Source organism: Ischnura elegans, chromosome 4, assembly GCF_921293095.1.
Source record: "Ischnura elegans chromosome 4, ioIscEleg1.1, whole genome shotgun sequence".
Classification (NCBI taxonomy): Eukaryota; Metazoa; Arthropoda; class Insecta; order Odonata; family Coenagrionidae; genus Ischnura; species Ischnura elegans.
In genome coordinates, this window is record NC_060249.1 from 5,891,080 (window position 1) to 6,035,258 (window position 144,179).

At 39.8% G+C, this 144,179-nt stretch overlaps 1 protein-coding gene and 1 long non-coding RNA gene across 4 annotated transcripts; one reads left to right on the plus strand and one right to left on the minus strand.

Annotated features, from left to right (window-relative positions):
• Positions 1-21,655: 21,655 nt before the first annotated feature.
• LOC124157021 (IDLSRF-like peptide) lies at positions 21,656-112,102 on the plus strand. The gene is made up of 4 exons (XM_046531486.1): positions 21,656-21,896; positions 68,820-68,978; positions 89,509-89,661; positions 109,763-112,102. Exons 1-4 carry the CDS (start codon positions 21,785-21,787, stop codon positions 109,954-109,956), a joined length of 618 nt encoding a protein of 205 aa, XP_046387442.1. The 5' UTR covers positions 21,656-21,784; the 3' UTR covers positions 109,957-112,102.
• LOC124157022 lies at positions 52,257-58,288 on the minus strand. Of its 3 annotated transcripts, none has more exons than XR_006864517.1 (5): positions 57,933-58,288; positions 57,296-57,465; positions 56,988-57,124; positions 55,086-55,328; positions 52,257-52,699 (listed from the first exon to the last, which is right to left on the minus strand). It is a non-coding gene; the product is annotated as an uncharacterized LOC124157022 (long non-coding RNA). The 3 variants fall into 3 exon arrangements; XR_006864516.1 differs by having other exon boundaries at positions 57,260-57,465; XR_006864518.1 differs by lacking the exon at positions 57,296-57,465.
• Positions 112,103-144,179: the final 32,077 nt, after the last annotated feature.

Consider the following 144,179-nt stretch of genomic DNA (forward strand, 5'->3'; position numbering starts at 1 on the left):
AGCATGTGGTGAAGCCAGGATATAAATTTGCAAAGTACAGCGGCACATCATTTTGATGCCGACAGTAGAAGAAAACGCTGTCTTCTTGGCTGGCACTCGAATGCATGAGGATTAACGTTGCTCTATATTTTCATATTTCCTCCCTTGATTTGAAACATCATGGAATTTTCTAAGTCCTTCCGTCACTGAAATTGAACAAGTGCCATAAATAATTCGAGTCCATCGTACCCATCTAGAAACAAGTATCTCGATTTTTGTTGTGAAGTTGAGTTTTTATTTTATGCGGCCGAATTATCGAAAAATCTCAGTTTCAAGTTATTCAGTCGATGAAATATGGAAATATTATTTACATTAAAGTTATCTTCGCTCACATAGCACACGGGTTTATCAATCCGTTTATTATACTCTTATTTTTCCGTAACGCTCATCCCGACAGACGGCATGCATCGAGGCTTTTCTTCAAATTTCAGACGAAATTTTTTTCTGGGGTGTTATTGCACAGAGGAACAATGCACCACTTGTAATTTTTCCTTATTTCACCCATGTTCTCCTTTAAAAGCAACGTGGCTCTTCCAAACCTGCAGTTACTGGGCTTGGATCTTGGACTCCTACTGAACTATGACGTCACGGCCTAAGATTAGTGGGGGCGGTATTTTTTAGCCCGCGAAACTCGGGAGACTTTTGGGAGTCATTTTCTAGTGTATAAACTGAATTTTTAGCGGAAAAAGTATATGGCGGTACTAAGTGTTTACTGTAGTATATCAGCATACTGTTTATAAAAAGTATGCAATTTCCCTATTGAATCAACCAACTTCCATTTTAATAACTTATCAACTAACCTGTATCAATAGCAACTGTAATATGAAAATGTTTACAAATGTTTGGTTTGCCAATCTGTGGCCTTCCTGAGACGATCCAGTATGACCATAGTTGTGCATTCTTGGCAAGCCAAACTATAAACTACTACTATGGCTTGCCGCATGGTAACCACAGTCTGGCCATAATATGGCAAGCTGTAGCTAGCCATAGCCATAGTTGCCACAGGAAACCACAGTGTGGCCATTAACATGTGAAATTACATACAACCAACAAACCGACGCGGTTGCACCGGAAATATGGAGAAACTGGAACACGTCATAAAATAATAAAATAAATTTCACTGAGGTATGCAAACATATATTTTTATATAATTTTGGGGCTATTGATTATATCTGAAATATATGCAAGTTCCCTATTCATATAAAGACAGTGATCCATACTTAAGCCACACTATGGCCGGGGGTGAAAACCATTGTGGGGCCATAATGGCAACCCACTATGGCCACATTATGGCGCAATAGGGTGGTTTCCTATTATTTTTTTATTGCCTAAATCGAAAGATTATTACTCCTGGAGTACGTATTTCACGCTTTTAGATTTTTAAATGACGATATCTATTTTTCGCGATTTAATGAAATGTGAAAATTTTCAAGCGCGCGAAAACGCGACGGGTAAGTATGAATGCCGGGAAGTCTCTCCGCGTGACGTATTTCTCGTTCCCGCTGCCGCCCTGTGAGGTGACCTTGAGGGAGGCTTGAGCGCTGATGCGACGCAGGCTGCTAGCGGGTAGCTGAGTACCCTGCTAGCTGGTAGCGCTTGGCTTAAATAAGGATTATTAATACCTTATCTAACGAAGAAAACTTTCCGACCTTAGCAAGTTTTAATAAGTGATTATTAAGACATGTTTCCCTGAGCTCTGCGCCTCATGCATGCAATGGTAACCTTAGACGACGTATAACTCCTATCTTCTCGTGTAGAAACTAGGTCCCTGTGACATCACGTGGAGTGGCATTGCGTGGGCGCCAATCTGGCCGTTTTCAAATGAGGATAAAAATGGACCATTGCCATTCGTCTAAACCGGTATTTCTGAAAACGAAATAATTTGTATATTATGAATACAGTAATGGCGGGTAACGAATCGCAATCAATGCCTTTCGTTTTCTTTGATGAAGGAAACTACCCTATTGTTGTGTTGACTGGGCTGACTATATTTTATAAATTTAACCTCTGCATTATTTGCCTTGGTGTAAAATTATATATATCAGAGCATGCTGACTATCTGTTATTCGGAAATCACAATCAAAATATTAAATGAAATAATAATATGGATAGCAATCAGCTTTACCAATGCTCTTTGCAGATGCGGCAGTATTTATTCGATATTCAAAGTGATTTATTACATCCATTGATTGAGTTTATACACGTATACACAATCACAGAAAAACAGTCTGCCCACAATAAACGGCTTACCCTCAAAACTAGGTGGGGGACAAGCCATGGTGGTACAAATTTTATAGGGAGGGCTCCTTTGTTTTCGCGAACGCTAAATTTTGCAATTTTTTGCGAATTTTGGCACTTTTTCAGTATTTACGAGAATTTCAATACTTTTTCTGCAATTTTTTCCACGATTTTGAAAGGATTTTTCATCATTTCGCTACTTTTTAAATTTCAAACAACCAAAAAGCGCTTCTGTTTTTTTTTTTAAACAAATCCGCGAATAAAGTTGAAGCCATGAATCTAAACTATGGGCTCTTGACACCACCAAATTTCCTCATTCCAAAAACTCTCACTCGAAGCGTTGTCATCGATATCGCTACGCCACCGTTAAGTTCTTTTTTCCATCGAACTAAACATTGATTGTTTCGACAAGTGTCATGAAGAAGAGCTCCCAAAGCGACCGATAGTAAGTATGTTGAATAAGACACAGGTGCATTCAGGAAGGGTGACCGCTAGTCCCCGATGCTCATTGGAGCCGGCCGCTACGCGAACCTCCCTGACTGCGAGAACGATTCGATAGGGTACCCAAGTTTAGGCTTTTATACCTCATAGCAACACCTCCCTAGCACAAAGGATTAATTCAGCAGCAGCGATTGATAGGGCAAGAATTGGCCACAAAGAAAGTTCCGACAAATAACTCCTCCCTCGTAGCGAATTCGATGAGGGCCGTGACACAGAATATACTCTGTGGCCGCGGCTGGTACTGTTGATCTTTGGGAGCCCCTTACCCCTGACTGCGTGCAAAGAAAGTGGTATGGTGGCATATTTGGAATCAAATGCACACGTCCTGCGATAATTTCAACTTAGATCGAGTATTTTAATTCGTAATGAAAACAATCTTTACAAGATGGTCACCGTGCTCAACAATTTTCGAAGCTCGTTTTACGGCAGTCCTCCGTTGCGTCCAAAATTCGTTTGCAGAAAATATCTAAATTTTTGTTGACGATAAGTGGTTAACACGTGGGTTAAATGTGATATTCATGTCGCTAAGTGTGATTTTTTGCCGTTTGGAATGCCGAGATTCGGTAACGTGTTTACGAGTATGCTGGCGATGGATTTTATGTTTTTGACACACAAAACCAAATTGTAATATACAAATTCTGCAATGCAAGAATTGATTGCATCATGAGGATTCCTGACAGAAGCACCTAGCCACAGTTCTTCTCAAAAGCAAGGAGTACCATGAAGCTGGACCATCGGCACGACAGATTTCACTGATAGACTCTTTAGGTAAATCAAAGACAATCAAGGTAGATAAAGAACAGTTCAACTATGATCTAACAGAACCATTTATAAAGGCTGTAATAATACTCGAAAAATAGAAAATGTTGCTCTAAGAGATTTCCTCAATAAAAACTGTGAGGGTTATTTTTTCTTAGGAGTTAAAAGAGGCTGTAAAAGATAGGCCAGTTAGAAGAAAGTGCAATGAAACTAATGACCCAACTGGGAAATGCATCTTCATCATTGTTACTATAAATAGCCACTCAATTGCTCAAGTAAGCGATTTATTTACGTAAAGTTGACTCTTCAACCTTTTGAAGCCCGTGGTATTTTCATGTGCAGGTTGCATAAAACCCAGGGCTTTTATTGTTTTTTTTATAAAATAATTTCCTAATCAGGCAATTAGAAATTGGAAGCAGTACCAATATTAGCCGTACGTGGCGCTGCCGTCGGGTATACCTATAGCGGCCATTAAAAAACATCAAAATTGTTCTAATTAAATAAATGAATAAGGCGCTGTCGAGAACATCAACTTACAAACAACGTATCCATCTCCAACGGCCGTCGCTCTGACTGCCACAACGAAGTTATGTATATTACATTTTTTTGTTCAACTGCTCCAGTTTTATATTTTAAGCGTTTACTCTGATATTAATATTATAAATACCACAAAACATGAGGGCTTCCGAGTCTATCGTTGGATATTTTGTTTAAAAAACGCCAGCTCGACCTGAAAAAGGTAAACAAACGTCCGCCATTAGGGGTCGGTATCAGACCACTGGGGTAGCTGGCCGTGGTACCACATCGACCCCCTTGACTTCGTGGTGTGACACCGACCGGCGGCCACTCGTAATCGCTCGGGGGCGGTGAACGCGCTTCCGGGCGGTATGACACCGCAGGCGGTGAGCCGTTCGTAATAGGCCTCAATATATGGTATAACCCAAAGGATACGAACCACATGCAGTTTTACGTCCTTAAACCTTCTTTTTAGGAAAATATTCACCACTCCTTTTCTAATTTATTCTTCAATGCACTTTATTTCTCGGACGGCACCCCTTCCAAAGATTTGAAAAGGGCAAAAAATAAATACCCGTTCAATTATAATAGTACATCTAATGAACCAGAGTGTTTTTTCAATCGCATGCATCGAAAATGTAGGAAAAACAAGCAAAAATAGGGCGAGAAGTTCGTATTTATTATTTTCCGCAGCCGTGGTGGCTGGCCATAACGTTCCAATCCATCACCGTGTAGTTATATGAAGAGTGGTAGTGGTGGGGGCTGCTGGTGCTATGCTACGCGTCTAAGCTTGTGCCTTATGGAAGTCTTAGGACGCCGCTGGAGCATGCGCAGAACGACGTATCTAGTGAGTTGACATCGCCGCGCCGCCCGGCGACCGTATAATCTTGGTCATAAATACTCTACACAGGATTCTCCACTCCCTTGGTTCCTGTGATTCCCACCGATCGCATCAAATAGCGGCGCTGATGTAGCGAGCCCCGGTTGTTCCCAAGCAATACACGCCCACAAGAGGCACGCTACGCGGCGAATTTGAATCCACGTTTCGCAACGCAGAGCTGTGAAGGGCAAAATTTGCTGGCGGAGCGGGAGCTCTCGTGGCGTCGACGCAACGCGGAGCTGTAAAGGCACCCTAATATGGCCGCGAGAGGCACGCTTTGCGGCGAATTTGAATCCATGTCTCAATCGTTCATTGCTAAAAAATAAAGTTCGTGTCAACTGCCCACGAAAATATAACTATCACCGTGAGTTTATGTAGTTTCCTGGAGGTGAAAATGTACGTAATCACAAAATCGGTACGCTAATTCACGTTGAGAGAAGGGAAGAATAAGTGGGTAAGGAAACGCTGTTAACTTTCCCTAGCCTGAATTAAGTTTGAGGGCCCATAGATATCAACCATGTCTTTAAACTTCCGGCACCTATGTTTTAGAGAATTAAGAATGATTCCTGCGCAGCTCATAAAGAAGAGCACTCGTTGACATCATTACCAGACCACTTAGGCACACTTGGGGACGGGTCAGATCCGGTATTAGGACCATAGCAAGAATGTTTATCATATGTATGATAAAAATTCTTGCTATGGTCCTGTATCTCCAACCGCTTATTTTCCCTCAGCTCCCAATCGTAGCCGGAGCTGCATCCGGGCACAAAACACCGAGATTTACCCATGATATTTCGTAAATATCTTACTGGTGGAGAAATACTAAAAAAAACACCAAAATCGGTGAAATTCTCGGCTCACAGAGGATGATAACAGCCGCTCACTCATAAGCCGCCACTGACAACAAGCCAAATGAAAGGAATAGTAGTGTCGGTCGCGCCACAAGTGGCAAAAGTTGGAGCTTGAATTAATGCGCGGGACCCGTGTTCAAATTATGACTGCTACTGCCACCTAGTGGGGCCTCCTTAGTAATGTAAACTCTATGATCTTGGTGTTGCAGTGTTGCGGAATACTTTGCTTTGGTGACCAGTTGATTTAATATGTGTATATTGTTTTATAGAATGAGTGATATTGTTATGTACTACATAGGCCTATTTGTAGTTGATTTAATCGAGTTAGTGATGTTTAGTGATTTTTGTGTGTATTAGTAAGTCATAATGGTCTCGTCTGTTTCCAACGATGTGAATTTTATTATTAGTAATGGAATTAAGGACCTGGAACGTAGGATCGAGCTCAAGAATTTAGGCTCCCCTAGGCCTATACTAAATATAAATAAACAACAAAAGTCCTCTAAAGCACGAAACAGTTTCGTTCGGAAATTTTCCAATAATTTGCATAACTATGCTGATTGGTTGTGTGGGTGTAAAGTTAAACATTCTTTTTTTTCTATCCTTGTTTGGTAATGGGAGTTACAGACCGTTCATGGACGGTGGATGGTGACTCGGATTTAAAAAATTTAAATGATAAAGTCAAAAAGCATAAATTGAGTGAAAAAATATTAATGCTTTCATTGAGTATGCCTTGTTAGGCAAATTTGACATAAGAGTTGGTGGTGCGCACAGATTAAGAATTCAAAACCTATGTGAAGAAGTGTCAAAAGACCGTTACGTATTAAGTAAATTGATACATGCGAATAGTATATTTAAGCTTTAGTATATCTAATAGTATATTTTAATCAAGCTTTATTAGGAAAACTAGGTATTTTTGTTGAAAAAACGGAACATACGGCGTCACTAATTTAATACCTATATTTCCTTAAAAACTCACTAAAATACAAAAAACATGAAAAAATTTTCAACCCCCCGGTGGAGTGTGCCCCTACCCGAACATTTGACTCACGTTCCTTCACTGTCCGGATCCCAGCGGGTAACGTAACAAAAACTTGAAGGAGAATTTGCTCAATACGGGGTTATTCGTGGTATTATTTGATAAACGAGACGATCTTGGGCGACTATGAATACAGCCGTACTTGAGCATTTGCTTGTTTACAATAAGGCGCGACTATGAAAGCGGACAACGGACAAAGCAGAAAGCTCGCCTTATTACAAGATGAGTTTGATCAAGCTCGTCTCATTCAACAATGACTTGACACAGTATTGTTTGGCGACTATGAAATTTCGAATTGCTTGAGGCGATCTTCGTCAGGCAAATGCTCAAGACGGGCCTTAAAGTCGTTATAACGCCCTGGGACCCGGTGACCCGGCTCACAGATTGACTGTGCGTGTTGCATACGTGTATGGCTGTAACACTAGGGTGGTCCTCATTTTGAAAGTTTTCGAATTTCTTTTGGGACGCCCCACAGTGGGCTGAAATCGAAAAATGTTGGACAAAACCCCCAAAATGATTTTTTTGACTACGGATTTCGAAACTTTGCATAGTTTTTGTCAATGCATTGGTGCATTTTTGACGCACCGTTTTGTGGGTTACATTTTTAAACTTAGCCTCAATGTTGAAAAAATTTCGCAAAAATTACCCGCATTGAATTTTTTTCGAAGTTCAGCATGTTAAAACTAATGTACAGTGAAGATGGATCAAGGCGACATAAAATCCATTCTTCAAGTTAGGCAGTTCACTTTCCTTATTTAATTTTCGCCGTTGAGCTCCCGACAACTTTTTCGACATTTCGGTCACTGGTAACTAACACATTAGAATAATACACGTAACACATCTGAGCGAAACTACCTCATCAATAAAACTATTGGAAACAATAAACAACGAATATGAAGGATTCAATAGCACGCCACTAACCGAATGACAGTGGAGTCGGCGTGGTAGGTGGATGCTTAAGCGATCATGCGCATTGGTAGGCCGGTAAGCCACGTGGGTTAGGAGGGGTAGTAGGGGGCCGGGCGGGCGCGCAAGCGTAAACTACTCCTCTACTCCCTCATTTCACAACTACGGCTACGGTTAGGGGGCGCACAACTGCAGTGATTGAGTAGGTGCTCCCCTTTAGAAAACGTAAACGAAAAACACGCATATTCTATTACTAAATTTTGAAAAGATAATGACTTAAGATAACGAATATTTTAGTTATTATTGCAGAATGTTAATTTTGTTATTGTAAAAACAACTTTTTAAAAATTCTGGTAGTAAAAATTTTTGTTTTCCCTGCCGCAAGATTCCCGTTTATTCTACTGCAAAATTCTTGGGAAGTATTGTATGAAGAACATGTAATTTCCTAAACTTTGACTACACTTTCAAACATACTGTTAACATGTGTAAATGAGCCTTGAGCATGGTCAGGAATGAACGTGCCGTAAAATTAAAGCCCTGGATCACTGACTCCTCGATGAGCAGAGTTGCGGGTAAAAAAAATCTTTTTCAAAAACTACGTCATCACCCGCACAATAACGGCTTGAGAAAAGAGTACGTAAAGAAAAGAAATAAACTGTGTATATGTGTCCGTAATGCGGCTAACTCATATTACATGGAATAATTGGACAAAGTAAATCGAAATAAAAAGAAACAGTGGAGTATCTTCAAGGAATTAACGGGAGCGAAACAAACTTCGGATGCATGAACTAATACAAGGAAATCGAACCTTAAATGACTCAATTATTATTGATATTGACTTCAAGAAGGAGTTCACAAGGACATTTGAGTCTCCTAAATTGTATCCATTTGTAAAAAATAATTCAATGATTGATAATTCATCAAATAGTAAAAATCATCTCAGCCTAAACTCCTTTTTGGAACCAGTCTCCACGCCTGATGTATTAAAAATTGCCAATAGCCAATCTTTAAAAAAGCCGCCCGTCCAGATCAACTAAATTCTGGTATGAAATTATCATATTGAACATTGCACCTTTGCTACAATAAAATACAAGATGTTTTTGGATAAACGACATCTGGCAGAAATTCGTAGCATTTCTATAAAGTAATTTCGAAAGTTTCCTGACTACGCGCATAAAGTTTTTAAGGTACTGCAATAGCCATAGAAGTTCCGAAAATATTTGTTCTGGAGTGGCTCAAGGGTCAGCGTTAGGTCCAATATGATTTTTATTATAAATCAATCATCTGTGTAATCTAAATTTTAGTGGTAAACTAACCGCCTTTGCGGATAACCTAGTCCTGTTTTAAGGCCGCTATACACGGTGAATGATCATGCGGATGATGATGCTGAATGATCACGTGATCATTCACAGGAACATGCGAGCAAAATAAAACATGTTCTAATTTTCACTGAATGATCATGCGCATGAATGTTCATTCGCGTATTGTTCCGTCAAACACGGTGAATGATCATGCGCATGATCAAGCTGACTGATCATGCGAATGAAATCATTCGCCGTGTGTAGCGGCCTTTACAAAAGTGTGAACTGGATTGATGTACAGCAATACATAAAATGTGATATAAACGATATCAACCAATGATTTACATCGAACAAACTTAAACTAAGCGAGAAAACACAAATTATGTTTAAATTTATATAACAGCTTGCTCATTGATTAATGTTGTGTACCGTTCTTTCAAGCCTACTAAAATGACATGCTGACAGTTTCACACTGGTCCGAGTTGAGGAATACAAATGCCATGGTTTAGCAATTGATGAGCATCTAAAATGGAAGCATTATGCAAATAATATTGCAAATAGTTTGAAAATTTGTAGAATGAAACGCTACTTGATTCGTAATAAGTGTTCTTTAAATGTAATTTACAATATTTATTATGCTTTCGTATATTCTTGGGTAAATTATGGTATGTTGAGCTGGGCTAGTGCATTTAAAAATTCGCTCAAACGAACACATACAGCTGTAAGAGCAATCACACTTGCTCCTGCAGCCGGAGCAGATGGCCTTTCACTCTCTTTTCCTGTAATTGTTAAACTGCGGGTACCTACTACCCCTGAGACACTGATAAATCTATTAGGTGCTAAGGTTTTCTACCTTCGAGGTGGTATAGTTAGTCCAAAAGTCTTGGATGAGCCCCAATAACACTATCGACGAACAAATACTTCATATGTATTGCCCAAACCAAATGTTATTTTTTTAAAGGCAGTTTTCTTTTCTTGGGACCAAAAAGTTCCACTAGTTTGCGAAAAACAATCAAAGAGAGTAACAACATGTATACGACTACGAGAGTAACAACAAATATACCATCCTTAAGCGAGTGAACTTGGCTGTATTCTAAAAAAAATATTATACGGGATATCTAATAGAAGTATTTTCAAACCAAATTCCTTTTTTTACTGTTAATTCAATTTTTAGTTTATATTTATTGTGTGTTTCTAATGTATCAAAAGTTCATCTGGAAGGCATTTCTTGTTTCGCAGAAATATGCACAGAATTACGACTGTATTTCTGAAGGTGATCCCTCCTTCAGACAATAGACTCTGAGGTCAAGAATAGTTCCAAAATTATTTTTGTATGTATGCTAATTAACTTTTTAAATTGTTTAAGGAGAAATACATGTAACTTTAAGGAGGACTGATGCTAAAAATAAAAGGTAGGCATTTCACGATTGCAAGTCAAAGCCAATGGTTAAAATCAGCGGGAAACTTAAAAAAATAAACATGTTTTATTAAATTTGGGTTTTTTACGCTTGCATTAATATGGCGACAGGTATGAATAAAACCTTAGGAGAAAAGGATGACTGAACAATCGACTCACTACCGTACAATTGGCTTCAAAAGTAAATGTCTAGTTGCGGCAGGCCACAGATAGTAGGCATAATTCGCTCGACATTTTTCCGCTTTGGAAAACAGGCACGACAAGAAGAGGAAGACTCGGAGAAAATCATATTAGAACGACAATATATTTCCAGGTCCCTCAGAAGCGATAATAAGAGAAATGTTTTCGAATGGATGAATAACTGAATTTGTTTTCCTCCCGCATGATAAAAGAAGGTAATAAATTATGGGTAGAACTTCGTTACAGCATTTCCTTTATATTCGTTAACGGCTGGTGTCCTAACACCCCCTGCCACACGCTTATTGACGCGGCTTGCTGCGTAGTATACAGATGTAGAAGAGTAGGTACTGAGAAGAAGTAAAAGGGGGAAGCTGCGCCTAATACATAGTGCATAAAAGTCTGCTCGTAGTCTAGACCATATGTGGGAGGTCAATGGAAAAAAATCGCAGAGTAACCGATCTACCACCACAAGTGTTTTCGCAGACAAAAGTCCTGATTGGTTTCACAGGATCAAATCCAGACCTCTAATGTCTCCCCTGTCATAATACCACCAACCCTCAGCTCACATTCCATATAACATCCCTTAAGTCATGGAACTTCCCCTTCAAGATTTTGAAACGACATTCATTTGACATGTCATTCAAAACTAAAGTTATGCGAGCATTTATTGAATTAACGAAATTTGAGTTGCGGTTGGTTCGGCATAGTTATAATTTCAGATATTCGAGATAAAAGAAATAAAAAGTAAACAAAATCATATTTTGTAACAAATGAAAATGACGAGTCATTATCTTTAGTCAATGTTGACCTGTGCTAATGCTAGTGTAAACATGCTAATAATGAGTGGAAACTATTGTGCATCCTTTCATAAATGTAGAAGTGAACTTGGTATTTTGTGACGTGTCCTAGATCAATGAATTTATATCAGGATCAAGAATTTCTTTTTCTTACAGATATCCTTATAGATTGCCTCCTATTCCCTTAGGCAGCAGGGGTAAGAGGTCTTAAGCATTTTCACGCCTAATTAGGGGGAAAGGAACCCTACTCATGTGTATGATAACAAGGAAGTAAGTTCATTGCCATGATGAGAAATACGAGAACAGGCTGGGTCGTAGTGCGCAAGTCAGTCGAAGTAAACTAAAATCATGCATTGGGCAAGTAAAAATAAACGGCTCTTAAGACCGTTATTTGACTTTAATGCCTACCGACTGAGAAATTGAAAAGAATATCACAAAGGGAAAGGAGAGCCTGGACTGCCCAACAGTGTACCAAGCACTAGAGACCCACGCCGCTAAGTATTTCGCTGCAGCCCTCAGAAGGAAAAATTTCACTACATGGTCGATTACTCAGACAAGAAACCGCAATTCATTATGAGAATTCGGTTGATGAAGTGGGGAGATTAGTTACGAGGAAAAATGATCTTCTTCATTCAGCCATTCTCTGTTTAAAATGAAAAGATACGAGAAGGTACCGCCCACATATCATGAGTTGGTGATGCCATTACATCTCTGAGAAATCAGAACCGATCAGAGAGGGAAAGCATTTCTAACTAGGGAACCGTCTAGTTGCTCTCTTATAATAATAGCCTAACCTTCCTAGACTAATAATCGTTGTATTTATTTTGTGAGCAGTTATTTTTTAATTGTACGCACAGTGGCGAATCTATGGGGGGACTAAGAGGCTAAGGCCCCCCCCTTGGGTGTCCAATTCACACTAGTTAGAATAGTAATTTTTTTCGGACCCCCACTACTGCTGGTCGGCTAACCCCCACTTAGCCTCCCCCATTTTCCCCTATTCTGGATCCGCCACTGCTGATCCGCATCTTACTATATTTCTACTGTTTTCATTCTAGTGATAAAAGTGTTATCGTCGGAACAAATAAATAAAATGAGCGGCAATGAACTTCGCTTGTTACGCGAGAGATGCTTGGGAGTATCTAGGGGCGGTGACTCGCACCGCATTAATTTGTGACGGTATCAAATTTTCTGCCTAAGTCTCGACGCCTTCGATTTTTCACTGAGAATTGCTCGATAAGTGGACGACGGGTTGTAAACGGAAAAATGTGTCGGTGCTTTTATAAAAATCGACGATAAAAGAAAGTCCTGAACTGGTCTATTGTGTCAAAAACAAGTATGAGCTCAAAGAAAGACGCATCACTCAAGCTGAGAAATAGATAGAAGCAAGAATGGTGTATCGGAGGCAAAGGGCACAAGTAAGCTGGGTAAATCGCAGTACGAAAGTCATTAAAATTAAGCTATAATGATGATTATTCATGGCAATAGGTAAACCTATTTATCTGAATGAAGCTGAACAAAACTGTGAATCCTCGCAATGGATTAACAAGACGACTATTGACGTATTACTGTGAAGCTGAAACATGCTTATCATTCGTTTATGATTAAAACATAATTCTAAAAAGGTGTCTAGAATGTTCTTATGATACATGACCCTACCTAATGCCAGGAACAAAGCAGACAGAGAAATCTACGTCGAGAAAAAGTTTACAATGCCCGTGAATCACCAAATACGTCACTACGTCAGTAAGTAGTTCTACTTTGCGAGTGCATTGAGACAATGCGAAGTAAAAGCAAAATGTAAATGAAGCAAATGCTAAAGGAAGCGAATGAATCACCAAATTAAATGAATGATTAATATGATGAAATATAAAATTAAAATGAACGAAAATTTGACTGACTTACCATATCTTAATCAGCACACCTCTCCCATGTGACCTTGTAAGGATTTCCAGCAAAATCTGATTTCACTACACGAAATCGACAGCGACAACGGATTTGCATTGCTGTAAAGAAAGAAAAATAACAAATTAAATTTCGCCTCGACTTAGTGCTCGATTAAAACAATTACTATCCTTTGTAAACCTCTTGTCACACTATAAATATTATCACTAGAAAGAGGATTAAAATATGCGAGAATATCTGGGTGAGCCATATTGATAAATTTTTCAGATAGAATTAACGGAATTAAAGAAAGTTATTGGAATTCGATCCCTACCGACTGAGAATTTAAAAAAATGTCTTGCCTATTAGTGAACCAAGCGCTATTAGTAGTCACCCACGCTACCATATATTTCTCTGCAGTGTTTAGGAGGCAAAATGCCACAGTAGGGTAGATTTTTCAGACCCGAAACCGTAATTCATTATATGTATTCGGTAGATGGAAGTGAGGACATTGTATTAGTTACGAGGAAAGTCCGAAGATTATAAAGTTACGAGGAAAAATAATCTTCATAACTCAGCCATTCTCAGTTTAAAATGAAAAACACGTTGTAGAATATGCAAGCTGTTAACTTTTTGGGAGCACTCACCTCTTAACACGTTGCGTATTTAAATTCCTAGGAACGCCGATTCTGTGTGGAGATGATGAGATTGGAAATATGCCTTCTCCATGCAAGTGCCGCCAGACTGATGAAAGATTTTCAAGGGACGCATCGTGGGCCTCTTTGAGTGTCACGTGACGACTGGCCGCCGCAATAAATAGTTCTGATAAATTAAAAAAAAAAACAGTTCAAAGAAAGCGACAACATAAAATAAATAACTTATAAAATATTAAAATCTATTCATTTTAATATTTGATGTTGCTTATTAATTTAATAATACGTTTAGGTGCGATTAGAAAATTGATTTGTTACGCGGAAGAACGAATTTTAATTTAAAGTCTTCGCGGAATAACTTTAGCGGAAAACAGTATCCTTACGCGAGGGTCACGATGCAATTTTTCCAACCGTTTTCGCGCATAGACCTTCTAGAAAAATCATCCCATTGTGGGAGGGGGAAAATCTGCTTCAAAGGTCATTCAAAGACGTCATCCGCAAGATTATCATCATTTCACGCAAGTATTACATTATTCCATTGCCTCTCGTAAGAGTCTGCTCCGCGACGTAAAATTGGGCAGTATTCATGGCTATTTGACGTCGCGCCTGCCTTAATTCGACGGCCTCAGTAACAGCCCTACTCCGCCTCCTATCAAGTCTTACCCCTCTCTAGTCTAACCGTCAGGAATCTTGGTGTCATTTCAAGCAACTTATTTCTCGATTAGACAGCTGATAAACAAACCAACCCTCTTCGCCAAGATCACCTTCTTCCTCAGCAGTTACGGAGTTGGTGTAAGAAGACAGTGCGAAGGAGACTATGAAAGAAACATAAAAACTCTTCGGATGGCCATTTACGTGAGTACGAAAATGTTTTACTAGCGGTGGAACAATTCATGGGATAAAATTATTTTGAAAAAGTCATGCGGGCTATTTTATGATAATGTTCGTAATTTTTTTACAGGTTGTATCAGTAGGGTGGGAAGAATCGAAAAAAGTAATAGGCATTTGTAAAATCTCGGTATTTGAGATGTGATTTTTTCATCAAAATAGCAGCGCAATTAAAGGACGCCAAAATCGGTCGCTAACTGATCTCCATGACAGTGTTGAAAGCATCAAAATTATCATTATTGATATTGATAATGAGATAATTTGCTGCACTTTTAAGTGGATGGCTGAGTTGTTAGTTAGAATTCAATCGGATTGCTGATTTTGTGTTGCTTATCACTTTCCATATATTTACGGTTTCGATAGTTTCACATAGTACATTAAGAACTTAATGGTAAAGATCAACTCATCCGCATTTGCGAGCGTGTATTTTCGTAACGTTCTTTCAATGTAATAATGGTTATAGCTTAATGCCATTGGCGTGATAGCGGTGGGAAAGTCAGGGCGGTCTCAATTCCTCTTCCTATCTAAATTCTAGAGAGAATGATCATATACGAAATCCTTCATAATGAACCCCTCCTACCCGGACATTTTCTATGTATGGCAGGAGCAGTCGTTGTACATCGTCGTTTAGGGCGTTCATTAACTTCCATACCGACTTGGTGGTGTGAATACTTGTTAGTGATATTACGTATGGAGGCTGATATACGTTAACGAGTGATTTTGTGGTTTTCATAAATCGTTTTTAAACATTTTTCATTAATCTGTTCAAACGAAAAGGGCATAGCCGGTGAAAAGAGGGTGAAAAGTCCCCCCTCCGGGATTTTTCTCGTACTTGGTGTGCGCGATTTGGGATCAAATAGGACAAACCTCCCCACATTTCCAGTCCGCTAGAGGCCCATCAGGGCCGGCTATATCGAAAATACGATTTTCACTCTTTTTTTAATATCTCGGTCAAGAAGGCATATTTTTTAATGCAGTTTGCGGCATTTGAAACCTTATGAAATGGAGCATATTTCCTATTGTTTTCAAGAACTTTGAGCGGGACATGAAGATGTGGCGTTGATTAGGAAATTTCTACGCATGTTTTTATAAAATATGTTTGAGAGGGCCAAAAAGAAAAAACTTGTTCTGAAGGTGTTTTTTAATACCTCTCGGCTGGGGTATTAAAAAAATAATTTTTAGGTGGTGGAACATCGCGAAAAAATGCGATTAAAAATATGCGATTTTGGCCATTTGGCTCTATGCTCTGGCCCTCCATAACACCCCTTTTTATTTATTATAGTATTCTACCGAATAAGGCGCCCACCACAGGAACGGAATTAAATGGATAGTGGTGCCGAAAATGGCTTCATGGCCTCCAAAAACTGCCGGAATTTCAGAATATAGATTAATAAAATGAGTTCGATTTGAGTTTTCCCCGCGTTGTATCTACACACAAGTGTCGTTTCATTTGTGGATATACCACTACAAATTATCTCCATCCTGTTACCGTAGAAAATAGATTGCATGTGAGAGAAGGTTGATCATTCCTTTCTAAAATGAGGTCTGTAAAGATTATCTACATGATAAGCGGTTTCTACCTATGAAATTACCACTTTCCGTATTTATTGCATAATTATTTCCCAGCATGTTTCTAATATTCGTCTATTCGTGGACAAAGTGACAGATTTATCTAACCGCAGTTTGACGGCGAAACTTTGTGTCTTCCATTTTCCAGACAACTGACTGTCCGCGAACTTTTACTGGTTTGTCATGGGACCAGGTAATTGAGTAACGTCGACGAGAAATTCGGATGTTAGGTCAGTTACTCAAGGGCTGATAGTTTTTCTGTTCAAGCTGCAAACCGGAAACATGAACATTACTAGTTCCCCTTTGTAACCATTCCCTATTTTTACCCTTGATGGGTTGTGGTTTATATGCCCGGACCTTTTTTGGCCAATCAAATTGATTATCTAAAATCAAACTTGCAATCGGCATATCCAATGAAAAGTTTCTTGAAAAAGGGTGACATTTTGATTCTGGATAGAGGATTTCGGGATGTTGTGTCATATTTAGAAGATGATTTAGAGTTTAGTGTGCTGATGCCGACGTTGAAAGGGAAGCGAGCTCAGTTAACGACTTAAGAATTGAATCAATTGTGATACGTGGCTAAATTAGGACGGGTAGGTAAATTATTTAGAATATACTTAGAGCGAATGGCATCGTATGAGGCAGCATATTGACATATTGCTGTGATTGTGGTAATGGAAAAAGAAGAATACGGTGTGGCGCTCATGTAGCAGCAACAATTAGGCTGTGCACTCGAAGGGACCCCAAACATAAAAAATCATTGTCGACCGGACTTCACCCTTGTGGAGACTTTGCTTTATGCTTATTGCGCTTTTTTTATTGGAGCTGGGCGCTGCGGCGTCAATACGTGACTCGTCTCCAAAAGGTAGGATTTTTCTGAGCGAGAAACAACGTGCAGTTTTACCCCAAATTATTTTTTCACGTACTTTATAATTCACTGAATCGGAAGGGAAAAGTCTTCGGGTAGGCACTTGAAGAGTAAGTTTCCTTACGATAATGTTCTAGAGCGCACTATCTTGAAGCATAATCATCGTTGCTCTGCAGCGAAAACAACTTATTATGTACTTCGTTACGGGATCACAAAACGCACGATTTATTAAAGTGGTTTTCCGCCATCAGTTATTACCGTTCTAATTCCTCTCATTACTTACAATTAGTACGTCATACCCCACCGAAAGTCAAAGCAATACAAAAGTATATTGAAGCGCACATGTAAACAAAGCCTTCCATCGTCTGCGACTCCCAAAACAAATCATGTGGTCAGAAATGGACGGAAATATCGTTAGAATCGAAATACATTATCTATAGTCGCACCAGTGCGCATCATTTCTGCGCGGAAGATTCGCCGAAATCATTCACCGTGTATAGCGGAACCGGCGAATGAATTTAATTCGAATGATCACCGTGTAAGGCGGCCTTTATGTTAGTCTTGTGACGCCGCCCGAGCATGCGCAGAGCGACCTATCTACTCTACTAGTAGTTAGTTCACATCTCGGCGCCGCCCGGCGCACAGTGGGCTGAAATCGAAAAAAGCTGGACAAAACCTCGAAAATGGTTTTTTTGAGTATGGAAGTTGAAACTTTGCACAGTTGTTGCCAACACATTAGTGCATTTTTTGACGCAAAATGTTTTTCATAGGTTGATTTTTTGTATAAAATACATAGCCTCAAAGTTGAACAAATTTGGCGCAAATTGCCCGCTTTGAATTTTTTTCGAAATTCAGCATGTTTAAACTAATGTCACACCTTTAGTAGTAATTCAATAGCAACAAAAATTTATAAAATTGTTAAACGGTTTGTTAGCATTGATTACCATCAACTTTCACGACTTAGTTGTTGTATTTGTGACCAATACGATACAAAATGGCGGACCCTGTTTTTCGTCGAATTTTTGGGTTTATGTAGGATTTTAAAAAAAGGATCACCGAGTTACCTCGAGATATTTACACCACATATACAACAAAGTATATAGATTACGATAATCGGAAGTGCAGCTGCGACCACCTGCGACGCCGAAATTAAGATCGATTTTTCGAACGTGCGGCACCGCCCGGAGCTTGCTGCTGGCCACGGGAATTGCCGTACTCGACGGGTGTTGGATAGTGAATCATTTTAAGCAAATTTATTGTATAAAAGCTATGATATATTATTACTACATTTATTTTCCTTTTGTTATAACCTGATTTCTTTACTCTCTTGTAATATTTATAGTCGATGCAGTACAAAATGGCGGACGCTAATTTCAGTAACATTTTTGCCCGTGTGTGGCTATACAAAAAGAAGGACACCGAGTTGCTCTCAGATATTTACATCGTAATTGCATCAAGCCTTTTAGAGTCTCCATCCACAGAAATAATCTGCGACCGTTCGCAACAAACAAAATAAAAATCGATGTTTCTACCGTGCCGCGCAGTCCGCGGCTTGGTCACAAATACAACAACTAAGTCGTGAAAGTTGATGGTAATCAATGCTAACAAACCGTTTAACAATTTTATAAATTTTTGTTGCTATTGAATTACTACTAAAGGTGTGACATTAGTTTAAACATGCTGAATTTCGAAAAAAATTCAAAGCGGGCAATTTGCGCCAAATTTGTTCAACTTTGAGGCTATGTATTTTATACAAAAAATCAACCTATGAAAAACATTTTGCGTCAAAAAATGCACTAATGTGTTGGCAACAACTGTGCAAAGTTTCAACTTCCATACTCAAAAAAACCATTTTCGAGGTTTTGTCCAGCTTTTTTCGATTTCAGCCCACTGTGCGGCGTGGCGGCCGTATAATCTCGGTGTTGCAGTGCTGCAGAATACCTTGTTTCTTAGGGATGGACGGATCCAGGATTTTATCTCGTATCCGGATTCGGATCGGATCCTTGATTTTCGGAGCTGGATCTTTCCAATCGGATATTTTCGGATCCAAATGCATTTTCAAAGTCCTGACGCTGAGATTCCCCCGATGATTGTTCAATCTCTTGGGAAGAGTCACGGTATATGCCAGTCGTATTTTGCCTTTTTTTATTTTCAACGGCTGAAATTCTCCTACGTAACCACTGCGAGAGCTTTAAAATAAAACTGTTCATGTGTAGGACAAGAATCTCATGCGACGGCGCATTCGAAGATAGAATCGGAAGTCTTTCCACTTTTATGGGGCGTTGCATTCACTGAAGCTATTATTCAAAATTTCGGATCCAGATCCGGTGTCTTCCTCGACTTTTGATCCGATGAAGGGCAATATCCGCGGACATTTGGATCCGAGGTATCCGATCCGACCATCTCTTCTTGTTTTGGTTTATATTTTATTATTATAAATATTTAAATTATATTATTATTTGAAATTAAAAAAAATAATACCTAGATAGCCTTAATAACTCACCAAAATACACAAAATATTCAAAAATGTTGAACCCGGTGAAGTTTGCCCCCCCGATATAGCATTTGACTCACGAGCCGCCACTGGGCTGCTCGTCACCATCTGATGACGTATCCAGCAGTAGTGAGTGGCTACGTCCGTAATGGTCTACCGACAGCAAGGGGGTTGTAAATATACTGGAGGGGGGACCACTGGTTGCGAGCAGTGTGGCAAGAATGGGGGTGATTGGGTAGTATGGCCACGCCTACTTTGACGAAAATATTTGGTGAAATATTCGGTCGTGATCGCTGATACGTTAAAATAAACTCTCGCAAACGAACACACTAAACCTTTTTTCTATCATCATGAGTAGGCGTCATGAAAATATGCCTCGAATATCTTTTCCCAAGGAAAAATTATTGTCAGTCACCACGGTTCCACTGCGCAACTAGCTTAGCCGAAAATAACATTTTACAAGAGTAAAATATCCACTCCCTGCACTTCTACTGGTAATTAATAAGATTACAGCCAATGGAAATTTTACGATAGCGAACCGGTCGCAATAATGGTACGAAAGTATGTTCACGACGATATATTATCAACATGATATGACTATATGGATACTTAAGTACACACATCAGTATGACGAAAGATCGGAAAACTCAACCGGCAATCAAGAAGTAATTGTTGCATTTTCATTTTACAAATCATAGGCGATAAAATGAATAGAAAAACTTGATTTTATACGTGCACTGTTTTAGACTAAGTCCGAAAATTGCCAAACCAAGATGGCGGAATTGTGACCACGCTTAAAACTCGAATGCAGCGCCCCCAGATACAATTTACAACCTCCTGACCGGCAGGGTACACGCGAGTGGTTTTTTGCTGAAATATTCGCAGGCATATTCTCTTTTTTCTATTGAAATGCACTTTCACATTTATTTGTCATTATGGTGCGTTTTCGAACGGTTCTATTTGTTGTGTTTCTACTGATTTTCTTGAAAACAGAATACTTCGATTTTTTTCTGTGTTGGTTAGTTTCTTATATCCAACTGAAAAAAGAATCTATTTTTGTGGAAGTAACTTTATATTCTATTCCAATATAATAGTACTTAATCCATTTTGGCTGCATTGCAATAAATGTTTACTTATTATCTTTTTGTTCTTTCGATTGAAAAATTGAATTTACGTCACATATTTCCAGATTGTACTAGTAAGTTTACTGTTTCTCTCATTTACATTTCCCAATTGGAACGCCATCTTTTCCATTTTATTTCGTACATATTTTTCTAAATTTCTCTCTTTAATTTCGCCTGATTTCAGGCTCTGTTTTATGTTTAGTTCATTCAATTTCTCCCCTTCGCATCGCCTTGTTACCTCGCGATGCGATGATTGGCGGAAGCATTCCGCCTTCCCTCCCCTCCATTTACCCACGATTACACTTTTGGAGCATTTTCACCTGTTTCTGAAAACGTCCGCCGCGCGGCGATGTGTGAAGGGCGATCCATTTATTCTCGATAGGTACTTTCCAAAGAAACTTTGCAATCGCTTGGCATTGCATAGAAACGTCTAGAAGTTGACACATGTCGAATCATCTCCAATGTGAATTTCGCTGCTGCATATAGGTAATTTGATTCGTTGGGGTCGCTGTGCCGTCAGCGGCGCGGGTGGCCGATGGACGCAAGAGATCTGAAATGCTCGGAGAACTTGAGTGGTCGACTGCGGAGAATCTCCTCTGTTGCGTAATGTGCACTGGCCTGCCATCTGTCGGCCGCGGCGAGTCAAATGGGGCAATTGATTTTGAGGTCCTCCCGCCCACTCGCTTCCACCCACGCGCATTAATCTTTATAAAACGCCGTGAGTGGCGCGTGCGCAGTGGGACTCTGTCAGTGGAGAGTGAGAGAGAGAGAGAGAGAGAGAGAGAGAGCGCGCACGGGAGCCAACAACGCCACTCACCAACACGCAGAGCGGAGCCAGTTTCAAGAGTGCCTACGTATCAGTGTGGTGCAGCATAAATACACGAGCATGGTGATGATGGTGCAGCGCGGCGGTGCGATGTTGCTGGTGGTGCTGTTGGTCACTGCTTCGGCGTTCGCCATTGACCTCTCGAGACTCTACGGACACTCCAAGCGAAACGGTGAGTGAGTGAGTTAGTGAGAGAGTCTGTTGTAGGCGTCACCACCGCCCGTGATAAATGGTGATTGCAACGCGGTTGCAAGCCCAAAAGGGAGAGTTTCCTCCAACCGCCACCTGTCGCGGCGGGCAACTGTTGCCACTGGCACCCAGCCGACCGCCGTCGCCGCCATGCCAACAGGTTACCATGCCAATCGATATTCATGTGGAATGCATGTGTGCGTGTGTTGCGCTGGCTTCTCTTTGGAGGGATGAGGGGGGGGGGGGGGATGAGGTCACCTCAGGCAGGTGCGGCGCCGGCCGATCGATGGCGACCTCTGACGTCACCCGCCCTTCTCTCTCTCTCTCTCTCCATATGAGATCGCAGAAGCGCGTGGCACACTCGTGGCCCTTTAGATTGATTGGAGACACCCCTTTTGACTGACGTTGCCCCTCTTTCATGCTTTATTTAGTGTTCGGCGGGAGTGTGGAGATGCGTTCCCATCTGTTTAATTCCGAAATTCCGAACGGTCAGCTGCGGGATCGAAATTTGTTGCGTTCGTGAATTACGTCATTTGGGCTACTCTAGTGATGGCGATTTTCAAATGCATCAAATTGCGATCGCGTTTCCAAACGCTCGGAATCGACCGTTGGGATATAAACACATTGGAGGGTAATTTTTATCCTTGTAATGCACTCTCCCCCTGGTCAGTGGCGTATCCAGGGGGGGAGGGGTTCGGGGGGTCCGGACCACCCTCCCCACAAAATATAAAAACAAAATTACATTCCTACATGAAAGAAAACAAAATATTGAAAAATCGTGAATTTACAAAATATTTCTTTGACAAATGAAGTTTATTTGATGATGGAAAGTGTTAAAATTAGTTTAAAGCCCATTAGCTACATAGAACCCTGCTTTCCAAGAATTTTCCCCCTGATTTTGGACCCCCCTCCGAACGAAATTCCTGGCTACCCGAATGCCCCTCGTGCAGTTGTAGTTGTAACGACCTCCTATTACAATTAGACTTAAAATCACGCTGCATTTATCTGCATATGATGTGATAATATTACTCTCTTCTCTGGAATGAAATTCACTTTAAAATCAATACATTTTGTCCTTGGGTCTTATGACTGATATTCGCTGGTGCCTCGGTGACCTTTTGGGCCCTGACGTCAAGGCCTAAGTCTTGCGACCCTCTGTTAGGCACGGCCCAAGTGCCCTCCAATCAATTTTCCATGGTTAATTGCGGTTGTTTCGTCGTTACGGATTTACTAATATAATATCTCTAGCTACCAAAGAAAGGACAACTGCCGTGGCGAGAGTCGTCCATTCGCGTTAGCGACCTTCACAGACCACAGCATGAATTATGGTGCAGTAATATGATGTTATTCCCGTTTGCGATTCGATCGAAGATCCAGAAAAATTTCCAAGATTAGTAGTGATAATCTCTAAAATCGGAAATTGTTTGAAATTAGCGAACAGTGCCCATATCTGAAAGCAGCGACTAGTATTTGCATGCCAGACCCCGTGTATATACGCATGCCCAATTTACGAATTAGTACGCATCAAATGAGAGATTCGTAATGAGAATTGTTGTTTCCGCGCGTGACGCCATTTTCCCTGACTAAGCTAATGCTGTCTCTCTCCGTCCTGATTAGAGAAAGGACTGAATGTAGGTGGCGAATGAATGAATGATTCTAGCCGTGTGGCCCGATCCGATGATACCCACTTTAGCGGCAAGAAGTCCCGCTGCTGCCTTCACTGCGATTGTCCTCCCGAGCAGACAATTCTATTGTTTCGCCACGTGTTGATAGAGGGGAAGACTCAAACGAATACGAGCGAAGAGAGAAAGCTGCAACAATTTGGCTGAGAGCCGATCGAGGCTTTGCTCACATTGCTTCACTTACTTTAAATTGATATATTTCCGAGCGGCACAGAGAACACCTCTCTATCCACTGCAGAAACGATAAAATTAGAGACGTCTTTCGCAGAATGGACAGGTGTAGGAATTAGTTTTACCCGGAACTATTGAAGAAATTTGATAAATACTACTTGGTGGGGCTCCGCAGCGCAATGCGCACCTTCTTTTTATCTATGACGGTTGCTGTCTTAACAGCATCTGCCACACGCCTATTCACGTGGCTTTTGGGATTGCATGGAAGGGTAGATAAGATAAAATATTGGTGTCTAGCACCATTTTGTCATCATTTGTAAGATTATGGAGAGCTTTAGGTGTAAATACGGAGGAGGCAAAATTAGCATTTATTCCAACGTTCCATTGGAAATCTATTTAATCTGCAATTAATTCCATCTCGCATTTACATGTCCATTTAAACATAGCACATCGTGGTTTCCGGTCATTAAAGCAAAAGTTGAGGCATGAAAGAGGTGAGTCATTTTACCAAGCACTCCCATCAACGGCGTATGTGATGGCGTCATCGTAGGGCGTTATCGCCAAGGAAGAGAGGTTTAGCGTAGGAAACATTCGTGACTCATGCGTACAAAAAATGTCTGCAACTCCGGTTTTAACGATAACTAATTTATTTTTTGAAAATTTCTTCTGCATGAGACAGAATTATCGCTCGTGCATTTACCCTTGGTCGTCATGGGAACGAGAAATTTGCTGACAATAGTATGCTTAATGGGCATAGCCGAATAAGAGGGTGAAAAGTCCCCCTTCGGGATTTTTCCCGGACTTGGTCTAACCCTACTTGGTCAAACTTTTGAATGTGTAACCTAACCACTCATTCACGGGACAGAATGATTACGGAGATAATGGTCCAGTTTCAAAGTGATGCTTCTCCTCATGCTATAATCAATAAAATAAAGGGCATAGCCGAATGAGAGGGTGAAAAGTCCTCCCTCCGGGTTTTTTCCCGGACTTGAGGTATGCGATTTGGGATCAAAAATGACTAACCTCCCCAGATTTCCAGCCCACTAGGGGCCCACCAGGGCCGGCTAGCACGAAAATTCGATTTCCACTATTTATTAAATATCTCGGGATAGGAAGCTTACTTTTCAAATCAATTTGTGCCACTTGATGGCTTTCTTAATGGAGCAGATGCCCAATTTTTTCCACAACTTTTCAGTGGCATAAGGAGAAATGGCGTCGATTTCAAAATTTCAGACGATAGTTTTCATGAAATATTTTTGAGAGGGCCACAAAGAAAACTTTGTTTCGAATGAGTATTGAAATACCTTTCGGCTAATGTAATGAAAATATGCGATTTTGGCCATTTTTCGCTATTTTTTTCCGATGACCTTTGCCCCCATAACACCCCTTTCATACCATCTTGCACATATTTAGTCCTCTAACTAACGCTCAAACTCATACCGACCACATAATTCCAACCACAAAGGACAAAATTTGGTGGATGCTGGTGCCGAAAATGGCTTCAGGTACCTCGAAAACCCCCGAGTAAGCTATTTCAAATAAAAAAATTCCAGACACCCAAACCCCTTCCCCCACTCCTTCAAAACTTGGAATGGATTTGATTGGGAAGTGTACGAGATTTATTCAGCGTCCTCGAGGACCTACTAGTCAGATATTCCAAATTGAAAAAAAAAATCATTGAGACTACCCCACCTCCGCTAAACCCTTGGGATTTTTATCATAGGTTAATGTTAGGCAAATGCTGAAATGAAAAGTAGGAAATGTTCAAGTTTTCAACTTATTTTACTGTTGGCATACAAATAAAAAAAATAACTTATGAACAATATCATGTCAAACATGGATTTGTTGTGAATTTTCACTGAACAATTTTATTCATCCTCTGAATTGATGCATGTTAAAATGATTTCCTTCTAAAATGTTCTAGATAAAATCTCGGCCGGTCTTGCAATTATATCTCGGTATCGCACATTGGTTAAATAATAAATTATTGCTACTACATGAGCGCAACACCATACTGTTCTATTAACGTTCACACAATCACAGCAATATCGCAATGTACTGTCTGGTCCGATCCCATTTGCTATATATTCTATTTCGCCTTATTTTTATGTCTGGATGGCGCTGACACTCTCAATATCCTATCATTCTCTTGAAAATAGCTTACTTTCAGCCTATTGCTTTCTTGCAGAATCTCAGCTGAATATGATAGGCTCTGCTTTAGCTGATAACTCCCAGTAAAAAATATTTCCAAGTGACGTCGAGAATATTGTGAAGAGTCTAAAATGTCAGAAGCTGTCATCTCTCTAAACTCGCTCTTTCTCTGTTTCCAGCGCTTGTTTTCAACTTCTGCTCTCAAAGTATTTTCGCAGCATTCTCTTACTTTCATTGCATTTATAACCTCCTCACTGATATCAATATCGCAGGAAGCAGTTTTCTAAATCTATAATTAAGAAAAGATGGTATCCTGCAGTAGGTTCCTGTTATTGGCAACGTTTTATTATTCATGTAATCTAACAAATGGTATTTTTCCTTGCTAATGGACGGCATCCACAACCCATCTTAATTTAGTCACGAATCTGGATTGATTCGATTCTTCAGTTGCCAATGGAGCTCGCTTGCCTTTCATCTCTGGCATCAGCATACTGAACTTTAGTTCATTTTCTAAGTACGACACGAGATCTCGAAATCCTCTATCTAGAATCAAAATGTAACCCTTTTCTATGAAAGTTTTCATTGGATGTGCCGATTGCGAAATTGATTTCAGTATATCGGCAGCATTTTGTGGTTGGAATTATGTGGTCGGTATGAGTTTGAGCGTTAGTGAGAGGACTAAATATGTGCAAGATGGTTTGAAACGGGTGTTAATGGGGGCAAATGTCATCGGAAAAATATAGCAAAAAATGGCCAAAATCGCATATTTTATTTTTTTCGCGGTGTTCCATCACCTATAATAGTCTTTTTCCATTACATTAGCCGAAAGGTATTTCAATACTCATTCGAAACAAAGTTTTCTTTGTGGCCCTCTCAAAAATATTTCATGAAAACTATCGTCTGAAATTTTGAAATCGACGCCATTTCTCCTTATGCCACTGAAAAGTTGTGGAAAAAATTGGGCATCTGCTCCATTAAGAAAGCCATCAAGTGGCACAAATTGATTTGAAAAGTAAGCTTCCTATCCCGAGATATTTAATAAATAGTGGAAATCGAATTTTCGTGCTAGCCGGCCCTGGTGGGCCCCTAGTGGGCTGGAAATCTGGGGAGGTTAGTCATTTTTGATCCCAAATCGCATACCTCAAGTCCGGGAAAAAACCCGGAGGGAGGACTTTTCACCCTCTCATTCGGCTATGCCCTTTATTTTATTGATTATAGCATGAGGAGAAGCATCACTTTGAAACTGGACCATTATCTCCGTAATCATTCTGTCCCGTGAATGAGTGGTTAGGTTACACATTCAAAAGTTGTACCAATTAGGGTTCTCTTTTTTCCTCCCTCCTTTCTTTTGCTCAAAGCAACGCTGAAGACGTCTTCTTTTTGCGTTGAGCCACTCTTGCCATACGGCCGTGCTAATGTGATGAATGTCCAACATCCTCGTACTTTACGCTAACCTTCTATCTTTCTAGCTGGAACTATGTTAATCCCAACGTTTTCCATGGCTAGGAATTTCCTTATATTCCTATGAATATCGATTCTGCTAATTACGAACGTTCATTGAAACCTCCAGAGGCCCTGCTACCGGTTCATCCTAAAACTGTTATCTATGATGGCAGGAACCCATAAGACATTAGGGTAGTCTTTATTTTTAAATTTTTTGAATTTCTTTTGGGACGCTCACTAGTTTTGTTCCATTTGGTGAGAAAATAAATCATGAAAATTATTTTTACAATCGAATACTGGGAAAATGTGCCGCATCGCACTTTAAGTATTGAAATTTTGGTATTTTTGGGTGTTTTTCGGATATAACTGAAGACGATGTCACTCTCGCATTAGTCTATCACTTTTTTGTCTTCTGCAACGACTCGTTAGACATTTGCAGAGTACCTATCACTTCAAATGTCTTTCATTTCCGCCCTTTGGTTCTCGTCCCGAGAGTATAAGAGAGAGCGCGCCGCCCACGCCACTAGGGCAGGCCCTTTGGGTGGCGCGCCGGTTGCATTCTCTCAATATTTGTTGCTCGTTTCACTCATCGTAAAAGAATAACATTTTTCGGATAAACTTTAAACTTAGTCAATATAACCTCGAATGCTATATTTATCTCTCTTAATTGCCAAAACGGGCTTAGCAGCAGTGGGTTATTCTCCATTTCTAAATCTTATATCTAGCGTAGCCGCGAGACGAGACGATACTTGAGCCATTCTCGTCTCACAGTCAGTCTCGTTTTCCGCACTCGGGTATCGTCTCGTGAGCCCCAGTCTCGTCTCGTCCCGGTATCGAGTCTCGAACCGTCTCCTCACCCCCATAATAAATTTAGCACCATAAAAAGCCGTTTTCTTTGCGTGATTAATCGCTGATCGGTACCTCGAAATAGAAAAGCCATTAACATCAATTTGAAACATATATTGATCTGTACAGCAATTACGTCAATGCTTATAAAGTCATTATTTTATTGACACTCTTTGAATAAACATTCTAAAAAGTGAAAGAATATAGACACAAATTTACTACAGAGAAATCAAGAGAAGGCTTAAGAAAATAAACGTAAAAATAATGCCCTCAAGCGCAGCGGGCATTTAATTGAATCCTATCCCAGCGGCCGGATGAGATTTAGATGACTTCACTTTTTTGGCATGCTATCATTCAATAGTGTATAACTTTCATGACATATGATCAGTAACGTTGAAAGTTTTGTGAACATGCGTGTTACGGCAGTGAAATAGTTGGCCTTTGGGGCGAAAGATGGCATACAGATGCCTGGAGAGACATGTGCGACTGAGTGGCACCCCAGAAGGGGATGGACCACGTTTAAGGCGCCCGGGCAGGGGTTGTATTGTTAAGGGTGCCTCGGAAGGGGAAGGAAGAAGAGACCATAGTACTTGTGTGAAGGGACAAGCAACAGTCACAACAGAGCGACGGTCGGTGTACGGTGCCTACTCCACGAACACACGAACAATTCAAAAACAGCTCTAACAACGATATAAAAAACTAAAATACAGTCCATTTTTAATCTACAACGTTTTATTTTTGTTGAGAAGCCGAAGGTGCAACAATGCGTAATATAATTCGTTACTCTATGATAATTTTTCAATTAATTTCAATAAATATTTATTGTTTTGTGTATGTCGTTCTCTAAACTAATGAATAAATTTTCAGTTTTCAAAGATTTGAATTTACTTTAGACCTACGTGCGAGGTCTCTAACATTCCATGCATTTTTTATATAAACATATTTTAGTGATTTGGGGTTGAAATTTTTATAACCAATTGGATATTTTCGATAGGATTACCCGTTTTACCTACTTGAAAATTCATACTTTCGCCTATTTCTTTGACTTTGTTCTATTATTATCGAATCATTTCACATAGGTACTTACGTTCTGTTGTTTCTAAAGTAAAGATGGAGATATTCGAATGACTTTACCTTAGTTATTCTGCTATGTGTGACATGAAAGGAAGTAATTCAAGCATAAGTCCACTTAACATTGTTCATAACAGTACACGTTGTCTCTTCTTTTCCCATGATTGGCACAAGCCGCACTCTAGGGCGGATCGGAAAAATCGATTTTTTTCAAATCCATCTGGCCCAATGAAAAAAAGTTGTGGGACCGATCAAAAATAAGGCCTGAAAAATTTGAGACCTTTACGTGAACCCCTGACCCTCGCTCAAATGCGATTTAGGGGGGGAGGATCAAAATTCGAAAAATGTAATATTTTATGGTTATTCCCTATAGATTTTGCCGAATTACTGATCTTCTAGGGCCAAAATTTCGTGTATTTTGACGTATCTGCCACCGTTTAGCCACAAAATTCCTAATTTGAGTCCGCGCCCGCGAAGAATATATTCCAACGCCCACGCAGCGTCGCGGATACAAGAGCAGCAAGCCGATCCCGTCCCCTCCCCGCTCGCTTCTCCCCTTCCCACGCCTCGAATGCAGCAAAATGCATCCCGCGTATGCTGCTAGGAGGGCGTTCATCTTAGATAATATAAATTGGAAGATGGTAAAAGGTAAAAAAGGATGCGTAGTGAGACGATTTGTCCTTTATTTGGCGCCTCGTCGGCGTTAAACAAATCGATGTTACCAACTTTTAGAGAAGTGATGAAATATTTTTAGATCTGCGAACGCAGGAAAGGAGCCTGCGGTCTATGAAGACTTCTCTCTAGTGGCTATGAAGGTGTGGGAACTTAGGATATGCACTTCTATTCCGGTACTGTCCGACAGCTGTGACTAAATGGATTTTGGGTGAAGGCCGCTCGCGTCCCCTCCCCGATCACCTCTCCCACGCACCAAATGCACCAAAATTTACACCAAGTGCGTCTTTCTTCGTTAGTCTAACTTATATTTAACGTTTCAGCGTCGGCTGTGGAAGAAAAATCACGAAAGAATTACTCAATTATCTGCTTTCCAATCTGTATTTCTTATGTCAGTGTCATTCCTCGTCTTTCGCTGCTTTCAACAAAGTTTTGGTGAATTCCTTCACGAATCTCTCATCCGCATGCATAATAAAAGGAATATTTAACTTCAAATTTGAACGTTCATCAATAGATTTTTGAATTTCTACAGCACTAAGAGGTAACGTGGTCTCTCTCTAATATATCATCAGCGGGTAATACTTTTCGTCGATATTAAAATCCAGCATTTAAAAAAATCTCGGATTGGTCGCCAAAAGTATCCTTGCAAAAACGCAAATTCGGTCCCTAGATTGCCCTCCCAATGTTTATGTCGCAAATCTAATTATAAGTCAACTTAGTGCAATTTGCAAATAGACCACTGTATAGAATGAAATTTGATTTGATGCTTTCCCGGCGAATGATGTGGGTAAACTCTTCTGTGGGTTCAGCAAAATTTATCCCTGAGGATGAGCCCTGAGTCGGAGCTTGAAAATTTGGCTATTATGGAAAGATTAACCCGGTGGGAATCTCGAGAAGAGTTTACTCACACAACAAGCGATGTTGGAATTATGTTTGTAGCAGAGGGATGATGCCTCCTTTTTGGGCGGTATTCACTTATTGTCAGAACAACAGCATTCCCATGGTAACACTACGCTTATCAAACACAAACTTCGCGGTTCATTCAAATGCAAACCCGCTTTAATCCAATTTATTCATTTACGTAGAACGAAAAGACGAATAAAACAATTCACAGGTTGTATGCCAAGCATCTTAATAACAATTAAACTCATTGGGATCAAAAATACAAGGTAATAATGGCGTGAAGCGGTAGTAAAATCACGAGTCTGTCTCTCGTCAATTCTTTCGCTAAGCCGATAGAGCGATTTCAGTGTCGTCGCTGGCGAAATTCGCACTTGGCGAATCTTTACGTTCGCTATATGCTCGCCAGTCAGAACGAGAATAACTTTTTCTTCGCCAGAGACTCGAAGCGAAGCATTTCTGGCGAAATAGCTAGCGAATGAAAGTGAGAATACGAATTCATACAGCGTTCGCCAATCTTTTCGACGAGTGGCGTTGGCTATAGCCAAAAAGAACCAGAATCAGGCCCCAGGGTGGAGTGGCGATTGCTATTCGGGAGGCTCTATACCCATCTCGTGAACATTTGAACTCTCCGATACAGGCAGTTGTAGTGAAAGTACACGCACCCGAGGTAGTTGCTCTTTGCAACTTCTGCGACAGAGTGCGGCAGTGAGTTCGGGATCCCACCTCGCTTGTCAGCTACCGCGACCCTACGTTTTACTAGGAGACTTCAACGCACCTTATGGGGCAGCAGCAGGGCGAAATGTAATCAAAGAGTCACATTTTATGAATGAACACTCAAATACACAGCGTTAAATTTTATCAATGAGCTTTACTTGTTTTTATTGAACACCGGCGTAAAACGCCGAGTCAACAGTTTCAACGGTACCTACTCGAGCATCGATCCAAGTATTTCAACGAGCGGTCTAATTCCTTGGATGGAATGCTCCGTACACAATAATTAATGAGTTTGTGGTCTTACTTTTATAACTAAGGATGGGGGTTCCTTCCATCTTCTTACGCGACCAAGTAATTGGGTAGTCTGCGAAGCGAATTGGTGTCTTTTTAAAGAATTTTTTATTTTAAATGTGACGAAAATGTGATGGTGTGGACACCATAAAAATACGCACAGATAACAAGTTAAAAGCCACAGATTCCGCGCTACACCGTTCTAAGTGCAGATCTCACTGGCCCGCAGTTCTTTGGAGGAACGAGGAGTGAGGAAAAGCAATACGGATGCGAAAAAGGACACTACGTAATAATATTCCATCGGCCACCTCTTCCCGTCGCCTCAGAGCGGAAGCTCGAAAAGTCGTTATTAAAGAGCGCTTCTCGGGCGCAGTTTGTGTCAAGCATGAACTGGGGGAGCACCTAAGTCTCCAACTACCATCTGGCGGTTTCGTCCTTGAAGGATCAAGTTTTTTTATTTTCTCTCTTTTGCAGTCAGCGAGTGGTCCAAAATGGCCTCATTCGCCACGCACCATATCTATTGAATCAATAAATACTACTTGCATTACGCGATTTATTATGCGCTGTACGATGACGCTGCACTTAGCCTTTTTGTCATCTGACTGTAAAGTTGCCTTTTCTTTGCCCCTAACATTTTGCTCATCTTGAATTCAAACTTGCTTTACGCCCTCTCTACCAATCAAAGTTCTATTTCTACACTAAACTCCAATTGGACAAGTTCATCCCGGACAGCTGCGGTTATGTTAGTGTTCTGGACACATAACCTGTTGATAATTAGCAGCGGAGAGGAACAGAGAGGGACTCATTCCTTAAATAAATCAAGTGTACAACTGACTTATTTATTATTGTAATAGATAACAACACAGTGAAATATCTTAACAGAAACAGCGTTTTCGAGGGATGGTGTGAATAATTCCCGGAATGGGCACCATCGAGCTGATTTCAACCCAACGTTAAGCTAGAGCTCTTAGGGACGTTTTTCAGTGAACATTTGGCGTGGATTTCTGGGAAACGAGCTCAATATTATCCCTTATTATCAATTTGTCCGTGAGAACCAACTATCTGTTCCATCAGGATGAACTACCAGTGCATTTGGAAGACGTCCCAATAGCATTGCGGACTCAGATGTAATTTCATCTCGATGGAACACCAGCTCATTATCACATTGATGTGATACATTATTATTTGAATGGGAAGTAGCTATATCAACCGCTGGATTGGACGTGGAGGCCCTCAATTGTGGCCAGTTCCATCTCCAGATGTAAATCCGCTCGATTGCATTCTCTGGGGCCACTTGAAGGCTTTAGCGTACGAAACTAGTATAAAGGCCGCTATACACGGTGAATCATCATGCTAATGAAATCCATCGCACTGCCATAATTCACGGGATCATGCGAGCTAAAATAAAACATTTTCTAATTTTCACTGAATGATCATACGCATGACGATCCATTCGCAAATTGTTCCGCTATTTACGATATATAATGATTTCATTCACATAATCGTTCAGCATGATCATTCACCGTGTGCAGCGCTTTTACAGTGTGGATGAACTTGTAATCAGAATAAACAGTTTTGTGGAGACTAACCGGAACATGCATGAAATTTGTTCACCATGCTGGTAAGTTTCAGTGAATTGTACCTGTGCTCTGACAATTAAACGTGTGGAACCAGACTTGTCATCTCATTCCTATAAGCTTAGTGCTTACAGAATAGACAATTTTCTCACGAGTCCAAATATATAAGCAAAAACCCTCCTAATGCTCCAAAAACGTCATTAACTGCATATAAAAAGTTCTGGAATATCGCTGGAAGTTACGTGACCTGAAACGCCTTCTGACATCATCAAACGGTACCCACATCATTAATTTCGCCAAGGAATTATGGAAAGCCTTGATTATAAGAGATCGAAGTAAATAATCATCGTCGAGCTTTGTAGTAGCTCTTATAAGAACAAATTGACTTAAGAGGCATTTAAGAAGGCACAATAGGACAGTTTACCTTTGGTCGACTCCCTAATCGCGACTTATTTCCTGAAAAAGAGTGATTACTTCTTAACTACTGGGATACGTGGAGTAGAGTCAAGCAGGCAAATAATTATGCGATTAATAACAATTATATTTTAAATTTTTTTCAGGATTTAAATAATTAGAGACACACCGGGTACGAAAAATCTGGTAGTAATGGGGGACTGGAACGCCTCAGTCGGGGAAGGGAGGGATGGAAACGAAATAGGAGATTTTGGTCTAGGAAAACGGAACGACAGGGGAGAGAAAGCAGCAGAATTTTGTAGGAGAAACAAATTATTCATCACAAACACGTGGTTCAATCATCATAAAGGGCGAAGGTACACGTGGAAAAGTCCAGGGGATGCGGGGAGATATCAAATAGACTACATTATGGTAAGACAGAGGTTTAGGAATAGTGTGAAAAACTCGCGCAGCTTCCCTGCAGCGGATGCAGATTCGGACCACAATCTAGTGCTCATGAAATGCAACGTAAGATTCAAAAGACTTATGAGAGTTAGGAAGACGAAGAAATGGAACGTAGAAGGCCTGAAAGGGAGCATGAGGAGAGAATATCAGGAAATAGTGGACATTAGTATGCGGGACATTGACAGCACCAAGACTGTTGAGGAAAGATGGGATAATATTAAAACGGGAATAGTCAAAGCGGCGGAGAAGTCAATTGGCTACGTGGACAGTAGAAGGATAAAGAAGCCGTGGATAACGGAGGCAATGGTAAAAGAAATGGAGGAGAGAAGGAAGTGGAAGAACGTGGACACAGAACAGGGCAAAAGAATGTATAGGGAATAGAATAATCGATTACGACGTGAAACTAAGAGGGCAAGGGAGGCTTGGTGGAAAGGACAGTGCGAGGAAATGGAAAAGTTCCAGAAGGATGGAGAAGTAGGCGCGTTGTACGCCAAAGTTAAGTCGCTATCGGGCGGCAAAAGAGGACAAACCATGTCTAAAATTAAGGCTAAGGGTGGGAGGATGCTAACCGAGCGAGCAGAGGTACAGGGTAGGTGGAAGGAATACGTGGAGGACCTGTATGACGGAATGAACAGACCAGAGAGATTGACTCTAGAGGAGGAAAGTGCAGTGGAGGAGGACAATCTTGGGCCGGGGATATTAGATTCGGAAATAGAAAGAGCACTTCGTGATATGAAGGCTAGGAAAGCAGTAGGCGTGGACAATATCCCGTGTGAGATTCTGAAGAATCTAGGGAAGGAAGGTAAGAATAGGTTTTTCGAACTAGTGCGCAGGATCTACGAAGAGGGATGTTGGCCGGAAGATTTCGTGAAGACGGTTTTAATTCCGCTTCCGAAGAAGAAGAAAGCTGTGGAATGCGGAGATTATAGGACTATCAGCCTAATATCGCATGCGGCGAAAGTGGTACTGAGGATATTGAACAGACGAATGGAGGCGAGGGCAAACGAATATTTGGGCGAAGATCAGTTTGGTTTCAGAAAAGGGAAGTCAACTCGTGATGCAATAGCAATAATGAGGTCCCTCGTGGAGAGGAGGCTAGAACATAACCAGGACGTATATGCGTGTTTCGTGGATTTTGAGAAAGCGTTTGATAGGGTGAACTGGGTGAAGCTAATGGATATTCTCAAGAGAATGGGTGTAGATTGGAGGGATAGACGACTGATTCGTTAACTGTATATGGCCCAGACTGCGCAAGTGAGGATAGCGGACGGAGAATCTGGGTGGGCAAGCATTGGCCGAGATGTGAGGCAAGGCTGTCCTCTATCGCCGCTGCTCTTTAACGTGTACGCTGAAGAAATGGTAAGGGAAGCGTGGGATGAGTTAGAAGCTGGGATAAAAGTGGGAGGAATGATGTTCAAATCAGTGAGATTCGCGGATGACAAAGCGTTGATCAGCCAGTCAGCGAGCGGGCTTCAGGCTCTAGTGGATGCGTTATACGAACGTTGCGAGGAGTATGGGATGAGGATTAATCACAAGAAAACTAAGGTTATGCGGTTTTGTAAAGCATCACGAGCGAGGAATGTGAGACTCAAGATAAAGGTGGGTGGTGAAAAACTTGAGCAGGTTGAGCAATTCAACTATTTAGGCAGTACGTTAGAGGAAAACGGATACAGTAGTAAGGAAATCAGGAAGAGAATAGCATTAGCGAAGGAGGCGTTCATGAACAGGAAGGAGCTTCTGAGAGGATCGTTGTGTAAGAGTTTAAAGAAAAGGCTGGTGAAGAGTTTGATTTGGAGTGTAGCTCTCTACAGTGCGGAAACGTGGACACTGAGGAAAGAAGACGAGAGAAGATTGGAGGCATTCGAGATGTGGGTATGGAGAAGAATGGAGAGGGTGAAATGGACGGAGAGGAAAAGGAACGACGAAGTGCTGGATATGGTTGGCGAGGAGAGGCAGCTTTTAGATGAGATACGCAGGAGACAGAAGGTATGGATGGAGTTAGTGCTTAGTGGTGAGGGGATGCTGAAAATGGTGTTGGAGGGTAGAATGTTAGGTAAACGAGGGAGGGGAAGGAAAAGAATAGGTTTTTTAGATAGATTGAAAGAGAGTAGGCCTTACAGTGAATTAAAGAAGGCAGTGCTGGAAGGAAAGGGAGGCTCCCAGATCGCTTCTCGAATACTCCATGGAAACCTACCTTAATCGGTAGAATACTAATGAAGTGTATGTATTGCCCATCATCATCATCACTGGTCAACAATCCTAGGATTGGTTTGACGCAGCTCTCCACTCAGTTCTCCTATCAGCTAATCTTTTCACTCCTACGTATTTCTTCTCTTTCACATCTCTCTTTACTTGTTCCATATATTTTGTTCGAGGTCTTCCTTTTCCATTCTTGCCTTCCACCTGTCCTTCGACGATTGTCTTCATCAGGCCATCATGTCTCAAGATGTGGCCTATAAGGTTGTTCCGTCTTCTTATTAAGGTTTTCATGAGGCTTCTCTTCTCTCTTACCCTTCTTAGGACTTCCTCGTTACTAACTCGGTCGATCCATTTGATTTTCATCATTCTTCTGTAGCACCACATTTCGAAGGCCTCTATCCTTGCTTTCTCCGCTGCGGTCATTGTCCATGCCTCACTTCCGTATAGGAGCATACTCCAGATGTAGGTTCTTATAAATTGTTTCTTTACATCCATATTTAAGTTTCCCGCTGTTAGCAGGTCTCTCTTTTGGTGGAATGCTCTCTTCGCCTGGGCTATTCTGCTGATAATTTCTTTCTTGCTTCTCCCGTCACTAGTTATCTTGCTTCCCAAATAACAGAATTCATCCACTTCTATCAGTTTTTGCCTGCCTATTTTAATGTTGGTCTTGACTTCTTCTCTTCTGCTGCATACTAAGATCTTGGTTTTCTTCGTGCTTATTTTCAGTTGATATCTACTCATTACCCTACCCATATTAACCAGAATATTTTTCAAATCCTTCTCTGTTTCTGCTATAACGGCTATGTCATCGGCAAATCTTAGCATGCTTATTTTTTCTCCATGGATATTTACTCCCAATGCCTTTTCTTTGATTTCCTTAATGGCTTTTTCAATGTAAACGTTGAAAATTACGGGTGACAATGTACAGCCTTGTCGCACTCCTTTCTTAATTCTTGCTTCTTCACAGCTGGGCCCTGATTTTATCACGGCTATTTGGTTTTTGTATAAACTGTGGATGATTCTTCTGTCATTATAAAGAACCCCAATTTCCTTTAGGATTGCAAGCATTGTGCTCCAATCCACGTTATCAAATGCTTTCTCTAAGTCCACAAACGCAACGAATGTTGGCTTGTTCTTTTCCATTCTCTTTTCTATGAGCAGTCTTAGGGCCAATATTGCTTCCCTTGTGCCTTTGTTTTTCCTGAATCCAAATTGGTCCTCATCCAAGTACTCTTCTGCTTTTCGTTCTATTCTTCTATAGATGATCCTTGTCAGTATCTTTGATGCATGTGTAGTAAGGCTTATGGTCCTAAAATCTTCGCACTTCTCCGCTCGTTTCTTCTTAGGAATAGGGATTATAATGCTCCTCTCGAAATCCTTTGGTATCTCACCTGTCGTATACATTTCACTAATGATTTTGTATAGCTGGCTCAACGTCTTCTCTCCTGAATTTTTGATTAGTTCTTCAGGAATGTCATCAATGCCAGACGCTTTATTTATCCTGAGGTCTCCTACAGCCGCATCAAATTCCGATCTTAAAATTGGGGCTCCCATGTCATCGGCATCCACTTCCCTCTCCATAGCATTCGTTCTGAGGCGACTTCCTTTGTACAAATCTTCCAGATATTCCTTCCATCTCTTCCCTTTTTCTTCGTTTTCAATCAATAGTTCTCCGTTTTTGTCCCTTAGGGTATTACATCTTACGCCCCTTTCCTTAAAGTGGTTCCTCACTATCCTATAAGCGGCCTCTACTTTTCCATGTTTAAGATTGTTTTGCACGTCTTCGCAAATGCTTTTCATCCACGTTTCTCTAGCCTTCCGCGCTTTACGACATATTTCGTTCCTTATCCTCTTGTAACGATTCTGTCCTTCCTCTGTTTTCGCAGCCTTGTATTTTCTTCTTTCTTCAATGAGATCTAATACTTCCTGCGTGATCCATGGTTTTTTCATAACGACTCTTCTTTTACCAAGAACTTCCTCAGCTGCCGCCTTCAGACCACTTCTAATGGTTTTCCAACTCTCTTCCATTGGTTTGTTGGTCGGATCGTCCCCTATTTTATTTTCTACAGCCTCTTAAAAAGCCAGTTGATGCTGAACCTCCCTCAATTTTTCAACCTGCCATATGTTTTTCACGGCTTTCTTCAACTTTTTAAATTTAAGGTGGCATTTCATCATAACTAAATTATGGTCACTATCGATATCTGCCCCTGGATAGCTTTTGCAGTCCTTCACCTGGTTCCTGAATCTTTGTTTCACTAGAATGTAGTCGATTTGGAATCTTCTACGGTCTCCAGGCATCTTCCACGTGTATCTTCTTCGCAGGGGATTTTTGAATAAAGTGTTGGCAACCACTAGCCTGTGCTCCGTGCAGAATTCAAGTAGCCTTTCTCCTCTTTCATTTCGGTTACCCAACCCATATTTCCCAGTTATTATTCCGTCTTGACCTTCGCCGACGACAGCGTTCCAGTCCCCTAAAATAATAAGATTTTCTTCCCCTCTTACCTGCTTGATAACTTCCGCTATATCTTGGTAGACATCTTCTACTTCTTCGTCTTCATAATCTGACGTAGGTATGTAAACCTGTACCACTACAGTAGCTACGGGTTTAGTATTTATCTTCACCATTACTATCCTTTCATTAAACTGCAGGTAGCTTTTAATACGCATCCCGGCGCTCTTTCCAAGCATTATGCCTACTCCAGATTTACCATTTAGCGATCCCGTGTGTATCATTCTGTAGCTTCCACTCCAAAAGTCTCCTTCCTGGGGCCACTTCATTTCGCTGATGCCTAATACATCGAGGTTCATTCTTCGCATCTACACCTTCAAGTTCTCTAGCTTACCGCAGGTACGAAGTGATCTGACGTTCCATGTTCCTATCCGTAACATTCTATCTCGTTTGACCGATGTACCCTCTCGAGTAGTCCCCGCCCAGAGATCCGAATGGGGGACTAGTTTACCTCCGGAATATTTTACCCGAGAGAATTCCATCATGTCATTATATAAATTGAGTGGAGTAGCTGTGACTCCTCGGGATGATAATGTGGTGGTTTCCCCTTGCCTTCCACATCGCAGTACTATAGCCGTTAAAGTAAATGTTACCACGCCCGTAGTGGAATGTGTGTCGCTGTACCGACCAGTATGGTCTCCACCTTCGCACATGTGAAGAAGAGCTGCTGCCCTCTCCCCCGGGTGATGAGAGGCATAATTGTTGGCGGCCCCCAGTCGCCAAGTCACGGTATCTTCACAGGTTTTGGTATCTTTTAAATGGCCTACCTTACCCAAGGGTAGCCCAATACCCCCTCAGAATACCGCCGCTTTTTGTCCACGACTGCTTATTCGACGAGAGAACTCGCTTATCTCGCAGCTAACCTCTATATCTAAAGGTCGACCCACCATCCGCAACCCGGTGGACGCACTCGGTGGATTTAAGCTCAGCCGCGAGATGTATTGCCCAGTAAGATTTAATAGATCCATTGCAAGCCATAATATGAATTACACATTATATGAAAATCAAAATAATTATAAAATGTATAATATAATGTTTTATATTTATGACATTATTATTACTCTATTAATTCCATTGATATTTTAGATTTACAAAGGTTCAGAGAAATAAGAAAGCCGTGCATTCCAGACAGATATCAATACCCAGGCAGCCCGATACACACGTATCGAACCTTTTTATTTATGTTGGAAACGTCTTAGTAAATAGATAAAATTGCATACATTCCAACACTCCACCTCAATTCTAGCAATGTCCAAGAAAGCGAAAAAATAAGCATCCAAATGTGGAAACACGCATGACACAAATTCCTTTATAAGTATACACAAGAACATAAATATGTTTCTTTCTTAAGAATAAGAAAAACAACACTAAATAAAAACAATTTAAACGAGGTATAGTTGAAACTATTTGCTTCACACCCAAACCAGTGCGATGATTGAGAAAAGATTCACCCTCTAGTACTTTAGTTAATGTCTGCCTTCTGTTGAGCAGTTGGTATATATTTTGCTGAGAAAATTTTCTTCTCGACTAAGTCTCTCACAAAATGATACTTGACATTCATATGTTTAAGTCTTCTGTGTTCCCACTTTGTTAAACAGGTAATACGCGAACTATGTATTATCCTCATAGACAGTACATAGTTGGGCCATCTACCCTTACACCCAAATCATCAAGAAGATACTTCAACCACACAAATTCTGTACATGCCATTGCAAGAGCTACATACTCGGCCTCAGTTGTAGAAGTGGCTACAGTGGTTTGCTTACGAGTGGCCCAGCTTATAGTTTCACCAAACACCTGGAACAAATAGCCGGATGTAGACTTGGAGTCTATAGGGTCTCCAGCCCAACCTGAGTATGCATATCCTACTAAAATTGGTGTGGAGCTTCGTTCAAAAACAAAGCCATAGTCAATGGTTCCCTTTAAGTAACGTAGGATTCGCATGAGTTCAACCCATTGGGCATTTGTGGCTGTAGTTTGATACCTATTAAACAAACTGACACAAGCACTAAGATCCGGCCGTGTGGTGTACATCAAATACATAAGACATACGACAAACTCTCTATATGGCTTCTCATTAGTTAAACAGGGACCTTCCAAAGTTGTTACACTGGCTTCCATTGGAAACTTTATTGGATGAAAATCTTCCAGGCCAAAACGCTGCAGCAGATTGTTGATATAGGACTGCTGGCTGAGGATGATTCTGTCACTGTACCAGTCAATCTTTATATTTAGGAACCATCTCAAAGGACCTAGATCGGTCATTTTAAATTCATTCTTGAGTTTCTCTGTGACAGTTTGAAGATCCCCTTGGAGACTAGTTGCAACAATAATATCATCAACATAGTATAAAACATATATTGCTCTATTAACATTAATCTTTAATATTCAAGCACCGATCATGTTGGGACTGAGTGAAGCTTAGTCGTTTTATGAAGGGATCAAACTTCTTGTTCCATTCTCGTGGAGCTTTGAGATTTGCAGTCGCTGTATTCTGCCCTCTTGAACAAGGGAACTTTGAATCTGTCGTCTTGATATTCCACCGCCATCCTTCAGCATTAATTTTTCCGACAGGATTTCAATGTTAACTATCGCGGAAAAATATAGCCTCGTTGCTAAATGTATCTTGAAAAATTACTCTAATTGAAGCTTAATGTCTGGGCCCATAACCTGATATTATAGAGTTACAAAGTTTCAGAGAAATAAAAAAGCCGTGCATTACAGTCAGACAACAATACCCAGACAGCCCGATACACACGTATCGAACCTTTTTATTTATGTTGGAAACGTCGTAGTAAATAGATAGAATTGTATACATTCCAACATTTATGTGTAGCCCAGTAATAGTCCAGGAAATGAAGCATTTTGGCTTGCAATTTTTTCAAACTGAATCCATTTTCTTGAAATTTTCACAATAAGTAGGGAATATATCAAGAATCAAAATCTATATCATGCCGACGGGCGCTTTTACCCTGGGGGTGGTTTCCACCCCATCTCGGGGGTGGAAATTTTTAATTATATTTTGACCACAGAAATCGATAGAAAATTGGATTCTAAGAATAAAATGTTCTTTCCATTTTTTGATAACATTAATATTTTTCGAGTTATTTGCGATTGAAAGTAACAGTTTTTTGACGAAAAAATCAACGATTTTAATCGATTATGGGCAAATAACTTGAAAAGTATTAATTTTATTAGGGAATTGTGAATTACAAAACTGTAGCTTGTAAAAAATTAAATAAAAATCTTATTTTATATTTCCTTTGTGACCAATTCGGACCGAGCTACAACTCTCTGATGGTTATCTATTGTTTGTCATACGCTAAATTTGAAAGATTCAATACCAAATAGCGGGAAAAATGTAATTTTCGAGGAAAAATTATGCAATCTGTTTAAAAGTGTTTTTAAAAAACTTTCTTATAATGAGAAAAAATATTTTTTATCATGAAATTTGAGCGAGTTATGATTAAATATAAGATCAGTCCCTACTTTTTTGTACGAAAAAATCAGTGAAAACAACTCCTTATTACCACACTAGACAAAATTGATCAATGCCCTTCCGTACTTCTCTTTATTTAAGTATTTTTAATTGATCCTAGAAGTTTTTTTAATTTACAACTCTAAATTTTGAAAATAATGGAGGAAAAAGTGAAAAGTCATTTTTACAATTTCGTTAAAAATGCTCTTTTTTTTCAAAATAACTCCAAAAAAACTGGAGATATGAAAAAAATGCTAGAGTAATAAATTGTAGCTTCTTTATTTTCAAATATTTTGGTGTGTTTTAATTTTCTATACAATAAATATTTGGTGAGATATTGATAATTAAAATCTCTTTTTCCAAGGGAGCTCCACCTTATTTAAACCCTTAAATCCCTCCCCTTTCAAAATTAATGACTCGAAAAAAATATAATTCGCATGACCTTGTAGTCAGTAAAAACCCTACAAAATAATATTTAAATGAACTTTCTATCATAAAAAATAAAGGAGCTATGTTTGAAATACCAATCAAATTTATTTTCGAAAAATTCGAAATCCACAATTCAGAGCAAAATATTCCTCATTATTAGCATATACTTTGTGTACTTTACTTTAGAAGCTAACGATACACTCAACTTTGCTACAAAATAAACAAACATACCCATAAGATGTATATACACTTACGCATATGTGAGTATGTGTGCTCTCGCTCTCAGTGACCTGTGAGCATGCATGTGGTGGGAAGACTGGAAGCCATACAGTCTCCGTTTGATTGTGTTTCATGTAATGTCTACATGAATGTACATTCATTTGTTTATGTTACCATGACGAAGTTTGTTCTGTTTATCCTATTGTTATATCCAGTTATATCTTTTCAGTGCTGTGATTAAAATCATGAGAGAAAAAAGTGAATATATAATAAAAGGAGTAAGAAAGTGAATACAAAGATACAATATGTGATAAATAATTTATATTTACAGGGTAAAAAATATTTTTTACATTAACCCCCAATAAGGGTTGATTATTATGGGTTGAAACGCCTAAAAATTATTTTCCAAACAAAAAAAATAATTATACAAATAATTTAAACTAAATTTTACCCGTATTTAGCTTTAAAATATAATTTTTTAAGCTTTAGCGTTTAGGGGTAGTTTTCACCCCTAAAAAATAAAAAGCGCCCTTCGGCATAATATAGATTTTGAAGAAGGGGGATTTTAAAAATTATGATTAGTCTAATCCCAAATATTTATGCAAATCGATTCAGTTTGAAAATTATTTTTTACATTAACCCCAATAAGGGTTGATTATTATGAGTTGAAACGCCTTAAAGTTATTATCCAAACCAAAAAATAATCATACAAATAATTTAAACTAAATTTTACTCGTATTTAGCTTTAAAAAACAATTTTTTAAGTTTCAGTTTTTAGGGGTAGTTTTCACCCCTAAAAAATAAAAAGCGCCCTTCGGCATAATATAGATTTTGTAGAAGGGGGTATGATTAGTCTAATCCCAAATATTTATGCAAATCGATTCGGTTTGAAAAAAGTTTTTAAAGGAGGTATGATTAGTATAAGCACAAATTTTTATGCAAATTGATTCAGTTTGAAAATTCTTTTTTACATTAACCCCCAATAAGGGTTGATTATTATAGGTTGAAACACCTAAAAATTATTTTTCATTCATAAAAGAGTAATTTAAACTAAATTTTACACGTATTTAGCTTTATAAAATATTTTTTTATGTTCCAGGTTTTAGGGGTAGTTTTCACCCCTAAAAAATAAAAAGCGCCCTTCGGCATAATATAGATTTTGAAGTAGGGGGTATAATTAGACTAATCCCAAATTTTGGTGCAAATCGATTCAGTTTGAAAAAAGTTTTTAAAGGAGGTATGATTAGTATAAACACAAATTTTTATGCAAATTGATTCAGTTTGAAAATTCTTTTTTACATTAACCCCCAATAAGGGTTGATTATTATAGGTTGAAACACCTAAAAATTATTTTTCATTTATAAAAAAGTAATTTAAACTAAATTTTACACGTATTTAGCTTTAAAAAATATTTTTTTATGTTCCAGGTTTTAGGGGTAGTTTTCACCCCTAAAAAATAAAAAGCGCCCTTCGGCATAATATAGATTTTGAAGTAGGGGGTATAATTAGACTAATCCCAAATTTTGGTGCAAATCGATTCAGTTTGAAAAAATTGCAAGGTTTTTCACTTTTATGAGCTTCATTTCCTGGACTAAAGATTTAATAGATACATTGCAAGATGAAAATTTATATTTTGTATTTACTTAGTAGCCTACCATGCGGAACTTATATAGTTTTCTCAAACGGGGGAGTTTAGAGGCTAATGATCGTTAAAAGTTAATAAAAAGAGTAGTTGATAGATACAAAACTAAGTTTTTGCTGTATTTACTCGAGCTTTTATTTTTGAACTGGGACTCACAGCAAAGACGAGTCGAAATTTTAGATTTTCCGTTGACATGTAGGGAACGTTATGGGTATCACAATAGCAATTATTGAGTTTACTTCGCCAAAAGCCTAATATTTATCGTATATTCCTTATTTTTTCCCGCGGTATAATGATAAACAGTATTTATTCTCGTGATTAGCCTCATGCAGTGAAATTCCTTATGTTTAATCTTTCAATGGGTAGACTATAGTAGGTGCAAAGTGAAATAAATAATTGATACATCCTACATTTGGTGGCCATACGATTCGATAAACTCGGCGGCGCGGGCGATTCGATAAAACCCTATGGTAACTCTGATGCAAGAGTGTACTAACGTTGAGAAATATCCCGTTGACAATGCAAATAAAATATTGAAATCCATTCTGGAGCTTGTCAAGCACTTCTTTTTCTTATTTTTTCTTTTGGACGCAAGCAAAAACCCTCCCCGGCGAGGAAATAGAGGTACCATCTTGTGCAAAAGTCGTGCAACAAATCGAGCGGCGCCACTTTCGCTCCATTGTCGATTTCTGGCCACCATTAAATTTGAATGATCACTATATGGGAATGAATCTTCATGGAAGCTCGGGAACGACTCACGAACGGGTCATCGAGACACGGGAGGGAGGCGTAGGAAATCATTACGATGCTCAGACGCCGCCAGGAAAAGGAAAAACAAGGGCGGCGTTTGAATATTATACCACGCTTACACTTTCGATAGAAGTAGAAATACTGAAAAAAAGGTTGTTTTTTTGTCTTATCGGCAATAAAGAATTAGAATACTAACAGCAGATATACGGCCCGAGGAATAAATGGACGCTTGATTTTGGGCTTGGTGTACTTTTCAAATCGGTGAACATGAAGATAGAAATGTATTGGGATACCCAATCTCCGGTCGTCGATTAAACCTTTTTAATTCTCACAAAATAATTAAAAATGTACGAAATCCGAAGTTGTTTTACAAAATTATAGCTTAATATTTTTTTACTGAGATCGAAAATTTCTTTGAATTACTCTCAGTTTTACTTGAAAGTACGCCAGGGAGAGTTGCAGACTTACTTAGAGGTTTTTTTGATGGTGGTACAATTATTCTGGACGTAATTTTAGCTCTGGAAATTGAAATTATGCTGTGATGTTGAAAATTCAATAAAATAGTTAGCCATATGCCCAACCAATGAGAAAAGTTATTCTATGTCGTTAGACGCTGTTAGCACAATGATGATGGATGGCAAATGCTGCTGATTCTGCTGCCCTTGGACCGCACTGGCCGCATAAGCTCGTAGTCACTGGTGGCTACGAGTACCTACCTCGGAGGAAAACATCATCAATTGAATGACGTCATTGTGTACTGCACAGTACTGCCAGGAGGTTTCGGACCTCCGACAGTGAATTTCGGAGTATGCCCACAGAATGCTTCCGGAGCTCCACGGCTCAAATAGAGAGAGGAATGGCGCGATGGACTGCACGGATTTGTTCGCCTCTTCGTTGCCGGCTGAAGAAAGTTAACATTCAAGGCTGTCATTACGACAAACGCAGTATTTTCAGCTCCGATACTTATTAGGTCAACCACAATGTGTTCAACATATCTGTCTTCATCTTCAAGCATCCATTCCAACACTAAAATATTTACCTTTTTTATGTCTTGGAAATACATCTACATTAATATTTTTTAATAATTTAAGTGTTCAATTGCGCGAAGGTTTGTAAATTTATTACTTTTACAACTATCGCGTCATCAGGGGATGAGATTTTTCATGAAATAAACTCAACTGAAAAAGTTATAATGTTCAATCAAACTTAAACTTCGAGAAGTAAACTAGAGATCCAAGTTTGGCGAAGGACTGGAAAACGTATCAAGTATTGCGTACCCCTTGTGGAGGGGCATTTACGAGTTTGTTTACTTCTGGCGACAAGTGGGCGGGGGTGGGGCTGTCACGACCTTTCTCACGTAAATATGAAATGCAATAGAGCCCTTTTTATTGCTACGAAGTATTTTTTTGATCTTTCTCCAATCCCGATATTATATTTTAAATACGCTAGTGACTGAAATAGTATCCTTTTTTGTAGTGCTAATGTTTTATTGCCACAGGCCCACTATAAAATAGAATAAGATGCTTGGGTTTATTGTCATAGGGCAAATATTTTTTTTTAAATCTCAAGTGAGCACACGAGTTTGGAAAATGCTCAGATATTTGCTATTTCTGACAGCGGGAGAGAGAGAGAGCATGGGGTGAGAAAAATGTGCTCACGCAATACTTGGAACTTTTCCAGCTGCGTGCTTCGCTCTATTTAATCCCTGATGAGGAGCTAAAATGAAAATCACGTAGCGTTTTCCACGAGAATATGCTGACTTACAGAAAATATTGACATTTTACCCATCGTCAATAACTTTTAGATGTCTATAATCAATTTCTTCAGAGCTGCCGTAGGAATAGATTAATCTAATAGGAACATGTACGAACTTTTTCAATAGCAATTCGATGCCCCATTTATGCGTAATATAAATATACTCTGACGGACGCTGAAACGTTACAAAGTAAACAAAAATTGGCATTTTAAATTTAATTTTCAATAGTCTATAAGTTATTTTTCTTCGAGGCTTGTATAGCTTTTTCATCACGAAGTACTTCATTATCATTGTACTTCACTAAGTGTTTGAAATTAGTCTCTTAGGTTCGCTGGTGTATTTGTTTGTAAAATTTGATGGAAAATACCAAGGATATGCAGCCGGCGTTGTGAACTAGGTTTTAACCAATTGAGATTGGTAATGTAATTAGTAGTAAAGGTAATCTTATATATGTAAATAAAATTCGAACCTAGTGCAGGCGTTGAAGGAGCGTGGAAGTTTAGTCGACAGGACATGATATATTTCTTGAAAGGCAACATCGGCATAGTCAACATGGGGAAATATTAAAGCCGAAACTAATTGCTTCTTAAAGGAGAGAGGAATAACATGTTTGAAACGAATTAAAGAAAATAGTGACTTATTGACTACTTTACATATCTTAGTTATATGAGGTGACGGAGACGGACTTTCGGGAATGAGGGAGAGTCTGGAAAAAATAAATATCATCGGTCAGTTTCAAGCACGCATCCTCCCTCAAAAGCAGGGTGAGACTCTTGCCTCAAAATTACGGTGAAGCTCTTTTCTTTTCCTTACTCTCAATGCAAAAGGTAATTCTACAGAAAAATGTTGAAAATCAAATGGATCGAACGACTGAGATTTGAGTAAGTTCTGAGAAAAGTCGGAGAGAAGAGGACTTCGCTAAAACCTTGAGAGGAGGGCAGGACGACTGAATCGGTGTATGACTGTCTTGAGACATGATAGCTTGGTGAAGATAATTTTCGAAGGAGATATGAATGGTAAGAATGATGAAGGAAGGAAAACTCAAATATGTGACAGTTAACGAATGATGCGAAAGAGAAGAAATAAGAACGTGTGAAAAGATTAAATGGATGAAGGATAGAGTGGAGAGCTGCGTCTAACCTCACTTAGGATTTTTGTGGTGAACACCTATTGGAATTTTGGAAAATGGGAAATTTTGGCGCCATCTCCGCGAGAGAGAAAGTGGGCGTGTGCACACACTTGTTTCGTTTTATTTTCGTCGAAATAAATGGGTTCCACTTATCACGCCCGATAAAAATATATTTTAAATGATTTTTATCGTGCATTAAGTAATAAATATTGGGCATATATCTCTAGCTTAACTTGTAAAAGAAATGGCGGAGGAATTGTTAATGTGTGCGATCACATGCAGGAGTATGCATTAAAATTAGGGTGTCTTCCTTTCACCGCTAAGTATGACGCGAATCCCTTACAATCCCGCGAAGACCCGCGGACACACTCAAACGACCAGTCCGTCACAAAGAAAAACAGAAGAAGGAACACTCACAAAACGTTTGTCAGACGTTACGGTGGGCTGACCTACCATTCTCAATTAGTGAGATTGGACTGATGTTGTCTTCTACAGGGTAATTCCACTAATCGTATGGCCGGGCCATAACTCGAAATCGACCATAACTACGGCCTCGAGACATACGTATGACTTCTACCGATTCTACTCTGAACGAAAGGCCATAAGTTGGGCGGTAGCTATGGCCTAAAGGCCGTAATACTATGGCCTGCCTAGGAGGCGGTCCACATACGATGTCATAATCCATTCGCATACGATGATGATATTAAATATTATTAAATATTTCCGTGCGTCAAAAGTTGTTACTCACTTTTTCTGTAGATATAGTGGATGAACTAAAAGTTCGCTTGTAGTTAAAAAGTTAGAAATACTTTTTAAATGAATGCTATGTTAAGTGAACGGAGGAACTGGCTTTATTTGCTTTCTGTGATACATTTGCTAGCAGATTTCTTTCTTATGTTTCGAAAAGCTGTAGGTAGCTTGAAATATCCGCTATTAAATGTTTTATATTTTAAGATTCTCTTAGCATTACGGTTCATGAGGGAAGATATCAAAGAAACATAGGACAAGGCATTTTTTTGCTGTAAGGCATCTTCAGTAAGTCGATGCGCAAAGGACAAATGCCGTCCACTAATCAAGGAGAGAATGATAGTCTCATATTGATGTTTTAATTTTATACATCTACCTAAACATAAGCCTCTGATGATAAAATGAATGAAACTTAAAGTTCAAATTTCATCTTTAGATTTCGTGCAATGGCTGGATTTCTAAGGCTAATGGGTGCAAATGATTGCTGCCATGAAACAATAGTTACACGATTGGAAGGAGAGGAAGGGGGTTAGAACTACAATAGAATGTAATGTTCTAACTCTATCCATTACATGTACAATTCACAAATATTATAATACTGTACCATACTAATCGTGTACAAATTTCTTCTGATTCTCCTCGTCCGTGATTAGCGTTCTTCACTTTTTTCGAAGCTTTCCGTCTGCTGCCAGATCAGTTTTTGAAGAAAATCCAAATTTTTCCTTTAATAAGAGTCCATTTCAGTTAAGGGACATAGAACTAATTTTTTATCCACGTTGGAACAAACTTCCTTCTCAACAAATAACTAGTGTTTAAAAAAAGTGAACACTACTTATAGTACCAATTATAATTCTCATACTCGCCTGCAGAAAGGGCGTTAAGACTTTTGGCCGGGACATACGATATGGCCCCTCGAGAGTGGAATCGGTTTAGGCCGTAACTAACGTAAATACGAAACTTGCGGCCGGCCATACGTATGGCCCCGTTTAGCAGAATAGCCCTGCTGGAGAGGTGACGGGGGTTCGGGGGCGGCGGTGTTCAGCCCCTTGAGCGCTTTGAACGCTTTTTCCACCCAGATGTGAGCCAATTCACGAGTTCTCACCTCAATGCTGGTGGCACTTTCTGGCAGAATTTCGATTAAGGAAAGGAGAAAGCACAGATCGAAAGAACTCTTGAGGGAGGCGATGGGAACAGGCTCAGCGCTCAGGGGGACTTGGAGGTAGTTTTTCATTCGGATAGAGCTTTGCGTGGCTCTTTCCTTATTGTAGTGGGCAGGGCAGATATTGCTGGATGATCGGTGGACAGCATTGAAGGGCGCGAAGCAGAGAGGAGATTTATTGATGGGGAGGTTGAGTGAAATAAGGGGCTTCGCTTGCATCTTGGGCGGTTGCTTGGTGATGAGGAAGGAGGGGAAGGGGAGGAGAGGGGCGGGCGGATCTCGATGTGTTGCTCAATAGGTCGGGTGACTTTCTGTGTGTGATAGACGGGCAGGTAGGGAGGAAACTAGGGGCCGTATTCTTAGTCGACCCTGTAGGGCCAACCGACCCTGGATACGTCATCAGCCCCTACATAAACCGATCTCGCCCCACATGCGCCACATCAAGCCCTACGGAACCACGAATATTACAATAGAGGATTCTCAAGTACGCCGCTAGAATTGTTGTCGCTCCGCGCGCATTATATTCAGTTTTCAAATATCGCCACTGGCGGCGCCACCAGGCAAAAGTGTCTATCTTTCACGACGAAATACACGGCAGCAATACGGAACCGAGCCAGTAAATCACATTAACCACACAATTAAAGCATGTGAGGCAATTGCCAACTGAAATGAAACAATCTGATCACTCCTACCATCGACCAAAACGAAAAATCAGAGCTGACAATCAAGGGGGAATCTGTTATTAGCAATTTTTTGACGCATTCACATACACGGCAGCAATACGTAACTGAGCCAGTAAATCACATTAACCACACAAGTAAAGCATGTGAGGCGATTGCCAACTGAAATGAAACAATCCGACCACTTCTACCATCGACCAAAACGAAAAATCAGAGCTGACAATCAAGGGGGAATCTGTTATTAGCAATTTTTTGACGCATTCACATACACGGCAGCAATACGTAACTGAGCCAGTAAATCACTTTAACCACACAAGTAAAGCATGTGAGGCGATTGCCAACTGAAATGAAACAATCCGACCACTTCTACCATCGACCAAAATGAAAAATCAGAGCTGACAAGCAAGGGGGAATCTGTTATTAGCAATTTTTTGACGCATCCACATTTAACGCACTGGCTATCTCCCTACCGTCTGACGTCTTGATCACGCCCAGAACTTTCACGTCGTACCATGGGCATTTCACCATCCTAAGGAGAAGCCACGGTGTCACGTCCTCCCCCAAACATTATTTTTTGAAGGAAAACATACTGACGTAAAAAAATTATTTTACTTAACCATTGTTCACAAAACAGCTTCATGACAACCCACGAATTTCATAATTTAAAGGCCCAAAATAGCATAAAATATTATCATTTCCCCCAGAGGAGGGTTTCCTTCTCTCCCCCCCCCCCCTGCCCCTCCAGGTAGTCCTGGCTATGCCCATGTAAGCATCAATAATATTCCTAAGCTGGAAACATATATATTATATAACATATTTTGATATCCTTTACTGTGATCAATGGATCCATGGCCGTAGATGAACAACTCTCCTCAACAAAGAGGTGATGCCTCCCAATCATTCCAATACTAGCACCTCAAGACTGCACAACAACCAAGACGGTATGTAATAAAGACAGCTATCACATTACTTGATGTAATTCACTTATTAGGAAAGATATGTATTATGACTTCACAGAAAATTGATACCCATTTAATATAAAAACAGTACCCTTACAACTTGATTCATAAAAGGATGAATTAAGTATAAGTGAGCAGCAGGAAGTTGATGGCAATGCGAAATAATTACTGAAGATTAGTGCAACCTATCAGAACAATTTTTAAATTAATGAATCATAGTTCTTTCACTTCAAGTGAAATGCTTCTACAACACTAAGTTGCTGAAAAAAGTTAACTCATACAGAAGAGCAGAAAAAGATAAAGTCAAATTGAAAATCATGCTCAGTATTTATTTGACATAATAAAAGGTGGTTCAAAAGACAGTTCACAAAAATGTAGCACAAAAACTTTGACTCCACGGACACAATCAAGGTTATTCTCACCACAGCATTTTCTCATGCAATAGCCCTTCCATTTCCATATTTTTGAAGTCAGCCGTAATTAATGTACACTTTCACGGTAGAACTACAATGATATATATCCCAGAAGGGAGCCAAAATACTATTCCACAATGGGCATAAGTTGTAAGAAAAGTAGTCAATGTTCTTTCTTATAGATGTTTGGCCAATCAAAGCATATCTTTGAGCAGCTGCTGCTTGTGTAGCCTCTTGCAAAACCAGAAATGGGTGGGATGTGATTCAGTTCACCACAGCCATATGTTCAAAAAAGGTGCAGGAGTCTCACAATGCCAACGGGTGCTAGTAACATTGATCTGTAATATTGAAAATGCAAATAAGAAATGTGTACACCATGGGCATGCATATAATGAACAGCAATTTGAGGCAATGCAAAGCAGGAGTTAGTTCACTCAAGGTAATACGAGGTAGGTTGCAAAGTTGAATAGCAATGATTAAAACCACCAAGGAGTTAAAGCACGGAAAACATAACTACCAAAGATGCATACTTCACATAATTATCACAGGTATCTATCAAGTAACAATCTGATATCATAGGCAGATCCAGGGGGGGGAGGGGGCACGTGCCCCCCAGACCCTTAAATAATATGCAAGATTTTTAATTGCGTTAATATTGTTGCCCATTATCATTGCATTCGTTTTGTATTACGAGGTATCCTTGTGCCCCCCAAAACAAAATCCTGGATCTGCCCCTGTCTGATATGCTACCACTTCACAAAAGGGTATATGAGAGTTAATCACCACTTGAATGCTCAGGAAAAGTTTTATTTTCACATATGACTGAAGGGACAGCGGCACCAATAACCACCGCCACCAACAGAAAATTAAAGACTCAAAAATTTGAAAAACTCTACTTACTAACGAAAACTTATGAATAAAGTCAAAACCAATACTTTCTCAACACGTCAATGGTGAGAAATTTCCCCTCTATTGTCCATTTTACATAACCATGGCCCAAGCCTGTAAGAACCATAACAATGGCCTCCAATGAAAAACCAGTACCACTGACTCACAGTTTGATGAAAGTTGGCAATTTTCATTCTTCCACGTAAGAATGAAACAGTGTAAAATATTTCTTGCCTATGTCTACTAGTTTTTTTTCAAAACATTTGAAGTTTGGGTGAAACTATAGTTTTTCAATGAATGCGGTCACCAGAGGCACTTGTACTTCCAGAGGGAAATAATTTGTCTCAGCCATACTTTTCATCAAATTCTTATGAAAATTTGCACATTTACTATAGAAGTCATGAGGATTTCAAATACTAATTAAAAGTAATGCTAAGTGATATTGAAAAACTCTCTAAACTGTTATTTTTCACAAGAATTTAGAAAATTTATCGTCAAAAACATGGTCCTATAAAACATCAAGTTTTGACCTGAGGCAATATGTGAATCAAGCCAAATTATTTTTTCTAGTATTCCTTATGGTATGACCCACCACCTTAAAAATAAAATACATATTAGAGATTCTTTTCTCTTTGTTGCTAAAAATATTCCTTTTCATGACTGTGGAGGCCAGGGTTGGGTCTTCCTTCAAGTGTGATGAAATGTTTGTGTTCTATGTCCAAGTAAATATTCATGACATGACTCTAGTACATAGCAAGTGTAAAAATTAAAACATTTTTCATGTGCAGGTTGTTTTTCTCCTGATATGAAAAATGCATATAATTTTTAAAATAGAACAAAGAACAAACTACAGTGGACATAGTTCAGTCATTTTACCATGAAAAAAAATAATTTGGCTTGATTCACATATTGCCTCAGGTCAAAATTTGATGTTTTATGGGACCGTGTTCGAAATTCATTTAAAATTTTTGGTCCAAAAATTTTGATGCAAATTTGACTGCGGGACACCGGATTGAGATTTGGATGAAAAGTATGACTGAGACTGCATTCATTGAAAAACTGCAGTTACACCCAAAATTCAAATGCTCAAATAATTGGATAGTTAATATAGAATAATAGAAAACTAGACCATTATGACTTTTAGTTTTCCTGACACATTAAAACCTCTTTACATCATAGTGGAGGGGGCTAAAATTTATGCAATTTGATACAAAAATGGGAGATTCACTAAAGAGAGGTTTTGGTGATATGCACCATTTTTTCATATCCTTTGGAAATGAAAGGCACTACTGTCTTTTAAACCATTAAATTTATGCATTTCATTAAACATGCATGCATTAGTAAACATATATTTATTGGTTTAATGATAACACAAAGTGAGCGCCATCACGTTATTTTTACCATGATTAGAAAGAAAACGATGTGATCTCTCTCAATTCAACAGTCACTTAAAATGATTAGGATAGTTGGATATCTTTTTTCTTATATTTACTGTTAGGTATGCTCTCATATGGAACAAAATGGCTATAACTAATGGTTAACGTGAAAACTATGACATAATTAAGGTTTACAAGAAAAAAAAGGGTGAAAAATGTATCCCCGAAAATGTCAATCCATATACATAATTGTAGCTGCATTAATGGTCTGTAGTTGTCTCCGTACAATTTGCGGAGATAGTTAGGCCGTATCGGGGGTGTATCCTTGGTATGAAGTATGGAGGTTTATGAAGTAAAGAGGTTCACTACATAGAGGTTTTACTGTAGTGCTATAGACTTGGTTTGATCATAATCAATTTTAAAAATCAAAAGTAGAAGTCTCAACAAAATTTCAACTTACAATCAAAGTGCAACTGATGAGGCAGCTTTAGCAGAGAAATATTTGCCTGAAGAGTGGTTTTATTAAAAATTTCACTGCTCATTTTTTCATTGAACATATTTCTTAGTTGCTACCATAACCTGCCTTGACCTCACATCTCCATGTACCTGAACAACACCAGCATAGATGGTGAATCTTTGTCCTTTGAAATGTTTCAGAGTAGTGTTTCATGAATATGCTTCATACCAAATGAAAGAAATACACCTGAAATAAAGAGAAATAGATATAAGATGGAATGACAAGATATTTAGAGCACGAAAACAAAGAATGCACACATAGCATCAACCCTGACATCCAATAGCTTAAATGCCAAATAGAAGGAACAGCAGACTATTATAATCCATTATCAATTGAAACAACTATGAGGGGCAATAGCTGATGCGTTCAAATAAATAGTAGATGTACCGCATGACTCCACTTCGTGCCAAATGAAAGAGATAAACCTGAAATAAAAAGAAATAGATACTAGACAGAACTGAATGAATGACGAGATATTAGGAACACCAAAACAAAGAATCCTCACATATCATCAACCCTAACATGTCATAGCTTAAATGTAGTATCATATATTATATGATGACATAAAAATTCTAATTTCTACACACATTACCATGGCCTTCACAGACAACACTTGCATTCACTGTGAATGAGCTGGTTCAGTGAGACATTTAAGTCAAAGGACATAAGCCATAAGGAGCCAAAATAGAATTCCACGATGGACTTCAGCCATAAAAAAGATGGACAATGTTCATCTTTATGGCATACAGTTAGCCAATAAGAGCACATGCTGGAAAACAATGTGATCAGCACAGTACCACACCTAACTGAACGCAGGTGGTAAGAATTTCAGTTGACTGTAGCCTTATGTCTACATAATAAACACTGAGAAAATGGTGAAGGCATAGAGTATATGAAATGCATAAAAAACAAGTGTCCATGGGAATATATGTTCAGCCGTAACGGAGGGCAATATTTCATAACTTAATGAATTTAAATGAAATTAACACATAAGAAGGAAAAAATATCATCATCCTGAGCAGATAACACTGAAAATACTTGAATCATGCCACTTAAAGTGAAAAGCATTGAAACTAATAGTTGGTATGTAGTTATGAAGAGAATATAATAAGAGCATTAATAGAGTGGAATATTTACATTCACAAAAAGTAACTCTGCAAACTTCTGTATCATGAAAAAAAGGCACTATGAAAACACAAGCATTCAGTGTCAGACATAATACAGGCACTCAAATTTTAACTGTTTCCCTCTTATGGTTAAGTCTGTGAATGGAGACAAGAAATGACTAACAGCTTATATCCCATTGTAGACCAGGCCTAAGTCATGATATTGATTGCTGAAATTTGTTGGAAATGTTGGAAAAAATTCGTGAAATACGATAAGGCCAATTACCATATCATGTGCATCGCATTTCACACACCTAAGGCAAACAAAATCAAGTAATTTCGCCCCACCCATCAACAGGCTACTGAGTATTGCCTTCATCCTCCCACATAAAAATAAATTTGACATTAGAAGGGAAGAAACATAATCTACAATAGATTATATTTCTTCTATTACAATACGAAATTTATTTCTTCACCAGCTCCATTACTTCATGAACATTTACTAAGATGATTTAAAAGGATGTAAGAGGCAAGAAAGGAATAGGACAAATGACGCCACATTAGTAAATCCAACGTCGACTGCATGGTACACCAGAAGAATCAGTGAGTGTAGCATAACAAATGTAGACCAGAATTAGGACACTCCAACAGTATTAAATTCATCAAAAGTGAAAGAGTATTTTTGAAACTGCCCACTTAATTACTACACTATAGTAAACAAATACAGTAATATGATTACCTTTCACCATTGACGGCTTGAACAGACAGACCAGCACATATCTGTTACTCATTCACATCATCAATGAGACGAGAAACATCAGCGAGGTTAAGAATTTCGAGTCCAGGATTAGACATCTCTCTTCCATAGAATAACACCTGAAAAAATCCCATAAAAATATATTGACTCAAAGCACAGCTTGCGATTGCACAGACACTACATATATATATATATTGCATTAAGCACACTTCATAGGCGGAAAACCACAAATCAGCGACAAACGAGGACTTCACCTTCACTTTTAGGAGAGCGCTGCTCTCATTTATTACCACTGTTTTTTCGCACTGGATCCCGGCCACTTGACGATGGAACCGTCTTAAAGTTTAATGTCGGTACACCGCTTAATTGATCCCTCTGGAAAGCGGTCCTAAAAGCCAACATCTCGTTCCGATAACTCCCTGTTCACGACCCGCCACCATTTCTGCATTTGGGCAACATTCTGAAAAAAATTCATCCAATAGCAGCTCCGGTTAAATAATACAAGTACATAACTCCAAAGCTCACGCGCAAATTAATAGTAATCCTGCCACAACGCAAGACGACCAAAGACGCCATTAGCATAATACGAATGGCAGAATTCTGAGATTAATCTAGACCCCGTGAGTTTCAACATGATAATTCCTAATAATGAGCAGTATTACACTATAAGCACAGCTTTTTAACTGATAAAACCAATTTCTTTCCATTCTCCTGGTCTTTGAATGCATATTCTTAAAGGAACGTTGCAATCATGCCGGCATCCACACACAGCGACCAAGACACGCCGCTACATTGCATTTCTACCCAAAGCTTCACGGTACAATCACTTGTTGCACTCATGGAATTAACCTTGAGTCCGGTAATAAATAAAAGTTTCAAATTTTAAATAATTTCATCAAAATCTACCAAAAAAGGTGATTTACTTACCCTTGCTTGGAAGAGGCTTTCGTTGCGTATATCCAGCTCCTTACTACGTCTCTTTTGGCAATAGTAGCCTCCTTTCCACCCAGGGACACAGCAACGCCGGTCAGGCCCCATTGCTAAAGCCGAATAAAACTGAATCTACGACTCTCACTACAAAAATTACTGCAAAAATCCGATTAAAGACGGAGCGCGTCGCCCCACTTCCATTAAGTTTAATGGCGAAAATTACACTGACTCAGATCCTATTGCCTAGTGGCGCCGCTATGCGGCCAATGTTGGCGATCGAATAAAATGCGCGCCAAACGGCAACAGATGAAAGGCTTCCCATTGGCCCATCTGGAGACTCCTGTAATGGAGTCCCCTTGTACGGAACTTAACGGCCGTTTTCGGAACTTAATGGTCCCTACTTGATATAGGATATCTGAACCAGCTCTACGCCCTACAAAAACATGGCGGCCAAATTTCGTATGTTGATCACTGCCATTAAAGAATCTACGTTATAATAATGCATATTAAAGGAGACGAGCTAATGCGAACTATTATAAAATGTGGAGAAACACAGCAGAAAGGTAATAATACTACCACAGTATACCCATCAAGTGAATTAAATAATAAAATTAGCTGAATAATAGTAAGTGCAATATAGTGATAAACATCACCTTGTTTCTGCGAATGTATATTCATATTTTTCACGTTTGGCGCTTGGTACGCTTTTGAGAAACCAATACTTCGTTTACGTATAACCATAGAAAACGTATTTTCATGCCGCTATTTGCCACAAAAGCGAATGGCGAACCTTAATGATGGATATCATAAGTTCCCGCGTAATGACAATGTTTTAGGTAACTAAATTGGTTGAATCGCAGAGTAATGCTCAATTGTTAACAAGTTTTTAATTACTGTTATAAAAACTACTTGTGAAACAAAGCTATCGAAAAAAATTACCAATTAAAGGATTGTTGGCCAGCTATAAAAAATAAGCAGACACTTATAATTAGCTACATAATCTCGAAATACATGAATTTGAGGTTAGATTAAATACCCACTGGAGATATTTAACATCAAATATAGCGTGTGATAGAGCTGCATGGATTTTTCTCCTCGTAACCATGATTTGCTTAACACTAATTCTTTTAATTCCAAATCTAGTAGTGACGATTTCATTTTTAGTCATTAATTACATTGAGGTTCCAAAACTTAAAATACATTGGCTTCGTGCACTGCTTCCGTTTTTCGGATAATGCAACAATCTTGCATGAGGGCGAAATATCAAAAAGGTGAACCATAAGAGACACTCCGACATAAAAATTTCATGAGGATTATAACTGTTAGGTGTAGTCGCCTAAGACCTCAGTAAAAGCTCCAAAAATAACGGAATGGTGTTCGACACAGCTGCCAGTGAAAGGCAATTCTATTTTATTAGTCTTGAAAACTGCCTGTATGACTTTACTTTTTGGAAGCACTTGGGGTCAAAAAATAGAATATATTTAAAAATGTCATTTTCCGGATAAAGAATACATGAAAAGTCGAGATATCAATTTTCAGACCGATCGCAGCATTTTGACCAAATCGAGCAGATTTCACGATTTTATGAATCGTATATTTTATTACAGAAAGGTTTTTTCCCGTCATTCCGTATATGCTCCGTTAATACTACATCTATAGTGATAAATGAGGTATCATATTAAACGTTGAATCACCAGCTTCAAGCAAAAATACAAAATCAATCTCAAATTACACTATTTATTTATAAATTTGGCATAAAATTTTCGATTGTTCATTTCGATTACTCGCTCAGGGTATATCGTCTGCACATATTTTCTTATATTCTGAACTTCAATAAAAAAAGGTTTGAAAAGCCACTTTCTTGATATTTATGTTTGTATTAGAGAAACTCATAACCAAAAAGTTACAGAACAACATTTTTACTTCTAATATTGTCTTTAAAGAAGTTTAGATGATGATAATGATGAGGTCTCAAATTAAATAAATAATTTGAGACCTTTAGATAAACCCAGCACCCTCGCTCTCAGGCCATTTATGGGGACAGGGTCATAAATCGACGAATCCGATACTTCATGGTCATTCCCAATAGACTTTACCCAGTTTCATATGGGTAGAACTGTAAAGAATTCTAACGCGTCTGCCCCGACTTAGGTACAAAATATCCATTTGGGTGCGTATCTGCGAAAAAAATTAATCCATCGCGTTGGCAGCGCGGAGGAGCAGGAGGAGAGAGGCCCTATGAGGCCCTTCCCGCTCCCCGCCACAAATGCAGAAAAATTCACACACTAGGGGAGTGTTACAAAGCCGGGTCTCAGATCTCGATCAAACTTTGTAGAGTTGTAGTCCATGGGGAGCTGTCCACGAATCACCCCACCTAATGGGGTTATAGTATAACCAATAGTTTGAACAAAAAACGCAGTTAATATTTACAGGTCTAATATATTCCCTTAGAAACAGCCGTAATTGAAGATGTACTCCGGTGGCCAGGGTGTACGACTTCTAGCCGGAGGTCATTGGATCGGTTATCAGTATCGTTTTTTTTTGTTTCTACATGTTCCTGCTATGCCTAAGTTCATTCTGCTACAGAATAACTCTCTCTTCTTATTACCTCTCCCATAGCTATTCTTGTCTTTACCTCCGTCCCTCACTCTTCCAGTCTTCAGTCAGCACGCTTCTTTAATATCTAGGCCTTCTAACTTGCTCTGTTTTTCGAGACCTCAACATTTACTCAATTTATTTTAATTATTTGCAGTAAATTCCAAACAAAAACAGCTCGGAAGACGCTACACCGATTCCTGTGTGTGTCCTTGCGATCACAAACCCACCCTTAAGGCCGGCCTTAGGGCGGTCGCCCCGCCCTAAGGCCGGCCCTGGATTGTATAATGATAAATTATTGCCTATTTGAACAAATTCAGCAATTAATTAGCAGCATTTTCCACCAAAAAATGTTACCGTCTCTAAGCTTCATTTTTGTTAAGGGGAAAATTGTGCAGGGAATGAGGATGCAGAATAATACGGTGACTTACTTCCGTATTCCGATATTCCTTTTCTTTTTCCTGCGACGCTTATCCTTTCCTTTCGCCATATCTTCAGCTCACTTTCAGACACACACAACCTCTGAAACAGCAGATATTCAACTGACAGACGCGACTGCTCTCTCTTACCGGGTCCTCACGATAGGTGGAGAAAAGCGAAGAAGCTGAGGAGTCACGGCAGTCGGACATCAAACATGGGTGGGAGGGCGGGCCAGACAGCCTCTCATGCAGGATCCATTACACCCCACAAATCGAGATAGGCCAAGCGAATTTCATTCGCTTCTCTTCGACCTCACCACCTCACCTTAAAACGATAGGTAACCTGATACTTGCTTCGTCTCCACGCGTCGGCGAGACGAGCGGAAGCGAGGCCTTAGTCTGAGGGCAAGGTTCTTAGAGTAAAGGTTGCCTCATTCGCGACTCGGGCTCCCATTGGCTTGACGTCACTGTAGACCCAACTTCCAGCGCCATTTCAAATTCTAGCCTTTCCGCGGGCCTAACTGCTTACCGCAGCGAGTTCTTGAATTTACCCTCTATCGAACACTATAAGCCGAATTTTAAATTGAAGGCCGATTTATGAAAATAATGATGATAAGATTTAAAAAAAGATAAATTCGTGTATTCAGACGCCATAATTTCCTGATGAAGTGATGAAATGGGAAGGTGTGCGAGTTGATTCCGTGTCCACACTTCCTTCCTGTAAATCTCAAAACACTGTTTTCCTTGCTACTTCCGCAATATAATTTAAACTTAGATTAATATGGCTGGGAGGAAAATACGCAAAAACCAAATTAGTTGCTTCAAAAAATTACAGTTCTGCAACTTTTTAAATAGAAATTATGCTCGTTCTCATTCCTCGCCGGGCTTTGAAAATACAGACTGTCCCAAGGGTCGTGTGTCATTTTTGACCTGTAATTTTAGTAACTTTGCATCGAGCAATGTTCATGAAAATTGGCATATGTACTTATGGGAAAAGGTCCTAAGTTTTGTTGAGTGTAAGCAAAATTTTACAATTTTGACCTTTTGACCTCACAATGTGGGTCCAAACCAAAAATTTCAATTTGCCTTATGGGGTTTCAATGTTTAAAAAATCGAGATAGAAAAAAGTCTGAATTTCATTGACCAAGATGACTATTCTTAGGTTTTCGGACACGAGAAAACCGAAAATAATACTTTTATTCACGAAAATTCTACTGTTGACCCAGTAAGGTCACCATCAAGGTCATAAAGGTGGCAAAAAGAATAGTATACCAACAAAGGTGTCGATCCATGGGTTTTATAGGGTGCCCAAGTCATTGGTAAAGTCCAAAAACCCTTATTATTCACTAATTGACCTCCGAGGGTCACAATGGGAGTCAAAGGTCATAGAGTTAAACGTCCGGCCATCATGACAACCAACGTGTCAAACCATGGGTTTTGAAGGGTGCCAAAGTCGGTTAGGCAGTTCATAGATCCGTAGTGTTGATTTTTTGACCTCTGAGGGTCACAATGGGGGTCAAAGGTCATCGGGTTAAACGTCGGGAAATCATGATAACCAGCGTGTCAAACCATAGGTTTTGAAGGGTGCTAAAGTCGGTTAAGCAGTTCATAGATCCGTAGTGTTGATGTTTAGACCTCTGAGGGTCACAATGGGGGTCAAAGGTCATCGGGTTAAACGTCGGGCAATCATGATAACCAGCGTGTCAAACCATAGGTTTTGAAGGGTGCCAAAGTCGGTTAGGCAGTTCATAGATCCGTATTGTTGATTTTTTGACCTCCGAAAGTCATAATGGGGTCAAAGGTCATAGAGAAAATAAGCAACGCGCTTACCATTCCTTCCTTCCGAAATTTTCTTGTCTTTTCCGACTTTGGCACCGACTTTGGCACCCTTCAAAACCTATCGTTTGACACGTTGGTTGTCATGATTACCCGAGGTTTAACCCAATGACCTTTGACCCCCATTGTGACCCTCAGAGGTCTAAACATCAACACTACGGATCTATGAACTGCTTAACCGACTTTAGCACCCTTCAAAACCTATGGTTTGACACGCTGGTTATCATGATTTCCCGACGTTTAACCCGATGACCTTTGACCCCCATTGTGACCCTCAGAGGTCAAAAAATCAACACTACGGATCTATGAACTGCCTAACCGACTTTGGCACCCTTCAAAACCCATGGTTTGACACGTTGGTTGTCATGATGGCCCGACGTTACATCTATGACCTTTGACCCCCATTGTGACCCTCGGAGGTCAATTAGTGAATAATAAGGGTTTTTGGACTTTACCAATGACTTGGGCACCCTATAAAACCCATGGATCGACACCTTTGTAGGTATACTATTCTTTTTGCCACCTTTATGACCTTGACGGTGACCTTACTGGGTCAACAGTTGAATTTTCGTGAATAAAAGTATTATTTTCGGGTTTCTCGTGTCCGAAAACCTATGAATAGTATCTTGGTCAATGAAATTCAGACTTTTTTCTATCTCGATTTTTTAAACATTGGAACCCCATAAGGCAAATTGAAATTTTTGGTTTGGACCCACATTGTGAGGTCAAAAGGTCAAAATTGTAAAATTTTGCTTACACTCAACAAAACTTAGGACCTTTTCCCATAAGTACATATGCCAATTTCGAAAATTTCTCAATAGCTCTCAAAGGCATGCGAAAGGACTCAAAATTATAGACTTAGTACTAGAAATTTGTTTACCTGATATCTTACCATTGGTACACGATGTTTCTCATAGCATACGAGTTAAACGATGAATTTGCAAAATAGTCCCTGCATGAATGAGTGCGCAGAATATTAAGTTCAATTTGCCTTAAAAGGGAAGAATTCCAGATTTTCCAATGCAATAGGGGCATCTAAGTTCTTTATTACGAAATCTTTAGCATATCCACTTAGTTTGTCTGACCGATTCACTTTCACCACTTTCTTCACATGTGGTGGGGGGCGAGTCACGGTCAATGATTCGATTAGTTAATATATACAATAAAAAGATTTTTCAATTTAAGCATCCGTCTGTGATATGAGACATTCCGTCCAGCTTTCTTCGTTTTCGACAAGCTGTTGGAGCACGTTGCCACAGTACAACGGCAGCCTGGCATATCCGACGATTAATGGCGCTCTTCACCCACAAAAAGTTCGTCTTATGAGTAGTGGATTACAAAGACGATTTCCAGTGAAATTGCAGGAAATGTGTTCAGATTCGCGTTAAACACAAGGCGGTGCAAGGTCTCAGGAATTTATTCTCTCTCAATTTCTAGCGTGCAAACAATGAAATGGCTAGGATCAGCTGGGATGCAGGGTCTACAGTGACGTAACGGGACTTCTGCTGGCGCATGCGCAGTTACGAATGAGGCAACCTTACCGTCTAAGAACCTTGGTCTGAGGGTATCACTCCCCATTCCACTTTCTGCGACGTTGCCGTTGTTGGGAGGGCGGAGCGGGGCGAGGGGAGGTAAGAAATTCGAATTGGCCCGAATCACGTCCTTCGTCACCGTTTTGGGCCTGCAGTACTCCACGGTGTACCCATTTTAGGCCACGCGAATTGACATAGAACTGTGGGTCTCAAGGTGATTGTGGAAGAAAGGTGCAGCCACAGAATACTCGTTTTAGAAATTTCATGTTTTAGCTTGGAGTCCAGTTATAATTAGCCAAAGTCCAACTTGATTTTCTCGATCACCTGAGGACATATTACTATTTATTTCCTCCCTGTATGTGAATACACGTCTCCTAAATACAATAAAGAAAACAGCAAGTCTCTATATCTTCTAGTTTTTCCGCAATTGAGTGGTATGTGAACTCCGGCAGAGGAAAAAACGATCGGCATCGGTCGCCCAGAGCGGCTCCCAGCCGTCACTACCATAACGCCTTAATGAAGGCCGTTTTACACGGGGCTAGTACTAGCACGATCTGGCGTGTGTACGAAGGCGCAGACAAAATTGCGTCGTGAAAAGCGGCGTTTTGCTAGAACACATGCGAGAATGCGTGGAAGTGAGATGGAAAAATAGCCCCTGTTCTAATTTCGTTCACGCATTTGCGTAATTCCACGCCATTACTATATGCACAGGATTACTATATGCACAGCGAGGCGTCGGAGGGCTGCGTCGAAGGGCATCGTTCGAAGGACAGAGTTCGGAGGCAAGAGTTCCGAGACTTATTCTCTCCGAGCCTTTGAGTCGAAGGGCCTTTGCGCGAAAAACCTTATCGGGAGAAGTTCTGCGGATAAGTGCGGAGGAATATCTGGGGGGAACCAGAAATTTTTTGAAATTACACTTAAAAATGCCACACAACCATGTTGAATAACACCCATAAATACTGGATTTCCTCGAGCCCTACCCTGCGCCAGCCCGGCCGCCGCCCGCGTCAGCGCATTCCATCATTGTAGTTAAATCAATTCTGAGGTCGGATTAGCAAGTAGTAGTAAAAATTTTCTTTTATACTACGTTGCATATACTTTTCCCTTTGTATTCGTGCAAAAGACACCGCGTCGGAACGTGGCGCTGTAAACGATATTGTACATTTTATTTGAAAATTCGAGTAAAAAACACTAAAAGTTAAAAAAAATGTATAAAATCGTAAACATAGTAATATCCGATTAACATTTATGTCCAACTATGTAATAATGTATATATTTTTAGGTTAAAATGTTTCTTGGCTCAATGTATCGCGTAAAGGTTATCCTGCATGACGCTGATCTTCTTCAAAATCGACCGATTTCACGCAACTGTCATTTTTACGGTGAATGCTCCATGTTTGACGGATCCCTGCAGCTGCTCAAACGAACAAAAATACCAACTTAGTAGTGTATATTGTAGACCATATATGCTGTAGCATCCGAATATAAGGTTTAAAAATTCCTTGAAAAAAATCTAAAAAACGACTTTTGGCTTTTTTCGATTTGGGACCCCTGTGCGGCGGCACTTTCAGCGATTCTGTAAGGTCGTCGGTTTCAAACCAGTCGGTCGGGTCCCCCTCCTTCCCAAACAGGGAAAAACCGAATATATCCGAAGTTAGAAGTCACGTGACGTGTCGCCACCAATGAATGAAGGGTAAAAACAAGTAAAGACTCATAATCTCTATAGTCTCAGGCTCAACTTTGTGGAAGTTAATAATTAAATTAATTTCAATAATTAAAACGAACAAACGTTGCATTAATCCAACAATTTATTTATGTGGTACTACCACTGTGTACTACTGTACTACTACTACTGTGTGGCAGCGGCGTCATCCTCAGGTACGCCGCTGCGTCGAAACTAGTCGTACCAAGAAAATAAAGGGGTGGATTAATACAAAGTTTGTTCGTTTCAATTATTAAGTTAAGACTCATTGGTACGTCGTTTGTTGTCGTTGTTGTAAATCTTATTATTTGCGGAAATTACGACTTATTGTAATTATTATTGAAATTACGGTAGCAATGCTGTGCCTTCAGAATCGAAGGAAACAATATTACAACATCACAATATTGTTTTCATGCCATGGAGATTGTTGTTGTTGGAATGAATTATTTAAATTATCCTTGAGATACTATTTTCTTTTTTTATATTGGTTCCGTATATTGCTATTTATTCATGATTTGGTAATATAGTTGCCATTAAGTAAGTTCACCCTAAATGTTGTCAACGGAAGGTTATGCCATTGGCACCATAGCAGACGAAAATCACATACCATGGAATGAACGTAGGATTCAAAAGCAAATGTAATATTAGAGGAAAAGTAATGAAATTGTTATAAAAATATGGAGCTGGGTGTAATAATAAGAGATGCAATGACGAGGGAGTAAAGAAATTGTGAAAATACATGTAAGTTGCGCATTCCAAGTGAGAGAATTGATAATATAGCGGCAAAACTCATACTTATTAGCAAATATCTTCTTTCATCATCTAGGGAATCAATGGCTGACGATAAAATGAAATATAGTTGCCTATTACAAATGAAAGAGAGTGATAACATCGCGGCAAACTTCATATTTAATTAAAAATAGGTTATTTCTATGTCGAGAGAAACGCCAAATGATGACTGAGTGAAATAATAGTTGCCTATTCAGAGTGATATAAAGTGATAACATTACGCCAAACCTCATTATTTACTCGGTGATGAGGTGAAAACAAAATAAAACGTACAATGCGCACCGGAGAATTCATGAAGCCTACTAGTCGGTGGCCGTACCGACACCTTTTTGCTGTCGGTAAGGCTACCGACACGACGATCTCCCGTTTTCACGTCTGTGCCGCACCGATCGGGTTCGTACAGAATCGCACGACTGCTTGCCGGGAGTCGTTGTGACGTCACACTCGACGAATCGGTGCCGCACCGATCGGTTTGGAGATACAGAATACGGCCCTTGTTTGGATACATACATTGACGACATATTAATTCATTTCAATTGTGCTAATGGGACTGTTTAAGAATCATTAATTTTCATTCATCTCCTAATTGTGACTTAATTACCATCAACGCTCCTAATTGTCTTTCCCTTTTTACGTATTAGCTAAGCATTCAAAATAGAAAATTCGCAAAAGGGGAATGAAAAAAAATGAGAATATGTTGGAGCATGCATTGCTGTATTGCCTCGTTCAAGAGTTCATTGCCGTACTCGACTCGATACTCGCGAGTAGTTTTCATCTCGACTCTTGGTCAAAAAGTACTACTCGCACATCCCTGCACTCCGCACACCAACTGGAATGGCTAAGGGAGTGGACCAATGAAGGAAGAAGACTCTTTAATGAAGTTTTTACGAACCACCGGACTCTTAAGAAATTGTTACATTTACGAGGAGAATGTTGCTCGGGCACCCAGTCGAAGGGGAAGTGCTCGGGGAAGTGTGCTGGAAGTGTGCTGGAAGTGTGCTGGAAGTGTTGCGGGAGCAGTGTGTGCCGAGCAGGGCCCGTCTCTCGGCACTTACGCTCACCTGACGCTTCCAAGCCACTCCCGAGTTGAAACGCTTCCTGCCGTTGGACGCTCTTCTACGTGTCCTCTGTTTCTTTACTCGTTCCCCTCGCGCTTTCGCTAATAGGATGGGCCTATTTTGGTCATGGGACTTATTCAGAGGATTGCTAATTTGTAAATTATAAACAATGAAGGAAAGGGCAGTTGAAGTTGCATTTTAGATTATTCACAAACAACCCAGGAGATACGGGCGCGTTGATGAAGCGCTGCGGGAGTGGAAACAGCGGTTGAGCGTTGTGGGAGCATTTTAAATGTTGTCACGTTAGTGGACTAAAAACAGCTCGTTTGGGCCGCATTACGGCTTTACACAGTGCAATATATGGTTGTGACGTGCCGCCGGAGATTTCCTGAGCCCCACCGCCGCCAGCAAAGGTCGCAGTCATTTACAGGTTTATATATTCTCTTGGAAGTACTCCATGGTAACATAGGAGCGGTAGTCCGGTGGTTACCGTATGCACCGTATAAAAGGTCTTAGGTTTGATTCTTGGACGCGGAATATGTCATCATAGTTTTTTTTATACCTTTCATTTTACAAAATCCTGCCGTTCATCGTTATTTCCATAATTTTCAATGATTTTTTTCTGCGTGGAAATATTTTTCTGCTATGCGGCAGCGTCAGATGGACACTCCCCCATCGCTCCCAGAGGGCCATAGTCTGCTCCCCTAAACGCTCCCCCAACACTCCACCGCTACTTCCAGAACACTCCTTCCGACGCTCCCGTTTCGCCTGAGCACTGCATACAACATTTCGGGGGAGGGGGGGGGGATTTAACCCCCCCCCCCCTCGGCTTCGTGCCTGCATGACACCTAGATTTTTATCTGCAATTTTTCTATGCCCGATCCAAAAAAGTGGGAAATACTGGCATTGCCAAATGTTCGTTTCTCTTCTCAAAGTGTGCACTGTTGTTTCAGGCGGTGACTATGGCTTGGGCGACGGATCCCTCTCGTGCCATCCTTACGAACCGTTCAGGTGTCCCGGGGACGGTATCTGCATCAGCATCCAGTATTTGTGCGACGGCGCGCCAGACTGCCCAGACGGATACGACGAAGACTCCAGGCTATGCACGGCCGGTGAGTACTCCCCCTCGTCTCTCGCAGTGTTCCTCAATGGCCGCCCCACTACTCTGGCTCCCTCGTCCTCGCCGGTGTCATTTTGGAGACGAATGCCTCGCAAATGCTCTTGCTGCAGACTCGTTTCAGTCGGCGAATGGTGCTCGCCCGATACTGAGGCCCGTCTCTCTTGAGTTGAGTGGTCCATTTGAGTGGTCCTCTTGAGTTGAGCCGAAGGCCGCTCGCTCGTCCGACTCCCGCTCATCCCGTGCTCCTTTCAAAAGCACTCCAACAGATTGAATATATTAATAGAAACCAATAGAATGAGAGGGTATTTGAGCAAATTTTCTCACATTTAATTTCTGGCGATATCTAAGTCTTATCTTTCAAATGTTTAAAGCGATAAATCATGTGATTGCAAAATTTTCTGAAAAATACGAGAAATTATGTGATTCAAGGCTCGTGCTTATCGCAAAAATGTGAACGAAATAAAACTATGCACGTTACTAATGTAAGCGCTCAAATTATTTTCCCGTAAAGCGGCCTACGAGTATTTGGTCTGAAGTGTCCCTTAATATTGAGGGGACCCTCATCATACTGTGTTTGAGCCAGTGGGACCAACGGTTGTTGCTTTGCGGTGGAATGCCATTTCTCAAAACAGGTGCATATTGCTCAGGAATATTTTAAAGTGCTTTGGCCACAAAAATCTCAAGTTGCACGTAAAACTCCCTAATTTTCATTTTAAGAACTGTTCGGGGAAAAATTATGGGCTGCAGTTCTTCAGAAACATTTTTATAGCTTTAAATTTGAAAGATAAGACTTTGCATGTGGCATTAAATGAGAAAAATTGATCAAGTGTTAGCGTGTTGTGAATCACTTTTCCCGGCCATTTCACAGCGGTCCGAAATGGTGGAATAAGCGGCGCGTGTGAACCTTTAGAGGAGAGTACTTTGACGCCGATGATTGCGAATTAGACCTCAGTACTTTATCAAAGACACAAATGTTGCCAACTCTAAAATTCTGAAATTGTATTTTGGAAATCGCGAATTCTTGTCATCTGGAAAGTCTACCCAGTGCATAGGATTTTTCAAGAAATTTTTGTTGTGCCATCAGAAAAAGCTTGACGAATGTCAAGGATATATATGATTTCCTGAAAATGAGATATCAGCTACATGCTGCATAACTCCTTGTTACAAGTTATTGGTGATGGCTATACGCAAGGTAGCGAAAAATCAGGAGGAGGCTTATAGGTTTTCCTCATTTAGCCAGCTTAGCGCATCTGCAAACTTGTGCACGGAATTGAACATGAAAGAATTTTAAACCTTTTAATTTGGAAAATAGGCTAAATTAGTTGTTGTAAGGTAAAATGTTAGTAAATCGTACGGCTTTTCTCCCCAAATGGCAACTGGCAAATCGTAATGGTAGCTCCGTGAATCAGAAGCATCATTTGGACCACAACTACCTTTCGAACGCTGTGTGAGTGTTTTACAGGATCGTGAGCTTGGCTCCCACTTCTTCAACTACTTTGGGGAAAAAACGTTCTCCGCATGCAGTATCTCTATCGGAATATCTTCGTAAACTTTCTTTCAAAATCATCATCCTATCAAATATTCAACGAGATGATGTTTCCTCTCATGAAACAGTGAAATTCCTTATGTTTTCATAAAATTCTTGTTTGTTGCATTTGTGACACCCATTTATCTACTTTAATACACCCATCACTCTACTTAAACAGTTTATAATAGGACGTACGCAAATCAACGGAGACGCATTCTTGAAGAAATTAAATATATTCGAGTGCCATAAAGATATTTATTCTGATATGAAGGAATTAATGGAAAAAAGAGATTTTACCTTTCGCTGATTCAAGAACATCATTTTGTGCTCGATAACTGAATTTTACCAACTTCACTACAGATATTAACCTGTGTGCTAATAAGGGTGGTGCTATAATACGGGTGTCATAGGCGAAAAAGCAAGAGCTCCTTAATTTTATGGCGGAAATCCAAGTTTGGCCACCAACAAAATCGTTATTATTCAAATTTAAAAAAAATTTCGAAAGCGAAATTTAAGTGACGTAATTTAATTGAAATTTTTTTGTGAACAAAATTCGAATGTATGATCAAAATTGAGAATTGTGATTTCTTCTTATGTTTTAAAATACTATCGTTGGTGTGAGAGGATACCAAACCCGCAAACGTTTCAAATGCTGTCAACGTCAATGAATTACCATATGATAGGAGAATACAGTAGCCAAACGTGACTAAGGGCCCCCGCGCACTGGCAACTTTCACAAAGCAACTATGTAGTTGCTTTGTGAAAGTTGCCAGTTGCTTTGAGGAAGTCCCTATGAAACACAAGGCAGTTGCGGCAACTAAAAAGTCGCCCATGCGCGGGGCCACAGTCAATGCCGTGTGTTTCATTTGAACTTCCACAGGGCCCTAAGAGTGGTGGTGTGTACGCCACGAATTCGTGCAGCAAACGAATTTTCTCGAACATTCAATGAAAACACAGGCCTACAGAGGTTTTGATGCCAGAACTTTTAAAGCTGATTTCAAGTATCATCGGGGTGATGAATCCAAATATGGCATTAAAGTATGCCTATCAGCAGATAAAAGTCGTCATACTAGACCCAATCCATGCTAAGGATATTACCCTGCACTTTAAAGTCATCTCTACATCGATGGAAAAAGCCTGCAAATAAAGTTTTCTTTGCGCATCTGCACTAGTTATTGATAAGGAGTACCTACGTAATGCAATTGTGTGCATCAAATATGTACGTGACCATGTGAATGAAGCAGAGTAAAAACTGATTTTAACTATCAATTCTTTTATGAAATTCGATATAAACGAGATCTGATCCCAACATTTACTCATTGTCAGTAATTAACTGATGATAACAAAAGGAAGAGAATCTCAGCTGCTGGATGAAATAGTGTAGAAGTAAGTATGAGGAGCTCATGGCAATCAATGAATCAAAGGATTTATTGTGTCGATCTAAGGTGTGTCCTATTTCAGCTGTTCATGGCTATATAAATACGCGATAGATTGTCGTTATGGTGAAATTTTCTATGAAGTCCAAAGAATTAATTGCTACGAACATGATGTAAATGTAACGTTTCCTCGTGCATTCATTCGCAAATGATTTGAATTTTTAAGATCTGCAAGTCTGCTCACCATTTATGGAGAAATACATTTAGCATTAATATCTCTTAATAGTTAATTTATAACAACAATTTTAATCAGCAGTTATTTTATTGAAGGCGCCTGTTTTTCTGATTTACACACCGAAAACCAACCTTTACCACTAGTTAGTACCTACATATTACATCGCATGTAGCGATAACGAGTGTTATCTTAATCCCAGACGCGTATTGCGTCGCTTTTGTATACACCTACTCGTGTTATAGCCTAGCAGTAAGTGATTAACACTCTTGAACGCGGTGCATTACGGTCGTCCAGAGGAAGGCGAGGCAGTTTCCATCTAAAATATTGTCCCCGCGTGTTTATAACGCCTGAGATTCAGATAATAGCTGGCACACTTGCATGACAGCAGCCCATCGGTGTACGATTCGTCCGATAGGCCGGAAGAGAGCGCAGATCAAGGCATTCCACTGGCGACTGCAGAATTTAGTTCTTGAAAACGTTTTAAACAATAAAAATCTATGAATTGCCAAAATTTTCTAGTGCCGCGATAATAATAAATTAATTTTCTAGTGCAATCGGAACATGCTAAAAAATACTCTTTTTGATAATGCTGTATAAATGCTCACCGCGTAAAATGTATCTTTGGATATTTCGTTTTTCGGCCCCTGGCAGAAGTGATTCATATCCCGACGCGACGGCAAGAATTTAAGCAATGAGTGAACCCGGGCCCAGTTGCAGCCGCTATTTCTTTTACTTTGCAGAACGTCAACTAAATGTAAACCGACTCACGCTTAAAACATAACTTTCCTCAAACGACAATGCGTCTTGTTATAAAAGAGATGACGATTATCACAACTATGATCAGAATAAGGTCTCAAGGCAAGACAAAATCATGCATTAGATGATCCCCGCCCCCATACGTAAGACCGGAAGTTCAACTAGAGCCGGAAGAACCCTTTTCATTTTCGACGTGGTAACAGAATGGGCCATTACTCATCCCGCTATTAAGCAAACAAATCAAGGTCACCTACCACCCCTATTCCCAAAAATATAATGCTACTGCTGATATAAACCTCCTGTGTTCGTTGCAGCGGCGCGCTTATGAATTGATTACCAAATACTTTACAAGCTTTAGTTACAAAATGTGGTGAAGAGGCTATGATCGTTAGCGAAAGGCAACAGTGCATTGGTTTTCAGTGTAAAGATCCAATCTCGCATTCCTACTTTATTGTAATATTCCGGCACTTAATGTTGTAAATAACATATACACTTCACCAAAGTGAGGTAATTCCTAATTGAAGTTCTGAGACACACTACGCTCCCTTTGTTTTATTTAGACAAATAACAAAATTGTCTAATTGCCTCCTTGAGTCAGTCCTCACAAAGAAAACATCATGTACGTACCGGTGCCAACAGAATACGTTCATCACAAGTAGCCCACTGCTCAAATATTCACGCCGCTTGAAAGATTCCTGATTCATTTTCTGGGTATTACTCTAATGAATCTCATTAAACCCCTATCGTAATTCTCTATTCTGTATGTTCCATGCTTCGTGAAAGAAAATGGTGGAAGATTTCGTGTAAATGTTTTCGGCAACGGCAAATTTAAGAAAATAATACGAAAAAAATGAAAATTTGTTCTAACACGAACAGCTAAGGAGGAATCGAGGAAATTAACAATGAACATGTAACTGTTAACATGATCATGTAGTTTCGGAGAGAATGCTTTGTTAAAACAGAATTTTTAAAATTGTCGTCATCTCTAAGGACAGGAGACGGAATACATTAATAAAATAAACAAATAACAAATTTGTTGATGACCTATATTTAGCAATACCAAATAATATACAAGATAACACTATTTTACAACATTTCAATGATTTCCATCCTAAATTGCAATTTGTAATAGAAAAAGAAAAAAATAATGAACTTCCTTTTCTGGATATGATCACTAAAAGAAACTCTGATGGTTCCATAATAATAGATTGGTACAGGAAACCGCATAAAGCAGATAGATATCTAAATTTTCATTCCCACCACCCTCTAAAGCACAAAATAAATACGGCCATGGCACTCAAATTTAGAGCACTCAGTTTAAGTGATAAGGTTTTCCATAAAAAAAATTGAAAATAATTGGTAATATTTTAGAAAAAAACCACTTTCCAAAAAAATTAATCAATAACATACTCTATTCAAATAAAAAAATCATCTTCACAGACTCACAATACAATAACTACAACAAATATATCAAACACAAAGACAGACCAATATCGAGGAATGATTTATATAAATGGATTATCAGAACAAATTACCAAAGTATTCAAAAAACAAATTTTAAAATAGCACATAAAAACTATAAAACCCAACATAAACTCATATATTCTAAACTTAAGTCAAATACCCCTATGCAGCTTAGAAGCAATATCATTTATTCAATTCCATGTAAAGACTGTGATAAAAATTATATAGGCCAAACATGTCAATATTTAAAAAATAGGATCTCACAACATAAGGCATCAATTAAGACCAAAATTCAAATTTGTGCATTAGCAGATCATGCAATTACAAACAGTCACTCATTTCGTTTCGAAGAGGCCAAAATTTTAGATACAGAACCAGTTTTATCAAAAAGATTATTCAAAGAAATGTACCACATATCCAGAAATAAAAAAAGCTGCAATAAAAGAACAGACATTACTTACCTAAGCAAAATTTATCATAATTTAATAAATGACATAACCAACAAAGAAAGAAATCCAAGCAACCAAATTGTAAATAAATAAAAACAACATCAGACTTAAAGGTAAATTTTGAATATGTATTTCCATGTATTTTAATGTATAACAACTGTAAAATTGCCTGTATTTAACTAATTTTGTATCATACATTATCATTTTTATAGCCCTGAGGATGGACAAATATAACGTCCGAAACGTAGGCAAAGTTTGAAAAAATAAATAATATTTACATTTTACCCACATCTCGTGATATAAAATATATATATATAATAAGGGGTCGTGAAGTATAAAGTTTGAGTTATACAAGGAAGAGAAGCTGTCCAGTTGTTCATCAATTCACTTCACCCAGAAATTCTTTTCCTATAGATTTTGCCGAGTTACTGCCCTTTAGGGCGAAAATTTCGTGCATTTTGACGTATCTGCCACCGTTTAGCCACAAAATGCCTTATTTTAGTCCGCGTCCGCGAAGAAAATATTCCAACGCCAACGCAGCGTCGCGGATACAAGAGGGGTAGGCCAATCCCGTCCCCTCCCCGCTCACTTCTCCCCCTCCCACGCCTCGAGTACAGCAAAATTCATCCTGCGTGTGCTGCTAGGAGGGAGTTCATCCTTGATAATATAAATCGGATGATGGTGGATGGTAAAATATGATGAGTAGTGAGACGACTTGTTTCTTATTTGGCGCCTCGTCGGCGTAAAACAAATCGATGTTACCAACTTTTAGAGAAGTGATGAAATATTTATACATGCCTCAGCCCAAATGCACCAAAATTCACACCCAGTGCGTATTTATTCGTAAGTCTAACTAATATGTTTGATGTTTCAGCATCGTCTGTGGAGGAACAATCACGAAAGAATTAGTTTAGGCGATTTCACCGAGATAAAACTCTGTACGCTTATAACGGCGGTATTCACGCAAGTGTCCCGCGAGACCTTCACATTCGAGGTGAGCACTGACCATACCACAGAAGTGACCATACACTCTGTGTCGCGGTTAACGCGGTACAGACTGCCCGTTGAGTCAGACTGGAGTTTGAGTCAGGCGTGCTTGCTTAGGACATTTCTGTCGGTGTTGGCTCTTAACGCCCTTCTGACCCGGCGGCGGGGATCGAGTGAAATGTAACTACATACTTTCCAGGAGCGGATTTTTTTCGCGCCTTTTACGAAGTTCGGCGGCAGCAGCGTGCGAGAATGCTTCTGGTGGCGGAGGTGTAGCTTGCCCGCGCGCACTTGCAGTTCGCGGCCACGTATAGAGTCCCAGCCAACTAGCAGCTGGCCAGTTGCTCACATGCTTTAAGCGGTGACTGTCGGCGGAGCATTTAAACTGCGCTCGGAAAAAAATGTACGAATTTTGCCGTCGAAAAGGCAAATTTGCGTAAAAATATCATAAAAGTCCAGTCATCGCATCTATGTCGCATTTATTTGCGCAAATCGTATTCATCGCATTTGCGATTTTCACGCATCTCTAATCATTATCATTATTTGAAGATTTCTCTAGTTGAATATATACAGATATCCTTGAAATACGTTTACGACGCCGGAAATAAAACTGATTTTTCGATCGCGCAGCAAGGTTCGTCCCCGCGCGTCTGAAGCTGGATTAGCAGCGACGCGGTAAGGTTATTGTAACTGTATGGATTTTAACTCTCAACATTCTACGTTTTTTAGCTGTGTTAAGCGATGTCAAAGATACACCGTGTTTGGTGTCATTTTCTTTGGAATTTTGTGCATAATACGAATATTTCCATCCAATCAAGATACTCCATCATTTGCCGAAAGTCATTGTTAGACACTTATGTGCCCAATAGGCGACTGATAATGCAGTTGGCCTGAAGAAACTGGGAGCATTGAAGAAGGTAAGCTGAAAAAGGTCAGTTGGCTACAAGGGGTAAGGGGTGAAACGCGTTTTTATTGTTCTCGTGTAACTTGATATTTTATTTCGAAGGATTTTTGATTTCCGTAACATGAAACCTGAGCGAGCCATGATTTGGGGTGCTGGAAGTTTGTTGGTTGGCCACGGAGGGGAGGGAAACGTTAGATGGGTGGGGCAGTGTGGGTTTTTAGAAATGTGGAACGTAGTTACTATCCTACAGCGATGAGATCCACCCGATGGTAGTTCCATCTCTTGGTAAAGATTCATACTACCCGTCATAGGCGGATCCAGGGGGGGGCACGGGGGCACGTGCCCCCCCCCCCCCAGACCCTTAAAAATATGCTAGATTTTTAATACGGTCCCATTATCATTTCGTTCGTTTTGTATGACTAAGTATCCTTGTGCCCCCCCCCTGAACAAAATCCTGGATACGGCCTTGCTTGTGCCCCTCTCAGAAAGAAATCCTGGATCCGCCCCTGCTACCCGTCGTGCTTAGGGGATAAGATCCTTCGGGGAATCTCCGCGACAACGGTGTCTGGGATTAGTCCGAAAGCGGTCGCTACAATTTGAATTGTAGAGGAAATTGTATGGGTGGAAGGGGAGACTTGAGAACCGAGAAAAACATGGGAGGGGGTCTCCCTCTTGCGGTGTCAGGCTTCGGTCCGCTGGCAGTAAGGATTTCTGATGTCGTTTGGAAGCCCCATGAGTTTTTTGCGTTGTAAAAATGTGTTACGTCTGGTGGTCAGCTTCTTGCTCCGGATGCTTCTTGCATTGTATTCCGCTTGCTTTCTTCTGGGTCTCGTGTATTTCTTCATTCTGCATTACAGTGAATGTATTGGTGTATCAAAAATTAGAGATTGCAATGTATAATTATTAAATTATACCGCATGAAGAGACTTTTTCCACGTCGGTAATCAAATAAGCGCAACATTATAGATCGTAGCGAGAAATCGTGTCACTTTCCTAAATTAATGTTTCCTTTTTCTCTTTTTTCGCTTGCTGCTGCAATCCGTCACAACATCCGCATTTATATTACTTCATTACTCCGTATTACTGTTCCCTTCGATTCTAAATTTTTCCTAAGATGACCACGACAGTATAATTTTTATTACAGCTTGGAGGAATCCTAATTTACCTATATTTCCAATGATTCATCTCCAATGGTGAAACGTCTTCACACGCTGTACAAACTCCTCGTCATACTAATATGAAGGAAAAAATATCTTAAAATTCGAAAATTTTTGCAATGGGTGAATATCATTAGAGTAATTCATAAGATATATTTTATACGTGCTTTTAATTAAATTCATTAAAATTCTTTTGTAGTTATTAAAGCTGAACTCCCGTGGTACCCTGCCAATTTTTTCAAACTTTGAAGTCTGTAGCGCTGTAATCGACACTGTAAGCCGAAGAGTCCTCAATTTTTTTTACCATTTTGAAAACACCCGCAGAGAATGAAAGTGGCGCCTCAGCATCTTTTCTAGGAGGGGAATTTCGACTCGGTTCACGGTTGTTAGAAGGTATTTAGGAGTGGTATTAATAAATTCTGGGAGAGACCCCGCATACGGGCTAGACTGCGCACCGCCCATAGTTTCCTTACCTGACTAGACACAAACATAGCTCTAGTTTTACAGCTTGCATTTCATTAGTATTAACATCGTAGACATGTACTATAAATTAGAAAAATAGTAAAAATATATCAAAAGCATTTGCATTTTCCTCAAAACTTCAATAATATGACAATTTTTCTTGTTTAATGGATCTGCAAAATACAGAAATTAGTTTTAGTCGGTTTTAATAACATGCGGCTTACAGTTCCGGAGTACAGTGGCCCCAAAGTCATTTTTTTACTTTTTACGAGAAATTTTTGAATTATGTATTCGGATTCTACAGGAAATAGCCAACAATATTTCGTACCTGATAGGTCTGTGTTATTATTATGTTGACCTGTGTAACCCGTGTAGCATGGGCGTGTTCGCCCTAAACGCCCGACGCGTAGACTATTTTAATTTAATGGGATTCTACTGTCTATTTTAATGCGGTAATTTTGCATATTTTTACTCAAAAGTATGGTAAGTTTTGTTAGTTTCAGAATTTATTATAACAATATTTAATTATTTATAATGTTAGCTATTTTTGGCCACATTTTTAGTAAAATGTGTCGATATAGTTTTGTGCTCCTCCGTGCTCCTCGAAGATTCCCATGCAGAATCCTTGGGAAGAGTATATACAACAAGATGGAGAAAAAATCTTGCCTATACTTGCCTATCCGACATCTAGAGGGTTTTAAGTTGAGCGGAGCACCGAAGAGAGCTGAGGGCGGAAGACCGAATGGCGTTATCGCTCAAATATTCCTGTGTGGGTGGTCGAACTCGCATGGAGTATACTTGGCATAATTCTACATCATGTGAGATTACATGCATCAAGTGTTTCTCGCCTATCGTATGCACACTTCTCGTTTGTGCACTCACCTTCAAATATTCATGAAACCAATGAAGGCCGGCAATAATGCTCATAATGAGAAAAATGATGAGTGATCAAAAGCGATTACATGAGTCACTATGAGAGAAACTTACAGTGACCACTAGATGCTTTTCTCTGCAAAACTTTCCTCATATTTTTATAGAGAAGATATCTCTTACATGCTGTACATCGTTGTCAGCACATTATTCCGAAATAAGGTCTTGGCGCTAAGAGAAATTAATTCTCGCTAACCCCTTGCCGCCCCTGTGCCGCCAAGAATAGGGAAATTGCATACTTTTTATAAACAGTATGCTGATATACTACAGTAAACACTTAGTACCGCAATATACTTTTTTCCGCTTAAAATTCAGTTTATACCCTAGAAAATGACTCCGAAAAGTCGCCCGAGTTTCGCGGGCTAAAAAATACCGCCCCCACTAATCTTTGGCTGTGACGTCATAGTTCAGTACGAGTCCAAGATCCAAGCCCAGTAACTGCAGGTTTGGAAGAGCCACGTTGCGTTTAAAGGAGAACGTGGGTGAAATAAGGAAAAATTACAGGTGGTGCATTGTTCCTCTGTGCAATAACACCCCAGAAAAAAATTTTCGTCTGCATTCCCACGGAGGAAATTAGAAGAAAAGCCTCGATGCATGCCGTCTGTCGGGATGAGCGTTACGGAAAAATAAGAGTATAATAAACGGAATGATAAATCCGTGTGCTATGTAAGCGAAGATAACTTTAATATAAATAATATTTCCATATTTCATTGACTGAATAACTTGAAACTGAGATTTTTCGATAATTCGGCCGCCGTAGAATAAAAACTCAACTTCCGAACAAAAATCGAGATAGGTGTTTCTCGATGGTTACGATGGACTCAAATTATTAAGGCACTTGTTCAATTTCAGTTACGGAAGGACATAGAAAATTCCATGATGTTTAAAATCAAGGGAGGAAATATGAAAATATAGAGCAACGTTGATCCTCATGCATTCGAGTGCCAGCCAAGAAGACAGCGTTTTCTTCTACTGTCGGCGTCAAAATGATGTGCCGCTGTACTTTGCAAATTTATATCCTGGCTTCACTACATGCTATGATAATGAAATATACGTCATTTTAAAGGAAATGTTATCCTAAATTCTGATTTATTTTATTACAAAAAAATTGAAAAATGTAGACACGGTCAGTGGAATAAATGACTCCGCGCACCGAAAAATTAGCCGTTTTGTCAACTTCATGAACTTTGCAACTCAACCTAAGGAAAAGTACTACGTCTAAATCATTCATCTTCCACATTAATTTACACTCATCAGTGCGGATTAATAAAATGGCTTTTGGATATTTTTAGAACTTATATTTTGTTATAAATTAATGAAAATATTTAAACATTATCTTGTCCCATAGTTTACCCCGAAAGATAAAGGAAGTTGTAGATGGAAAAAGAATGGAATCCAGAGGTGGTCACAAAAAATGAATCGCAGCATTCTTTGATTTTATTCTGCGCCGTTGCTTGCTTTTCAAAAAAAAGTTGAGTCACAAGAGGAATGTTCCGCGGCCTTTGATTTGGAAACTATGGAGATAAGAATGGACGTGTGTGGATCAGCAATTTCCATTTAGTTGGTTGTCAGGATAAACCAAGGATCCATTTAAAGGTTGTCAGGCCATCGTATAAAGATAGGACTGATGTGCACCACAGGGGAAATGGTGTGTTTGAGGGAAAGTCAAACCCAAAGTTGCCCAAAGAATGTGCAGTTCTATGTTGCTCTTTCCCCAGTTAAAACCAAATAGAAATTGGATTGGGATGATATTTTCACCACGGGTTCCAGTGATAGTGAGAGTGCAGGTGATCACGGTCATCGTCGGAAGTTATCCCTCTAGGATTTCCGATACGAAATATTTAAGTGACAACCGATCGCAATGACGATGAGCTCGCCTTTAGAGAAGGTTTCAGATATATCCTGAGAAAAGCTCCCAAAATGTATTAAAGACTCTGTTTAGGAAACATGCACATTTTAATGCTAATTTAGGAAGTATTTCATTTCAAAAGTAACTTATTAACACCTGAAGACGTTGTGTTTATTATATTGATCGAAGTACGATTAACCGATTCTTTCTGCAGAATAGGAAGTGGCTTCGGGGTTTTTAGTCACAAGATGGTAGATTGTGTTGGAAGTTCGTCTATATTATCGCTACTAAATTGCAACATTAATAGTCTGGCTTCCTCAGAGCTTCCTGTCGCCCTCCGGGCAAGGTATTTTTAAGTTGAAAGTATCATCGACAGCTTCGAGGTGGAAATAAGTTCACCATTAGACTCTACCGGACTGCCAAAAGAATACACATTTCACATGAGTATACGCTTTCGCCAATATTATACGCAAGTCTCACTTTGTCATGAACTATAAAACATTACAGATGCACATCAGCTACCTTTCCATTTCTCGGCATCGACTTTCCGAGCCGACGAAGTCTAAAGTCCAGTTTCACTAAAATACCCTGTTATCATGATGGAATCAGTAACAGGAAGCTTGCTAGGATCAGCCTAAGAATAACCATATGCCTTCATCTTTACGCAATCTATCGCTTTCAATGGAGGAGAAATAGATCAAATAATAGCCCTGAAGTCACAATGAACAACTCCGATAAGTCTGCACTTCAATAAATGAATTATAACCACGCCGTCGCATGCATTCAAGTATGCAACCTATACTATGGCCGTGCCGCCGTGCCTCGTACTGAACTATGACGTCACTTTTCTACCAGCCAATCATCGGGCGTTTTCGCTTCTCACTTGCATTTGAAAATTCTCGTGAACTTTGATGCATTAAATATCGCAAACCACGTCATAAAATAATAAAAAAACTTTCACCGAGGTATGCAAACATATATTTTTATATAATTTTGGGGCTATTGATTATATCTGAAATATATGCAAGTTCCCTATTGTTCACAGGATTATTTCAACAGCCCGTAGACGTAGACAGGATGGGATGAGGAGGTAAAACCCACCAAGGGTGCGTGCATCTTGCAAGTGCATTTTTTCTTATATTATAACGTAATGAGGATGACGGCCTCCCTCACCATGACCGTTGCATGGATATTTCCTACTGGGTTTAAATTAATGATTTTCTTAGTGAACAAGTGCTATTCTCCGAACTGTTTTAACTCTGCTAACTCGAGAAACTTCTCCTGTCAAGATAATGAAAGCACTTGGTTTGCCTATGTTTGGCATTCAAATTTCAGGATACGCTGGAAACTCATAGGCAAGTCTATATAAGTTTGTATACCTCTTATTCCGTGTCAACTCATAATTTCCGGTTTTTTTATTGGTTAAAAATGGACAACTTTTTGAAATCGCATTCATCGTTTCAGCCGTAAATACACCTGCTAAATGTGAATTTTGTGTGCCGCAAAGTTTTCGTACCTTGCGGTGTACAATGAAAATACAGAGAGAAAAGAATATTCATGAGGGAAGAAGGAGGAATATGTCGTGGAATATTTAGAAACAAGATTTCGACTGAATTTAATGAAGCATGCCAAAAGTATTCTGACGCTTTTTATGCGAAGAATGTTTTCCCGAAATACCTGAGAAAGTGGAGTCAAAGCTCGAGGACAGATGAGCATTTCAAAGAGACGTTCAAAAGCTGGTTGGAGAAGGAATTGAAATTCCCTCCAGAAGTGTATCAATATCTCCTTCTTACATCTAGTGAGAGCAAATGATTACCGTACATGCACAGTCGGCGAATAATTGCAGTATGTAAAAATAATCATTCTTTAATCTCAATCATCATATTTTTAAAAGTGGAGCTTTAATTCAGGATTTCATTTCAGACAAGATGAAATTAATTACGTGTAAATATAAAATTATAATCAGTAAGTAAGAAATATTGGACCCGTTTCCATAATTTTGAATAACCTACGAACAGATGCTTTATATGCATGAAATGTAATTATTAATGTGATTTGCAATTTTCATGACAGGTATCGATGAAAGACTTATCCATCGACTTTGATTGATACTAAAATCCCTATCCTGCGGCTATGAGACATATAATGAAGCCTTCAGCCAATATTGCATTGAAATAGCTGAGCTGTACATCGAGCTTTATGGTTGGTATTACATGCTACTCATGGTACATGAAGTCCTGATACATGGATCAGCAATTGCCATAGAATCCTTTCTTACAATTGAAATTTTAACGGAGGAGGACATGAGGAAATTCCGAGAGCAGCGTACAAGAAAATCCTTAAGGATATTAAATTATGAAGATATCTTTCGAAGACTCGTTTTAATATCTGAATCATACATTTTAATTACATCAGGAGTTCCAAAAAAACGAGGTCAGCCTATCAGGTGAGGTGTAAAGTTGCTAATTTTAAGCGATTCGTAGAGCGACAATGAGTCCGATGGGGTGATATCAGACGACGAGTCTTTTAAAATTCGTTTTTTGTGATACATGAAAGCGATTTTATTGAAAATCAAACATTATTCTCCTCAATTTTCTTAATATCAGTCATTTTATTTCATCTTTGTGACTTATCAAATACATGAAAGCCAAAAATGAATAAGAGTGAATATTTTTTCGGATTTTGGTATCTCACCGACTGTGCTGATGGTCGCGGGTTCAAATCTCGTAAATTTCATGTTGTAAGTTCTGTCATGGCTTTTAACTATAATTTATATATCTTTTATCTTAAAATTATACTCTTTTGAGCTCTCCATGAACACCAAGTTATCGCCAATCGCAATGACATCTATATCCAGATTTTCTAAAAATTGTTTAAATTTTAGCGTGAATCTTATTTATTTTCTTAAACACACAGTTCCTATTGAAATTACAAAATCAGTCATTACAACATTCCAATCGTTTCATGCGAGGTGAGGGTGTATAGCGTGAATGCCGGCCACTGTAGTAACTGGTAGTGACTGGCCGCGGCCGGCGCGTCCCGTACTGGTGCATCCATAGATCATATGAAAGATCTATGGGTGCATCAGCCGACTCCTGGCGGTCGGAACGGCAAACTTCGGGAAACAACCGCGCAGCCAAATCCGGCCGCCACAGAATAATAACAGCTCAAAAATGTTAAAATGAAGAGATATCGTAAAAATAATGCCAAAATCAGATTCAGACGATCAAAATCTGAAAGGGACTTCCACTTTTGTTACTAATTTAGGTAAAATTACGATGTCATTAATTTTGGCCAGCTTTTTTCGATTTGGGACCACTGTGCGGCGTGTCACCCGCAACATTGGGATAAACGCCGCGCGGTACAGTTTTACAAAAATTATTTTCACAGCTAAGAGACGAGTGATGTTAGTATACGCTTTTGTGTGTACGTCAGGAACAACACTTGTCACCATATTTACTCCATAAAATCACTTTAATCGAAAAATCAAAATAGGGCAAATAGGGTAGTTTCCTTCATCAAAGAAAACAAAAGGCATTGATTGCGATTCGTTACCCACCATTAGTGTATTCTTAATATACAAATTATTTTGTTTTAGAAATTCCAGTTCAGACGAATGGCAATGGTCAATTTTCACTATATTTGAAAAAAGCCAGATTGGCGCCCATGCGATGCCACTCCACGTGACGTCACACAGACCTACATTCTTATCGAGTGAATAGCAATTTCGTTTGCAGCAGCTCTGACACGACAACTTTGCTGCAGCTATGACGCGACAAGTTTGCAGCAAGTTAGAAAAAGCTTAACTAGGAGGTTTGATTCAAGCCTGCTGCAAGTTTGCAGGCTTGTCATGACAATTTTGTTGCAAGTTTGCAGGCTAGTTGTGACAAGGTTGCTGCAAACTTGCAACGTTATCGTGACAAGCTTGTGGCAAGCTTGCAGCAAGTTTAGCATGCTATCTGGGTTCATGCATGCATATTATTTCATTAGAGCCAAATATTAATAAGAAACAGTAGCATAACAGATCACCACTCATAACCGGAATGACTGTCCGGCACCTGTAGCCCACTCGAATTCTATCCTATCGGACAGCCGTCCTTGAGTCGATAGGGAGCAAGTCTGAAAAGCACGCATTGCCTCACCGATAGTAAGTGGCATAATCCGCGTCAAGTCTCCCGATCCGCTCGGAAAGGGAGACTCTGAAACACCCTCCTGGCCCCTGGGAAGATATCGTATATCAAGCTAAAGTAGCTGACCCTTCTTGACGTCTCACAAGCAGAAAGGGCAGCAGTTTTCAAGATAGTACAGTTGAAGAAAGAAGTTGATTTTTAAGACCAAATTCGTCAACTCACTGGTTTAAAACGGAATATCATCGAAAAATTGAAAAGAAACTGAAGGCATAAAATCGCTATTAATATTTTATTGGAAAGAAAAAAAATCTTCAAAAACCAGAGTAATTAGTTTTATTTATAGTAGCTGTCGGAGAAAAATATTGGATATCGAAGTTCAGGAATCGTACTCATGCAATGCTAAGCGCATGACGCCGTTCAGAGGTTAAAGAACTAGGCCGCAAATAGAGAGACCTGGGTTCAAATCACGGTAAGGGCGAATGATTTTTCCTCTCATAAATTTCGCACAAATTTGCTAATAGATTTTTTCTAGAGGTTCCTGGCCCCTTTCAGATTGGTCTGCATGCTGCTGAAATAAGATTTCTCTCTCCTAACTAGTGTTTCTGGAGAAAATACGATGAATGGAGTTAGAAGGAGTGGCTGATGAATAAATGCAGGTCAGATGACCCATTATGGACTTTTGATTAAATGAACCTTTGGCTAGCAAAATAAGTAAAGGGAAAGTCAATTGTAGCTATCCTATTTCATTGTAACATCCTCAACACAATTTAGTGGCATTATGCTACATATCCTCACAAACCTCAGAAGATGTATCATAAAAGAAGAGGTTCTTAGTTATTTCAACTATCATCCGCCTTTCTGCCGAGGTAACGTGCTCTGCGCAATTGAAATGGGCCATCATTTTCCCATAGCAGGCAAACCATAAGAAGGATTGCAAGTGCCGCTGAGGGATACTTTACACAGATGCGAGTATTATCCTAGATATTTTTGTCGGAGGAGTAAGCACTGAAAATTTCCACTTTGGAAAAAAATTCAAGTTTTGCCGGATGAATTTTCTCAGGTTATTATCGCAGGAAACAAGGAAATGTAGTCAGCCATTAACACTCCCTAACATGGCTCCAGAAGTCACTCTTATGCATTCGGAAATTGATCTTTCGGCAAAAATTCTTTTTTATAGTAAGATAATTTATCGAAAAGTTATTACTGAATTATATTTGCAATTAAATACTTAATAAAACGTAAAAGATAGTTCTCTTCACAGAAGGACATAGTTTTAGGGATAAATTTTAAAGGAGTTTGTACTTTCTCGTGAGAGCATAGTTGACTGTTAAGTTCGTGTATCATAAGAACTTAACTACAGATAATCGCTAAATCCATCCTTTTTCCAACAATATATGGTGTATTTCCTCAATTGTTTAACCAAATGGTCATATTTTCATTTTGCATCTCATTTCAATATGGATATTGATCATCATAAATGATGTAACTATAAAAAATTGCATGGAATGTTAGGATCTCGCAGCTTAATCTAAACTAAATTTAAATCTTCGAAAACTGAAAATGTATTAATTAATTTAGAGAACGAGATACATAAAACAATAAATATTTATTAAAATTGCTCGAAAAAATTATCATGGAGTAGCGTATTATATAACGCATGTTTACAAAAAATTTCGACGATACTGAGCATATGTTATGAAATGTATACACTATTGAATGATAGCATGCCAAAAAAGTGAAGTCATCTAAATCTCATCCGGCCGCTGGGATAGGATTTAAGTAAATGCCCGCTGCGCTTGAGGGATTAACACTATTTTTACGTTTATTTTCTTAAGCCTTCTCTTGATTTCTCTGTAGTAAATTTGTGTCTATATTCCCTTTGTTGAAATTTTTCGTTTTATGTAACGAGTTTATTCATTGAGTATCAATAAAATCAATGATTTTAAAAGCATTGACGTAATTGGTGTCCGGATCAGGATGTACTTAAAATGTATATTAATGGCTTTCCTATTTCGAGGTACCGATTAAGTTGGCAAAGGAAACGGCTTTTTAGGGTGCTAAATTTATTTTGGAGGTTACGAGACGAGACTGGGGCTCACGAGACGAGACTCGAGACGATGCCCGAGTGCGGAAAACGAGACTGAGACGAGACTGACGCAAGTCTCGTCTCGTCTCGCGGCAACACTAATTCAGTGCCATTTAGCAGTATTCATTTGAACTTCAATCCCTTTTTCATCATCGTATATCTTCTCTAATGCACACCCTGGATACATAACCACCAGCCGCCACTGGTTCATAGTTAATTTCATCGATTAATCTAGGTTGTTTGTGTTAGAGCAAATTTTCATTTTTGTCTCGTATTATGTTCCTCAATTTGCCGTTGCCGAAAACTTTTACTTGAGTATCTTCCACCATTTTTCTTTCACGATGAATAAAACATGTAGGAAAGAGAATTGCGGTAAGGGTCATGTGAGATTCTTTAGAGTAATACCCAGAAAATGAATCAGTAGCATCTTTCATGTGGCATGAAAATGTGAGCAGTGGTGAGTCACCCGCGAAAAGTGCCATGTGCTCCCTTCGACCCGCCAAACGTGCGATGAGCCTCACACGGAAAATGTTTTGGGACGGAGCCGTGTGCGCATGGAGTCCGACTTCCACCGCTCACGACTCCAACACGCACTGTGTGCGCTGAGGGCTCTGGGAGTCTGACTTGGCCTCGCACAATTCCAGCGCACAGTGTTCGCGGAGGAAGTCGCGACTCACCAAAGACTCTCTCGCCTCACAGCTCTATCTGCTGAGTCGCCCATTTGAACTGATTCACTCGCACAGTGCCCATCACTAGTTTGCATGTACGCACTACAGGTTTAAATACGTATTTGGAAGCATGTAACACACAGCTTTGACTTCGAGTTTCGATTAGCTGTGTGTCTCTATTTGGAGCGGAGTATTTTTCACGAGAAAAAGACCGTTTTTCGGGAAGTTAGCATTTTTTTTCCTCCAAACATGTTACACGTACGTAACTGAAAAGATTCTAAACCGAGGCTGCATATGATCACTGCATTTCTTCAGGGTTTTCTTCCGCGTCAGCTTGTTTGTGGACAAACTCCTAGGCTAAGGAATTAGAACGACTTATCGACTTTAGAAACGATATTATTACATGAGCTTCGGCATAGTGCCTCCTGTCGGCAGATTTCTGAACTTCCAGGTCTCGGCAGCTCTGTAACCGAAACTACTCGATTCAGATTTTCGAGAACTCGCACATCCCTAGCTGAAAGTATTCATGAACAATTATCTACGGGCAGTGGCAAATTAGGAATACGCTTTGGGGGGGTGGGATGGCCTGGAAGGGCGACCCCCTCCACAAGTCTACTTTTTTGGGAAAATTTTTGAAAAATGACATGCTTGGATTTACATGTTTCATCATTTTGGCACTAAACATTTTACTTTATGCAGATTCTGTTATTAAATTTCAAAACTAGACAGTACTTTTAAATAACTTTTTTATTTCTCAGAGGGTTTGGGGGGATCTATCCCATATCCTATTCCCCCATAGTTAGCCACTGTCAACGGGAATTGACGACAACAAATGAAAATTGTACGAAATGCACATAGTGGTTGCACATGGGTGAATCATATGTTTTGTATATTTTTGCCAGAAATCAAGTATAAAGAAGGTACATTATGATACACCTTCTTCTCTGATTAAAACCCGATCACACCGCTTCCTTAACACACGTATTCCCCGATAGCGTGAAAGCGCGAAATTACCTAGTTCGGTTCACCTATTTCAACCTCAAATGGCATTAGTGATCATAACGCTGGAAGAACTATTTTAAAAGTAAGATGAAATAAAAAGATAGCAAGTCGGAGAAAAGTAAATTAAATATAAATAAGTAAATTAAATATACTATAAGGCAGATGTTGATAATTAATGCATGAATTATCAGTATTATGAAATGTTTAAAGATTTTGCTGAAATCATTTATTAAGTATATTTTTCGTAGTTTCTCTCAACTAATTGTGTATAGCGCAATACCTAGTAAGCAATAAAATTATTGCGGAAACTAGGAGACAAAATGGCGATGTTCGTAAATTTCTGAAGTGAGAAAGAACCGTGCACTCGAAAATGAAGAGCGCCCGTCAGAAGAAGAAGAACAAAAGAAATTATCTGAGAAATCGTTTATGGAATTTAAGACTAAAATAAAAATTGCGAATTGTATTATGGTTTTATATTATTTACAATATGGACATGAGTTTTGTAGTTACTCATGGCTAATGTTATTGTATGTTGACAGCCAAGCGGCCGCCAGTCGAGGAGACAGCCAGCTTTCTACAGTCGCTGCTGGCATCACATGGGCCAAACTACCTCGAGAAACTGTTCGGCAGCAAGGCCCGGGACGCACTAGCGCCACTCGGCGGAGTTGAGAAGGTCGCCATTGCACTCTCTGGTAAGATCATCCTTCCCAAACACAGTGTTCAGCCATTATATTTTCACTTCCTCCTATGGTATATGTCATCGTACCAGAACCATATTCTGTGCTTGATTGATTTCTTTTACCGAAATTTACTGTTGCTAATGAAAAGTGCCTGTGTGAATTTTATAACCCTTCATGAAAAAACAATATAAATGAAATATATATTTAGATTGCGGATTTGTGTTTAGAAAGGATGGGGTACAAGTCCTTCAATATGTTCTGTAGAAGGTGAGTCACAGTCGCAGTCAGTCACCACTGCCACACCCTCACCTTGCAACCGTCCCAGGTATAAAACCTGCAAGATATTCTCTCCACCCCCTGCCTCTTTTCTCCCCAAACTTAAATGCCAACCGATTTTCTCCTCCACTCCTTGTACGTCCAATCATAATGATTTACCTCCTTCGTTGCAATTTCTACCCCGCTTTCTATGCCGGCCAATGCACCACCCTCCTCAACCTCATAGTTAATAATCACCTCAACTCCTGCTGTCCATCCCACATGCCCACATTTATTTTCCTGTGTGCGTGTTTCTATGTTAAGTGTTGACTTGAACCATTTATATTACGTGCTACGTGAATTTCATTTTTCCAAAACATTGTGTGTGTATATATATATATATATATGTGCCCCGAAACGCATGTTCCTGTCTCTTTCCTACTATCGTGTGAGTGTGTACCTTTCCTTTCAACCTTGTGTCCTCGTCCATTCCTTCTCTTGGTGAGTGGTGAGCTGCCCTGTGCCATCTATTGGTTACTCTCGTGGGCCACAGCAAAGGGAGTTTTCTATGTATAAACCCCCGCCGAAATCATGGTAAATCTAAGCGTCCTGGTAGCGCAACTGGTAGAGCACCTGGCCGGAAACCAGGAGGTTCTGGGTTCGAGTCCCAGTCAGGCCGCATTTTTACCCTCTGATTTCTGGCTTTTTTCCATCTACTCCCTGCACTCCCTCATTAAATTAATTTCACTTTGTGCGCCTCATCTTCTCAAGGAAGTTAATACTATTCTAGTTACTGCGCACCATTCTCTCGAGAAAAAACGCGAGTTGTCACTACACAAACTCTCTTCTCTATACTTGTCGCATTTCCGAAATGGCCTATCCCTTCCTCTACGTCTCTCAGCACCCCCAAAAGCCCCCCCTCCACTCATAGGCATTAAACTGGACCTGGCCACCCTTTACAACCTACCCACTCCACCCCCACCTCCACTGCGACCAGCAGCAGAGGAAGTTCAATAAATTCTCATTGAAAGGAATGACGGAGGGGTTGGAAGCAGGGAAATTCTTTTTAGCTTACTCGGGCGTTTTCAAGGGCCCTGAATGCATTTTCGGAACCAGTATCAATAGCATTCTGTCTCTTTGGTGAGCACCTTAATCGGTACAATACTATAATAACTATAAACGGGTGTTATGGAAGGTCAGAGCGTAGAGCCAAATGGCCAAAATCGCATATTTTCAATCGCATTTTTCGCGATGTTCCACCACCTAAAAGTTATATTTTCAATACGCCAGCCGAAAGGTATTAAAAAACACTTCCAGAAAACGTTTTTTCTTTTTGGCCCTCTCAAGAAAATTTTATGAAAACTTGCATTAGAAATGTTCAAATCGACGCCATATCTTCTTTCCCGGCCCGAAGTTCTTGAAAAAAATTGAAAATATGTGCCATTAAATAAGGTTTCAAATGCCGCAAACTGCATTTAAAAATATGCATTCTTGACCGAGATATTAAAAAAAGAGTGAAAATCGTATTTTCGATCTAGCCGGCCCTGGTGGGCACAAAGCGGGCTGGAAATATGGGGAGGTTTGTCCTATTTGATCCCAAATTGCATACCCCAAGTACGGGAAAAATCCGGGAGGGGGGACTTTTCACCTTCTTATCCGGCTATGCCCTTTACTGCATTATTGTTCCTTTTTCATAATATTATTTTTTGTTTAGCACGGACAGTAATACAATTACAACAACACACAAAATACAGTAATAGTTGAAATTGCGTTTTCAAAACTATCGTATATTTATTTATATATATATCGTATTTTTTTCACGAACGCGGGGCCCCCCAAAGCGCGGGGGCCGGGGCGGTCGCCCCACCCTAAGGCCGGCCCTTCTGGCACTTTTTGAAAAAATTGTATTCCTCAAGGAGACTAATACAACCATATAGATACAAACATTTGAGAAGTTTTACTTTAAACAATAATATATATATTTTTAAAACATACCTTTCTCGTGTACTATTTGTAACTATCCTTACGAGCAAAAACAGGTTAAATATTTTTTTAAGATCTCTTAGTTTCCGTACAAATATATTTTTTTACTTCAAAAAGTATTTCAAATAGTGTTTTAGATTTCAAACACCCAAGTCGTAGGTATTGTGCATTTCAATTTTGCCCAGCCCTACTTACATAATTTTTGAACTGCTCTCAGAACTTAACAGAACTAGCTATGTAATCATTGCAAGAAAGGCCGTTAACTTCCACCTCACCGTCCTCCTCAAAAACTCGTGCCTCCATATAATAGGTTTTAGTTGTGCTCGGGGCACACACGAGCTCGAACGATACATTCGTTTTGATTGTGCCTAATTTGCACGCAACAAATGGCAGTCTAAACATATGTTTAGACTGTGCCAATGGCGTCGTCAGCGTAATCTTCTCGTCCGACCCTAATAAATGGAATTTCATTGTTAAATTTCAGAAACACATTAAATATGTATTTTACAGGAGCCGGTGATATTATATTTCAATAGCTATGCATCTTCGATCCCCGGCTTTCAGCATGCATGTAGCAGTTTCTGTTGCTTATGCTTAAATTTACTTACATAATTATGTAAGTAAACATTGCTGCCGTTGTAATTTTCGGCAAGTTTCCGGTGTCAGCCTAGGTGAAACCAGGTTCCGTGGCGTTTGTTTTTTACGATAAAACCTCCGAAAGATATATAAGAAATAAAACCTCACTTAAAGTCTTTAATAAACCGAGAAATTTGGTGACAATGCGCAACGCCACTGGATTTCCCACTCGATTTCATGAGCTGACGTCACTTTCCGGCTGGCCAATGGAATTACGTTTTGAAGTGGGTGTGTTTTTGGAACTGTTTCGGTCATTTCTTTTGTAAATTCTTAAGAAAATATGGGAAATAAGTGCGTTAAAGATGCCTTTCTGACAATTTTACAGTAGTTGACGATTTTTAGTTAGTATTTGAAGGGATATTAAAATTTTGTCCAGATACCTATTTCAAGGGTAAGGCTTGAATTGATGGTTTTGGCGGTGACTTCCTCGGACTCCGGCAAACGCTGTCGGCACTGCTGCTCTTCGCTATCCTCTGGCGGCTATCTTCAAATTCTTCAATATTCTGTCCAACCAGAGACATTGGGTGCTTTCCAATCGCGTATCTGCGCTGATCTGTTTTAAAGTGTTTAGCTCAGAGCGTGTTCCACTCGCAGGTGTGACGTCATCTGCGCTAAACAGATGGGAACACATCCTGCGCCATTGTTCGTTTGCGCTAAGACCGTGGTCTGCGCTGGTGTGTTTCAATCTATTGCGATGTGAGCTAATATGTGCAAGGTGATTGGAAAGCACCCATTGTTAGACTTCCAGTTGTGGAAACCGCTCTGAGTGAAGTTACTACACTCACATAATCATCTGGTATTGACACGAGGAATTTCGCAAGTTGACTCTTCTCACTAATTATTTCTTCTTTGATGGCCAACTCTCTTACGAACCCATCAAAAACAGTACAATTTTTTTTGAAATCTTCTTCTTGAGGTCTTCTTCTCGAGTTGACCCATCTTCTTTCTTATTTTCTTCATTTCTTATCTTCTTTCTTAGAACATGTCTGGACCCATAACCTGTTGATTTTCTTAGGTTTATTCAGATGGCAGGATTTTCAAGTTGGTCAATTTTAATAATACTTAATCAGAAATAAGATGGAGAACGTCCTTCTTAAAGGAAGACATCAATCAATAACTTCAACAATACGTTAAAAAATAGAAACACAACGGAATAACGAAATTAAATACACAAAATACAAACAATTACATTGCACTTAAGGTGAGAGAAATTGCTCTGCAAAACATGTTTTCGGCCCGATTGTAGGTACCTCTGTCTACCTTGGCGTCCATCTCTCCTTCCTTCTCCATTTCTTCAGTATATCCTCTCCGAAATTCCTCTCTTACCTTCACTGTTTGCCGACATAATCTATCATTTATTTCCCCATACATACGTTTACTTTGTTCTGTGTCCGCGTTCTTCCATTTCCATCTCGCCTTCATCCTATTTGCCTTTTTGTCCTGTGATCCCCGCTTTTTTTATCCTTCTACACTCTACTCATTGACTTCGATGCTGCATTCACTATTCCCATTGTTATCTTATCCATGATAAAAACACAACTGGTAATTTCCACACTATTAAAATCACCACTCAACGTCCGACCATGTTTTCAACACTTTGTGTCATTTTCAAGTATTTTATCTTATCCCACGCTTCCTGTACTGTATTTTTCCTGTATTGAAATTGTATTTTTTTAAATTAATTCGAGCTAATGGGGAAGTTGCATGAAATTTTTTTCATCAAAATAATATATGATTCTTATAGCAATTTTCATCAGGAATCCATTTTCACCAATCAAACTTCTCGTAAATCATTGATTTTATCATTAAATTCATTTAAAACAGTGAAATGGGTCTGCAAACGCGAAGTTAGCTCTAATTGTTGGTGACGTCATTTCTCCCTACGGCGTTTTCGTTTTGCATGTACGGCCGCAGAAGCTACAATGAAGCAGTCGTTGAGTAAGTGAATATTTCGGTATTTTTTTAGTCCGTGTTTTCTCTCAGATATTTTATGACGTTATTTAGTCACGTCAAGTATATTTTATCCATTTTCTGTATTCGTAGAACAAGAGTATATCGAATTTATGCGAAATGGAAGACGGTTTCGTGAAAAGGCTGTTGCGATAGTCTCCCAGAGGTGAATTCCATAATGACGGCATTATATTTTAAAAGTAACCCAGACTTTTTGGCTGCAGAATTTAGAGAAGTGAAGGCTTCGCGGTAAGTTTTTCAAGTTTATTATGTCATTACTGGACCAGCTTTTACGAATACAGAAGTAGCTACTCGGGCTCCGTTGAAAATTTCTGCATGAAATTTTGATGCATCTAGTTAGTGCAAATATAGTTTATATGGTACAAGTTATGATTTTTTGCTTTCTGTATGATATCAGCTTTTTGATTCAGTATGTTGTGAAATGCTTTCTGTGCACATATTTAAGGTAATTTTTCTGTACACATTATGCACATCATACTATGGACAGTTTTAAGGTGTGTTCTGTATGCATACTGTCTGAAGTGTGTACAGGTTTTGACAGGTTATGCACTTTTGGAGCCGCTTTTATAGTGGCTGCTTAACGATAGGCATAAGCATAAGATAATACAGCTTTTAATGTTAGCAATGAAACTTCTATTAGATGCCTACAAAATAATTATAAGCTATTTAGCAAACGTATGACAAAATTCAATCATTTATGTTAAATAGTATTAGGTGCGCAACTAATCTCTCGCTGCTTTTTAAATGAAAAATACATCTTTATTTAAAAAAAGGTTATAAATGAATCATTAAAAGTATTTTCCATCGCTTCCTAAAACATTTCCCCATCATTGAGGCAGGGCCCGAATATCGTTATGGTAGAAGTGATTGTCTTATAAAGCTATCCTCTAATCCTGATTTTTTGCACCAAACGGTTGTCAATGCAGGAATGAAGGACAAGCAACTTGTATTCCCTGACCTTTCTTAATACTCTCTCCACATGGGTCCTAAAGATTTCTATTTGCTTAGTTAGCTTAACTTCATCTTGAGAGCTCTCTACATTCTTGGAAACTCTTGGTGGTCTAATTAACTCTCAAATTTTACCACTAAATGAGTGAACGCGCGATCTACTTTTACCCCACAGCCTTTTAGAATTTGCTCAAGAAAACCAGTCTATGCGAAGGACACTATATACTGCCCGGCCACCATTACCCCTCGAAATGAAATTTTCTAAAGAAGAATCATATGATTTATTTTTTTTGATTGAGTTTAGATCCATAAAAAAGAAAATGTCACTCACTGCAGTGAGTACTGATCAATTTTTTTATGCTCCAATTCAGGTTAAACTTTGCCAAATTGGGTTACCTGGTTTTTCAATGCCTATTTCTAAACAATCAATAGTTGACTCTACATGCGAATTGCGAGCAGGAAAGGGAATTGGCATATTAAGCAACATCTTATTTTTGTCAACCCAAAAAACTAGATTTTTCAAAAGACTAGCCACCGGAATAATGGAAGCAGAGAAATATCGTGCCGCTGTCGAGGGTGAGACATTGAGATCTTCTAGGCTAAAATATTGAAGGATTTGTTGAGTCTAATTTTCCTGAACATAGCAATAACAGGTACCCCAGTCTTTCCTGATAGCCTATTGACATTAAAATAATTTTCACAATCTACACTTAAATACAATGCTGCCTTTTTTCCAAGAAAAACACAATATACTTGACCCTTTGGCTACATATCTCCCTGTCTGATTCCATGTCAGTCACTTATCATATTCATAGGAGAAGTAGCAGCATTGGCGGAAACAGGTTTCTTTTCTGAACACCAACAATTTTTAATTCTGGTTTCAATTGGCATAACTGTTCCTGACCTCGACTTTCCACCACTTCCTCAGGTTGTATTTCCTCCTATGGCTTTAAGTCAGTTGATTGGAGGAGGTAGTGATTATGCATCAGTGAGTTTCTTACAAATTATACACTGCAAATATGGTTTCGAGGGAGTTCAGTTGGAATACTATGCATGTAAATCAATTGATTTCGGAGAGAGGGAGGGTAGCCTACTGTATGCACCCTTTAAGTATTCTTATCATGATTAATCATTAACGAATTCAAAACATACAATAATTATAAGACGTCGGGTGCTACGAGGGCCGACAACCTACGATAACTCAGCAAAAACAGCATGCAAGCGACAGGCGGGAACTGCGCGAACAGGGCAACTGCACGTCCTCCGCACCACACGCTCAAGTCATTTTTCAGCATAATTCTGTCGTAATTACTTAAGGTAAAGTGATCTTCACGAATAAATCCCGTCGTTTTCGTCGACAGATCGTTCTTCCTCTTCATCGCCTTAACCCACTTCTTTCTTCTCGCTTTACTATTCGATATAAGAACGAATATTTTATTTGAATTTTGAGATGTATTTGAACGCATAGGCACCACACAATATTTATTATTCGATATTATAAACAGCACTTCACGTAGGTAAACATACCGTCTTCCTGGCGTACGTATACCGCAACAATCTCGAAACTCCACGCCTCGGACGTTAGCAACTCTATACAGTTTCTTCTCCTGACCTTCCTTATTATTACAACAATGTAGTGTTTATGATCTTGGAGTATAGGTCATGATTTAAATTAAATACACATTTGGCCAACGTTTCTGAGATTTATTCTCCTTCCTCAGGGCTCTGTGATAGAAAATTTTCGTCACTAGTAACGAAAATTTTCTATCACAGAGCCCTGAGGAAGGAGAATAAATCTCAGAAACGTTGGCCAAATGTGTATTTAATTTAAATCATGACCTATACTCCAAGATCATAAACACTACATTGTTGTTAGCAACTCTGTTTGGGGAGAAATGACGTCACTCCTCTTGGACACACTACTTTCGTTCGCACCCCCCACTCCTCCACTTTGACCTTTAATATCTTTAAAACTAACGCTAGTATTGAAATTTCCCCCGGTAGATATTCTTTCCTAGAGGTTTACTACATTTTGACAGAGTTTTTAAAAAATGTGAAAATTTCCCATTGTAAGCCCACCTCGAGTTGATACTTCACTACCTTGTTTGTGAACAAATCTCCAAGCATTTGTTGACAATCGGTAATGTCCGTGTTCCTGTGGACGAATCGAGCAGTTTGATTTCACTTTCTCGAAATGTTTGCAAATTAGTTTCATGGGAAGGTGAGCTCATCAACAAAGAGTTTCTGAATAATATTGATCACCACAAAAATCACAAATGGTTGATTGAGGGAGCAATTTTGACGGCCTAGAACGAAGATGTGGATGACTCAAATTAGTAATATTTTAATTATGAATGCAAGGATAAAAAATTATCGTTTTCTTTTCCCTCAAGCATTCCCATTGTGTCTGGTTACATCAAAAGGGAAAACACTGGTGGAGAGACCCGTTAAATACCGTTAAAGGCCTTGCGTGGTCATAAAATGCCCCTTTCCGCGCGACCCTCCTCGGCGAGGATTGTAAAGGGAGGGTATGAACGAAGAGTATAGGTTGTTACTTTTCCCAGAAGCTGTTTATTTCTCTCTCTCTCTTTCACATGCCGACTTAATCTCTTAACAAAACTTCAATATCGAATTCGAAGCATACTTCTTAAACGTAGAATGGTTCGGACAAAAATCTAATCCTTGCCATCTTCACTAGAGTAATGCGTTAAACGGTCAAGTCGATCGATCCATTATCCTAGTTATAGTGTTTTAGGTCAATACAAACTATGTGTCATGCTTCAAATGACGATTTACAAGAATTAATTCTGAAAAAAAACTTGATAAATAGACCGATGTTACCGAGCCTCAAGGTCCCGCGTCGCGTAGCTCAGACTCGACACGAGATCGAAAAATCGCTCTCATGTCCTTGGTTGCAAACTTTTTTCCAAGATTTCTTCGCAGTATTCTTAAGAAATTTCTACTTCAAACTGTGATGTAAATTTTCCGATTACCATATTTTGTAAACGGAAGATAATTTCTACTTCATTTAAAATATCACGCGAAAAATGGGTACGCCATTTTGTGTTGTAAAGCCATGCAGATGTGAACCAAAATCTTCAAAAATCATGAAAAATATAGCCAAAGCATCTGGTAAAAGGAATATTGTGTCTTTTATTCCATAAAAATCATACCACCTGCTTAAGTTATAAGATTTTCGGAGAAAAACGAGATCGCGCGCGTTTTTGAAAAATTGGTCATGTTTCAGCTGCAGTATCTTATCAACGGATCAAATTTATGTAAAATGGCATACAAATCCATAATTAGCCATCATTTATGAGTATTTATGCTAAGTTTTAAGTCTCTATCTCAAAAAAACCATTTCGGACTTTGGTCCGGCTTTTTCCGATTTCAGACCAATGTGCGACGTGATGGATCGAGCGAGTGGCTCATCCTTGCACGATAGGCTCCCTGCAAACACTTTGGTGAATTGAGGGTGACCTACAGAGCACGGGGAAACCAAAGCGCATATACACTTTTGAATTCGACTGTACATTGTAAAAGTACTGTACAAAAGAAAACATTTCAGGCAGTCATTCTTTTGAATAAAGTCTTCTTTCGTATTACGCGAGTGTACGCCAACTGCAACGTTTGTGACTGTATTTCGTGTTGTCTGTAGCTGTAAACGACAGAAAACATAGAAATCCATCTTGTTTCTGACACTTCTTTACCTAATTATTGTGCCGCTAAATATCATTCCATTTAATTTCTGTTGGTAAATCGACTTATTTTCTGGTATTCTAATTGAGAAAGTGCGCCAAAAATGCATCCAATCTGAGTTCGCAATGTTCGAATGACGCCTTCAACGTGTTTATTCTCCGCGAAGAGTTTCTTTGTCAAAGCTTCCCTGTGTATGGGGCAATTGTCTTGAACGAAAATCTCTTCCTTGCCCTCAGAGGAAACATAGGACAAAAAAGGAATCATAGTTTTCCCTAAAATGCGGACGTAATCTCAGGAGTTGATCCGTTTTGGAAGTTTTACTGCAGGACCTGCTGCCATCATCGCCTCCCAAAAGCACGAACTAATGTGCCCTAGTTTTTGCTTACGCAAAACATATGGTGGCCGAAACGTAAATACTTTTTTATTATAAATATTGAGAAATAATTAATTATACATAAATTAAATTATTCTATATATCGTGCCCTTATTTTCGTGGCCGCCAAAGTTGAATTCTTCTGCTAATCACTTCTAAAAATTGTCTTATTAGATAAGAGGTCTTGTTCGCGAATGGTTTTTTTAGGGCCGACCGCATTTCCCCTTAATTTTAGCTGTAAATGCCCTGATACGCTTTACCTATCTGTTCGCCGATTCATTCATTTGTCGATTTCTAGTTGTTGTCTTTACTTCTACTCCCGCCTTCCAACAATCGGTCCTCATGACTAACAGCATTCCAAACTCGGTGAAATCACAAGAATGTCATTTCCCGCTAAATGTTATGCCTTATATATGGTTTAGTATTCCCCTGTGAGTGAGTGCGGGGTTTCTCTCTACCAAACACATCAAGCAGTAGCATAAAGGACTCTGGGAGGAGCAGTCTAATTTGTCTGATTACAGAGCCACAATACGGGGCATCATTGACCGTCCTTAGGATATCTTGGAAGTAGGAAAAGAACTGTCTGCAAAGACAGTCGTGAAAGAAGTACAGATATAAAGGTGGCGAGCTTAAATATTTACAGAACTTTGGTGTATATAATAACAATTTTGTATATTTAATGTTTTGTAGAAATGGGATGCAACGTAGCACATAATATGAGGTTCAAATCACAGACACTAAACATAGACACAAAAAAAGGAAACACTCACACGAAAAATATAACTGAAGACTTTCGTAGTTGTAGCTACTTCATCAGCAAAGGAGAGAATGAGTGGGGAAGGAGTGTGTTGGAAAAAGGGAAAAGGTGGGGGGAAGAGGGGAGGGGGGGTGTATTGGGGCGGGGCTAACTCAACAAGATACATTCTCCGAACTATCTTTTACCTCTAACCATTCCCCCTCCCGAATAACATTTCTCGATGTTACCATTTCCCTAGAAAATAAAAGTTTCGTCACTTCAGTCCACATTAAACCTACTAACAAACAACAATATCTTCACTTCAACAGCTGTCACCCCTCACATATCTCCCCTTACCCCTCTTTTCCCTTTTCCAACACTCTCCTTTCCTCACCATTCATACTTCAGCTGAGAAAGAAGCCTCAAGTGCTTCGAAAGCTCCGAGTTTATTTATCCAATGTGAGTGTTTCTTTTTTGTGTATCTCTGTGTTTATCGATATTGACTTGAACTATTTATTATATATATTTATATTGTGACGAACGGGTTTTGCGTCCGTTATAAAATAGAGCAAGAAACACCTCAGAGCGGGGGCGACGTGAAAAAAACGAGTAATTTTGGGAATGCGAAACGTACGGGATAATTGGAAGGGGAGGTTGAGGGTAAAAGACCACACGTATTCCTGGGTTGCGAACACAAGAAATGCATTTATTCACAAAGATCGCAATGATTAAATTTAACATACAAAAATATGGGGAGTAGCACTTGAAATAATGTTAGTAGGGCCGGATTGTCAAGGATCAAATGCAAAGAAACCAAAAATCAACTTGATAACATAAAAGTAAACTTGAAATGAACTGCATTTAAATCTTTTCGCAGGGTTTAAAAGTCCACTGCCGCACATTTGAGATTCAAGATTCACTAATTGTTCCAGCGCTTTCTTTTAATGGGGGAAAAAAGGGGAGGTAGGAGGGAAAAACGTTCTCGACGCTGCTTCGACCGGGGAAAGTGGTGAGGGCACGGTTGATTACTGCACCTTATTCGGGAACACGAGGTGGTGGCGAGGCCGAGTAGACTTCTCATGCGCTCGTGATGGTTCCTCGTTGCATTTTCCAAGCCTTTGACTGGGGAGTTGCCAAGGTGCTTTCTCTCTCTCCGGTGTCCTGTGGCTCAAATGCTCGACCCACTAGAGTCAAGACGAGTCGTCTCGGGATTCTGCCGGTGCTTTCTCTCTGCATGCCTGGTGGCTCAATGCTCGACCGACTCTCTCCGATGCGTGTGGTTCAATGAAAGACTGTCTCTCTCCGATGTTGGTGGCTCGATCAATGCTCGACCGACTTCTCCACCGACTCTCTCCGATGTTCAGTGCCTCAATCTCCAGGCGCCTCGTGAGAGGGGAAGAATTGATATCTTGGCGAAAACCTAAGAATTGATATCTTGGTCAATGAAATTCAGACTTTTTTCTATCTCGATTTTTTTAATCATTGAAACCCCATAAGGCAAATTCAAATTGTAGTTTGGACCCACATTATGAGGTCAAAAGTTCAAAATTGTAAAATTTTGCTTACACTCAACAAAACTTAGGACCTTTCCCCATAAGTTTGCCAATTTTCATGAATTTTTCTCGATGCAAAGTTACTAAAATACAGGTTAAAAAAGTCACACGACCCTTGGGACAGTCTGTATAAATAATTTGCGTGCCTGGTGATATTTTTGTGCCACGATATTTCGCGTTCCTAGTGCCATCTCTCGCCTTAAAAATAAGAACAGGTTTTAGAATAGCTAATTTTATGGCAGCTTGTGAAAATAAAATGAAGGCCAGGTGATAGCTATATATCATGTTATACCGCGTTCATCTAGCCATCTCTTGCTTTATAGTTATGAATAGATGAATATGTGTATGAATAGGTCTCTGGACAAAATTTTAATATCCCTTCAAATACTAACTAAAAATCGTAAAATATAGTAAAATTGTTATAAAGACCACTTTAACGCACTTATTTCACATATTTTCTTAAGAATTTACAAAAGAAATGACCGAAACAGTTCCAAAAACACACCCACTTCAAAACGTAATTCCATTGGCCAGCCGGAAAGTGACGTCAGCTCATGCAATCGCGTGGGAAATCCAGTGGCGTTGCGCATTATCACCAAATTTCTCGGTTTATTTAACGACTTTAAGTGAGGTTTTATTTCTTATATATCTTTCGGAGGTTTTATCGTACAAAACAAACGCCACGGAACCGGGTTTCACCAAGGCTGACTCCGGGAACTTGCCGAAAATTACAACGGCAGCAATGTTTACTTACATAAGCAACAGAAATTGCTACGTGCATGCTGAAGGCCGGGGAGTGAAGATGCATAGCTATGGAAATATAATATCACCAGCTCTTGTAAAATACATATTAAATGTGTTTATGAAATTTAACAATGAAATTATATTAATTAGGGCCGGACGAGAAGATTACGCTGACGACGCCATAATAGGGAACTTGCATGTATTTCAGATATAATCAATAGTCCCAAAATTATATAAAAATATATGTTTGCATACCTCGGTGAAAGTTTTTTTTATTATTTTATGACGTGGTTTGCGATATTTAATGCATCAAAGTTCACGAGAATTTTCAAATGCAAGTGAGAATCGAAAACGCCCGATGATTGGCTGGTAGAAAAATGACGTCATAGTTCAGTACGAGGAGGCACGCCGGCACGGCCATAGTAGAGGTTGCATACTTGAATACCAGCGACGGCGTGGTAATGATTAATTTATTGAAGTGCATACGTATCAGAGTTGTTCAATGTGACTTCAGGGCTATTATTTGATCTATTTCTCCTCCATTGAAAGCGATAGATTGCGTAAAGATGAAGGAACATGGTTATTCCTAGGCTGATACTAGCAAGCTTCCTGTTACTGATTCCATCATGATAACAGGGTATTTTAGTGAAACTGTAGACTTAGTCGGCGCGGAAAGTCGATGCCGAGAAATGGAAAGGTAGCTGATGTGCATCTGAAATGTTTTATAGTTCATAACAAAGTGAGACTTGCGTATAATATTGGCGAAAGCGTATACTCATGTGAAATGTGTATTCTTTTGGCAGTCCGGTAGAGAGTCTTATGGTGAACTTATTTCCACCTCGAAGCTGTCGATGATACTTTCAACTTAAAAATGCCTTGCCTGGAGGGCGACAGGAAGCTCTGAGGAAGCCAGACTATCAATGTTTCAATTTAGTAGCGATAATATAGACGAACTTCCAACACAATCTACCATCTTGTGACTCAAAAACCCTGAAGACACTTCCTATTCTGCAGAAAGAATCGGTCAATCGCACCTCGATCAATATAATAAACACAACGTCTTCAGGTGTTAAGAAGTTACTTTTGTAATGAAATCCTTCCTAAATTAGCATTAAAATGTGAGTGTTTTCCAAACAGAGTCTTTAATACATTTTGGGAGCTTTTCTCACGATATATCTGAAACCTACTCAACAGGCGAGCTCATCGTCATTGCGATCGGTTGTCACTTAAAAACTCCGTATCAGAAATCCTAGAGGGATGACCTTCGACGATGACCATGATCACCTGCACTCTCACTATCACTGGAACCCGTGGTGAAAATATCATCCCAATCCAATTTCTATTTGGTTTTAACTGGGGAAAGAGCAACATAGAACTGCACATTCTTTGGGCAACTTTGAGTTTGACTTTCCCTCAAACACCCCATTTCCCCTGTGGTGCACATCAGTCCTGTCTTTATACGATGGCCTGACAACCTTTAAATGGATCCTTGGTTTATCCTGACAACCAACTAAATGGAAATTGCTGATCCACACGTCTTCCTCTATCTCCACAGTTTCCAAATCAAGGGCCGCGGAACATTCCTCTTGTGACTCAACTTTTTCTGAAAAGCAAGCAACGGCGTAGAATAAAATCAAAGAATGCTGCGATTCATTTTTTGTGACCACCTCTGGATTCCATTCTTTTTCCATTTACAACTTTCTTTATCTTTCGGGGTAAACTTATGGGACAAGATAATGTTTAAATATTTTCATTAATTTATAACAAAATATAAGTTCGAAAAATACCCAAAAGCCATTTTATTAATCCGCACTGATGAGTGTAAATTAATGTGGAAGATGAATGCTGTAGACGTTGTAGTTTTCCTTGGGTTGAGTTGCAAATTTAATGAAGTTGACAAAACGGCTAATTCTTCGGTGCGCGGAGTCATTTATTGCACTGGCCGTGTCTACATTTTTGAATTTTTTTGTAATAAAATAAATCAGAATTTAGGATAAAATTTCCTTTAAAATGACGTATATTTCATTATTATAGCATGCAGTGAAGCCAGGATATAAATTTGCAAAGTACAGCGGCACATCATTTTGACACCGACAGTAGACGAAAACGCTGTCATCTTGGCTGGCACTCGAATGCATGAGGATCGCGTTGCTCTATATTTTCATATTTCCTCCCTTGATTTTAAACATCATGGAATTTTCTATGTCCTTCCGTCAGTGAAATTGAATAAGTGCCATAAATAATTTGAGCCCATTGCAACCATCGAGAAACACCTATATCGATTTTTGTTGAGAAGTTGAGTTTTTATTCTACGGTGGCCGAATTATCGAAAAATCTCAGTTTCAAGTTATTCAGTCGATGAAATATGGAAAAATTATTTACATTAAAGTTATCTTCGCTCACATAGCACACGGGTTTATCAATCCGTTTATTATACTCTTATTTTTCCGTAACGCTCATCCCGACAGACGGCATGCATCGAGGCTTTTCTTCTAATTTCCTCCGTGGGAATACAGACGAAATTTTTTTCTGGGGTGTTATTGCACAGAGGAACAATGCACCACTTGTAATTTTTCCTTACTTTACCCATGTTCTCCTTTAAACGCAACGTGGCTCTTCCAAACCTGCAGTTTGGGCTTGGATCTTGGACTCCTACTGAACTATGACGTCACGGCCAAAGATTAGTGGGGGCGGTATTTTTTAGCCCGCGAAACTCGGGAGACTTATGGGAGTCAATTTCTAGTGTATAAACTGAATTTTAAGCGGAAAAAAGTATATTGCGGTACTAAGTGTTTACTGTAGTATATCAGCATATTGTTTATAAAAAGCATGCAATTTCCCTATTGGCACAATCTAAACATTTGTTTAGACTGCCATTGGTTGAGTGCAAATTATGCACAATCAAAACGAATGTATCGTTCGAGCTCGTATGCGCTCCTAGCACAACCTATTATGTGGAAGCACGAGTTTTTGAGAAGGACGGTGAGGTGGAAGTTAACGGCCTTTCTTGCAATGATTACATAGCTAGTTCTGTTAAGTTCTGAGAGCAGTTCAAGTATTATGTAAGCAGGGCTGGGCAAAATTGAAATACACAATACATGTGACCTGGGGTGCCGACTTAGAAAAAATATTGGGGGGCCCAAACCCGGGAACTTGCCTCGGTAAATTTTAAAAATTGTGAATTTTAAGTTTTTAAGCATTTTAGAAGAGTCATATGATCAACAATAGAGCCCTGATCACTCGAATCTCGATATCTGGACACTCAGGGGAAAATCGACAAGCCTGACACATTTTTTCCTCACATCTGAACGAATTTTTGTGGGGGCTCGGGCCTCCTCAGGCCCCATGGAGTCGGCGCCACTGCCTGTGACTTGGGTGTTTGAAATCTAAAACAGTATTTGAAATACTTGTTGAAATAAAAAAAACATTTGTATGGAAACTAAGAGATCTTAAAAAAAATATTTAACCTGTTTTTGCTCGTAAGGATAGTTACAAATAGTACACGAGAAAGATATGTTTTAAGAATATACTTTTTATTTTTTAAGGTAAAACTTCTCAATTGTTGCTCTATATGGTAGCATTAGTCTCCTTGAGGAATACAATTTTTTCAAAAAGTGTCGGACAGAGATCCCCTCGAAGCAGGGCCGGCCCTAGCAGGTGCGGGGCTAGGGGCGAACCTTCAGTGCGGGGCCCTTTACTTAAAATATTAAACTCTATACGCCATCTATCGTCGTTATTATAGTTGTTATCACTCACACGACACAGTACTGTACTGACAAACGCAATAGCACAATAAAAATTACTGCATTATTATTCCTTTTTCATAATATTATTTTTTGTCTAGCACGGACTTAACAATACAGTAATATTTGAAAATGCGTTTTCAAAACTATCGTATATTATAATTTTTTTCACGAAAGCGGGGCCCCCCAAAGCGCGGGGCCCGGGGCGGTCGCCCCGCCCTAAGGCCGGCCCTGCCTCGAAGTGGATATAAAGCCAGCAAGTGAAAAATCTTTCCACTGGTGAAGATAGGATTGTGTCAAATCTGATAAACAATGCGTTAATATTAGAATTCATTTTTTTTCATTCATTCAAATTCGTCGGCACTTTCTTATCCAAAATAATCTTAATTCTTCGTCTTGGGTGACCGTATGAGAATATTAATTTGGAGGCTTTCTAGTCGTATTTCTGCACATAGGCACAATGCAGTATTTGAAGCTTTACGCTGCGACATATCGAAGAATAACTACGACACGAAAAATACGGCGTAATAACCACAATATCTCCACTGTAAACTTCAATAATGTGCACGGTCAAGGTGGTTAAGAACAACACTATTGCATGAGCTGACGTCATTCAATATGGCGGCGGTGCGAATTACGTTTTTCCTTGATGGCTTGTAAGACGTATTTTAAATGCTCATAATAAAAAAATAGATGACTTTACAGCCATATTGTTATAACTTTTAGCTTAGTAATTACACCTACTTTTCGGAAACGTCTTTACCTAAATAGGTGTTCAGAGGCCTATTGTCGAATTTTTACAAATATGCCCCAAGGAATATGCGAATGCTGGATTTTTGGAGACAGAGCGTTTGTGGCGCCTTCTCTCGCTTGAAAGGTGATAACATTTATTAGATCCACGCTTTTTTGGATTATGTCTTCGAAATTAAGCGGCTTGAGCGGCTGGGCATTGGTATTAATTGGTCTCAGTCCGTTTATTTTTTTTAATGCCGTTTTAATTTGTTTAAGTTTGTTGGGTTCGAACCCTCATAATCAGATAGGGAGGAGCTACGATTCTAGAGTAAGGGTCAAAATACGAAAAACCGGCTATATTTCACAGGTTCATCCGTCATTCATTTTATATTTCTCCATTACGCAAATATTCAATTCAAAACGTTCTCCTAACGCTTATATCATCGTGGTTACTAAGAAGACCTTAAGTATTTTTGATGGCGAATATGCTTGTTTTTCGTCTATTCCGCCCATTTAAACCACATTGTGAGTGTTTTTGTCGCTTTTTAAGCAGCATAATTTACGAACGTGCCCGTTTCAACAAGCGACTGCAAGGAGAGACCGAAACTGTGGAAGAATTCGTTCGGAATCTGCATATTCTCGCTAAAAATTGTAAATTTGGCACCCTGCGTGAAGAATTGGTGAGGGACCGTCTGGTAGTCGGTTTACAGAACGCCAAGTTGTCGGAAGCCCTACAATTGGATCCGGATCTTACGCTGGAGAGAGCCGTTACAAAGGCGAGGCAGGCAGAAGACGTACACAGGTAACAGACGCTGATAAGGAGTGACTCGGGGGAAGATAAAACCGTCCACTCGCAAGCACGAGCATCCGAGGTGGACGCGGTGCGGAAGAAGGCTCCACGGCACCAGAAGGCATCGACTTCAACAGCCGACCAAATGAAGGTGAGTGGTCGCAAACGTCCACGGTGCGGGAAAACGCCGCAGCACGCTTTCGCACGATGTCCGGTGCGTCAGTCTGCGTGTGCCCTTTGTATAAAGAAAGGACATTGGGCAGCGGTTTTCAGAACGAAGGTGGTTGCTGAAATTGACAAGCGGCTACCGGGTGAAAACGACCATTTGTTTCTGGGAAGCATTTCGGCGGAAGAAGAACCATGGAGATTCTCAATCGTCATCGGTAACCAAAAAATCCTCTTCAAAGTCGACACAGGCGCGGATGTCACTGTCATCGGTGCCAAATTATTTAAAACGCTGAAAGGAATACAACTCGAAAGCACCACATCATTCCTCCGCGGCCTAAATCGAAGCAGATTGCAGCCCAAAGGAAATTCCGGTCACTTCTACGTTGGAAGGATCGCGTGTACGAGGACGAGATTTTCGTGGTGATTGGAGTTGAAGATGCGCTCTTGGGACGACCAGCTATATCATCCCTGGGAATTTTTAATTGGCTGCGATAAATAATAGCTGGTCATCCGGAAGAAAACTACCAGGAACTTTTTCGTGGGCTGGGGAGAATGCCGAAACCTTACGTCATTCGCATCGAGGATGAAGCCGTGCCCTATGCGGTATCTACGCCGAGAAGAGTGCCCTTGCTATTGAAAGATAAGGTTGAGAAAGAAATTAAGAAAATGGTGGGGGAAGGAATAATAACGGTGTTAGAAGAGCCGACGGAGTGGTGCGCGCCCATGGTAGTAGTGCCGAAAGCAGACGGAGGAGTTCGAATATGTGTAGACGTCACGAAATGAAATAAAGGCATTCAAAAAACAGCACGAACTGCCAATCGTGGATGAATATCTAATGCTGATGAAGGCTTCGAAAGCGAAAATTTTCACAAAATTGGACGCTTGCAGAGGATACTACCAAATACCACTAGAGAGAGAATGCCATCCGCTGACTACTTTCATTACCCCTTTTGGAAGGTATTACATATTTTAACCGGATGCCGATGGGATTATCTTCAGCATGAGAGCATATTTTTGATACAAAATCGACGGCCTTAACCCTTTGGAAAATCATTGATGATATGATGAAATCATGTGGAGCCAATCACAGGTCTTAGGGTAAGGATAAAAGAATAGTGGATGGGCAGCTAGCACCTTCTTCACTGTAAACACATGAACCCATCATATGCACTTATCAGTGACGTGAGAAAATTTAAACATCCTGCACTGCACTGTACATACAGTGCCTGGGACAAAGTTAGTCACATATCAAAATGAAATACAATATATGTATTAAAATATCTTTTACTTTATTTGTGAATGAAAGGTCATTGAGATATTTTTTGTCATCCGAACGCACAGCAATAGTGTACCATTCGCTAATCATATGTGAGTCACGTGACACACTACCACTTAAGCATTGAGATGCTGAAGTGTGTTGAGACCAATGTGGTGACATCATCTACTTATCTGTATTTTATGTCTTAGCTGCTCCTCCCTTCCACATATTGTGTGGTTCATTGTTGTTTACATTTTTGGGAGAGATTCTTTCTCTCTGTGAGTGGTTTTTCCAGGGGTAATAAATCAGAAATCTATTGACTCACAAAGTGGGTCACAACTTTCCAATTTCCGTAACCTTACCAGAATACGACCAGATGGGAAAGATTTTTTTCATAGTACTTAATCTTTTGCTTCCATATCCACGTGCCAAATTCTTCTGATGACTGTTGCAGGCCTCATGTCATCACACCATCCCACTCCTCTCCCATGTTTCTCACGACACTCTCTCTTGCTCATTTGCAGAGTCGCAGACAATTGAGGACTTCGGCGCGGCCCTGCACCTGATGCGCTCAGACCTGGAGCACTTGCGCAGTGTTTTCATGGCAGTGGAGAATGGCGACCTGGGAATGCTCAAGTCACTTGGCATCAAAGACTCTGAACTGGGTGACGTCAAGTTCTTCCTAGAGAAGCTCGTCAACACGGGATTCCTTGATTAATCAATTAAAATTATGATTATTTAATTTCTCTTTCCCCCTTTTGCTTTCTACCCCATTTCGTTTGCCTCCTCCCACTGCGTCTCTCTCTCTCTCTCTCTGCTCCGTCTGCCCATTACGATGCCAATTGAAGATCGGCCTTCGTGCGCACGTGCGTGATGAGTGAGGCCAGCGGGACAGGTGGCGCTGCCCTCCCGTCCAAACAGTGAGCCTCAGTCCCCTTTTTATGACCATTTAATTCTTAATCACATAAATATATATATATAAATATACATATATATATATACATATTTACAACAAATATACACCTCCTACAAATTTAATGGTGCATATACGCATACATATGTGGAGGGCATTCACTTTTGGTAGGAAGCCTTCTAGGCATGATACATATCAATAATAATTATACAATTTGGGCATTCTTATTGAATTGCGCGTATCTTTGCATATCAATGAAAGGAGACTGATGTTGCACTAATCTCAAGCATACATATCAAAGATCTGAAGATGTCGAAAGGGGCTGGTTGATGGGGCCGTCAAATAGACCATCCCTCGCCTCCTACCTTGCCATGCGACACTTATCAGAGACACAAGGGCACCCACTCCCACAATGCACCACATGAGTGAAGAGAGACAACTGCTGCTGGGAATAGAGGGAGGCAGAGCAGTTCCAATATTTTTATGGTTTTTTGTGATGTAGGTAATTAAAAAGCGCGCCTTCCAGTACCTTTTTGTACGCTTTACGACCCTCAATTGACTCGAGTTTGTGATGGTCCCCTGGAAGGGTTTTGTGCGTGAAGTGGCCAATGACTGTTTGTTTGTTGGTGGGTGGGTGGGGCTGATAGCACACACATATCAAATCTCTCTGGAAACATATCAAAACCCCCTGATTGTATTGAGACATATCAATTTTTCAAATATTGTGATATACGTACGTAGCGAGCGAGGCTTAGTTTGGAATGAGGGGAGGGTGGGGCTTGTTGCATCCATCCAGCTGGGCGATCTGGTGAGAGGCGGTGCCTCTTTTTCGTATCTCTGTCCACTGGTACCACACTGTGTGAATGTGGCCACATTCAGTCCGTGAATACAAAATGTATTTGTACAAAATTCGATATTTGACATTTGTACAAAATTCGATATTTGACATTTGTACTTCCCCAATTTGCTATTCTTGTATGTGATAATGTGATGAAATTGGTTATATACACACGCATAATACACAAATATACATATCACACCTCTCTATTTCGTATCGTCCCATGCGTGAAGATATTGGACACACTTTTGAAGTGTGTGCTAAGTTCATTTGTTGCGTGTGATTAGCTTTGAAATGGTACAAAGAGGATAATGGAAATTACTTTTGGGAAAACTTAAACACAATGCATAATAGAGAGAGAGAGTATATGTTGAGAACAATTTTTTTCGTTTGTCTCTTCATATATACTCGGATATATGTGTTTGTGTCACATGATGATACACAATGATGAGCAATGTGTGCGGCCGCTTTCCCTGCCGTGGTAATCTTCCCCCATGAACACAACACCGACTACTGCTGTTGGCAGGGAATGTGCCCGCTCAAGTGGAGTCGTAGTGAGGAGCATGTTGAGGATTCAGATGATATACACACACACATATATATATACACTTTCATAACATAATAACGAAGATGACGTCTTGTTAGTTAGTCTGCAGTGGTAGTGTGAGTGTGTGATTGGCGTAATTGGACTGTGTTCGGAGTGCATGTTGCATGAATGAGTACCGTGCGCATGGGAGTCCATCTGTCGGATGCAAAGGAAAACACCACGCAAAGAGAGAGAGGGAGAGAGATGGCATAAAACGAGGAGGAGGCAAAACGATGTGAGGACGGGATGAGGCACTCTGTGGCGCAACTGCGCACCCTCTGGATAACGACCTGACTGCACCCACGCTCAGCAATGACGAGGATGCTCTACACCCAATACAACATGAGCTGCACCATGCCAATTTGCCCGTCCTCCTACCACCAACCATCCTCTCCACCACCCCACAGGACAACTCTTTCATTTATTTAATTCCCTATATTCTCTTAATTTCAATTCCTTGGGTTTCTGCTGTGACTCCTCAGTTATTTATTGAGAGGTGGAAATAAATTCCTTCAATTTGTATGTAATCTATGTTCTTTCATTTTCCCAATCACATAAACTAATGCTCCAATGCACATCACTTGAGGTGTGATTTTGAACTTTAATACAATCCACTCTCTGTGTGTAAGGCGATGCTGGGCTAATGGAAAAGCACGGACATTCAAGAATATTATGGATTAGGTAGTCAGGAATGTAGAAATTTTACTTCAAAATGTGGAATATGTATTAAGGATGCATATATTAACCCTTTCGAGATGGCGGAGTTTTCGTCTTAGCATGACTGCTGTACTGAGCCCCAAGAGACTCTTCTTTCTCGTGGTACGGAGCATTTTTGGAGGGCATTCGTTAAGAAGGGTCTCGCTGAACCTTTTTCGACCCCTCCATGCTGGGACTTCGCATTATCTCGGACTCCGAGAGAAGTTGTGCTCCCTCCTTTCCGAGTTTACGACCATACCTGCAGCATTGGTTTGTGGTCAACTTATATATTGCTTATATGTATTTAGCAAATGGATAATTGTTGCTTGCACGTAAATTACAGACTTTGAATTGAATTCCTCATTTATTTTCTGAGCATTGTCAAATTTTAAACGAAGTTCTAAGGCCAATATTGACGCATTTAATGCAACAACAATTTCCATGTTGATTTTTATACATAACTTGAGATAAAAGTTAATATTTACCGTAGAATTTCATTTCAAAATTGTAAACGTTGCTGAAAAGACAAATAATTCAATTCTTAGTATATTTTTCTTGAGAAATGAACATATATTTATTTCGAAACCTGACTGGATAAACCATTGTATGACCGCTGTCCCTTACCGCTAAGAGGGGTTATAAAAGAGTAGGGGTCCGGGTACCTACTCCCAGATTCCGAGGGTTAATCCTAAACCCCGCAGCGTTGGGTCCTGAGACAAAGACCACCTAAACCCACGACTGTCCTAAAAGGGGGAGCTAGAAAATGTATATATATATACGGCTTTCGTTTTCCTGGCTAGGAAAATCTCACACGAAAATATACAGCCGTCGTCTCCCGGGTCAGGAAAGGTTTACACGTATATATATGTGTATAGAGGGGAAAAGGTCAATATATAGTATTTATATTAAATTTTTTGAGATACACCCAACATCATTTTTGATATCTTCACGCAATGCTTCGAAAATCCGCATGTAAGGGGAAGAAAAGTGGTACAGATAATCTATAAACTGGATAATTGGCAGCTGGTTAAGCAAAAAGGGTTGACTCACATTGAAAAAACTTATACGTTTTGTTATTCTCCCAAACAAAGATACATGAAACTCAGTTGAAAACATTTTGCACACAGTTCCATAAATGTTGTTGTAGTTATGATGATCATTCCATTTTCAAGACAAACAGATTGAATACACCAACGGATAATGTTCACCGTGAAAAATATTTGAATTAGCCAGGATCAAATATTTTTTCATGGCGAACTCCATCCGTTGGTGTATTTAACTTTGCACCCGTGCGCACGAGTGCATAAAAAGTCAGTTGTTCGTGCAGTGCTTTGACAAACAGATTACGTATGGGAACAGAAGCTGCAAGATACCCTGTAAATCAGAATTTTTGTGGTGCAGAATACACACAATGGTACCTATTTGGATCAATTTGGTGGGATATGGATCCACTGTTGGTGAATAAAATTAGGTGAAAAAAGATTAACAGTGTAAACAAAGTTTAAAATTGCCTTTGCCACATTTGATAATGAAGCGATGTTGATCAATGAGAGCCTGGAAGAACAGGAGACCTCACCTAGCTTAACCCTTCAAGCGCGGAGGAGATTTTAAGGAATCCCATCTCGTTAAAGGTTGGAGGAGATTTAAATGGAATTGCCGGTTTTCTTATACTAAATAATTTATAACTTTGAAGCTAATCATTAAATTAGGTAATTTCAGTTTTTTCTGTATAAAATAATGTCTACAATATATTGTGGAAGTATTTAAATATTTTTTTTATTCAATTTTAATGTTATATTCTTTGGTGAAATATTTATTTTCCTCTCCTACCACCGACAAAAATCGGATTTCCTTTTTTTTTTTAATGCAAAGCAACTCTTGCGTATTATTTTCATGTAGGTGGTACTATTTTATAAATGCACGATTTTATATAAAGTACTAGGCGTTAAATATATTGTAGTTGCACATGCACAAAGGGAATGAGCAACTACAATATATTTACTTATACATTCAGCATTGATTATACCAGTTATAAAAATGGCTTGCCTCAGTGATTCTGCTTCGTGTGGTAGATCTCAAAACAGTCAAAGCAAAGTCCCACGTCACAGTTTTCACACCAGTACACACTATCTCTTCTCCTGGAATGTTTTGTGCAGACGACACACCTCCTTTGCAGATGTTGTTTCTTTCCTGAGGGAGGGATCCCTCCGATGAAATGTCTTCCTGTCAAGCGAGACACTATCGACATAATGTCGGCCAGGCACTCGGATAACCTTTTTGGCATATTTCTGAAACAGTTACTCTACTAGCCGGATGCAAATTGTGAAATGGTCAACATTTTTATTTGCGTTTTCCCAGTATATTATTATTAGAGCATTCAATACAGCCGAATCCAGTAGTCTTCCAAATAGCTTCATGCGCCACTTGTTGGACACTTTCTGTCAGTCAAGTAGGGTTGAAGTAACTGATCTTTTAGATCCACCTCACCCATACATTGATTATAATCGGTAATACTTATTGGTTTTATGAGTTCATTCCCTCTTTTTACGATGGTCTTTGTTTCTATGCCATGGAATGTAGAAATCATGGTTATTACTTTTTTATCTTTCCACTTTACAACTGAAACTGGGCCGCAGTGTTGACCAACTACCTCTCCTTTTTTCTCTCTTTTTTATCTTTCAACTTTTGAGGGACCTTTTTTCTATTGATCCCCAAAGTTCCGACGCAGTCAGTACTGTAAGAAACTTTCAAGAGTTTTGCTAAATCTGGTGAGTTGTAAAAATTGTCCATCCCAAGTGTTCTGCCTTGATTTAGTAAAGGAAATATAAGATTCAATAGTATTACAGTTATTTTCCTTGATTTTGCGGTGCAAATTTGTGATCTAAAAACTGAATCTCTCCCAGTGTAGATTAGGAAATACATAAATAACTGTTCATTGCATCACAGAGCTTGTATTTCTTTATGCCAAACTTTGATGATTTCATTGGTAAGTATACTATTTAAAACACAAGCTTTCCACAAAGTTAAGGACTCATCAATTGAGATATTTCTTTTAAGAAGATACTATTCCTTGAATGTTTTATTGAGATGTGAAATGACTGGAAATACTTTTTTCGACTTACGTGGTCCACGATAACTAAGCATGTCTTTTTTTTGTGAAATGTAAAAATTTACGTATGATTTCAAAACGATCTATTGTAATTACGTCTCCAAATCCAGGTGTGGATAGTACTCTTTTGGTGGAAAAATATGAACGAATTGATGGATTCTGTATAATTCCCATCAACATAAATAATCCCAAAACTGTATAAATTTCATCCACCGACACTATTTTCCGAGAGAAAATTCTGGATTTTTTGGAAAGGGACGGCCTACAAATGGTCATGTACTGATCTGCATAATGATTAGTTTCCCTTACGATTGTATACTTGCAAATTCTTAATCAAAGACAAGTTCAAAGGCATCTAAAATGAAGTCACCAATGAAGCTTTCCCTTGCAGTCCAGTGCCAACGACAAACTTTTCTCTTTCTCCCTCGTAATTTTTCATGCCTTCCCAGTAAAGCTGTCCTCTGGTTCCTCCTCCAAATGATCGCTATTCTCCTTCATCAAATCCGATTCTGAACGGTCTTCGATCACCTCCTCCCTATCACTTTCACTGCTTCCACTCACTTCCATATCGTATTCCAATAGGAGTTCCTCCTCGATTTCTTCTTCAGGTACCAAAACTCTTGCTTGTCAATGCCATGATGTAAAATAAGGGGTATTTTCAAGGTTCTATAAGTTGATACATCCACAGAAAATAAACAACTCCGTAGGAGATACCACACTCGAGAAAGGTTTCATTCAGACTTAAGCATAAGGCGTTTTGAAAAGAATGCTTTCCCTAAGGCCCCCTGCACACTGGCAACTTCTGTAAAGCAATGAGTAAGTTCCAATGAAACCCACAGTATTTGCTAGAGCCCCGTGCACAGGTGGCTTTTTAGTTGCCACAACTAAATTATTGCGTCCGAACCTATTCCGAGGGTGAGTAAACTGTTGCTGGCAGGAATAGACCACGTGGGTTTTTAGCAACTAAATAGTTGCTTTGAAAAAGCAACTACTTAGTTGCTTTGAAAATCATCCGGACCTATGGTTACTTACCACTGCAATTGAATCTTGGACTCTGCTGCGATTTCTCCTGGCGTTTTATCATTGCTGACGTAACCATGCCTATTATCGGAGCAGATTTCCTTGCCCACTACCAGCTGCTACCTGACTGCCGCTTCAGACGCCTGATAGACGGCAAAACTGGGTTTTATGTATCCAGTGTTCTTACATCTTCGGGTCTGCTGAGTGTAAAGGTTTTGCAATCATCGTCATCACAACAGAAGCTTATCGCAGATTTTCCAAGATTATCACTCCCCCCCAGTATCCCGTGGGAGACTCGCCACAAGACAGTCCATTATATTAGGACTACACCTGGGCCACCAGTGTTATGCAGCGCGCTGCTTGGCTCGAGAGCGTCTTGCCATGGCAAAAGCAGAGTTTGAAGCAACGATCTGGAATGGAACAGCTCGTCAATCAGAGAACCCATGGGCATCACCATCATTACACCTCATCCCAAAGAAGAATAATGGTTGGCGCCCATGTGGCGATTACCGTGCCCTGAACACTCGCATCATTCCAGACCGATATCCAACACGGCATAAGCAAAATTTTGCAGCTAACCTCCACGGAAGTAAGATATTTTCTGTCCTCGATCTCATGAAAGCCTACACCCAAATTCCCATTCATCCTGCTGACGTGCCAAAAACAGCCAGTTTGGTCTCTACGAATTTCCATTTATGGCTTATGGACTTTGTAACGCCGGCCAGACGTTTCAGCAATTTATAGATGAAGTGCTCCAGGGCTTTGATTTCTGTTTTCCATACGTGAACGACATCCTCATCTTTAGTTCTACCCCAAGTGAGCACGAAAAGCATCTAAAGGCGGTCTTCCATCGATTGGAGCAGTACGGCATCGTGGTGAATTTTGCAAAAAGTGTGCTCGGCTCACAATCAGTGACCTTTTTGGGTCACCAAATCACAACAGACGGCATTCGAGCCCTTCCTGAGAAAGTTGCAGCCTTATTAGAATATCCAAAACAAATGAATGCACGCGCTCTATGACGATTTTTAGAAGTAATGAATTTCTACCACCAATACCTGTCGCATGCCTCAGGCCACACTTCATACAGCCCTTTCCTGACTTTGCGATTTGCGGAGCTTCAAATGGACACCGCCTATGGAAAAAGCTTTTTTGGATTGCAAGACTGCCATCTCCTGGACGGCAATGCAGGCACATCCCATTCCTGAAGCAACCCTTGGCTTGTTTACGGATGCCTCTCAAACCGCCATAGGCGCTTGTTTACAACAACAAGTCAACCATTGTTGGCAACCCCTGGGCTTCTTTTCCAAGAAGCTCACCACTGCACAGTCTACGTGGCCAGCATATTACCGTACACTCCCGGCAATATATTTAGCGGTAAGACATTTCCGACACATCCTCGAAGCGCAGCACTCCATAATATTCACTGACCATAAGCCGCTGTGCTTTGCATTCCATCAACAGGGAAACAAACTTCCTCCTGTCCAACTTAACCACCTCACCTTCATTGCCTAATTTACAATGGATATTCGCCACATTAGCGGATCAGAAAATATCGTCTCAGATGCGCTTTCCCGGACCAGCGCCATTAATCCACCACCAGTTGATCTATCCTCTCTTGCGGAAAGTCAGCTTGAAGATACTGAACTTCAAGAAGTCCTTGGTGGGAATTCATCATTGCATTTGCAACGAATGCATATTCCTGGGCTAAGTACAGAAATTTACTGTGATACGTCAACTGGTCGCCCCAGACCATATGTCCCAGCGTCACTTAGGCGGCAGGTTTTCAAATCTCTCCACAACCTTAGTCACCCAGGTCCTAATGCCTCGGCCAAGCTTGTTACAGAGCGTTTCGTCTGGCCTCTTATCCAACGAGATGTTCGCGCTTGGAGTCGAATATGTGTTGCTTGCCAATGAGCCAAAATTACCCGGCATGTCTCTTCGCCACTTGGACACATCGCACCGCCGTCAACGCCCGAATACGACTCCTTGTTCCATCTTCCCTCCGCAGTGTCAGCACCCCCAATTGGTCCACTGCCAGCGGCCAATAACTTCCACTACTGCCTTACAGTAATAGACCGTTTCTCCCGCTGGCCAGAAGTATATCCCCTGGGTAGGATCACGGCCGAAAATGTCGCAGACGCTTTCACCAAGGGCTGGATTTCAAGAGTTGGCTGCCCACAATGCATAACAACAGACCAAGGCTGCCAATTTGAGTCAAAGCTGTTACGTATGTACGCTTATTGTTTTTGGTTCTGTTGCGTCCCTGGACGCCTCCTGGAGCTCCGCTATCAGCAAATCTGGAATAACGGCTGGTTGAGGCCTGTCGCGAGTCAGTGTGGTGCAATGCCACAGCAGTTTCAGAGGATAACTGCAATTGCGTCACGTGATCACGAGTGGTTTCCGCAGCCTGTGCCCTGTCGATCACAAGTTTAAAGTACAATGACCCTATTGCAAAAATGGCCTCCTTCAATCATACGTCTCTCTTGCCCAAAATCTCTTTCCCCCGGATTGATTCTTCTTCATCAGAAAAACCACAGCCCTCTGCTAATGCCACCCCCGAATACGACTCCTTGTTCCATCTTCCCTCCGCAGTGTCAGCACCCCCAATTACAATAACTTTAGAAGCTGAGGGGCACCAATTAAAGATGGCGGTGGACACTTGTGCTGGGTATTCGATTGTTGGGCACGACACTTAAGAGGCCTTATTTCCCCATTGTGCATTAGAAGCACCGGGGATTATCCTTAGCACCTGGTCAAAGGAACACTTGACAGTGATGGGAAATTTTTTTGTGAATGTGCTTTTCCCTCCACGCAGTGCTAAACTTCCATTGTCAGTGATGACTGGCAATATGGTGCATCCTTGTTGGGAAGGAATTGGTTTCCTCACTTGGGGATCACCATTGAAGGAATCCACACACTGCGTCCAACGCAGATACCGCAGCAGCTGGAGGTATTAAGGGACATCTTCACCCCCGGCCTGGGGAACTATGCTGGCCCACCAGTGGTCCTGAAACCTCCTGCCAAACCTGTATTTAGGAGGAGCAGGCCAGTTCCATTCGCCTTGACACAGAGGTATTACAGGCGCTATGGTGGCAGTAGGCGATGGGTTCCAGGCAGAATATCGTCCATAATGGGGCCTGTGGGAGATGGGGAATGTCGAAATAGAGGCTGAGGATGGAGGTCACGAAAGGCATCATGTGGATCAACTGATTCATAGAGCAGCGCACAGGTCTCGAGATTCTGCCAATGTCCTGGATGGTGATGACAGGTGGTACGACTTCCATCTTAGTGCTGCCTCCAGGGGTTCTCCAATGACTGGAGTTGGTGATGCCTCACGTTCCACTCCAGTGGAACCACCCCAAGACCTATCTTATGGAACATGTGAGATGTGGGGCCCAGGTCAGGGGATGGGCCAATGCCCAGGAAGACAATTAGAGGGCAATGTCAGGGTTACCTCTAGAGTAAGGAAAGTGCCAGATTACTTGGAGGATTATGCCTTGTAATGTGCCGAGTTACTGACTGATGGTTTAAGTGTGACATTAGTGACTCCTGTAAAAGGGCGAGGAATGGAGTAAATGATTTGATTTAATAATTTTGATAATTTGTGAATGAATTGACTTAATATTTTTTGATAATTAGTGTGCTAGTATTACTAAAAGGGGAATGAGTTGTTATACATGTGCGCTTATGGTTTTTTTGATGTTCATTTGTTTATGTATGTATACCAGCCTGTCCAGCAGGAGTAAGTGGCAGTGACTAACGAAGTTCCGGGCTTGCAGGAAGCAGCCCTGGCTTACGACCATTAATTGTAGTGCATTGTGAAGTGGGTAATAAATCCTGTGCCATCCGAAGCATTAAGTATTATTCAAACCCGCAGATATAACAAAAGCTATTTCATGCTTTATCTGTATACACAGGTTCACATCGCTCTCGATCATCACCCTATCACCCCCAAGCAAACGGCATGGTGGAGCGCCTACACAGACAATTAAAGGCAGCGCTTATGTGCCATCCCGGCTCATCTTGGCACGATGCCTTGCCATTAATTCTCCTCGGAATGCGGAGCGCCGTCAAGGAGGACATACAGACATCTACTGCATAGATACTGTACGGCGAGCCACTAAGGCTACCTGTAGACTTCGTCCTACGAGACCCCCACTCCGACCATCCCTTGGATATCACCCAATTCGTGGACCGGCTTCGACAAATTACAGCTCGTTTGGGACCTGTTTCCGCGTCACGACACGCCTCACCTGGGACATTCATCTTAAGGAGCTTAGCACACGCACACATGTCTTCTTAAGAGACAACACAGTGCGTGGCAGCTTAAGGCCTCCATACACCGGGCCGTATCGTGTGATCAACAGGTTTAGTAAGAATTTCACCCTGCAAATTAAAAACAATAATATTATTGTTTCTATTGACAGGATAAAACCAGCTTTTATATTGGTCGACGACCTTCCTGCGGCCGACCCTGGAGGCGATGCAGTCTCTAAAGAACACTCATCCACCTAATCTTCACCGGACAAGACACCCACGGTGATGACGCGATATGGCGGCAGAGTGCATTTTCCCGATCGCTACTGCCCATAGCTGTTCGAATTCAACGGAATTCCGGTCTCCGCAGGGGGCTGGTGTGGCACTATTCAACCGGCACTCAATTCTCGCCCTAACCTTCGAGAGGACGGGGAAGCTTTGAGAACCTCCATACAGAATGTTCAGGCGAGGAATATATATATACCTCGACGCCAGCAACCAGGCAGTTCCCGCAAAGTAAACGACGAGCCAGTTTGCCTTGTATTGTGACAGTGCCTCAGTAATAAAGTCCCTTCGTTACCCTGCGCAAGTTTTTAATTTGAAGTACCTTCTCCCACAGCATAACTATGGATATAAAGCATGAAGAATAAGTGAACTTTATTTATAATCCAATTCATTTGAAAATTTTAACTGAATTCTGAAATATTCAATTGCATTTTCAAATATCCAATTGACTTTACAGTTATTAAGACTAGTCTGACAAGTGAAATGACTATGACCACAAAATCTGTCCTCTTGAATTGGGCTAAGATGACTGAGACTCCGTAACACACAAAACAAAATTATTGGACTGATAACCATATTAAAAATTGTGGAAGTATTTTTTTATTTATTATAATTTGGTAGTAGTATTTATTATTTTTGCCCCTGTTGCCCTGAGTCCCTTTCAATCCACCAATGGAAATGAGGCATTCACACATATTGCACACATGAGATAGGAAAAATAAATGAAAAGCAATAATAAGTAGGATTAAAAGATGTAGAACAATAAGTAGTGTTGGGTCCATCATTGCGTTGGTAGCGTAAAAAAGGACTTTTTACTGATAGATTTGGTGGTCATGGTCATTCACTAGTCAGCTCTCAAAAAAAATCATCTCCCAGGTGGGGAAGGGGCTCGACTACCAATGTTATTATATGTGTAACTTATTAATGTTTTCATATTAAACTAAGAGAATATTTCTTACAGTAGGTAACTGTTGTTTTTAATCTCAAATATGAGAAGACCGTTTGCCTGTGCCCATCGGCCCTTTCCCAGAAAAAAAATCCGCTCTGCTCATAACAAAATAAGGAGTATTCTCTCTACGGAGTAAGATGATTACTCTCCCATGAAAAACTAACTTTCTCACTTTCATGTTGGCCCACGACCATTCTCTCTCTGAGAGCCATTAATTTCCTTTGTCGTTGAGCCTCACATCAGAACCTTTGGTCAATGGTAATCTCATTTTGTATGGGAGAGTAAAATTTACTTTCATTTTGAAAGTAACACTTGCGGGTTTACCTATAATAGAGCTTTGACCAGGGTATTTAAGAGGAACATATATAGTGGTTTAGCTATCGACCACACATCATCATAGTATCAGAAGCTTTAGGAATCAGCTGCATGTTGTGCTTTGACAAGCAAGCTGCACTTCGTGGCCATTGCAAGTTGCACCATCAGGCGATGAATAAAAATTGGGAGGTGGACGTTGTTAATGTACTTTTCAACCCTCCTCACTCCGCCGGAGTGGGTGATCTCTCAGTGACCTCTCAGCCCTGTCCTTTAGTCGTAAGCAAACTTTCCCCATACTGATGTTGTGAGTAGGTAAATCATTGTTGTTCTTTAAGAAGATTTTCTTCCACGTATGACTGAGTTTAATGCTGTCCCCTTAGTTAAATTTCTGGGAACATTTCTCAATTTCAATTTCCTCGCAAATTAGTCTTCGGTAATGAAATATTTCTTGGGATAGTACCTGCTTTTTGCTGATTAAAATATTATGTCCTCCTTCCGAAAATGCTTGCTCAGCTATGGCTGATTTCTCAATGTAATCAATCAATCAATTTCTCAATGTTTCACAATTGTATCCATGTAATACAGTCTATTTATGTTCCTTTAATCAGAAAATTATGGAGTGCCCAGCTCTCTCCCCAACATAAGATTTCCCATTGGATTCCGTAAATGCCTTTTATGCTCAAGGGATGGCATCAGTCCTTGGCCAAAGGAAACAGCTCTCTCATCTTCTTCAACACCATATGTCACCTCATGATTCCTACTTTCCTCAGCATGTGAGAAATTCTCTCTCTAGTTCCTGGAATGTATGAGATGGAATTATTACGTAGGCTTCCGCGGTGATTAAATTAGTGATTGGTTTCCGGGTATATTCCATGTCAGCTCATTTTTGGGGGATGACAGGTTTGGGTGCCTTCCAGCTCCGTCTTTTGGTCCGAATGATCTGCAGAGCTGCAATTCTTTATGCATAAGGCTATTGGTGCACACGGATTTGCTCGGTTTGAATTCCATTGTTGGAAGAGCCGTTTGAATGATGAAGCTAAAGGATAGCTGTCCTCACTATTGCAGTTATTTTCATGACTCGCAGTTTTTATAGCCTCCCTTGTTATTGGAAATTTCTTATAAGTCTTACAGAAATTCTTATAAGAATTCTGTAAGACTAATAGATTTCTATAAGTCTTACAGAACTCTTATAGGATTCTATAAGTCTTACAGAAATTCTTATAGGATTCTATAAGTCTTACAGAAATTCTATAAGAATGTTGCGCAGGTCGCATAACTTTCAGGTATTTATCCGGCAGGTATTTAAGGTACCATAACTTATGTTGGCAATTAATAATTATTTAAGAAATTATTTTAAGATTTTTTTGGAAATTATGTATAACTCTTTGTTAAGTAATGTTCAGCACGGTATTTGACATGAATCTTTGGCCCCCAAAATTCCCAGCTATGACCACATCAATCCACTAAAAACTCATGCTTTTCCCTCTCTCCGACATTGTGTGCATTCAATATCTGCTGCATTGTCTCATCCACCTCAACTCCCTCTCCTCTCTTGACTCTACCAATACAACCACTTCTGCCTCAAACTTGAGTTAAAAGAAGATATTCTTGAGTGGCTAAGTCTGGTGTGTAAGACTTCCACGGAGGGTAGATTGTCCAAGGAGGGTATACATATTTCCTAGGAAAAATTTCTGAGAGGGGGGGGTTGTTGGTACTTAACACATTATGGTCCGCACACGTGTTTTTACGTGTTTCCGCCGCCAGTGCTTATGTGCCAATCACGAGTTTTTACGTTTTCATGCAGTGCAGTCTCCTGCTGACCTCTACGGATTTATTTGGAACTATTTCGACCTAGTTCTGGTTTGTGCATCTTCAGGTAGCTTTACTGTTTGTTTTTGTGAATTTTTTTCTTATTGACGTCTTTTTTATCGACGTTATAATAGTTTGAACATACATATATTGAGGCCTATGGCATATAATATGACCGGCCCCAATGGCTAGTCTAGTTTAAAGGGTGCCGGACCAAGAGGTGTTAAAAATACCACAATGGGTGTCCCCTGATTGGTGAATTCCTGATTCAGACTGCTCAAGTGTATTAGACTTGTCAAATCACACAAAAATAAAGAAAAAAATACCAGATGCATAAATATGCATTTATTGGATCCAGAGCACAGAACATAAATCGAGGATCATTGAGAAATTCAGATGTTGTGTGTAATATTTTTATTGTAATAGGCATGTAAGAAATTGATCCTTAACAGCAGCCATATTTTTCTGCAACTGGAGCTCTACCGGGAGCTTTTTATACAGCTGAACAGTGGCGTAGCCAGGGGGGGGTCTGGACCCCCCCCCCAAAACATAAAAACAAATTTGCATATTTTCCTTCATAAAAGAAAACAAAATATTGAAAAACCATGAATATACAAAATATTTCTTCAAAAAATGAAGTTTTTTCCATTATGAAAAGTGTTAAAATTAGTTTAAAACCCATTATGTAGTACCCTCCCAGACGGCACTGAACCCTCCGTATCTAATTCGTATGTACATAGTACCCATTGACTACGGGGATACTATGCCGCTCCGTCGCTTTTCGTCAATGGATAATTTCCATTCGCGGCCTGTCGACGAAGCGCGTACGCAGCATGTGAATGTCCGCTATGAAGCACGTACGATAGGACACGAAGCGCGCAGGAACACAGCACTCAGGCTAATCTCAATCGATTGGGTCGAAAATTCGTAACTCGCACGATCGAAAAATGTATCGAACGCAACACAATCGATAGCTACCAACCGTAGCGAGAATGTTATGAATCATTATGAATTGTAAGTTCTCAATAGGTAAATAATACTATATCATGAATTCTAATTACCATGATACAGTACTATTTACCTATTGAGAACTTACAAAACTTATTCGGCCACTTAAATAACTGCGAAAAATGAGATTCTCAAGGCTAATTCACGCATCCCCAGCATCCAGCATTGTTAAGTGGCTCGTACTTACTTGGAAACCTTGAGATGTTAATAAGAGTAAATTCTTATTAATTTTAACACTAAATAAGACATCACATAGCCCACGAGCATTAAAAAGCTTACCCTAAAGCCTGACGAAATAAAATTTTTAAATAAAAATTGCCGATGAAACAGGATTGCTTACACATCTGCTATTAGTATGATGTAATTCATCAAAATGCACGCAAAAATTAACGTATAGTTCAGTCTCAGCTACTAAAACTTACCCATATCAGGCGCTAAAGTATTTGAAAAATTATTTGGGAAGAGTAAAAGTCTCTAGGTCACTGCAGTAAATGTATCAACCTATAAAAAATATGAAAGTCCTGCCAAATCACCAGCATAAACACTTGTAAAATAAAACATGTTATCTCTTAGATCACACCTCCGATTTTATACTTACTTTGCATGAAGTCACCACCGCAAGAAATTTTAAAGAGGCAGGAAAGAAAAAACCCACAGAAATACAATACATATATTATGTATTTTCTATTGTCAACCACAATAATATTTCCAATTTTCTCTTCTATCCCACATCTAATTTAGCGAAACAATTACTCTTATTCTCTTTCGAATAGAAAATTATTTAAAAGAGGACTGGTCGATACATAAAAACTATCTTCAATACTTTCTCCGATGAACGTCCACTATCACAGCATCAACTTGCACATATCAAATCCACATCCACAAATATGTCACTTCTACCACAATGTCTGTCTTCTTGGCGACAGGTTACAGTGAAGCAATGGTACCTTCCTCCAATCTGGGCACCTTCAATTCAGCAGGAATTCTCTCCTCGTCTTCTCGTCCAAGGCCACAGATTATTTTCTGATATCACAAGGTGCGATGTGAAGCTCACACACCTAAAATTAATAAATAATAAAATACCATGTAACTTATTAGGTCAAATCATTTCCAATTTTTGGTATTTCTGCATGAGAAATCAAATTACTAGGCTCGTAAATATAGTAAATATTTGTATGCCTAATATTTTTATTGTTTTAAACTATAGCATAAGATAATTTGAAATGATGAAAGCCGACGTGTAATACACCATAGGGCAAGCTAAGAAGCAATATTCGATCCTATAAACTTGGCAGCTTATTCCTAGTTTCTCCTTTAACCACACGTTTACCGAATGAATTAATACAAAAAAGACAACTAAAATGCAAGAATTTTCAAAAGAATTGCTGCTACAATATTTTGAATCACCATTTTTAGTACTGAATAGTACTATAGTACTTCAGTACTGAATAGTTCGGGATGTTGATGCATCAACATCCCGAAGCCACTTCTAACTTAAAATTGCATCCAAATAATTACAGCGAGAAAGAGTACATACCTCACAGCTTTTCGTAGGGGTGAAATGTTTTCTTCTTATCGCCCAAATGCACTTCTTCTTCTTCAACTCAGGATCTTTTGGAAAGCTAAAAACTTGAACCATGTCGCGGAGTTTCCATTACATCCCGACAATACACCCACGAAAGGCATTTTTAACAAAAATATCTCACAAACACGTCACAAACATATCTCTATTTTTCACAAACTTAACCACAAAAATCCCTGAAATGTGGTGAGACGTGACGTAAACGATGCGATCTCCAACGGCTTGTGCCAGCTTGTGAAGGCATGTGATCTTTCTAGGAGGATATGGCACGATGGCACCACCCGCGAAAGAAAATAGTCCCAGACCGAATACAGTTTTATCGATGAGATACAATTTTATCGATGCATATGAATTTGCCAGTCCTCTTGCATCTTTTTTCGTCATTAAAGGAAATAAAGAAACAAAACCTTTTTAGTAACTTCCTAAGCGCGATTTTTGTATCTTGACGGTCCACCCTCGTATTCAGGTACGAAAACTTCCTGTGCCGTCTGGGCTGTTTTTCAAAAATTTCCCCCCCAAGTTTTTAACCCCCCCAAACGAAATTCCTGGATACGCCACTGAAGCTGAAGGCCCATCAAATGAGAGCAAGCAGCTGTCACTTGGCTCATTAATAGTAATTAAACTTACTTGGAAATGGATGGTCTGTGTCTTGAACATTATGTGGCTGCAACCTTTGCCTCCACACTATGTATCATTTGAATTTCTATTTTCTCTGGCACTTGAAAAAACTCAACTTCCATCATAACATGATCAAAACTGATGTATACAGGTGGAGGAGGAACAAAAGCAATTTTTGTTACGTAGCATACAAGAACACGGGAAGATTTATCCTGACTGCAAAAAGCAACCTTCAAAAAGAAAATTTAAAGAGTAATTTTATTTACTTGTCAAACAGTAAACACGATTTCGGCATATTGTTGTTTTACTTAATAAATAAGCATTAATTTCTAGAACCCTTCCATACTAACCCAGGACAAATTTTCATTTCTCATGTTTGGGATCAAGTCGGCACATGTTATCATAATTCAATCACAATAATATTTATTATGTGAGTTTTTTAGGCCAAACAGAAAAAACTGAGGGTATGCGTATTTGATTTTGCGAAAAAAAAATTTCCATTATGTCTTGGGACACCCTAATGTCCATATGGATTGAAGATAATTATGGATTAATGATTCACTTGGATAACTGATTCAGGTGGATTGAGGGATCATGTGGATTTTATATACACATGTTTTCGACACAACCTGGAGTCCAGATTTTAATGGATTTGAGAACGATATCAATAATGATCAAGTAATGTGAGGTGGTGCACACTCTTGAAATATTACAGCACCTTAATGGTTTAACTTAGGCTTATAACGACCACATCCAAAATCCTTATAGCTGAAAGCTTATTTAACTTCAAATTTTCAAGTGATTCAATTTTTAAAACGCAAAAACGTGTAATACGACTAATTTGTAATGCTCCCCATCATGCAGCCTGCCTCTCTCTTTTCAAAAAACTTTGTATTCTGACCATACTTTGTGTCTATATCTTTGTTCTATGTCTATTTACTTTGAGAAACATAAACCAGTACATGACCAATGACAATTTCCACTGTTATCAAACTAGGACCTGTAGAGATCTACACCAATCTTTTATCAGGATCTTGAGGTCTATTCTCTAACTCGAAGCGCGGTCGCTTTCTGGTGGAAAGATGCTTAATTAAGCTACTTGCTCCCACTTGTATTCTCTAACGCTGAAGCTCCGGCGAAGGGAGCTTGCAGAAGCTACCGGTAGCTTATTAGGCTCCAACCCTTATTCTCTATGGGATTTGAAGCTACTTCCGTAGCTTCAAACTAGCTACCACGGTAGCTTCGCGAAGCGCGCCCTCGAACCCCGCGCTTCAGCTAGCTACCATCAAAATACATAGGGAATTCCTATGAACCGCCGTGAACCAAGTGGCGCGTGTCGCTAATCTTTTGTTCTATCCCATCAGTCTTTCTTGACACGGCTAGCGATTGAGTGGTAAACAAGAAAAGTGTTGACTATTTTTGTTGTTTTGCGTAATTATTTTCTTTAATGAGGTCGGGAATGCTGCGTAAATTATTTGAAGCCTTCAATTATTGTATTCTTAACAAAGTAGTGGGCATGAGTGACAAATTTCGTGACTAAACATATATGTTTCGGAGTGAACTATCGATCGCGTTAACTAGTTGATTTCATTATTTGGAGAAGAAAAATGTTACTTTCAATCATTTTATATCACGTGAAATCTTATTTTGCATGAAGTCATTTCTAGTGAGAAGAAAAACCCCGAAAACAGTGATTATTATTGATGTTGCGAGAGACTGTTGTAGTGACGGTACAAATTGATGCGTTGAAATCATTACCAATGCCAATGTATCCACTGCACAGAGATGGATGTCTTATTTTTGCAAGTGTTTATACATTTATGATTAACTTTACCGTGCATTATTAGCAACGATCTTTGTTGTGGAGTGATTGTGTGAAGAGAGTTTAGTGTTACATAGATGCAGACCGGAGAGAGGTGGATATATTATTGTGTTATAATGCAATGTAAGGTGTTTCATGATAGTTATTAATAAATTTTTTGCTCTTCCAATGAATAAATGTGTTCATGATATCATTCTGCTTTCATTTGTGTGTCTTTGGCCGTATATACGCATTTAATTTCAGTGCCGGTAGTTAAGTTGGTGTATTTGTTTTGAATTTTGAGAAAGTGTAGCCATGGATATTCCAGAAGCCCACGGAGGAAGTCATCACGAAAACAATAATATAATATGACTTTAATATTGGGAGAAGGAACTACGTTTAATAGGTTGTTTTTTCACAATGATGGTCAAGTTCTAATGAATCGCCCTCGCTTGCAATAGTGCAAGCTTGGAGGTTGGCATATAATACTTATTCATAAAACCATTTAAATATTAATTTAGCCGTCGTGAGAACGGCACGACAGTAGAGTTTTGTGTAAATATCGATTGAAGCATATTGTGAGCCTAAAATGATTGCTTAGGCCAATCTGAGTGAAATGACGTAACTTTCGAGCATAATTTTCTCCACCTTCCCATTAACTTTGTTGAAGATATTCCCGAAATAATATACACTTATCGTATGCACATGCTATTGCGATATTCTCTCGCAGTGCAAGAAGGAACAATCTCTGCACAGAAACAGTTGGTCATCAAAATTTTTGCATCAAACAGGCAAAAGCATAAGGAGCGCTGAGTGTAAAGTTCTCGGGAATTAGAACGACAATGTGATAGCATTGGTTTAATGTGTTGGTAGTTTATTAACATTTTCTCTTCATTATATTTACATGGCCAACATGATTATCAATCGTGACATCAACTGCTACATCGATCGAAACTATTGAATTGATATAAAAGCCGCTTAGCCAAATATAATTATTTCTACGTATTTCTATTATTATTCGTATTTCTATTATTATGAAAGCTGAAGGCACTCAGCATTTCGTAATTTACAAAGCACATTAATTTCAACTAGAAGAAAAAGTCAGCCGAGAACGACTACATTATGATTTTCCCGCAGGTTACGAAATGAAACGAGCGATTTCATTGGTTCTAAGAGTAAAATCTGAGTTCGCACGAAATATTTCTCATACCCCATATCCGGTCTGAGAAAGCTACCAGAAATTCTCGGTCTGAGAAAGCTACTCCCTGTTAGAGAATAAGGTTGGTAGCCAATTCTGGTAGCTAGTTCGAAGCTACCACGACGGGAGTTTCGAGTTAGAGAATAGACCCCCTTAAAACACTGCTCAAGGTCCTAAACATATGGGCCTGTTGATTTTCAACAGGCTCCCTCCTGACATCAAAAATCAAAAGAACACAATGATGTTCAAAAGGAAATTGTTGATGTTTCTAAGAAATAATCAGTTTTATTCTATCAAGGAGTTTATGAACTAAAATTTGTTTCCTGATCGAGTTCAATCTTAGATTATGTTTCTCTCCTGTTTTATATGTCCTATGTTTAACCTTAGTAATTGTAATATGTAATCCCTGGTAATACGTAATTGACGTGCCTTATATCATGTACATAACTCACTGTTCTGTAAAATGATCTCTATGCAAATAAAGATTATTATTATTATTATTAACTCCACAATAGAAATTACGTTACCAAAAGAGTCTTTTCGTCAGCATCATATATGCTCCCTTAGTTGTCAAACTCTCAGCTAAAGCATCTTCCAGAACAGCACTTTCAAGATGTTGTTCCCTCAGTGATGGCGCCTCCCTGGTCTACTTTGAAGTAGAAAAGTAAAGGACATCGGGGAAGAGCCTTGGGATATGGCACTATCCTTCATTTTTGGCCGGTCATTAGTTTTCCTGACTTCTCATCGAGGCAGGAGCTTTCATGTACCACATCTTCAGCCAGGTGATACCGGATAAACACCTTAAAATAGAGATAATTTCATAGGTACACAGACAAGCAACTATATTTCAAGTGAAGATTACCTTCGTCCGATAAGGATGTCGCAAAAAAAGGCTGAAATGATTCTCTGTGCACACAACGGTAGTTATAACTACCGTAAGTTTCAATGTCACTTCAGTAGATGTATCAATCTAATAAAAATTTGAAAGTCCTGCCAAATCACCAGCATAAAAATATGTATAAAGAATATGATATCTCTTAAATCACATCTCAGCTCTAACCATGCATGAAGACATCACCGCAATGAATTTTAGTGGCAGGAAAGAAAAAAACACGGAATTAAAATACAGATATTTTATATTTTCATTATTCAATCACAATAATAGTTGCAATTCTCTCTTGTTACCATGAACTACTTTTCTGAAACAAATACTGTCATTCTCTTTTGATCAAAAATTATTTTAAGTGCATTGGCAGAAGCCATACTAACTATATTCAATAGTTTCTCCAACGAATGTCTATTGTCACATCATCCACCAAAAAAAAACAAATCCACCATTGTTATATATGTCACTTATTCCAATGTCTTTCTGTCTTCTGAATGATAGATAGTTTGGTAACTGAAGAAATGGCACCTTCCCCCATTCTCGGCACCTTTAATTCAACACGAATTATCTCCCCATCTTCTCGTGCAAGGCCACAGATTCTTTTCTGACATCACTGGATGTGAAGTACAGCTCAAACACCTAAAATTAATAAATAAGAAAATAGCAACTAAATTACTTAGTCATTTCATTTTCAATTTAAGGCATTTCTGAACGAGAAATATGTCTAATGACTTGGCTGGTAAATATAGGAGATAACTATACATACCTCAATGATTTTTTTATATAAAACTAGATATAAGCAAAAGATAATTTGAGATGATGAAAGCCGGACACACTTAAATTCCGGTTCATTGCACCACTCACGATTGTAATAGAAAAACGCATATTTCCATTCACGACGGTTCATACACACTATAGTATAGTATATTATAATAACATATACAAGTTTCTGACGAGACTCGATGAATTTCTCATCATTGCTTTCCATGCAACTTATTAAGTGAGTAACGTTGGTCTTGCGAAATGATACACAAGCTCGAATTAATTTGAAAGCAAGAATACTTTAAGATGCATGTGCTTTTCCCCGTAATATACGGTACTACGCCAAAAATACAATGACTCAGGAAGTTTCATCAAAAATACCCGATTATATAACTTAGGGCGTAAATAATTCAAGCAGCTTTTCAACTCTAGGTTACGAATGAATAGTTAAATAACTGTTTTTAACTGACAAACAATGAGTGAGTACTTTTTTTTGTGAATACTGAGTTTCAGACGCATAACACACCAAAGGGCAAGCTAAGAAAGAATATTCGATACTATAAACTTGGCTGCTAAATTATAATTCCCAGTAGGGTCATTCCATGTCAAATCAACCAATATTTTGACCAAATGACACCCACGGACTCGGATTTCCATGAAACTTGCCATGGTCATACATTCTGGTATGATTAGAAATTGTGTACAATTTTAGCCGCCAATTTTCAATTGTTGATGAAATAAGAGCAATTGAAATTTGGCCGTGACCCCTAAAGTACCGCAACGTGCAACACATGGTGATTTTTATTTTCATCCATAACTCCATTCCTGTGAAATGAAAAGGCATGATTTTTTTTCTTAAGATAAGTTATCCATAATGATCCCACGATTATCATTAAATATTCACTGCATGAAGTAATTCACCTGCAAAAGAATAAAGTTTACAAATAAATCTCGCTTGTACCATTTTTCATTGTCAGCATCCACAGGGAAAGGCCATGCAAATACAGACTCATGGTTTGGATTAAAGTAATCATTAATGTATGAGCAAAGATCCTGATGAAAAAAATCGTGAGTCCGGCATTCCTTTTAGTAAAAAAAAATATTCATGGTCACGGGGAAAAAAGGCTCTTTTTCAAGGCACATAGATATTACACAATTTAGAGGAGATATAAGCTTATACTCATGATTAAACAATATTGGAGCATGTATTATCTCACTAAAGCGTATGCTACTGGCTCTTAGAGTAAAAATAATAATAATAATATTTATTATACGGACAAATGTCCTTTTACAAAAAATTACCATAGAAATTAGGAAAATAGGAAAGTAGGAAACACATAAGCAATCATGTGAATGTACTCCCCCACGTATTGCTAATTTCGTGCTATCTGAACTATTCGAGCAGAGGGAGTTTTAATTTAAAAAAAAACTGCATGATCCATGGTACACTATTACATCCTACATTCATTTTAATCTGTGGTCAAAGACCAGATTCATTTCATATCCAGATGTATTGACATCACTGGAATGTATACATAATCAAATGTCAAAGGGAACCGTCATCAAATCATTTTAATTGATTTGAATCATTTCTCAGGTACTTCACCCTTTCCATGTTTCATTTAGTCATTCTATATCATTGGAAATTTAGGTAAAAACAGTAAAATTAAATTAACAACCTTACTAATTGATTTGAAAGTGAGCCTCCTCTTTTTAACTGGCTGACCCCATTCTAAGATGTCTTTGTGAGTCTCACGCTGACTTGCATTCCCACTATACTTACCTGTAGAGCAAGCAGATACCTAATGCCTTCCTCCTACCCCTCCCTGCATCCGGTGAGAAGAGCGGTGGGAACTGCAAGCTGGCTGATGCGTCGGTGGGAAGGAAAAACGACGTGTGGAGTTGGTTTGTAGACGTCTTGTGGAATGGTTGTATCTTAACTCGAGTAAAGAGGAGTTATGGAAAAGACCGGGAATTGGTTATTAATTCCTTAATTCCCTTCCTCGCTTTCCCTCTGCGACCTCCGGCGGACCCGAGAGACTTTACAGTGGTGTCAGAAGCGCGATCAAACCGGAGATCGTAGATATCGCGAGGAAGCAGCAAGAATGGCGAGTCGCGTGAGTTTTGGGGGGCATGAAGTGCCGCTGCAGAGTGTCATAGATGACTTCGGGGAGAAGATCAGCATCCTGGCTAAGGAAAACGAGGAGCTAAAGGAACGACTCTGCAGCGCGACTCAGAGCTCTGCTCCGTCGCGGGGAAACAAATTCTCGCTTATCAGCGGCATCGATGTATTCACTGGCCGCCCCGGGGAGAGTGTTGTAGCTTTCATCGAGCGAGTGGAAAGCGTGGCAGAATTGAGTGGCTGGACCAGCGAAGAGACCCTGAAGGCAGCGAGAGTGCGTATGGTCGGTGACGCAGCAGAGTTCTGTCGTATCAAGGAGGAGTGCTACCAGGCGGCTGATTTTTCAGTTTTTAAGAAGTACCTCCTTGATCGATATCGCCCGAAATTAACGGCTCGATTCTATCGCGAGCAGTTAGGATCGGTGAGACTAGGGCAGGGAGAGGACTTAGAGTCCTTCGCGGACCGGGTGAGATCGATTAACTCTCACACGTATGAACTTCCGACCCACGCTTACATGGCTGCCGCGATCAAGCATGAAGCCGACCAAAGGGCCCTGGACGCATTCCTTCGTGGTATTCCCGGTGAGCTCGGTCGTCTGTGCCGCTTGGCCGTGCCGGCGTCGTTCGACGCGGCCCTTGAGACGGCTATTCGGATCCGCGAAGCTGATCGCAGTCCGCGAGCCCCCTCGCCGGTCCGCCGTGTTTTCCGTTCCCCAGCGGAGGCGGGGCGGAGGTGCTATGAGTGCGACTCTCCAGACCATCTCGCGCGAAGGTGCCCCCGCCGGAGGTGTTATGCTTGCGGAGCTTCCGGCCATATCGCTTATCAGTGCCAGCGGAAACCCTCAGAGAAGCCTTTGAATGGCGGCGGGTCCGGAGGCGCCACCCAGGCCGGACCCCTGTAACCCTGTTCCTTCCACGGTTAGAGGCCGCTAAGCGGACAGAGGATTTAGTGGTGGCAGTTAGCGTCGTAGGAAAAGACTGCAGATTTTTGGTGGATACCGGTGCCCAAGTTTCCTTGGTAGCGCGTGGTGTGAACGGGGGCGAACGAATTAGAAGATCCCCATATCGTATAAAGGGTATTTCGGGGGAGACTGTGTATAACCATGGTGTAGAAACGGTGAAATTAGTGCTGGGAAAGTGTTCTTATAGTATAGATATGATAGTGGTAGATTCGGTGGGAGAATATCAGGGGCTTTTAGGGTTAGATTTCTTGGAAAAATACGGTGGACTAATTGATGTGAGTAAAAAGACGATGAAATTAGGTGACGTTTACATTTCGTTGAGAGGCAAGTGCAGCGCGCATGAAGGATGCGAGGAGAGGAATAAAAAGAGTGCAAGGGTCGTTGGAGTGGACGTTGAAGTTCCTATTAAATTAACTGATGAGACAGTGATTCCGCCCAGGAGCGAAAAATTAGTGTGTTGCAGACTGTCAGATGACGCCCCTCTTGAAGGAGAATACATTACAGAGCCAGAGGTGATAACGGACGCACACAGTTGTGCTGTAGCGCGGGGTGTGTGTAAGTTTGAGAGAGGACGGGAGGTTATGGTAAAAGTAGGGAATTTCGGGCTGTATGAGGTTGTTTTGAGACGGGGAACAAAAGTGGCAACTCTCCATGAAGTGGAGAAAATTTTTAAAGGTAACTTTACGGGCATAAGGCACGTCCGAGCAACGACTACCGAAGAGCGAAAGATAGATTTCCGGGAGAAGTTAGCGGATCTGGATGAACCGGAAAGGAAGGCGTTGCTACCCCTGTTGAAGGAGTACCAGAGTTTATTCACTGAAGGAAAAATACCTCCGGCCACAACAATTACCTCTCACAGAATCCCCACGGGCAACTCTCCACCCATTTATCGCCGCCCCTATAGAGTGCCATATCACCAGAAGGAAGTGATTCAAACCCTTGTGGACGAGCAGTTACGGGCCGGGATAATTGTCCCTAGCAGTAGCCCCTGGGCTTCACCAGTCGTCATTGTGCCAAAAAAATCAGCTGACGGCACCCTATCTCATAGATTTTGTGTTGACTTCCGTGGCCTTAATGCAGTGACTACCCCAGACGTGTATCCCCTGCCGAATATAACAGAAACGTTAGACTATTTAGGGAGGAGCCGTTACTTTTCCACGTTAGATCTAACGAGTGGTTATTATCAAATCCCTATGCATCCTGACTCCAGAGAGAAGACTGCCTTTAATGTAGAGGGCGGACATTTTGAATACAACCGCATGCCTTTCGGATTACGCAACGCCCCTAGCACGTTTCAACGCATGATGGACGGCGTTTTGAGAGGACTAAAGCCCACACAGTGTCTCGTCTATTTGGATGACGTCATTGTATTTAGTTCCTCCATGGATGAGCATGTTGAAAGGCTGAGAAGCGTGTTCGATCGGCTGCAATAGTCAGGTTTGTCGTTAAAAATTGAAAAGTGTCACTTTGCTAGAGAAAGGGTAAGGTATTTGGGACATGTGATCGATCGGGAGGGTGTTCGTCCGCACCCTGAGAAAATAAACGCGGTTATGAATTTTCCTTCACCTAGTAATACCAAGGAAGTGCAATCGTTCTTGGGACTCGCCAATTATTATAGGCGCTTCATAAATAATTACGCTGTGGTCGCAAGACCGCTAATGCGGCTCCTCAAGAAGGGAACTAAATTCATATGGACACCTGACTGTGACGCGGCGATGGAATCCTTGAAGGCGGCCTTGGTAAGCACTCCGGTGCTCGCCTATCCTGACTTCGCAAGGCCATTCGTTATCTCCACTGACGCCAGCAACTTTGCGGTGGGCGCGGTGTTGTCGCAAGAGATAGACGGCGAGGAGCATCCCATCGCGTACGCATCGCGGAAACTTCAAGCAGCGGAAATAAACTACACGACCACGGAGAAGGAGCTGTGCGCGGTCGTATTCGCGGTTCAGTATTTTCGCCCTTATGTGTGGGGTCGCCCATTCAAAATAATCACGGATCACGCCCTCCGATGGCTTTTTAGTCTTCGCGATCCCAGTAGTAGATTAACCAGATGGGCGCTGAAATTAGCCGAATACGAGTATGAGGTTATTCACAAGCCAGGAAAACTCCACCTTAACGCCGACGGGTTAAGCCGAAAGATACGAGTGGTGGAGGTAATGGATGATGAAGATTGGAAGAAGTACCAAGCCGAGGATATGGAATGCCAGGAGTGGAAGTCGTGCGAGAGTTTTGAAGAGAAAAATGGACTGCTGTTCCGATCGACAAGTGAGGGATTAAAGGTGGTTCCTGTGAGCCGACGGGAAACTGTGTTCCGCCAACATCACGACCACGCTCTGTCAGGACACCTAGGAGTAAAGCCGACTATTAGACGAATACGACGGATGTACTGGTGGCCCTCCCTTGATAAAGATGTGAGAGAGATGATTGCTAGCTGTGTTTTATTATGAAAAATATTTAAAATTGGTGATTGCATCATGTCTTTTCATGAAACGAACAGTGATTTTGTATGTTCTGGAATTTTGAGTTGGTAATGGTATCATCTTTGCCCAGTTGATTGTATGATAAGTGCAGTGTTTATGTTGATTCAAGGGGGGTTATTGGGTTTACTACGAAGCACGCAAATTGTTCAAATCTCTTTCTAAATGACTTGTGCTGACTTTGAAGGGGTTACCATAATCATGTAGTGTGGGATTGTGATTTGCTTAATAGCGTTATATTGGGTTTTGGGTTCATTGTGGTGTTGTATTCTTGTCTTGTTTTTTCAACATTTTATCCTGTTCTCCTATCGGTGGTGACCAATGTCTTATTTTTTTATTTTGACTTTTCAGTATAATCGATTGTTTGCAATTTTTATGGAGCTGTCAATGTTAAGTGGTATAAATCTCTATGTGGTGTGGGAATGCAAGTGGTCGGCTGACAGTTAGAAAAATTTCACTATGTTCAATTTTTCTTTTGGAGGGGGGAATGGTGTGAGTCTCACGCTGACTTGCATTCCCACTATACTTACCTGTAGAGCAAGCAGATACCTAATGCCTTCCTCCTACCCCTCCCTGCATCCGGTGAGAAGAGCGGTGGGAACTGCAAGCTGGCTGATGCGTCGGTGGGAAGGAAAAACGACGTGTGGAGTTGGTTTGTAGACGTCTTGTGGAATGGTTGTATCTTAACTCGAGTAAAGAGGAGTTATGGAAAAGACCGGGAATTGGTTATTAATTCCTTAATTCCCTTCCTCGCGTTCCCTCTGCGACCTCTGGCGGACCCGAGAGACTTTACATCTTAGTGTTTTTCACAAAGTCTAAATATTTTTTTGAATGTTGGCCACTTCCTCCCTCAAGAAGAGTATGATCTCCCAGAGCTTGTGGTTGAAGGTGAATTAAGCACACACAATATGTGTCCCAGTGGCGCACAGCAAACATCATATCTCTCTGGCCAAGAGAATGAAGGTGAGGGCCCCTTAAGTGTCATCAATTTAACTGAAATATCACCTCTTTCATGATTGAAAGCTTCCACTAGTCAAATGTACCACACTGCTTGCTGTAAGTACAAGCTGCATATGAACCAACGGCCAAATTATCTGGGAAATCCACTGTTTCAGAACAAAAATCTAATATAATGCTGTACTCATCATCCACGCCAGTGAACTTTGCAGTAATTTTTCTATTCGATAAAGGCTCAAAATGATGGAAGTTTCTTATGCCTGGAATTGTTTTTTCCTTGGTGGATCTTTCAAGAAGTTTACTGTTTACTATGTGACCAAGCCACATCACTGGACTAAATGTAATGGATGTTGATGTTTTTCATATTATCTCTACAAAATTCACACATTGTGCGAAAAATCCACAGAGGAAAAAAAATTCACACATCCTGCTGCTGTTTTTTATTTGCTGCGCCATTCATTTAATGGTACCACCTATACCATCACAAGAGGACTTTCTATGGCTTGTGGAAAAAAAAGACTGGGTTGCATTCATTCCATAGTCATTATAATGATGGCAAAAATTTATAAAAGACTTGCAGTTTTTATATTGCCAGCACATCCATCTGTGAAGTACTGAACCTCTTGGATCATAGGCAAAGTTCTCTTTAAAAATTCTATCAGGTGGCGTTTCACTTCCATAACAAAGGCCAAATCATGGTTAAGGTCATCAGATATGAAACAATGAGATGAGGTAGTGAGAGTACCATATTTCTTCAGGTAAATCAAGCAAGGGTGTATGGTGCATGATATTTTGGTTCAGTGATAACTTTGAACTTCATCCTGAAATAAAAATGAAAAGTTTTCACTAAAATCCATTACGATAACTGCCTTTTCATGACTGAGGGTTTCTTTGCTTATTTTGAAAATATGAGGATTGGCATCAGTTTATTCATTTTGAGGCAGAGAATGTCCAAGAGTTCATCAGTGGATGATGTAAACAACTGAAGTTCTGTTCTATCAGTGGAAACCCACTGCCTATGTTTCACTGTATCAGAAGGGTCATATTCACAAAATTTGGAAATGATGATATCCATCAACTCCTTACATGTTTCCTTCAATTGCAAGGCACCAATTAGAAGTTTCACATTTTGATGTATGACACAACCACAAAATGAATGAGTCCAAGAAGCACCAGCCATCACACACCATTTTGGCTGAAGTGAACAAAATTTGGAGAACCCAATTTTTGTGTGGATATTGTTCTTTGAAGAGCACATAAAGTTCCTTGAGGTGACATAAAATCAACCTCTTCTGCATATATTCATTCTTACCTACACTAAATTTATCTTTGGCCCCCGGAATCTGTCTAGAATTCTTGTCAAACTCATAAAAAATTTTCACCAGCTCTACTGTGGAGTTTGGAAGTGGTTTGCCGGGTCTACACTAGTAACTTAAGTGACTACTTAAGTTGCCTCTGTATTTAAGTTGGTAGTGTAGGTGTCACCAGCTTCATTTAAGTACACCTCCACTTAAGTCATCTTAGAACCCAACTTAAATTGCGTTGGCAACTGTTTCCGCACGGTTGAAGCTCTTCAAGTGTTGTAAATGGCACATAAACCCATCTCACATCATCCCGTTGATTATGTTCTAAGTTGTGCTGTATTGTATGTTGTGGTTATTGAGCGTTCTATTTCGTTAGTTAATTTCTAGTGTTGGGGATATTAATTCGACGAATTTATTTTGTAGTGTTTCTCATCTTATTCTTGGTTTTATTTCCGTGAAAACTAATTGCTGTTGCTCACGGTGAAACTCGATTTATAAAACTTAGAAACGTTTTAAGGAATTTTAAGACTGACAATGAGACGACGGCAGAGGATCCGGTAAAACAGTTTATTTTCCATGGTGTCATAATCGAAAATAACGTAAACGAATGCACTCAGTAACTTCCCACACACTGTTATTGAAACTATTGCATAGGGCTTTAATGTTAGTCCTAGGGATGCCGAGGGAGATAAGATGTGGCGATTTCATTGGACGTGGGAGGAATTAATGGTTGAAATTTAACATCAATGGTTTTAATAAAGCAGTGGAATTTGACTAGCAATAAGTGTTTTTGTTTACGTTATGAATATGTCATACCACGAAGTCACGCTTAGTAATTCTAAATTCCTCTGGCTCCATCACCTCTCGCCATATAGCGTTCCCTCAGGAACTGAAATCGGTCTTTCCTTTTAACCTTCTGAATCCAAAATGGTTAATTCACGGAGTTTGGAAGTTTATTTCAAATAACAGTCGCTTTGGATCAAAGAATCACTAATTGCTCTCCTAGACCTTCATCTGTCAACATAACTGTTTCCCGATATAGACAATCACGGTGCTGAAGTCGACTTAATGCTCAAGTGTAGCTACCGCACCACATTTAAAGCCGATGTCCCACGGTCAAATTTGCGTCAAAATATTTTGATCAAAATTTGATGCAACTGACGCGCACCCTGTCCCACGGTCAAAATTTTGTCCAACTGGCTTTTGGTCCTATCGTTTGTACAAATCACCGATTTGTACAAATGGATAGGACAGGTTCTAAATTTTCATCCAATTGGATGAAACCAACCAATCACAGGGCCTTAGACAAAAAAGCATCGCCAAGCGCTGACACACAGGCCAAATACGTTAAACTTATTTATCGTCTGCATGAGTATTTTAATTAATAATTATGTATATAATGGACACAAAAATAAACTTTGTTGTATTCCACACAGTATGCATTAAAAACCCAACCGGTTTCCACCTTTTCAGGTCGTTATCTTAATCGTAAACCCCTAGATAAGGACCTGAAAAGATCGAAACCGGTTGAGTTTTTTCATTAGTATTGTATGGAATACTAAAAGGTTTAGTTTTAAATTTATAATATCACGATACCACGAAGTGAATTCACAAAACATTATTTCAAATATATATATATGTTCGTGATCGTCTATTTCATCGCCTGGTGTGGCCCTAAAGGTAAATATGAGCAAAAATTTGTCTTACTGTTAGTGATAGGCGATGGAAGCTCTCAACTAGGAAATCCGTAATAATCAGTTGATCTTAAATAGAAAGGAAGCGATCTTTAGAATCGCAATACCAGGAGGGATGTTTTGGAAATAATAAAAGATTTACTTAAGGTATCGAGGCCGAATTTTAAAGGCTTTATGGAAGGCATACAATGCGAGCGAGCAGCTGGAGAAATGAACTGACGATTGTACCTGTGAAACACTACAGCTGCCCGTTTCTATTACTATGATTATAGGATAAGGACCTTATTTTAGAAACTGCTAGATTAGGAGAGAAAAATGTGATTTAAATGCACGCTTACAGCACTATTCATAACATCTCCTCAACCACAATGTCCATCATTTATTAATAACATTTTCCTCGCTGGAATAAACTGCCTCACGTTTGTATCCTGGCGTTTTATTCTGCCCTCAACCTTGCTGATAAGGGACATGAAAATATATTGACTTGTCGTCAATTATTATCGATAATAAACGGGAACATCGGCGACCAACTCCTTCTCCAACATGTTTAGCATGCTTATTCCAACGCTTTCATACCCCTTTTCCAGCCAAGGCCAAGTTCAGCATTCCTTCTGTTTTCTTTTTTTCGCATCTTTAATGTTCAAGAGGCCTGTTCAAACAATTTCGCCTGCTTAAAAAGAAAGAATCCTCTACCTCCACAAGTTTCCTAGTTGTTTACATAAATATCGTCTTTCGTTTGTTTTTGATCAAAATGAGATGCATCGTGGGACACCCCCAGTCCAGTTGTATCAAAATATTTGCATCAAAATTTTTGGACAAAAATTTTGATCAAAATATTTTGACGCAAATTTGACCGTGGGACATCGGCATAAGATTATATTTAAGTGAAGTCACTTAAGTTAAGTATGTAGTGTAGACAAGGCATTCCCAGCACATGGTGATGGCATAGCAGGTATTCCCTTCTCATGAAGAAACTTTTTTGCCTGTCTGACAGTGTAGTCTGAAACATGAAATTCACTCATAATCCTTTTCGAAGACCAAGATAAAGGGGCCAGGGTCAACATTTGAAGTTTACCCTGCCAGCTATCTGTTGGCAATTTATTCTAAATTTTAGTCAGCAAGTCATCCAAGTTAGCTGCCCTTTGCTTGATGAGTTGACTATCACTCTCATCTTCATCACTACTTAGATTTTCCAGGGATGGATTCAAAAATTTCAATGCACCAGACACTTGAGATAAAAGGTGATGCTTAGCCTGTGTTATCTTTCCTTTTCCATATGAGTGTCTATTGTGAGAAGACAAAGAATGTAATTTCAAAGGAGAGCAGTCTAAAGCATCCAAGCTGCAGTTTGCTTCATCTTATATTCTATCACTTTCCACCAAAGACTTAACCGATGTAAGTTCTTTATCACTTTCGCCAATGGCATTGGAAACAACTTCACTTTTACAAATTTTGGAAATCCTCTTGTCACACCTACAGCAAAATTTTCCTCCAGGCTTCACCAGGATGCCCGCTGCTCTCACAAACTTACTCTTTTTTAGAGGTATGGTCCTAAGAAATTTCCTCACAGGACCTTTATGAATGGCAAAGGGGTACAGCATTTAAGCTGATAACACTCGTATTTCTTTAAGTAGCAATGAAGATGATGAGAGCACACAGTCAACAGTGATGAATAGGAATATTGCACTGCAGGGCAATTAAATCTCTGTCCACTTCTGGTGGTTCTTTGAAATAAAAAGTTTGGGCTGTGTTTGTGTAGCTCTTTTTGTAAAATTCAGATCTGAATTATTTGCCAACACTGCACAATGGTATCTTTGACATCGCAAGACAGACCTCAATACAAATGAGATGTTAAAATGTAAGCCTGGCTATTAGTCACACAAGCATGAGTTACTTAGTCTGAAATTCAACCAGGATATCACTGAGGCAACACCATATGACTGAGAAATTAATTAACTTCACTTAGACTGAAATAGGAGAAAACATTCTGATGGCTCTCTTCTGCCTTTACATTTCATAACATACTATTCAGTTACCACAGATGGAAGAGATAGCCTAGTAGGAATAGTCCAGAAAACACGAAATTAGCAGTATGTTGGGGAGTACATTCACATGATTGCTTATGTGTGTTGTATCCAGGGTGGTAGCCCTGTCCCAAGGATAATGCCCCGTTTACACCACGATCGTACCGACGTTGATCGCGACTACTGCACGTTTACACGTCTAAAAGTTACCATCGTAACTTAGTGCTGCCCTCGTTGTGGAACTGTGTCAGATAACAACTGACGACGACACTGCGTGAGAAAATTGAAATCCTGGAAATTAAGAAGCAAAAGAATATTAATGTTTTCATGTGCTAAAACTGAAGCTAGACCGAACTGTCGGTAAAACGTTAAAGAATGTAGGATTCTTTATGGGAATCTGTCCAAAGTTTAGCAATATTCATGCGGCAAAGACAGTAGATATGTCTCCTTGCTACGTTCCAAATTGGAATATTTTGCTAACTGGTCACTTTAATATAATATCGACTCAATCCGGATTGAACGTGTCCAAAATAAATTTTTCAAATTAAATAATTGCGATTTATTAATCTCTTTGTCTGATTACAACACTTCATATGTTCTTTCCCTAGTTAATTTGAAAACTCTTGCACGACCAAGGATCCTCCAACAAAGGCATATTCCTCTACAAAATTATCAATTAATATTTAGATTGTTCCTATCTCCTTTATTAGTAACTTTTAATGGATCCCGTCATAGCTATATAAATCCTCACCTGCTTGTTTTTAATTACC

Coding starts and splice junctions, on each gene's coding strand:
- LOC124157021 (XM_046531486.1), top strand. CDS start 21,785: ATGGTGATGATGGTGCAGCGCGGCGGTGCGATGTTGCTGGTGGTGCTG. Junction 68,979..89,508: donor CTCCAGGCTATGCACGGCCG/GTGAGTACTCCC, acceptor GTATGTTGACAG/CCAAGCGGCCGCCAGTCGAG. Junction 89,662..109,762: donor GGTCGCCATTGCACTCTCTG/GTAAGATCATCC, acceptor GCTCATTTGCAG/AGTCGCAGACAATTGAGGAC.